The following is a 126,687-nucleotide window of genomic DNA, read 5'->3' as shown; positions in this document are numbered from 1 at the left end:
TTGGGACAAGAGGGACAGTAGGGTTGGGGGGGGGCAGATGGTTGAAGAGCTGGGGGGGGCTGCAGAGACCCCACAGTCAGAGCTGCTGAAGAAAGGATTCAACTAACACTGGCCATCAGACTGTATTTTCCACGGTGTGAGAAGATGATGTGGACGGAAACGCCAGTGGGGCACATTCACACGTCACTCACTGACCGCCGGTTACCATGGCTTGACTTGTCGCCCCTGCGGAGGCGAGACCCTTACCTGTTGCCAGTCACTCACTCAGTGGGCTCTTGGCGAGGGTGCCGTGGGTTCAGATGTCTTCGGTCTCGGTAATCAGATAAGCCGTGTGCACAACAGGGGGGGTGTCACACAGGAAAAGGAAAGTCTTTTCTCCTCACTTGAAGACATGTCTCCTTTCCTCTCCGTCCCGGTCCGTTCCCCTTCCATTAATTAGAATAGTGAGGGACCCTTCACCACTCTGATGGCGACAGAGTCAATGCAGTTACCACTTGAGACAGCAGAGGCTGCTGTTGCCGTTGACTGGGAATGAACCCGGACTGAAACGCTGCATCTTTCTTCCCTCACCGCTCACTGTTTCTGCCTTTATTTAAAAAAAACACTTTGCACACTTTGCAGTATCATCATGTTCGACTAATTCTGCTGCAATGCACAGTTTAAGAGCAGCTAATGAGCACTGGTTTGACTCAACTAGGACTGTCACTCTCTGTTTCTTCCATCTTTAGTTTGCGAGTGACTTTCAAGCTCAGAAGTCTATAAATGATATCTATACGCCACTGGTTTACAACAGCAAGTGCATAATGGGGAAAGGGTTGTAATGAGCATGATCTGCCAGATGTTCACTGACAATTTAGTTGACTTTCAATATCCACTTTTTGCAATACAATATCCGCTCATGGCAACTAAAGCATGGTTCAGCTTCAGTATGGTTGTGTTGAGTTACTTCACAGCGTTTGGTTAAGGTTAGGAAAAGAGTTTAATGCAAGGTGTGTTTAATCGTATCTGTAGTTTGCTATCTAACAAGCTGACATTACTAGAGAACAAATTCCTAACGTGTCACAGATGAAACTAGGAGAGCGCATTCAGCCGAGGGTCAAACGAAATAGAGATGAATCCACCTCGATTGCTCCTTAACAGTCAAGATGCAACACAGTGATCATGTTTGTAATAGATTAAATCATGGAAAAAAGAGAACCAGTATATGTTCTCACAGCTAATATCCCCCGCAGACACACATGTACTTTGTATCTTGTGGATGTTTATTTGGATGCATTTGTGGATGTATTTTGTACGTATGTATTTCAGATGGTTTTCTTTCATTTCTATCTATTTCTATTTTTCTTTTTATAGTCTCCTGTGGATAGGTGTTGTAAATGAGCGTGTCGCTGCAAACACTTTAAACAGTGCATGGTCCTTTGGCGTAAATGTATGCTACAATTCTAATGCTACTGTGATGTCCACACCACATAATAAAAGCGGCGGAGAAGATAACAAAAAACGAGGATTCATTCATCTCGTATGGATCATAAACATGGAATTAATTTGCAGATGCTGCGATTCAAAAGGAGACCAAACTTTTCTACTGTGTCAGCTTTTTGACAAACAAGATGCACATTTTGTACCACAGTTGTTCAAAGCCATCTAGAGATGTCGGCTTTCAATATGGATGCCAGAGGGTGTGTCGCATCACCTGCATCACCATTCTACTCTCTGTTGAACAACCTTTTCTTCACCATGCTAACGGGTGTGCCCCGGAGTTCAGGGAAGGGACAGGGTAGGTTGGCTGCCTGGGATCAACGGCAGCGTTTCGTTAAAAAACGAAAAGAAAGGGAAACTTCTTTTAATGAGAGAGATGGGGTGAGGGGGGGCTGGAGGGCCGAGTAGCCGCAGGCTGGCTCATGTCTGATTGTGGAGCGGAGATGGTGCAGATTGGTGTGTTCGCTGGGCCCCGATCACCTGCCACTCTTCATCTTGGGAGGTCCTTCTTCCCTCGTTAGCGTCGGACTAGGCTCACCACTCCACTGCTGCTCTGTGCTAAAGCTAATGTTTTAGGTACAGGTGAGCCGCGGGTTTCCCGTCATAAGATTATAACGCTCTAAACTGGACTCACATGGTAGTTAGTAAAATAAATGATAAAGATAAATAGTGATATCAACCCTGAAGTGAAACAAACGTCCTTAGCCAGTCTACTGATCCAGGATCAGGACCGATCGAGACGTTTTGTGATGTTTAGGCGTCAGCAGCTAAAGTGACCACGTGCACAATTCAAAACACTGCCAGTGTGCACGTAAAGGTGCTAATTGACAGACTAGTGGATGACACAGATTAGAAGTCGACTGAGCTAAACAAATATAATCAAGTTATTTGTATATTAACAGCCGAATGCACTCAGGGACACCGGTGAATGTCTTGCCGGGGGGGCGCCAATGTGGGCAGAAAACGGTGAGTAGCTACTTGTTTTTAGCATCAAAACCTTACGAAGCATTCGTTTTTACTGGAATCTGTACCTAAAATGGAAATCTGATCTTCAAACTAAAATACATCCCCAAATAAAGCCTCGACCTGCAGAATATTTGTGAGTTAACAAATCTAAAAATGGAACGGAGCAACAACACAAAAAAGGAAGAAAAACGTTGATTGTAGTGGACCAGATAGAATGGAAAACTGCCGACTACCTGTTTGTACTGCAGGATGAGACCTGCTAGCATAATTAAACATGGGGAAACATTTTATATTCCTTTAAATAAAAAATTTGGAGCGGAGGTTAAGGCCTTTGTTCAGACTTCTGAGGCATCGATGAGTAACGTTTTAAAGATAATATGATGGTTCCTGTGGGTTGGCTGAGAAGGGCCTCAAAATCTCTATCGCACCTGCGATCTGACTTATGTGTGGGCTGTTCATATCGGACTCATCAACAAGCTGCAGTTAACCATCTCGGACGATCTGCAAAAAAAAAAAAACCACGCTGAATGGAGTGGAGGAGAATGGAAACACTGATGAAGATGAAGTGCGCCGACGCTCCTTTCATCCGCCCGAGAGGCTTCGTCTCCGAGGTTCACGGTGAGTGTGGTAAACATGTGTTTATCGGAGCATCTAGACACGCAGGGCGTTTTCACAGCCATGCACGATACCGGTTGAAGGGCCAATGCTTGAGAACAGCAGCTCCGCCTCGAGCCATTGTGCTACTATTGTTAGGTCTATATGTATTTTCTGAATTGTGATGTATGGATCTATTTAATAAAACGTTGACACACACTAGCAGTCTCAATGCTGGCTCCACCACCGAGGGACAACATTTCCCCTTAACCCTGTTGCTTTTCTGCTGCCCTCTGTTCCCCTTTTCTACTTTCGTGGGTGTGTGTGTGTGTGTGTGTGTGTGTGTGTGTGTGTGTGTGTGGCTGTGTGGCTGAGGTCCACCAGCCTCCAGATAAACTTATATGTACCTCCAACTGCAGACAGAAATCTGAGGAGAAACATCAGCTCCATCAGCTGAGAATAAGCGAATGCGTCCTCCACATCTTAGTATTTAATTTAAGTGGTTTATTTAACCAACTCTCATGACAAGCCTCAGTGTGAAATGAGTCACGATTCAGGCCTGAATCGTGACTCATTTCTAAGGTAAGATAGAAATGTAATTGTGCCAGAGATCGCTAAAAAAAAATGCATACGGTTTTAAAAAAACATAGAGGGAAATCATCAGCCTGACGCTGCTTTTCGGCTTGTAACTCTACAAAGTTACATTTGGCAACCGGCTCTTGGCCTTTTTAACGTTTGTTGCATTAGTGATATTTAAATATTGCTGTAACAGTCGGAACGGGAACCAGACAGGCGCTGCACGTGCGTTGGTGAGTTAACTTGGGTGTGTACAGGCGTCTCTTTCAGAAGAGAAGAGAGCAAAGTTGCCTGACAGCATTGTCAAAGTCACGAACGCACGATCAAATTGAGAGGAGAGAACCAGATGAACCTGAACGAACGGGGGATAATGTGGGAGGCAAAGTAATCCGGCATCTTTGAGCTGGACAGAAAATGATTCTGCAAAGCCAATGACTCAACACCTCGATAAGCTTCAAGTTCACTAGTTCAAGGTAGCGCTTACATAATGAGGCGGAGGCTGCAAAAGCTGGCACACCCATTGACGGGCCCGTTAAACACCGCCACACGCAAGATTTTCATTATGAAGCTGAAAATAGCAGCCATGTTTTCAAGTTTCGGCAAACCGAAAAAGCTGATGCCCGCTTCTGAAAGTCAACGTTGAGTCCTGCCACGGGCCACACGTGTTCGTACTAATTCGAGCCCTTCCGATTCGCTAACGCCGTCGGCCTCCGTCTCTGCGGATTCCCACGAACGCGGCAAACACCGGCGGTCGCATCAATCATAGTTTGGTTTAAATCTTCGGGCACACAAACACAGAAAACCAGAAGCTTTGCCGCTCCTTCGCCCAGCCACTCCTCCCACACATCCACCTTTCTCCTCACCTCAGGGTGCGCCTCTCCCCGCCTTCTGCACACACACATACCTCATTAGGGTTACCTGTCAGTCAAGTCTTTCATGGCTTAGCAAACACTTCCCTCTATTAGCGGCGGTGGGGCCTGTATCTGCTGACAGCCCTGCTGGCCGTCATGGTGGTCCGATTCAGAGACACCAGTTTCTGAAAAATGGTTTCCGCTTTGAGTCCTGCAAGTGTGTTGTCTTTTCGGAAACGTTGATTACGTTTTTTTGAATGTGGTTGAAGGCATGCTCCGACCGAACACATGTGTTTTTTAGTAGAATATTGTTGTTTGCACACGTGTGTGTGTGTGTGTGTGTCCCTCTAATGGAGCATGTGACCTCTGCAGTTCTCAGACAAAACAACGATCCCTATCGCACCTTTAGCCCGCTCAGCCTCGCTGTGTGCGTCGTGCGTTCCCTCCCAGGTATTGCGTGCCACCCGCTTGCACGCTCAAAAATGCGGCGGATCTTGTGTTTCACGGGCTGACGTTCATCACAAGTGAAGCGGAGAGCTGTCGAAAAAAAAAAAAAAAGGCAGACGCCCACCTATTCACCTGCCGTGGCGGCAAACAACGCCGGAGCTCGCCCCAACCGGCCGCGGAGGAAGGTGTGGATGTTGGGCGGGCAAAAGCACTTCGGTTCTTCAGGGTCTGGGTTTATGATTACAACCCTATTTAAGATTAGATTAATATCACATTTCTATGAAAAGTTCATTAGAGTCACAACCACTATTAGAGTCAGCTTTATTAGCCAATTGTGTTTTTTCACACCCAAGGAATTTCTCTCTGGTTTCCATGGCTCTCAATGTACTTACATACAAAATAAACACTTACAGTTTTAAAGAGGGAATTTTGTTGTTATATTTATCTTATTTAATCAAATGTGTCTTTATTTTTCATCTTATTTTCCCTGTTTGTTTGGTTTTTTTGCATCTATTTTCTCTTATCATAAAGCATTTTGTTCTGCTTTTCTCGCGTGAAAGGTGTCGTACAAATACAGTTTATTTTTGTCCTTATCAATTGCTGTCGTCATCATTAGCGACTCAGACTGCTGAGGCCTCATGTTAACTTCAGGTGAACTTAAAGACGGCGAATGTTGTGCCTCATCCCATTGTTCCGTGGTCAGCAGGAACAGGAGGAAGGATTACAGGAAACAAAACCTAACTAACGTTTTAAGACAGACTTGAAAAACGTGTCAACCTGTCCTTTAACTGTCATAGAGGCCAGATGTGTCTCTATGAGGCAGCTTCAGGTAGCACTATTCTTTATGCCCCTATTTAGTATTTATCAGCAGTATGCATAGGACTGATTAATGGTTGATGACGCACTCTAAAGTAGCTGTGGGCAGATCTAAATGCTCTTTGCTCTCAAGCTCTTTTGCACGCTTTGTTCAGCACCGATTAACTGTGTTGTGTAGAAAGGATGGATTGGAGCCCCATGGTTTCTAACTTCAGTAAGTCCCAGGTAGTGCGGGGACGCGTTGATGTCAGGACCGTGTCAGTATACATGAGAACGAAGAGGATGCGATACAAACCTGTGTACAGCTCCACATTAGCATGTAATGAGACGGAGGTTTTTTTGGCAGATTTTTGATACGTTTTTGCGATTCTGATTAAACTACGGAAGAGGATTTGGGCCACATGAAAAAAAAATTATTTGAGTTCTGAGTTTAAAGTTAGAATTCTGAGATTAAAGTCAGATTTGTGACAATAAAGTGGGAATTCTGAGAATAAAATCTGAATTTTGAGATTAAACTCTGAATTCTGAGAATACAATTGGAATGCTGAGATTAAGTCAGAATAAAGTCCGAATTTAGACTTTAATGTGAAACACATTTTTCACCCGTTGCCTGAACTCAAATACATTTTTCATGCAGGTCTAATCCTCTCCTGTTCGTGTGTTTACATGTCTCGGTCTACTTGCATGTGCATGTGTGTGTGTGTGTGTGTGTGTGTGTGTGTGTGTGTGTGTGTGTGTGTACATAGGACGGTGTTTGCCCTGCTGTGCATGCAGATAGGAGTCGGGGTCTGGGCTCCTTGCAGGAATGCAGCAGGATATACATTCAAAATCCACGGCGCTTTTCCACGACTGCTTTTGAAGTGGTGTGTTTCCCGGAGCAGTGTTGCCAAACTCATTCCTGTCTTTTTGTGCTGATATAATTCCTAATTCCTCCTCTTTACTTGTCGGAATGTTCATTGAAGAAAGAGACAACAGCAGTCAGTGAATGAGAGCTTGACCTGCCGGTGAGCGAGCATAAATTAACTTCTCAGGAGACGAGCTGGGACTCAAATCCAGCCGCTTGTAATAAAACATAGAGGTTATGACTAGATTGTGTGTCACCAGTAAATGCCGATTCGCACTTTAAAAAAAAAAAAAAAAAAAACCTGTTGGTAACCACCACCTGATTCTCGCTCATAAACTCTCTCACACTCTCTCACACACACACACACACACACACACACACACACAGAGGCTGACTACGGCTCTTTGTGGAGACTTTTAAGTCACTCTCTGCAGATCCATGGCAACCACTTGTTGAAGCCTCACTGCTCGTTGCTAAGTGATGGGATGTATTGGACCAGAAAATCCTTTCCATTGACACTCCCTCCACCCCCTTCTCCACCCACTCCTCTCTTTACCCCATCCCCTCCCCGCCCATGGACCGCAGCCAAAACAACCCACATATATATACGCTCCAACTTCCGCTGGTTACGGGGCAAGAAACGCTGCTTTGGTGCTGTGCCAAATCCAACCTGTAAATACGCCGGCCGTCCAAAAGAGAGGTGAAAAGGTGCTATTCGAACTTTCACTTGTTGAAGACTTTCTATCCGCGTATCTCCAGCCTTAAATACTGGAAAGCTTCACAGCAGCAGAATGAAATGAGCTGTGCACAATAGAGGCTTTGCTCAGCTTTTCACTGACTTTTTTTTTTTTTTTTAAAAAGAGCTGGATTACATCGATATTCCCCAGTTCAAAACGTTTTTATTAATGCATCTATTCCATCCTACTTTTATTTAACCAGGCATGTAGACATAAAGAACCCTGCTTTGTGTCTGTTTGGTCCCTTGAGCCCTTGAGGTAGTTCCAAAGGTTCTTAATGAGGGTCAAGGGATCCTTGAGAGACTCAGGAAGGTCCAGATGGGGGTTCTGGGGGACCAGGAAGGAATAGTATAATAGTATAAAGTTGGACTTTTATTTAGTAAAATAAAAGTTGCACTTTCAGTATACTATTATACTATTCCTTTTTGGACTTTTATTTTTGTTGGACTTTTATTTAGTCAAATAAAAGTCTAAAGGAGTCCTTGAAGTTTCATAATTAACTGTACATGAGCTCAAATGTATCCCCATCACCTGTGAAATCACTTTCACTTATAGTTTGAGAAGCTACATGGTACAAGCTACCCCCCCCCCCCCCCCCCCCCCCCCTTACATCTGTTCTCCGTTCTCCTCCTCCTCCGGTTGATCCTGCTGCCCTCGTCTCTTCTCCCCCTCCTCCCCCCTCCCCTCAGTGACCGATTAGCCGGTGCGGGGTTCTCTCCCATTTCCATGAGAAAGGCGGCGGTCGGTGAAAGGGTTAAGCCAGAGGACGAAGCCCCAAAAAGCAGCCCTAATTTTCTGCCCGGCGGGGGAGTGGGGGGGGAAGCAGGGAGAGGGAACAAAGACGCCCGGGGGAGGAGCGGAGACTCCGGCTTTACTATATGCACCTGCGGCCTGAAAAGCCTCGGACAATGCGCCTCCGACACGGCCAATTACGAACGGGCCATCCACCCGCTTTCTCTGTGGAGAGACGTGGGGGGAGGAGGGGGTGAAAAGGGAGGAGGAGGGGAACGTGGAAAGTGAATTTTAAAAGAGGGTAAAGATAAGAAAGTAAATAATCGAGCTTTAAATCATCCAAGGCACTATAGACCCCCCCCTCCTCCCCCATTCACCCTCACCCATCACATCTTCTCTCCCCGGCAAGACACCCATGTTCTCCCGCTAATGTTCACTTTTGTCCCGAGGTTTCCACTCGGAGCTGACGGCTCCGCCTGTGAAGACGCTGTGAGGAGCGGGGAGAGGTCGCTTTTGATTGCTGGTATGCCATTCTGATTTCCTCCTAATGATTCGGGTGGATGAGGTCATGTTTGAAAGCAACAGCTGAGAAACGACCACAGCTCGCGCGTGGTGACGCGCAGATAACCAGTTCCACCTGAGAGTGCTGGGCCGCCGACGCAGACGGGGTTTGTGAGAAGAAGAGGAGAGATGAAACGATGATACAATAACTATGAGTTACGTCAGACAATACTCGTTCATGATTGGCCGATACAATAGTACGAGACATGTGAAAAGCACGCGGGAACATTGCGGACCAGTTTCATAATCACCCTGATGTGTTGTAAGAAATTAAAGATGTATATTTATTTATGTGTTTATATTTAAACACAGTGAACACACTTCAGTCTGCATTATTCTTTTTAAGTCCACCTGCACACCTGTAGTCCCAACAAACACTAATGCAGATGTGACGTTCACTGTGGTGATTTACACATGCGCAGTACGGTCTGAGCGGTCAGAGGTTTCTAACAGAGTTCCATGTATGAACATTATGCTACGAGACAAATACATGCACAGATGTGAAACATGTAGTGGTTGTATAAAAACAGTGACGACGTGCTTTTAAGGGGATTAAACGTACTTGACACTGGTTTGGTGCTCTAAAGCAGTATTTAGATTACCAACACTACTTATTCTCAGTGGCCACTTTATTAGGTACGCCTGTAAAACGTAATGCAATCCAACACAGCAGCGCAGCACATTATACAGTTATAGATTTTTTATTATGTCGAGTTTTTGTTATACTGAGCTCTAAACTGTTCAGAGTAGAGGACTGCATATTGAGGTTGTAATATTGTGTAAATGAATGGACAAAACACCACTCTATATAATTATGACCAGTGCAACACAAACGCAAAGCCGAATCAACTTAGCCTGCAAATAAGGTTCAGTTTATTACACTCCATCAGCTGATGAAAAACGTGCGATACGGTAGAAAGCTCCAGAAAGTGCTGGTAAGTGGACCTTGAGTGTTTTTTTTTGTTTTTTTAAAGACTACATTCATCCCTAATTGGTCATGTGACAAAAAGGCTTTTCCCTTAACTCAAAATACACAGTTAACAAGACATTAATGAAAAAAAGGATTTGTACTTTTTATTAATATCGTCATGAATGCCATAACAAAGATTTTTTTTCATAATCAAAAAGGAGTCGAGACTCTTAGTATAAGAGCCTAAAAATGTTTACATTATTTACATGAATGCTACATACAGTAACTCTAGTATATGGCAGCATTTACATACAAGAGAATTCATTCTAAAAAATAGAGATACAAGTCAGTAAAAAAGTTAAAACACTCAGGTAACAATGTAAACATTCAGGCATTACTTTAATAAAACCGCTCTCCCTTTTTCAAAAAGATAAGTAAGGCATCTGTTTCCAGTGCATGTCGAGTTAGTAATGGAATGCTTCAAAGTTAAACAGTTGGAATAATCTACCACATTCAATATTCACAGTGTTTTTTCTGTAGGCCGACAGTAAAAGTTCCCTTTAGGTCCATAGCAGCACTAGTAACCAGACAGCAGGCTAGACAGGAGAGTAGAGAAAGAACAGGACTGTCGGGTTGAGAGAACCAGGATTAAAAGCACTTCTTTCTAGAGGACCGATAGAATTACCGTCAGGTAAATATCGGAAAAAAACGTTTGCTGGAGGTTTAATCTGAAACTCACTGGGATACATTCTCTTCACTGGTAGTTAAAACACAAACAAGTGACAGGTAGTTAAAAAGCACACGCCTGGTAGGCCTCCTGTCAACACAGTTTACTTGGTGGAAGACTGACCGTGTAAATCTTAATCTGCTATTTTGGAATAAAAACTACTGAAATGTAGCATTTCATATCAAATTTCATTCACTTACTGAAAAGCCTATAAAACAATACAACTCTTGCCTAGAGCAAAGTGACAATGAATACACAGCATGCTGCCAGAACAATAACTCCAAAAAGATCAAATCTAAAAACTAAATTATAGCAAATAAAACTCAAAAAAAGGCAGCAAAAAAAAAAAAAAACCCAAAAAACAGTGTCACCTCTTTCCCAGACAATAAATCCAGTGACGCGGAGAGAGACTGGGGACACTAGACCTGACTGAAATGTTTAGAACCAGCCCGGTTCTACGTTCTAAAGCGACACCACGCATCGGCCAGTGTGTTCCGTTCACTCCTGCGGATGCAGTGCTGATTGTCCCAACAGGTGGTTTCTGTGTCATCCAACAAGATCTCATCAGTTCAAAATAAAATAGAAAAATACAAGAGTACTAAAAACCAAAGCCACGGAACAAAGAGTTCATTTTAACCCCCCTCCTCCCCCCCCCCCCAAAAAAAAGCTCTTTCATTCAAGTTGTGCATTTCCTTCCCTTTATCCCCACCGGCTGCTCTCCAGCTCCGCTCACACATCAGGGCAGCAACAACCAACAACAACCAGAGCGATTCAGCTCGGGTGATTTGTCCGTCACCAGCTGAGCGATTGTGATCCGGCGACCGGGCTGCCAGGTCGCTTTAGTCTCTGTGCTGTGGACAGCTAGCCGGCCCAGGCCCGGTGTCCCGGCACCGACCGGGTATGGTGGAGCCGTCATGAGTGCCACTGTCACAAGTGTTTTAAAGTGGTATTTTTATTATTTTTTTTTAAAAAAAAGGAGTCTTTTGACTTCTTATGGATAAGTTTCTAAAATATAAAAAAAGAAGGCAAGAAGACAGAAAAAAAAAGACAGAACATTTCCTCATATGTACACAATAAACAGACGTGGGCTCGGTCTTCGCTGCAGTCCTTCGTGGAGAGAAGTCTGCTGGAGGCCGGTGGGGCAGGGAGGAGTCTCCGCTCTGTACGTGTGGTGGGTGTGTGTGGCATTTATCTTAACTCGTTGTGGCACCAAAGAGGTAGAAAAACAGATTTTCAAAGAATCAAAATGGAGTCGCCTCTGTGTGTCTGGGAACTGCGTTTGTTCCTTCGCGTCTCTTCGCCCGTCTATAAAGTCCCCCACACCCGACTCCTGTACAGCCAGCTGTGCACCGCGAGCATTTCTGGTCCTCCCACTCGGGTTCACCCCCTCCCACCCCCCCACCCCCTCGCCGCCGCCCCATCACCACCACCCCCGTGACTCCCACTTCAAGTCCTAGATGTGTGTGAGCGGGACGGTTCCGGAGAGGTAGTGCTGCTGGACGCTGGTGTAGCCCCTCTGTGCTGCTGAGGGGTCGCCGGCGTCCCCCCCTGGTCCGGGGATGTACATGCTGATCATGTCCCTGAGGTCTCCCTGCAGAGGGCCCCGGTGGTGGTTGGGCGTCCCCGTCGGAGGCGAGTGGGACACCGGTTCCGCCTTCACCATGGACATGGTGACGGGGCTCGGCTGCTGGGGACTGCTGCTGTACGACATGGGGCTGTAGGGGGACAGGATGTTACAATGACGGTTAATGAGACGCACCGTCACCGGTCGATTAGATTCAAAAGGAAAAATAAAGTCGACTGCACGCCGTCTCTGGCTGCACGGTGCCGCAGGAACAAATCATGATTACTGTGTAACAAAACAAAACTCATTTCAAACGTTATTTCCACACTTTTAGCAACTTAATTCGGAACGTCTTCTTTTAACCCGTGAAGAAAGATCCTGAAGAAGACAAGCAGCAACACTTGGACTACCGAGCTGGACTCTGAGGGCATCGGACTGAAACGCTGACTTGCATCTTCTGTCCATCTGATGTCCCAACGTTCATCTCACACCAATGCAGCTTGAAGCAAAACTCTCTTCTCACAGGCTGAGGAAAGTTAAAATCGTTCGTTTACCATCTTGTGCTACTTTATGCGCGACACAAACAATCTGTGCCAAGTAAACAGATCTTTAGGCGGCGATGCCTCTTGATCGCCGTCACATCATTGGACTTTTGCTCACGGCTTCATCGGGCGCCAGTTGAAAAAGCTTTAATAAGACGGTGAAGATAAACCAATATGGATAACAGGACATTAGAGCTGCTCCTCTACCACTAGAGTTCTGAACAGGAGACATGGATGGATGGACAATTGTAAAAGTCCCTCATGTAGCAACCAGAGCTGGGGTAACAGGAGACAATGGGAGAATAGGACTTGATCAATGACTGAGGGCTGTTGTTGTAGAGACACCTGCCAACAGACAACTTCCTACTTAATTCCAGCTGTCTCTGTGCCATCTAATAAAGATTATTCAATACCATTTGAATTTACAGGGGATATATGTTTGCTACGATTCCTGTGGTCTTTGAGACCACTCTTGTTCTTACTTTAAGAAACCTTTTGAAAAACTTTGTCCGTTGCTGTGATTCGGGACAGGAGGACGAGCACCAACAAGTTTTGGCTTCCAACACGACTTAAAGTCTGTGACAAGCGAGCAGCCGATAAGAAAAGCATCTCGTCAGGGAAGCTTTAAAAAGGATTCACCTGCTGGAGAACCAAGATGTCTGCAGTTAAAATCATCACTCAAAAAAAAAAAAAAATACATAATCAGATACTGGAATAGATTTCCACATCATCCATCTAAAGTGTTCAGGCTTTGTACTTTTTCAGGGGGGGGTGGGGTGGGGGGGGGGGGGGGTTGGACCCGTAAGGCAGGAGGCAGAGACCCAGAAGTGTAACTGGGACAATGGTGGAGCAGGAATAGGGGATTGTGGGTAGAGGACCACACACAGAGCAGCCCTTCCTACCGTCAAGTCACCCTGATCAACATTCCAGGCAGGACCCAGCCCAGAGCAGAGCGTCACACGCATAACAAGTAGGCAGCAGACTGAAGCCTGTTGTTCCATCGCAGCCAGAGCTCCTCGGTGACTCAATGGGCCTGAATGCACTTTATCCCAACACTTCCACCCGATTAAAGTCGCACATTTCTAAAGTGCACTCGGTAGGCTGGAGCTGTACTTTCACACCATTTGTCATTATATTCCTTCCTTACGTTGTACAGTATTTCAACAATCAAATGAACAAACAACAACAACAATTAAAAGGTCAATTATCAAAACAGAAGTGCATGTTTTACTGTTTGTTCTAAGTTTAATTTAAAGTCACAAACTCATGGAGGAGGAGGAGGTGTGTGTGTGTGTGTGTGTGTGTGTGTGTGTGTGTGTGTGTGTGTGTGTGTGTGTGTGTGTGTGTGTGTGTGTGTGTGTGTGTGTGTGTGTGTGTGTGTGTACACTGCTGTTAAGCTTGGAAAGTACATGGAGTCACAAATAATAATGGTGAAAGCCCAATTGAATAATAAGTTAAATAAAAATGCATTATTTAAACGCCTTAGTTCACTGCGCATGCTCGCCCGCTAGACTGAAGATCTCTCCTCCACTGATTGGCATTTAACCCCCCCCCCCCCCCCCCCATTTCATCCAACTTTTGTTTTTGAAGGAGGCCATCATCAGGTCCCGTGCTATGTACTGCGTGTTGTCAGTGCCTCAAGAAGGAGTACATTTTAATAAAACTTTGATTTAAAAAAATAAAATAAGCGCCATATTGGATGTTAAGCAGGTGGATCCGGCCTACTGCGCATGTTTGATACATTGAATCTCATTTTCTACAGCGCATAGTTCAATTTAAAATACTGACTTATTAAAGTATTACAGATAAAATATTCTTAAAAAATAATAATAATAAAATAAAAAATAAATCACAATTTGAGGTTTTGGCCGCACTTTCATAATTTCCACTGCCCTTTCTCCAGCAAGTGACGTGACTAAAAACACATGCTGGAAGTTGGTGTGCAGAGCTACAGCGGACACAACTCACCTGTACGAGTTGCCTCCGTTCATGTACGTCTGCGCCGCAGACATGGCGGGCGGGTACTGGAGAGCCGACAGGTCGTACCGGTGGAGCTGCTGAGTGTAGCCGAGCGCCTCGCTCTGCATGCCGGCGTACCCCCCGGTGGGGCCCCAGCCGTAGCTGTCCATCCTCGGACTACCACCTTGGCCTTGCGCCGCCGCCAGCAGGCTACCTGCCGACAGCGGGTACTTGCCCACCTGGGTGTCCTTCTTGAGCATGGGCTTGGTCTTGCGGCGTGGCTTGTACTTGTAGTCGGGGTACTCCTTCATGTGGACCGCCCGCAGCCGCTTGGCCTCGTCGATGAAAGGCCGCTTCTCGGCGTCGGTCAGCAGCTTCCACTCGGCTCCCAGCCGCTTGCTGATCTCGGAGTTGTGCATTTTGGGGTTTTCTTGAGCCATCTTGCGCCTCTGTCCCCTAGACCAGACCATAAAGGCGTTCATGGGCCGCTTGACTTTATCCATGGGGTCGACTCCGGGGGCGCATGCCGTTTTGGAGCCCGGGTGAGAGTTGCCATTGCCGCCCATGCCCCCGGTCATGTTGCCGGTGACCGGTGACATTCCCTGGGAGGTCTGGTGAGACTGGGGCTGGCCGGTCGGCTTCAGCTCGTGTTCCATCATGCTGTACATGTTGGGACAGATGTAGCAAAGTTGACACGACTTACTGAAGAGTTGGAACGCAGTCGCACAGCAGCCTCTTTGTCGCCTTCCACCTGGCGACTTGTTGCCAGGTTTCCCTACAGATTTGACCGGCTGATGCGAATCAACTAATTACTCACGACGAACCCGGGGACACCAAACAAAACGGACGAGCACTTCTGTGTTTCTGTTAAATGAAAAGTCTGTTTGTGTCGGTCAACACGGGGACGGTGTTCACAAAGTTCGCCGCTGCCTCTCCTCGGTGCTGTGAAATCGTTCTCGGCGGAAAAACCACTTGTTGTCAGTCGGCCAACTCACACACTGAACTCATCTGCCCGTTCACTGCAAAAGTTGCCCTGTTCTCGTGCAGTCGGCCGGGTGCGGACCAATGGGAGGGCGAGGAGCTTCCGCGTGCGTGCGTGCATGCAATTTGCAACTGAAAGGGCTCCGAGGGTGCGCGAGACACTTGTTGATGACGGCGGCGGGGAGAGGGGAGGCATTCCGCGGAGACAAGTGTCTTAATATTCAATTAGCCTGTTAACAGTTAGCTGATCAGTTTGAATAAAAAGGTTTCACCAAAGTTCTTTACGAAAAGAGAGTAAAAATCACTGCTTCGATCGGGTCCAAACACTACACGTGCGCGCGCGCACACACGCACACACACACACACACACACACACACACACACACACACACACACACACATACGAAGGCTACTTCTCTAAACCCAAAACCAGTTCAAACTGCCTGTATCTGTCTTTTTTCAGTGTTTTTATTCTGTTTATGTACTGCATGAAACATACAACACACAAGTTATATAAATACTAGTTCAATAAATATGAGTTAAACAACTACATGTATAACAAGTAACAGAACATTGAATATTACTTCTTATATTGATAAAATCACATTGAAATTTGCATAAATGCTCCATAAACTAAATTATTTAAATTTCGGTAAGACCGTGAATGAACCAATCAATTTGAAGGGGCTTTTTTTCTTTATTGCAAATGTACATAGAAAGCGAGCTTGATGAAATAATTGTTTTTAGTTTGCTTTTCCAGAGAAACAGCAATCACAGGCTTATATTGAAGAATAACAAAAGTGCTACTTTCATTAAAAACAATAATATCCTGTGTCTAATGTAATGTAGACCACCACAAATACGTACAGATGGGCCAGATTAACCCCCTTTTAAGGCCCTTGTTGACCCTCACTTCCTCCCATTCAACAGTCTGTATACAATGTGTTTGAGTGCCAGTCAGGTACAGCGGGAACAACTGGCAGCTTCGTTATATTTTTTGCCCAGAGGCCCAGAAACATACCAGTTTAAATAACAGTTTTAAAACTAGACAGACACAGAGTCCCTCTACACCAGATATCTGCAGATAGTGAGGCCTGTAAGGGTCTGGGTCCTGGGGCAGTTGCCCACTTTGCCTGGGTGGTAATCCAAAAGGTCACGACCAAATTCATATTTTAATCTGTAGGCCTAAATTGTGAGGTCATAATGGTGATTGTGTACCTTCTGTTCACTCATAACTTTGTATTTTGTATTACATTGGGCATATCTTCATTGACTCTTACATTGACTGTGTGCATAATGTGTGAATACGGGTGTAGCTTCCTTTTCTCTAACATTTTGACCTGTCGAAGATTCCAAGTAGAACCGTAGTGTAGTCAGTAAAAGCGTTGCATGTGGTATTGTGCAGGCGTCACCTTTTCCTTCCACGAAACTGCTACTTTTTCAAACACATTCCTTCGCCGCTAAACTAGTCCGACTCAATCAAAGACAACAACATTATTATAGGTCCAGCTAACCGCTAATGAAATGCTCCTTGTGTCTTCTTTAAAGCCCAGCTTTTGAGAAGCCTGGCCCTCCTTTCAGATGATTGTGCTGAAGACATGTCCCCGTACACGGGTATTGATTCGGCCACAATGGCACACAGAATTACTTTGGAGCTGCGGGAGAATGAGGAAGATCTTTGTTGCTCCGGCGAAAAATAGACCTCTCCTTTTGCTGTCCTCCAGAGTCTTTGTTAACGCCGACGCTCCCCGAGACTACAAGGGCCGTGCTGTCTGAGTCTGCTCCGCTTCATCCAAAGTTGGCTTCAGTGACGTGGCAGATGAATCCGTCCGTTTAGCCCGGCACGTGAAGTCATGCAGCATAGTGAGCGGTGTCACTAAGGCCTGCATTATGGAAAGATTGATTTGTTCATGAATAAAGAATGAGCAGTGTTTTCTGAATCTACGATCAAATATTGTGTAGCTGTTTGCTTTATTATGATCCCATATAGAAGCTGAAACACATTGATCATTTTCCACTGGTGGAGGAATCAAGTTGAACTCAAGAGCTCTCAGTACACCACTGACATCGACATATAGCTTATTCGGCTGTTGAAATAATCACTTTGTAATATGGGTTTACAATAAAACATGACATGAATGAACTGGATCAGACATTTAAGGGCAGCCCGATATAGAAATGACCATTACCACTAGTCCATGTTCAGTAGTGAGTCCTTTAGCCAGGTGTAGAGTAAGGGTGTGGAGGCTGTGGTGTTGGATGGGTGTCCAGCGTTTCTTGCTACATATTGGCTCATGTTGCACCATAGACCTGTAGTTTATGTTTTTATGATCCATAACCAAGATCTGTATGTTACCAGACCTTCACCATACTGTTCTACTATTTGTAGACAGCAAGATTTCAAACGTTCATTGTCATTGAACATAATCCAGGGTTTTGCTGAAACGTTCAAAACCAATGTTCTTTTGTGGCGATCACGTTGTACCTGCTTTATCATTATTAACGATGCGTGTGTCCACCTGTTATTTCAAAATAAGTAATATAATGAGCGGAAAAAGTCAACGTAGGGCGGGAGTGGAGGTTTGATGGGTCGAACAAACACAGGACTCTCACCCAGCAGGCCACTGTTTGTGTCCTGTGTGAAACCAGGTCAACATTGCCACTGACCAAGCGTCAGTAAGTTGGGAGTGAGGACCTGTTGGTTGTGAATCCTCTTTTCATCGTGTCCTTCGCTCCGCCTCAGGATTGATTTATGCTTGACACAAGGGGTTAATGGGAATCCAGTCCCAGAGACCCACGGCGTAGGTTTTGATTGATAGTTCAGCTTTCAGCCATCGATGACGCCCCAACATTGAGACGCATATTATTGTATGTGATCAGGTCACGTCCCGCTTTGATTGTATTCCCCGCAGTAACTTCTTCACTTCACTTTATAGAGTCTACAGAGGGAGGGTGGACTATGCACATACTTAAATAAGTGGAATCACATTCAGTAAACCTTCAGTTTCGCCTTCTCTCATTACTGAAGACTCGTGTTCATTCATTCACGGTGATGAAAAGCAGAAGAAGGACTCTTTCTTTAACTTTCTTAAAGGGATATTTTGGAGTTTTTTAACGTTGTTTTACACACAGTACTTATCCATAGTCAGCGTATTACCTACAGTAGATGTAACTTTACTCTACTTATTGCCTTGGGGAGTACTACTAAAGGAAAAAAAAGTTTAAACGAATCTGGAGTCGTAGAAATAGAAATGACCTTGCTGCCCGCTGCTCATCTCTGCTTGAGGCGAGAGGCTGCGCTATCCGAACAGTCAGCCTTCTTGTTGCATTGTGGGTAGTAGCGTAACATCATTTCCTTCACAATCAGCCATCTCCACCTGCATCGGACACATGTGGGAGAAGAAACAAGCAGCCAATCGCCGTTCTTGTGGTCCTCATGTGATATCCAACAAGTCTCATGGCGCTTACAGGCGTCAGCTCCATAGCTCCTGTAAAAACCTGATAACTACAACTTTAAATCGAGCGCATTGAATGAAAAGTAAGGTAGATATTTGCCTTAGTGCCACGGCCGTGACTACAGACAGAGAGAGCTCAGATAACGATCACTGTGTCACTAACAGGTGAGGCAGGTGACTCAGTACTTGGCATGAATTTGTGTGTTTGTGTGTGTGTGTGACATCTTACCAAGTGTGTGTAAGAGTGAGTTTACGAAGTCAGTTGGAAAGTGTATTATGCAGGTGTGTGTGTGTGTGTGTGTGTGTGTGTGTGTGTGTGTGTGTGTGTGTGTGTGCGTGCTATCTGCAGGTGTGTGTGTGTGTGAGACCATGTGTTTGTGACTAATTGGGAATTGTGAGGCTCCAGTCTCCCGTTTCCATCTCCATGACAACCTTGTGTGGAATCCCTTCCAAACCTTGCCCTCCTCCGCCTCCTCGCTCCCCCTGGCTTTCCTTCTTTCAAAAACAACTCACCAACACACTCACGCTCTCGGCTTTTCTTCGTCTGTCTGTCAACCTCTGCGGCTTCAGACGGAATGGAATGGCAGAGGAGGTTTTTTTTGCAGCCCCCTCCGTCCCGTCGCACGTTCTTACTTTACACTCGTGTGTCACGTCAGACACAACACGGCAGTCGGTTTCCACCTTTCTGTCCATCATCGCAGAGCTGAGCTCTCTCCTTTTCTTTTTCTTTTTTTTTTCCAAACGTTCTTTTGCTGCTTGTCAAAGTTGACGGAGGTGAGGTAAAGTGAAGACAGCAGCAGTTTGTCAGTCCTCTCCCTCTCCGTCCTTCCCACCACCCGTCCACCTACCCCCCCCCCCCTCACAGAAATGTCCATGCTGTTCACCACCTGGTCTTTTATTCGTCAGGTTTTCCATTGAAATCCCACTAATCGGTAAAATGTACAGTTATAAATTCCTTTTCTCTACAAGTGATGCAATCCATTCATGTTTCTCATTCCGTTTAATCTAGTCTTTGGTCACAGGGGACTCCCTGGCCTCCAGTCATATGGCGGTAAACTGTAATAATAGTCATAGTTGATAATGTCACGGAGGTGTGTGTCCTCTCGTTTTCGTGGCACACACCATGGTGTGTGTGTCGGTCCTGATGTGGGTGTGAGGCTCATAAATGTGTCCCCTGTTATCTGGAGAGACTGTGGACCGTCTGACAGTCTCTATGATATTATACGGACAAATATGTCAGCAATATATCACTACAACGTGCCATAAGTGTACTCAACATATATTGTATTGATGACAGAAACTATTTATGAAAAGTAGGCTACCTACCCACCATATGGATTTACTGTATCCGGAAGGAGCAGGACCTTAAGCAAGCATTAAGTAGCATCACAGGTTAAAAGCAGAGTTTTGAGTTTCAAAGTGACGGAACATGTCTAAGGTGCTGGGGAAGAGAGTTCCAGAGGGAGGGGGCAGCTATGGAAAAGGCCCTGTCCCCCCAGGTCCGGTGCTTGGACAGAGTGGCGGGGACAGGGGTAAGGAGGTTGGCGTCGGCGGATCTGTTGGTAGTGTGTCAGTGCAGGAGGTCAGAAAGGTATAAAGGGGCTGGGTTGCGGAGGGTTTTATATGTGATGAAGATCATTTTGAACCGGATTCTTTGCTGTATGGGGAGCCAGTGGAGGTTTTGATGGACTGGGGTGTTGTGATCTCTGGTGCGGCAGTGGGAGAGCAGACGGGCAGCTGAGTTTTGGATGTATCGTAGTTTGTTGGTTGATTTTGGCGGGTGAGCCGTACAGGAAGCTGGTGCAGTAGTCCAGTCAAGAGGTGATGAAGGCGAGGATGAGGGCTTCAGCGGCTGTGGAGACGGAGGGGAATGGACGGGCGATGTTTTTTTTAAATGGAAGAAGGATGTTTTTGTAAAACGGTTGACGTGGCGTTTGGAAAGAGAGGGTTTGATCAAAGATGACATCAAGGTACCGGATGTGTGTCTTTAGATTATGATTTGAGGAAAGCAGTGCTTAGTGTTCCAGAACCCAGGACTGAAGGTTCCAGACTTAAGCTCGCCATTTCCTCTTACTGTTGATGTGTGTGGTGTAGGGATTGGAGCTATCCTCCTTCAGCTCGGTGAGGACGGCTGTGAAAGACCAATGACATACTATTTTACAAAGTTATCCAAACGGCAACCAGCATATTCAAGCAGTGACACAAAGAGGCTTTGGTGTTGGCCATGAAGCTTTTTGAAATTGATCATGGTATACCGCAATCAGTTGCAATTTCACGCATGTAGCACCCAACCGGAGCGTGTCAATGTCAGACCTGTTCTAACCTACTGGAAATACTCTGTCCGGTTCTGCCAAGTAAAGCAAATACAGAAGTGTCTTAAAGCTGCATTCTCTCTAATGTCCATCAGGGGGCGACTCCTCTGGTTGTATAGAAGTCTATGAGAAAATGACTCTACTTTTCACCTGATTTATTACCTCAGTAAACATTGTAAACATGAGTTTCTGGTCTTACTCTCAATACAGCATGATGTTCATTTATTAAATAATGGTCCAGTTTAGAGTCAAATAAACATAAAGCAGAGTATGCTTTAGGGCGGGCTTACTGTGATTGACAGGTCTCTGCCGCTACCAGAGCCCTATACGCCGCCTCCACGTCACTCCTTTGCATTCCAAATATGGTCACACAATATGGTCACCGTTCATCAGTTGCGAAATAGCATAAATGGCGACAGCCGTATTCCAAGATGGTGACGGCCAAAATGTCAAACTTGAAGCTTCCAAGCGATGGTCCACAAACCACGACGACTACGTCCACTTCTTATGCACAGTCTGTGGACAGGACACGAAAGCTCTATAGGGCCACATAGCTGGTTTGTAATTTGGTCACAATTGAGCCTCTTGCTGTTTTTTGATTTTGACAATTTCGGAAGCAGTTGTCCAGTTTGCCATTTTCAATGGCGACTTTGTGTAAATAAGCTTTCTTCTTCACCGTTGGTTGTTTGTCTTCCTGTCCTGTCTTCCTGTCCGGTTTTTGCATCAGCCGCATGATAGAAACGCCATCACCGCGCTCATGAGGCATTACACTGACATTGTACCAGGGAGCTGGCGGGGTAAAGTCTCTTTAACGTCCGGTTCGGAGTTATTTTTGACATTTGCGTTCTCACGTACAGCTCCTCAGGAAAATGTCGAGATAAAATAATGAGGTTGCAGTACTTATGTGAAAAGGGGCTTTAGTCTGCTGTTCGATGCTTACCCAGCAACAAACAACAGACAGACATTCAGCCAAAGAGAGAGTGGAAACCAAACCAGAGCGAAAAAGGTGAGTGATTATTGGACTTAGTGGACATTAGTCGGAATGATCGCTAACATTGCTCTGTGTGTGCTGGATGTACATGAGGACATTTAACATGTTAGCCATATCAGCTTTATATCTGTCTATTTCTGTGTTTTTCTGCTCCCTAGTGGCTAAAAATCATTGAATGCAGCTTTAACCTAATTATGCCATAATATCTCCTGCTGACTCAAATGTGGACTCACTAAGCATGTCAGAGCATCAAGTCACATGACTTCTTTTAGTGTTAAAGAGCGTTGACCATGACATTTCCATTATGGCCTCTCTTTCACAATGCCCACAAAGTAATGAGAGGATTCAAATGTTATGGAACTCACCGAGGTAAAAAAAACAGCTTGATGGAAAGAAGGGAACATCTGAATGAACAGAAATTAAGTGGGATGAAATCAAGAAGTAAGGAGGGCAGCGGAGTGGGGGTGGGGTGTAGATTATAGGGTGAGAAAGAAGCAGTGAGGACGGGCAAGTGAAAGCCACAAAATGAAGGAAGAAAGGGGGACCAAGATGGCGAGGGAGAACAAGGGAGGAGGAGGAGGCTCGAAAGGATGAAGGGATGGATGATGAAGGGGTGGGGTGTGAGGGTTCAGTGCAGGAGGGTGGTTTTGGGTGACAGGCCTCATTGAATAGACCTCTATTCTCCCCTCTGCTGGCTTCTCTTCTCATGCAAAACAGGCCTGTTCAGCCTCCCAGCCATCCGTCACACAACAGAAAGACCATGGCAGGCCCTTTACGAGCCTCACACTCGCATAATCCACCCCCCACACCACCCACCCACCCCACCATCTCTCAACCCCACAATCCAGCACCCAACAGGGGGTGGAGTGGGTAACAGCAGTGTGTGTATGTGTGTGTGTGTGTGTGTGTGTGTGTGTGTGTGTGTGTGTTGGGCAGTTGGGGGATGGGTACGGGTGTATCTTCGCCAAAGTGCCTTGGGAAGAAGGGCCACCTAGGCTGAGAGCGGGACAACAACAAAAAAAAAAGCAGAGACGTAACTTGTTTTGAGGCTGCATGGACGTCATATTGGGACACCAGGGAGGTTAGGAGGGGTTAACCTGCCTGGGATGTAGTGTGTGTGTGTGTGTGTGTGTGTGTGTGTGTGTGTGTGTGTGTGTGTTTGGGGAGTGGAACAGGGGGCCATTGAAAGTGTTGGTTCAGAGCTACAAGTCAATGACAGCTGGAGGGAGCGCAGTTTATATTTGCGTTATTCGTGCGTGCTGGTGCGGGGCGCATATTCACATTCACTGTGCATGACAATGCGTGTGTGTGTGGACGCTGCATACATGTGATGGAGGACGTTTAGCCGGTAGACTAGGGAATGACAGACACCAACAGTGTCAGAATGAGAGCTACAGAGAGCCTTTGCTGATGCTCTTGCCCCTCTGACAGTGAATCCCAGATTGATGTAACTAGCCTGGTATCGTCTGTTTCAACTGCCGACTCCCGACTCCTCTTCGGCGCTCAAGGTTCAGCCGACTCGTGCTGTCACTTTCCTCCTGACTGTCTTTTAGGCCTTGTAGTCATTTCAGAACTCCACTCGTTCTGCTTTAATCAGAGACTGAGGATTCTGGATCGGAGTCCGAAAGGCATTAAGCTAATGCTAACATTACTAGTTCATGCTACGTCAGACGGCACACGTCCACTCAAATTTAGTTTCTTAGATATTTAAATGATTAACAACTCATTTTTACATTTTGTGTAATGTGATGTGACAGTTTTTTTGGTTTTAAAGGGACAGGTCACCCCAAAATCTACGTCATATAGTCCCATTATGGTGGGGAGAGGACAGACGTCTCTACGGTCGATATCTCGACGTCACAGTTGCAGGTGTTCACGGGAGCAGCAGGGCACACTTCTGACCTCAGCCAATCACAGCCGGCTGTCATGAGAAAAGACACTCCTGAAACGTTCAAGCGCGGACAGAAGAATAGTGCTTTTCCAGTGTGGCGTTAAATGGCTCTTTAAAAAAAGATCATTACCGTTTTTGGATGATTCCTAACCTGTCTCGGTTTGCTATGCCTGCTGTCAAAATACTCTACATTCTTTCTTTTTTGTAAATGACAGACGACAATCCAATCCAAACAAACAAAAAGAGACACCGCTCACAAACCCAAATGTTCCACCAAATCAAGTTCAGTAAACCAGCCCTTCTCCCTGAGCACCCAGCATTCAAACTCACTCTTTTGCAATCACTTTCACACAAATCATCCCTCATGTTAATGCCAAATTTAAACCGTGGGGATCGTTTAAAAGCACAGGAAAGAAACAGAGGGGGACAAGATTTGGACTCAATGACCAATTTCCCATGTGAAATCAATGAACAATGTCAGACATCCCACTGGGATACAACAGCAACATGGCAACGAATGACCTACTAGATGTGTTGAAGTGCAGGATGTTAATTCTAATGTTATTCCTAAAATACTGGGCTGGTACACACGCGCACACTATTTTAAACAAGTATTCTCCAGAATGCATTGCTCAAATAAACCCCTGCTGCACTGTAACTACTCAGGCTGGGTTCGAACATGCGCGGGACGGCCCGCAAATCAAAAGAAATCAAATCGTTCAACCACTTAAACAAATTCATGAATTCTGAGTCCATCTGGGACTGACATAAAGCAGCCACGTCTGCAGCTGAGTGGGTGGCCCTCGCACTCTCACCCGGGGGCTCCCCAGCACAACTACAGTCTGATCTGCTGGCTGGCGAGCAGCTCCACTGCAGCAGATTAGGCGCTGCTCAAGGGCACCTCAGCCGTGGTAGTGAGGGAGGTGTGAGGGCTGCTGTTTCAATATTTATCCAGTCAGCGGGGGAATCGAACAGACATCATGTGGTCTTATCTGTCGCTGTCTGGATGGATAGTTTATGCCTGGCTTCTATTATTATCGCCGCCAGTGTTAAGCCTGTGAGGAGATAATGTGTTGGATCTTGTGCGTGCATGTGTCTGTCTGTCCGCGGCTAAACTCGCATACTGCTGGACATGTCGGCCTAATATTTGTTTGTGCTCATTTATGATTGTGTGCTCAAGGACCTCTCTTGATTACAGTGATTCATACATTTTGAAAAAAAAAATTCCACTTTAGCCGGAACAATCGAGTGAAATTCAGCTCTTCTGAGTGCACTTCTCAAATGATGTGTTAACCAATGACCGGTGACCGCCTGGTAAATATTATGTGGTCACATGATATTTCCTGATTTTCTATTGCTTGAACACTCAATCGGATCTTATAATGGAACTAATTTTGAGACAAATACACCAGCATAACCAAAAAATAAATAAAGAATCATGCTAAAGTCAACCCAAAAAAGGCCCGTAAACCAGTTAGTCAGACAGCAGCTCAGAGGCTCGGATCCTGTACGAGTTTAAAATGCTCTCATGATGTTAAATTCTTCCTGATTGTGGTTCTGCGTGCTGTTTGAAAGGACAATGATCCTGCCAGTTCACTTTACAGGCCTGCTGTGGTGAAGAAAGAACAAGGTCTCCCTCTGCTGGAGACACAGTGATTTTGACCTTAAACCCAGAATCCATATGAAGAAATCTGTCTTTAGAGGTCCAACTCTTAGGACTCAAGAATTTAATGAACTATGGGTTATAAATTAAATAGATACTTGTTCCTTTACTTCCAAATTGTATCCATATAAATGTTAAAAGGACTTTCTTTGTACCAGAAATGTGTTAAACCAGAGCTTTATAATATATAGCTAGATTACACGTACACAAACTCGGCAGCAGTCTTCATGATTACTGTGTACTTATTGTGTATAAGTCATATTTATCAACTGAGAAGAATTCTATGCTCTCTCTCTCACGCTGCATAAAAGATGCAGGGTTGGTTGGCACAATGTTGAGATGCTACAGTTACAAAAAGATTAAGCTACCAATAGAAACGACTTAAACATTTCAAGCAAACATGAACATTCAAAAGAATATCTGCACATTTCTAAAACCAAAGTTTAAAATTGAACATTTTAAGCAACTGGAATTGCCAGTGACTATTCAAGATAATTTACTCAGATTAAATACAATGTTCTCAATCTTCTAAATAGTTTGAATTGCTTCAAAATACCCAAACAAAATATAATTTACCAGAGCAGAAAATAGTCAACCTCGTTCTCCCAAGGGTTTGGATTCATTGACTGGAATCCCATTTAATTATGAGATTATTTTTCACTACATTTTCTTTAGATATGGGGGAAAAAAAGTTAAAACATGCAACCAGTGTTAGCTCTGCTATACATACATACATACATACACACATATACATATATATATATATATATATATATATATATATATACACATACATACATATATATATATATATATATATATATACACACATATACACATATATATATATATATATATATATACACACATATATATATATATATACACACATATATATATATATATACACATACATAATGTATAGATATATATCTATATATAGATCTCTCTCTCGATAGATAGATATATAGATATATATACACACACATGCTTCTAAATCTTTATACTGCAACAATAAGTCCCCCTGGTGGTGTATAGATCATTTCATACGTCGGCTCAACATTCTAAATGACTTAATTTCCTGTTGCAGTGTTTGTGAGCGACAGTTGATCATACGACAGGAAGTAAACACGGACTCGAGCTATATATAATTATACTGTATATCCACGGTGTTTTTAACTTATTTTCTCGAAGTTGATGGTGAAAACAAATATAACTCCAGTATTCATGCGATCAGACGTCAGTCAAACTGCTTGTGTTCAAAAGTCAAGGGAATTTGCACCGCATTCGTGCACGTGACTGAATGGACATGACACCGACATACAATTAAATGTTTATTGCGTAAAGACAACAATCAGTAATCACCATAGACTGTATATAAGAAGGTAATGACATGCTAGAATTTACTAGATGGAGCCCAGGATGAAGACTGCTACTGTCACTTTAAGATGAGGCTCGTGACGGCAGAGCAGAAAAAAAAAAAAAAAAAAAAAGGAAAAAAAAAACCACGTGATAAAAAAGAAAAAAAGAAAAAGGAGTTCACGGTGCCTTCTGACCTGCAGTCGTCAAATAAACACTTATTTTAACGAACTGAAGCAGAAAAAAAAAAAAACGCGGAAATAAATTAGACCTCAGTGGGCACGGCTGTCCGTCAATGGCGGTAGTTGAACCAAACCTCGCGCGCTCTCAGCGGCCAATCAGCGACAGATTTGCCGGCACAGGTACGCGCCGGCCATTAGAAGCAGAGCATCAGCCGTCATCTTCTATTTCCGTTAAATACTAGCCTTTCCACCAAGGGGTTGGCCACAAACGGGGTTCATGCTATTCAACAATGCAGAGGCCAGTTTACACTGTCAAGGAGGAGAAACCTTTATTTTTTTTTAAAGACCATTAAAATAAATACTATACAGAATCCAATGTAGAAAACGTGATACTGCTTCTATCTCAAAAAGGGTTAACAATTCCGCAGTCATCTTTAAAAAATAGCACTGACTATACACCTCAAAACATGACGGTTCTCCTACACACCAAACCCCACGATGACAGGCATTGTAATGATAGCTCAGAGAAGAGGGGGGGGGATCTCTATATACTTCTGTAGTTTGGTCCTTTCATATCAGATAAACCCCCCCCACCCCCACTCCTAACATTTTAGGCGAGGTAGGTTACAAAAAGACACCTGCCACCTTATCAAAAATCCAATATTGTGTTGAAAAATAAAATCTAAATGAACAATAATGTCAAAAGCGTTAGAGATGAAAATCCAACCAGGTCGTCAGGGTCTAGAGGCAAAGTCTCCACAGAACTCACCGTTGTTTTTGCCTCCGAACGTCTGTGGCCACCAGTCAGTCTTCAACTGAATGCTACTGCACACGCGACTGTACAAGTCAAGCGCTATGTACAATAGCAATTAAAAATATAATATATATGAAACAGCAGTAAAAGGATCAAAACGGTAAACAACTCATTCATGAAGGATTTTACTATATAGGTCTTTTTATTGAATATGCCCTGTGTACTCTAGCCCCAGAAACCTCTTAACATGAGCATGGATGGGAGTTAAAAGGCTGTTTTCAGTACACTGAAGGTTGCTTAAATACTGATCTGGTCAAATGCAGCGCTTCCCATTGTATTTAGAGCATCGGTGCGTTTGAGTCCAAACTGAACTGCAGTCTAAGCCACTCGTCTATGTCCGGGTGCAAATTATAGCCGCATTTCACAAAAGCTTGGGGTTAGCGTCGTGCACGTTATCAATTAAGCCGAGGTACACATTTTTCTTGTTTAAGCTTTTGCTGACAGAACTAGAATATTTTCAAACATTAACTTTGTTGGGGCGTTTTTAAATTTATTTTTTTTAAATGCGCTTTTGGAAACGCGGTTATGTTTTGCATGTGTAGGACCCAGTTACAAACTTGCTTGTTTGAGGTTAAAAGTCCTTTTGTTTGCAAAAACATGAATGTCGAAATTAATGCTTTAAGATTTAGAGGGGGGGGGATTAGCTGAAGGAAGAATTTAGGTGCCAATGTGGGGTAATGGACTATGGCAAGCAGATGAAGCAGGTCAGTAATTCCATCCTTCCAAAAAAAAATAAAAAATGATGTCAACGGTAAGGGAGGAACAATGGCCACATTCTTCCTTCCCTTAGAATGTAAAGGGTAAAGTCATGGTGGAATTTAGCAAAAGAACGTTCTTAGATTTCAGATCGTATAAGAAAACAAGGTTTTTACTGCTAAAAAGAGTGGGGAGAGGGTGGACGACGGGCGCGTGGACTCTTCTAGATGAGATCGGCCACATTCATGGGCATCTCCTCCACGGTGGTGTTGTAGAATGTCTCAATGTCCCTCAGGGTTCGCTTGTCGTCCTCGGTCACCATGTTGATGGCGACTCCCTTTCTGCCGAAACGACCACCCCGACCAATCCTGATGGAGAATCATGAGATAAGTCTTACTAAGCGCCGGCAGCTCCAGACAGAGTATTTCGAGGACAAGTCACACAGGATGGGAGACAGTCCCAGGATATATGGATGTAACGTTCAGATCATTTGATTCTTTGCTCTGCAGCTCTCGTCTTACCTGTGGATGTAGTTTTCCCTGTTGGTCGGCAGGTCGTAGTTGATGACTAGAGACACCTGCTGGACATCAATCCCTCTGGCCTGAGCAGGAGCAGAGCCACCATTAGCATCCACAGTACAGAGGTCAAGCAGAGACTTTCCCCGTTTCAGGCAGTCATCCAGACCACGTGAACCACAAAGGAACTCATCTGACCCAAAGTCTACAGTACATCAATTTAATCTCAGATACCATTTGGTTGAACACGGCCAAAATGGCCTACAAAAAAGGAATCCCTGAACCAGTGCTTCCAGTCAGAAGAGATAACATTTCAAGGGTAAAACTGAATGTAATCCACCAATTAGTTGTCAGTCAAGGACTTGAGCCCAGCTACAGTGGAGGGCAGATAGGCTTCTCTACCAAGGAACATTCAGTCCTTCACCAACACTGCAGATGGGAGGAGAGGGAACCCTGGACCGCACACAGCACTGGTCTTAGATAGCCGGTGTAAAGGGAGATGTAGTACGTACCAGCAGGTCAGTGGTAATGAGGACTCTACTGGAGCCAGAGCGGAACTCCCTCATGATCAAGTCTCTCTCCTTCTGGTCCATGTCACCGTGCTGAAAGTCGAGAGCGGAGAATACAAGCGAGACAAAGACGTGACCAGAGTGTTACACAGCTAGAACAGCCACAATCAGGTTCTTCACACTCAACATCATTGCATTATTTTCACTACAACCTTGTGGTTTATAGCCTCAACCCCAGAGTAACGGGGCTTTCACAGGCTCAAGTAAACGTGCAAAACCCCAAAGTTATCTCGTTAAACCACTGTAAATGATGGGTGGTGCATGTGGAGGCCCTTACCAGAGCAGACACGGTGAAGTCTCTGGCGTGCATCTTCTCGGTCAGCCAGTCCACTTTCCTCCTCGTGTTGATGAAGATGACCGCTTGTGTGATGGTCAGAGTTTCGTACAGGTCACACAGCGTGTCCAGCTTCCACTCCTGAGGACCACCACCAGGTCAGACACAGCACTTTGTACATCTGGGCACATTATACTCCGTTGCCTATTGCTATTGTTAGCACAACTAGCTTAAACTAATGTTTGGACTGTAGTGCTTACAGAGAGGTTCTTGTTATTTAGCCTACCCCCATAGATAGAAACTAAACCGTTCAACAGCATCCCAAACCACATCTATCATAAGAGATCACAGGGGACTCATGTTTGCCGACTGAACTCCACGTCAACTAGAAGCCGTTTCCCCACCTCTTTCTCCACGTTGATGTAGAACTGACGGATGCCCTCAAGGGTCAGCTCCTCCTTCTTCACCAGGATTCTGACAGGTTCACGCATGAACTTCTTTGTGACTTCCAACACGTCAGCTGGCATGGTGGCCGACAGGAGGACAACCTGAACACAGACGAGGGAGACGGTTAGAGCTTCAGACTTAGCTGAACAGTGCATCCAGTCATCTTAATAAAAGATACAATATAAACATTTCAAGGGTAAAACTGAATGTAATCCGCCAATTAGTTGTCAGTCAAGGACTTGAGCCCAGCTACAGTGGAGGGCAGATAGGCTTCTCTACCAAGGAACATTCAGTCCTTCACCAACACTGCAGATGGGAGGAGAGGGAACCCTGGACCGCACACAAACCTGACACCTGCTAGTCTGACGTAAAGCCTTAGGTCTTACCTGTGTGCTGCTCGCAAGTTTCTGGAAAATCTCATAGATCTGGTCCTTGAACCCTCGACTGAGCATCTCGTCAGCCTCGTCCAACACAAACATTTTGATGAACTTGGAAGCTGCAGGAAAAAAAAATAATGGCATAAATGGATAAGAACACGACACGTTTAACGCTCTCATGCACGTGGTCAGTGTTGATTGGTTAGGGTGCTGCATTCAGAGTAGTGATGTATGATCACGTCTCTGTAGCCCTGCTGCGCTGAGGACTCAGGCCGACAAAACGCCGACCAAAGCAACAACACAGCAGCGGTTTACAGAGTCAGCTGACACGCATGGGTTTCATCATTATACAGCAGGTCATGTTTCGCTCTCACTCAATTCCCCATGCAGGAGGCCACATTTCTAGGATTGCATGTTGAGTATTTCATCCACACATATATATATATATATATATATATATATATATATATATATATATATATATATATATATATATATATATATATATATATATATATATATATATATATATATATATATATATATATATATATATATATATATATATATATATATATATATATATATATATATATATATATATATATATATATATATATATATATATATATATATATATATATATATATATACATATATATATATATATATATATATATATATATATATATATATATATATATATATATATATATATATATATATATATATATATATATATATATATATACATATACATATATACATATATACATATACATATACATATATACATATATACATATATATATATATATATATATATATACATATATACATATATATACATATATATATATACATATATATACATATATATACATATATATACATATATATATATATATATATATATATACATATATACATATATATATATATACATATATATATATACATATATATATACATATATATATACATATATATATATATATATATATATATATATATATATATATACATATACATATACATATATATATATATATATATATATATATATATATATATATATAGTGTAAAGTTGTATAACTATGAGTCAATCATCTTTAAATTTATTTGAGAAACCAATTCAGTTAGGACTTACAGAGGTTCTTGCGATTCAACATGTCAAAGACACGGCCTGGGGTTCCCACCACAATGTGAGGAGATTCGAGCTGGAGCTTCTGGGATTCACTGCGAACGTTGGTCCCTCCGATACAGGCATGGCAACTGGCTCCCATGTAGTCACCCAGGGCCAGCACCACCTTCTGGATCTGAATTTCAAAGAAACACAAGTGCGTTTTAAAAAACAAAACGACCTAAAACTGTAAATCCATGAATTGCTAACAAACAAAGCACGTCATAGGCTGCCTGCTGGATCTGGACTGAGGTTGTACTGTTTGTCTCCATGTTGGACTTATTGTCTTCCAGGTAGACCGTTGTCATGTCTGGCAGTTCAGCTTAACTGCAGGAGCCACACCAATATTCAAATTATAAATCTTTAAGTGGTTTTGATGCGCTGTATCGAATAGATTGAAGATTCGCAACACATTTCTTAGAAACATTTGAACGTTGTGCTTTTTATATAAACCTGATATTTTTGCAGTTTCAGATAGAGCTACACGCATCAGTTTCCCCTATATTCATAGAGTTATGAACAACTTTCTGTTCCACACAGAACAGACGAGTGAAGTTAGTACTAAAAAATAAAATTAAAATAATTTAAACTCAACCTGAAAAATCACTACTCAAATTGACGGTTGTGCTTTATGGATTAATTTCCCCCCCGGTGGATGACATCTTAAAATATGACTAACATTTAGAGCACAATTTCAAATCAATAGCCTTTGAATCTATATTCAAAACAGAAATGTGATACAGCCCTAGTTTTGAGCATATTAAGACTCTTTCCATCAGGGTTAATCATCTGCAAGTTAGCCATAAAACAGGAAGTCTCTACCTATGATAGAACTGGTGCTGTGCAAGCATTAGATTTAATTTGAAACCAAACGCATTGAATCAGAACAAGACGTTAGTAGATTGGGCACATAATGAGTCCCTGCCTCCTCTTGATCGCCCTCCAGGTGTTTTATACACAGGTAAAGTATGCTGATGACACCTTTAATTAAGAAGCAGGATGGTGCTGCATTCAGAGTAGTGATGTATGATCACGTCTCTGTAGCCCTGATGCGCTGAGGACTCAGGCCAACAAAACGCCGACCAGAGCGACAACACAGCAGCGGTTTACAGAGTCAGCTGACACGCATGGGTTTCATCATTATACAGCAGGTCTCCTGACTTAGCGGCTGTCACCATGTATTAGTATTAACGGCCAGACATTAGGTATGTTATGGCCTGAGCAACCGATTACACTTTACAAGCTGGTCTCCTATCACCTCATATTCAACTGAGCTCAAACACAAGTTTTGATCACTTTTTAAGCTCAAATACATGTTTCAGCATGCACCATTTATTACAAGTGTGGAGTTCTCTTCTTATTAATTAAAAACAGTCAGATGTGATCCAGTTTGGCTGACTTCCCCAGTACTGAGGAACTACTGGAGGGGAAGTTTGAAGAAAACAAGTTTGTACGTCAAATTGATTGCAACACTGGTTAAGCCTGTGGGACAAGATAGTGTTTAAATGTCTTTAGTCTCAACTGAAATAAATGAAACCTTGCAGTGTGATTTATGTTAACGGCAACTACAAAACTACTCGGGGTGACATTTTGACTGCCAGTGAACTGAGCACAATACTTTGAGATTTCAGAGACAACATTATCAGATTTGTTGAAACTAAGCAAATATTTCCATTGGTTTATTAGCCAAAAACAAACTTTTCAACATACAATCTCTGTAGGTTTCCCCCCACACTGTTATGTGACGTTAGCCTACCTGCTGAGCCAGCTCCCTAGTGGGAGCCAAGACCAGAGCCTGGGTGCTTTTCATCTCCACATCAATCTGCTGAAGGATGGAAATGGCAAAGGTGGCAGTCTTCCCAGTGCCAGACTGGGCCTGAGCGATCACATCATATCCTAAAAAACAAAAACAGTATTACAAGAGTTTCATTCACTGTGGTGCACAGGAAAAATATAAAACTGCCTCGATCTGTCCCCTCACTTGATTAACTGCAAGGGTGGCGACGGTTTTATCAACCCATGGCGCTCAGGTGACTTCCTCAGCCCAATATAGATAGACAATAAATACCAAACTGTGTTTAAATTGACAGGAGAACAACGGCCTATATTAAGAAAAAAACCTAACATGTATAACAACATGGCTCATCAATGATCTGCAATTAGTATTGGTGGCAAAAAAAAAAAAAAAAAAGGTTCATAAGATGGGTTTTTAAGTTAGTGTTTCAGTTAACTCAAGGAGTGAATGATAGAATATTTCTCAATATTTTAGGTACGGTATGTTGAGGAACGACGCTGTGATAGTGAGGATGTCTCCAGTAAGAGGCCTTACTTACCCTTGATACAAGGCATAATGGCTCTCTGCTGGATAGCAGAGGGCTTCTCAAAACCATAGGCATAAATTCCCCTGAGCAGAGCCTCGCGCAGGTTCATCTCATCAAAACTGTCCGTGATCTCATTCCAGTTGCTCTGCAAGGTGGAAAGACAAACACATAACATTGAAAGCTGTGGACTCAAATGTGATTGTCACAACAAAAAGCAAGGGGGTTCCTTACACTACCTAGATATACAATTGTTCTTCGCCTTACAACTAGATAGGAAATTTCACTCTAGTAAATAAAACATCTTCAGTACCACTGTTACAGGGGACTCACCTCAATGATGCCATCTGGCTCCATGCCCTCTGGGCCATTGTCTCTGTGAACGAGAATACAATAAAGTCATTGTTCTTCCGTCCGCCACAGAAAAAAAACATAATTTTCATCACCTCTCCATTTTAATAGAAAATCAAAAGCTTCGGAATGCGAGTGATTAATAAAAATCGGCTTATCGGAACATTCCCATGCTCGTCGACTCTTCACCGAAACCAGATTACACAATACATTCTTTCTCGTTAACAAATTTCATTTTGTCAGACACTTATATATTAAAGTATTTCACTGGTCACACAATACCTTCGAAACATTGAAATCGCTTTTTATCTTAACTGCTAGATAAACGTTTAGCCGTTCAATCCTTGTGCTTTTAAGCAAACTCCTTTCTTTTTTTACACGCGTCCGCCATTTCTACTGCATACATTCAAGATGGTCGTTCTTCCAGTAGGGGTGTAACAGTCGGAAGCGAGTCGAGTGGAATAGCGGCCTAGCAGCGTAAAATGTCGGCTAATTATCTATAATACGACTTATGAATACTATGGCCAAGACATGGTTCTAATTTCAATGCGATAAGATGGTGATAATATTTTTTTTAATGCTCTGCTGGCTGTAGCGCACGGTCCGACATAGCCACTGCTAACAGGCCCGTTTGTATGTGGCCTTTTATTGGAATTGTCCAGTCAGCGAAACACATTACCGATGCGTGTACGGACACAAATCACGTATTTGTTCACGGGGGTAGCATATGCTATCATGCTAGCATCCACTAACCTCTCCCAGCAGCAGTTAGCGGCCTACGCTAACCGCATTGTCCGAGCGCCCGTTAGCACTACCGCGGCCATGTGCGCCCGTCGTACGAAAAGAACAAATTATTCTACATTTCTGCCCCCAGACCTCAAAGTGCCTTACTCTACTATATCATAGACCGCGAATTACACCATTACAATAAAATAAGTAATTTATTAACAGGCTAAGACCGACGGAAACCGAAGTATAAAATTGTGGCCTAAAGCAGGCGCGTTCACGTGCTACCCGAGGCGCCGGTTGACATTTAATTTTCCTCGGATCCGTTTCAGCTCTAACGCCACCATTGTGCCACCAAATTAACGTTTTAATTAAATTTATGGAGCAACATATATACAATCAACGTAAAATAGCAACACGTAACGCGAGTTCGTCGTATAATTTAATGAAATGTGAAGACGTTGGTCCGAGGCAGGCTATCGACAGGCCGAACTGTTAGTAGAGCACAGAAATCTCAAGATGCTCCGTTTTAGTGTCTACTTTTACAAGATTCATCGATAACAAAGACTAACGTATCGACGAAAATGAGTTTCTAAAATTCTGAACCGCAGAACGCCGGTAAAACCATAAAACCTTTCCTTACCTATTATCATATTCAGCCGACATTATTCCAAAGAAAGAAACTGCGGCAGAGATGTCTTATATACGTCGACAACACACAAAAAGGCCTTCTCATTGCAACAAACCGCCGTCATTTACCCGTAGTCCCGCCCACGGACACTAGTGATTGGTCGGTTTGTACGTCATATATAAGTAGGCGGGGTGTAGAGTCTAACGTAGCGCACGATTGACTTGCTGTTAGCATGCCAGGGGGGCGGTGTTTAACTTTTATAAGGAAACTGTACCAAAGGTAACAACGCTTTTTTCACCCGCGCTACGCTGGTATTTGTTTTTAAGCCCCTCATTCTTAGTTCAGCCTTTCGTCAAGGCGGAGAAAAAACCCTTCCCAACGGTTGATTTTTCTGTGTTCTTCTGAACCCATTCTTATACAGACTATGTCTGAATCACATTCCTTGTAAATTAGTGACATCTCATAGCCAAGGATGTAATCTGAACAATGTGAAACAGTTTGGATCAAAGGTGTGCATGAGTCACAGTGTAGTCATCTGTAGCACATTTCAACACAATTTTTGAGGGAGAAGTGCTGTATTTTATAGAACATGACCCACTTATTCCTACTGGAGCAGTTGTTCCAACTTGGATTTAATATCCTAATTAATGACAATTGAACTCACGGACGGAGCCAGGATCTCAGAAATACAGAGGTCAAAGTGTCCAAGCAAGATCTGTAAATCTATATCTGTAGTTTTTGGATTTGAGTTGTTCATGTTAACTTATATTATTGGACCGTCTAGGAATAACGTGTCTGGATTTTGAAAACAGACATAGTGCTCCTTTAAGCAAAGGTAGCGAACCCACACTTGGTCCTTGATTTAAAATGTCATGCAATTGAAAAAAAAAAAAAAGTGTTATTAGTAAAATGTACTTTAAGTATCACAGGTCCTAACGTTCTGTAATTCCAAATAAATGAATGTGTAGTGTAGCATTCTACTGTTGAAGTAACAATGCATCATATTTTAAAGGCCCATCATGTGTTTATGTAAACTGGCAAAGTAGCTCGTACCTAAATTGAAATTCCTAAGTATAAGTGTGTACTTAAGAACAGCGAATGAATGTACTTTGTTCCATCCCACTATGGATAACATGTACATCACGTCAGCCCATCCAGGAGCATGAATCAAACGCACAATCCCTTGTTTGCCGCATATTTTTATTTCCAGCAACCATAATGCATTGTAGAAGATATATAAAACTGTCAAGTCTGTTGCATCAACTCCTGTTTGAAAAAAAACAACAAAAACAAAACAAAACACACAGCTATCAACAAATTTGTTTTTTTGTTATAAAAAGAAGAGGAGGGTGCTGTAACTCCGTTGGGACCGGACTCCATCCGTCGTGGTCCTCGCCAAAATGGCTCTCAAACTTCCAAAGAAATACCAACAACAGGATCTCCTTTGAACTTTTCCCCCCCGAAAATAACTCAAATTAGTAGTCCTCCTTTTAACATCTTTTGTTTAAAGCAAGAAGCATATCAACACGTTTACCGACGAGATAAAACAGGAAAAAAAGATAAATGCAATGTAAAGATACCCCCTTTCTTTGGGCCAATGTGTCATCCTGGCTGGTTTGGGCAGATGCAGATCCAGTCTCCCACATGAAGGCGTGTTTTATGGGGACGAGTGATGGAGGCAGACGGCCAATATGTGGCATGTCCCATGGATGTAAATTCATTTTTTCCCTTAAAAAAAATAATAAAGGGAAAATGCACTAGAATGGCTCTTCACACTCCGAAGGTGTTTTCTGATGTCAATATGGCAGCGCGTTGAGTTCCACTCTCACTTTAAATCCATCCAAACATCCTGTAGGAAATTGTTAAACGAATATCATACATTGGAAAAACATTATGTGCCAACTAGACGGATGGACTCGTCGTCATGACGTCGGCCGTAGCATGGGGAAGTGTAGTTTATCTTTCTTTTGCTGAGAGTTTCACACGTGGAACACAACACAATGGACTGGATGGAAGGCGTGTACATCCGCTGGTACTATTTAACCACAAGCTTACGCAGACTGGTTCAAATCATTCGGCAGGGGGAAAATAGTAGTCAGGTCGGACCGACTGCGGCCCAAAGTCTTCATCTGGACCGTATCCTTCAGACGTCTTCATGCTCAAGGTGGACTACGATAGGATGGAAGATAAGCACGTTCCCAAAACGGAAGCTAGTCTTGGCCTCTGTCAACCACAAAGGAATAACCATGACATGGAAATGAAATCAAGAGTTCTCAAAAAAGAGTGGAGAGAGGGAAGCAGAGAGGGGGAAAAAAAAAAGTGAAACAATGACATCACCTACAACAGAAGAAGTCGTTTCTCTGGATGTTGGCAGAGAAGAAAAAAAAAAAAAAAAAAAAAGTTTTTTTCAATGAAAAGTTTCTCTCTCCGTCTGTCTTTTTTTTTTTTTCTTCCCCCAGTCAATCGTTTGCTCCACTCGCCCTCTTCTTGTCATATCATTGTCCCTCCATCTTGTTAGGGTTGGGGGTGGGAGCAGGTGGAGATGGCGGGCGGGGCTGGGGGGGTGGTGGGTCACAGGGTGAGCTTGCAGTGACAGAGTTCTTTGTACATTTGCCTCCTCAGCCGCGGCATATCCTGCTGGCCAAAGATGAAGGGCTGACCTAGGGCCAGACACTTGCAGTACTGCAGGACGGAGGAGGAGGGGGGGGGGGGGGGGGGGGGGGGGGGGGTCAAAAAGAAAAAGGAGAAAGAAGAAGTTATTGGAGGAGGAGCAGAGTCACGACGACACAAGTCGGTGGGCGTGTGTTCCTACGCGTTCGTACAAACAGCATCAAACGCTGAGGGCTCAGAGAAACTGAACCACGCTGCACATCTGGAGGAACTCACCTGTAGCACAAAAGCCCCGCAGTCGCTGTCGTTGTTCTGACGACCCACATTCTGCAACAAGCACACGACATATCAGCCAGCAGCAACAATAAGGACCCACTTTGAGGGAGCGAGTCACCTAATTCTGTGTCAAAGTTAGAAAAAATGTAAAGAAAAAAAATAAAAACGAGCAAACAAAAAAGCATCTCACCATTTTGAAAAAGCCCTTCCATCCCGTCAAAAAGTCTTGCTGGTCTTTTTTGATGGCCTCCGCTTGCAGATACTTATAAATGTGCTGGAAACAACAACAACAAGTGATTCTATCAAACTACATTTAGAACAGCGACACAAAAACACTTTAATAACATCAAAAAACAAGACCCAAATATGATCATCAATGACCTTTTAGATTGAAGAGCACTCCAATGTAATACATTAGATTATAGCGATGGAAACATGATATAGTGAGTTTATTTGATTAGTCCACCCAAAGGCTGCAGGTGGACCGTTTGATTATTTTAAGGCGTTTGCATTGATTCCATTATCTTTTCATCTATTTTACATATGAGGCATTCAGCAGAGGCTGTGTCCTCTGTGGTTTTAAACCCACTATCACACGTTTTATTTTCCAACACTGGCCGTCTGACAGGACATATGATGTAATCCCTATCGTGAAGTGGTGAATCTGCTGAAGGACCCTCTAGCAGAAGGCCTCGGCACTGCCGTCTGGTCCTACCTTTGGGCAACGTCTGTTGAGAGTCCGCTGAGAGTCGAAGTAAGTGATGGCTCGACGCGGAATGTCGACACTGACCAGTGACCAGTGGACCTCCAGGTGGATGGGGATCAACAACAGATCCTTCTGAAAGATGTCAACCTGGGAGAAGGGGAGTAAGCAGAGAGGAGAGAGAGATAACGGATGTCAAGTTATCAGAAGTTGATGTTTCGTGTGTGTGTGTGTGTGTGTGTGTGTGTGTGTGTGTGTGTGTGTGTGTGTGTGTGTGTGTGTGTGTGTGTGTGTGTGTGTGTGTGTGTGTGTGTGAGACCGCCTGCTTAACTGATGTCCTCTCTGGAATAAAACTGCGTAAGCCGGCTTTGTCCACAACTATTATTCCCCCGTAATTCTACGGACTGTACGATAAAAAGCTTGAGCCCATCAACAGACCAATTCAAACACAAATATTGGGGTCTGAGGCTCCTTTGAAATGATTGACAGGCTTCATATTTACGTAAAGAAAGCACAAATGTCTCGCATTGCTCCCCGACAACACTTACATTTTTCGTCCACCGTTTGACCCCGTCGTAGCCTTTTGTCCTCAGCTTATCATAAAAGAAGCTGTTGAAAAAGTGAACCTGAGGGGGAGAGAGCAGAGAAACAGACGGATGAGGGGTTTCACTCGGGTTTCGACACAGATCCATGAAGCCGCTCTCATGGCTCCTGTTGCTCCTGGATGATCTGCTCTTTGTGACACGAACAGATCATTAGCCCAGATGTCCTTATCGTGTCTCCTGTCTCACACGCTCTCTTGATTGCGTTTTTCAAATGATGTATTTTTAAGAAGACATTTCCATGTAAATGCGACGAGACTCTAATGGGTTGTAATTTAGGCTTTGTTGTCATTCAACCTTCCTTTTCATTCCAGCTGAGACCGGCTGACAGTCACATGTGACGCATAACCGAGGATGGAGGGCGCTAGAGGACGAGTAGACGTCATCCTCTGGGGACCACGAGTGTCTCCATCTGACCGACAGACAGACGAGTCCCTGGAGCCGGGCCACTAGCACGGCTATAAAGCTGCACCCTCAGTGTTGAACATGTTGATTGTTAAGTTCATCGCAAGAAATCAATCATCTAAAAAGTTATTCTTTTTCTCCTCTGCTTTAGGATATACCGTCAACTTTGGCGTGTGAACATATTATTGAATTATTGCAGTAAGTTTGATCTAATAAATAAACAAATGGTTTTGTTGCAGGAGCGTCCCCCCTTGAGGCAGTTTCGACAACTAGTTCCATTTTTGGTATTTCTTTTTGTATTTCCTTACCTTCTCGGGCACAGAGTCCATGACCAGGTCACCGTACATGTTCATAATCTGAATCAAACACACAACAAAAAAAGGGGGTTAGCCTATTTAAAGAAGCATCTTAAAAAGTGACTTTTCTGATCAGTGACTAGAAAGGTAAGTATTTCACGTTTAGTCCATTTATTGGTATAAAAGAGCATCTGCACCACCTGACATTCTGTCCTGGTCTGTAAACACTAGCGTTTGGCCGTAGGTCTGACGACTGTATCGATCTCACTACGAGGAGGAGGAGGAGCTGCCCTGAACCTGTATTATTGAAACTAAGTCCAATCAGGAACACCCCCTCTGATAAAAGGTCGGGTCAAGACTCCTGTGAAGGTCGCTGTGGTGCGTCCTCGCTCTTCAGAGCAGAAAGAAAAACACCGAAAAGTGCTTTAAAAAGACAAATGGTCCCGTCTTTGTAAAAATCCTAAAGACATGTTAACAGTGCTTTCATCTGTGAACTATTTTTGACATCACGACATGCGCCTGGTTACATAAATGTGCATGAAAAAAAAAAAAGAAAAAAAAAAGAGACTAATTTCAAGAAACTCATGAGCACATCTGAGGCCAAACACAAGATTAAGTGTTGACTCTTTGTGGAGAAAATCAGTTTCACAGACGTGACTATTAAATCGACTAATCGCTTCGTCTGCCCTACAAGCGTTTAGCGGCCCCGGTGGAGGTCCTTGCTATCGCGGTGTAGCGAGTGTGTGGCGCTGCACCTGGTCGTTGAGCCAGTTCTGTCCATACAGAGTGCCCAGGTCGTCCATGGTCAGCACGTGGCGTTTGTAGTTGACTCTGAACGTTTTGGCCAGGGCGGATCCCGACGAGCGCTGGAAGGACTGTATTAGGTGCTGCACCACTGCTTTCCTAACACACAACAGAGCACACACACACACACACACACATACATTGGTACATGTCACACATCACACTGAATGTATTCGGCTTTAATGGAAAGTTAGGGAGACCGATGTGCGATGACGACTGGAGAAAATAAATGATTATAGATTTTTTTTAAAAGACTCGTATGACATTTGAGGATTCTCTGTACGAATGAAATGGTCATTTTACCGGAGTGACAGTAAAACATTTGTGAGCGCGCTGCTTCAGTCACTGGAGTTAGTCGACTGACTGACTGACCTGTGAGGCTGTGAGAAGCTCTCGCTGAAGATGTCCTGAAGCTTCTCCACGATGTCGTCCACGTGGATGGGGATCAAACTGCCGTACTGCTGTAGGGACTCTTCGAGAATACCTTGACAGAAGACATTAAAAAAAATAAAAAAGGTATCAAACCATCATCTTAGCACGTGTTCCTAAAATCCAGAAGTCGGCGGACATGAGCGGCCAGCCAGAGCCTTGCGGTCCGTACCCGTCACACAGCTCATGTGTTCCTCAGTAAGGGCCAGCTCCACGGGTTTGACCTCCATGTCCCGCCTCCCTCGGTCCTCCTGCTTGTCTGGGGAGCAGCCGTTCATCAGCTCATCTGACGGAGAAAAGGAACCACATCACATGCACACGTTTCTTATTTTTCGTCTTTGCAGATAGCTTTCACTTCTCAGCGATCTGGTGTGTGACGGTGCAACTCAACTCTGTTAAGACGATTTTGTTAAAAACCGAACTATCTTTGTGAGCCGTTTGTATTTTTGACCCACTCTGTTTCTCTAGCCTTCTTCAGAAGCGAGTAGTGTATGTCAGTACCTCTCTCGGACTCCGTGAACCTCTCATCGTTGCTGTCGTCCTCTTCGTCGCTGTATGGCGACTGCCGAGACCTTTTTGTCCTCCTCTGCTTGCCGTACTGACCGTGCCGCTGCCCTCTGCGGCAGCCCTGGGAGCCCACCCACTGCGCCCGCTGGCGCCAGTTCTTCCAGTGCTTGGTGAGCCGAAACCCAACGCCTCTGTGGGAGCGCAGACGCTGCCAGCGCCGGAGCCTCCGCTGAGCCCTGTACTTGCTCAGGTGGGACCTGAACAAGTCCCCCGCTGCGGCCTGGGAGACGGCGTCCTCTGCGGGGACGTCGCCGCCGTCGCCGCCGTCCGCCTCCTGTTGTGGTCCATGATGTTGGTGTTGTTGCGAGTGAGGGTGCTGCGTGAACTGGGAGGGAAATTCTGGGATCTCCCACTCCAGCTCCGCCTGGTCTCCTTCATCTCCCACCTCGTCCTCCTCGTCCTCCTCTTCTTCTTCATCTTCTTCTTCTTCCTCCTCATTGTTATCCCAACCCTTGCCTTCAAACTCTACCTCATCCTCACCATCCAGATTGTTTTCTTCTTCCTCATCGCCCATTTCCTTGATCCTGCCCATCCCATCCTCCTCGTCGTCGTCGTCGTCTTCCTCCACATATTCGCCTGTCCACACCTTCTCTTTCTGGCCCAGTCTGAGGTGCATGGGGCTGGGTACACTGTTGCCTGACACAGGGACTATGAGGTGGTCTCCAGGAATCCCACCTAAACACAAACATGAGCAGTGATCAACTATGTCAGCTGGGTTCAACCATGCGTCATCATGATCCCAATTGATAAAAAGGCGGCAAAAAAGCGCCATCAGGGATCTATGAAGCTATGAATGCTCCTCCCTTTTGTGCCGATCCGATCCGTGGCTTAAATCCCTGACACGGTCCCAACCGTGACTTTTTGATCCGTTGCACCCCTAACGTCTGAATGAGTGTGTGATCATCTGAAGCTATGACTCGTTGTGTTTTTGCTACCTTAGAATGAACCCTTCATATCTACATAGGGAGGAGGTCTCATTCACACCACGGTGTCGTAATTAAACATTAACGGTGGAAATGTCAAACATGAACATATCCCTGACGGAAGAAGACGGGATTAAAATGCAGTTTAAAAAATTTTAAAAATCACCGCTAGATACCACTAAATCCTACACACTGCTCCTTTAATACTGCTGTAGTTCATTTCACACACACACACACACACACACACACACACACACACACACACGAACAGACATCACAGAGCAGCAAATCATAACGGGAAGAAAATGGAACGATGAAATGTTTGGCATATATGCTTGTAAAGCAAATAATAATAACAATAATAATAATAATAATAATAGACAATTATTATTCTGTCGATTGACTAAATTATCAAATTTCAGTTCCACTTTAGTTCCTTGTAAATTCTGAATGCTTGACTTGATCTCGTAAAATGTAGTGTTGGTGAGAATAAATCTAGTTGTATGAAGGAAATATTTTCAACGACATCGATATCAGAGATGAATTATGAGCTGTTAACAATACCTCTAGTAGCTTATAATACATTATTAAAACTACTAATGACAAGATTTGATCCATAAAAATACAATCTTTTATTTCCTTATCATTTCATCGTGTGTTTTTATGAGGGGAAAAAACACGAGCGATGACTATAACAAAGTAAAAGGATAATTTTTGATGGTTTACAGACATCAGAGTGGTTGAAATTATATTTTGAACGGTGGCAAAAAAAAATAGTCCGGAGCCTTGTAGACCAGCTGCTATAATCTAACAACAATATGAATCAGCAATGATCATCGGGAAAAAAATTAAATGTGAGCAGGGATCTCTAAAAGTTATATTTGCTCCCTTTTGACTTTTGTGCTGATCCGATCCGTAACACCACTATCTGACACCAAATTTGGATTTGATCAAATGTTATCGAAACCCCAGCCACCAGCAGTGAAGTGCCTACCTCCTCCTGTGTCGTCCTGCCCCACAGCGGTCAGACCCAGGTCTCCCTGCCAGCGGTTCTGGGCCAGGCTACCGCCACTGTCTCGCATTCTCCACGGACAACCCACGACCTGCGCCAGCTCGTCACCTGCAAACAGCAACGGACTTCACTTCCTGTATCAATGCAGCATGCTAGTTACCTTTGGAGTGAATGAGACCGTGACACTAGTCACAGTCATTTATTTGTATACATTATATTTCTCCTCCATTAAGTGCATCACCACATCCCTAATCCAAATAGATCTTATTTAACAAAACAAAAAAGGTCAAGTTAAAATCCCTTACAAGCTGCCCTCACACAAGCTGCGTGTATTCATGGTACGGGTGAAGGAGTGAGGAAAGAAGCCTCATTTAGAACCTCACTCTGGGTTCACTCACACAGTGGTGAGCAAGCCTCAGGTGTGATCCCTCATACTTTAACCTGCTCTCCAGCAGCGGATCACATCTTCAAACAGGTGTGCACGAGGCAAAACGCCTCGTTTACGCTTGAAATGTCTACAGACTGTGCAAGCCACTAGCATGGCGTCAACATATGCCCAGCGAAGAAGAAGAAAAAGAAGAAGAAGAAAAAGAAAAAGAAGAAGAAGAAGAAGAAGAAGAAGAAGAAGAAGAAGAAAAGTGGCACAGTGTGTGAAAAACGATCCATTTAACTGGACGTAATAATACTTGTGAGATGCAAACCGCTGCTTGCTAATCAGGCAGCTCCAAAAACACTCCATCAAAGCACCTCTCGTGCCTTATAGTGACAAGTCATTATTACTGCTTGTTTTGCCAGCTGTAGACCTTCAAACGGAACCATTGCAACACGTTAATTCACTAACAACACGGGGTTGCTTTGATGTGAATGTAAGCCTTCTGGTCTTACTATCACAAGCCTGATTATATGTCGTCCAGTACACATGTCCCTGTCCCTACACAGGCAGGAGACCTGCTCTGTTAACGCCGGGCATCTTGTTACCATGTGCACCTGGTCACAGAGCGGACATGTAATTTAGCTCGCTAGCCTAGCCCGGGTAAGACTATAACAGAGTACCGGGGAAAACTGTTATTTTCTACGGTGTATAATGCGGTGCGGCCTGTGTCCTGTGCAAGATTCTTTTGAGAAAAGCGGCTCTGTGATGAGGACAATTCTTTCCGGTGCAGGAAATAGTCCTTGCCAATGCTAGCTTGTGCGCGTTGAGCGCTAGCAGCATCACCGTCATAGATTCACCCCTTAAAACCCAAATAAAAATTGCATTAATTGCAAACCTCGATTATTCCGCAACCATGCGCAGCCAACGCCATTGCGCCACCATTAATAACAGTCTAAAATAACAAGAGTTCTTCAATAATCCGTTGTCTATCCGTGCTAACATGCTAGCTGGTTAGCCATGTTGTCGTTAGCTAGCTAGGCGTTAGATACCATGTTAGCAATAACATAATAAAACGCCCGGCTTACTGCGTTTCTTGCATAGCTAGGTGTTGTAAAAGCATCCTTACCGTTAGCCTGCAGATTTATATGAATGCGTGTCCAGCTGCGTCCGACTGAATGTTGGGCGTGTGTAATTTTCTGTGGGTATCGAACCAAAACAAATGCTAATTGGTGTTAAACCTCATTCAATGAAGTCAGGTGTGCAGCAGCCAGATGTCACCTCCTTGCGAACTTTGATTTCTTTGAGGTCTTCCGGTTCAGAGACAAACGCAAACGCTCTACGGGAACGGTGGACTGCAGTTTACGATGGACATGAAATCGACAGGAAGAATCTATTTCAATTGATATGGTCTGTGTGGAACGAGGGATGAGCTGAGCCGAATCACTGCAGATTGTTCGCTCTCATGTGAACTAACCAACAAGTCCGTCGCGCAGCAATGGCGTCACACAGAGTATGTTTTAAGGGTAGCCTTTCGTTTCTGACCCCTAATTTCAGTCTATTGCAAAAAAAAACAACCTTACGCAATGAACACATTATTTTAACGGGTTGAATAAGGTGGGTGACACACAATCAGCGTTATTTGTGATTTATTTTGTTAAGTTGTTCCTTGTTTTCTGCAAAGTTTGTAATACAATGAATCATGCAATTCTTTTGAATTCCCTGATATATTGTAGTCTTCTATTTGAATTTGGGGATGCGTTCATGAAAGTTCTGTGTTTTACCAAAATATCAGCTGTGCTACTAAACTCAAACACTACCAAAAGATTCATAGACAGCTTTGTTCCCTTGACCTTCAAAGCTAATAAAGAACTTAGATAATCGGCGCCTCTATTATTGTTGAACTTATATTATAAATTGTAAACCTCTATATGCCAATAGATTAAACATTTGTTTAACTGACATCATCTCGATGGAACAATCAGGATTTATTTGAAATCTGCACACTTCTGATCTTTTTTTGCCTTTTTTTTTGTTGTATTTGATTACTCATATTTTGTTAATGAAGAGCCTAATTCTGTCCCTTAACTTTCATAAGACCTTTTATACTTTAGAGGAGGCTTCTATTTAAGAGACTCTTCATTACGTTGGTTTCGGTCACTTCAGAAACATTTTACAATGATACCAACAGTAGTGTTTCCTTATCAGAGGGTCAACTCTCCCAGATGTGTCTTTACCAGATGATTAAGAGATGTCTGTCCAGTGTGACCTTATGCTGGCTACCAAAATGCTGAACCTATTTACCATCCAGAATCAGAATCGGTTTATTCCCAAGTACGTTTGCACATACAAGGAATTTGTCAGGATGAACTCGGCTAAAAGCGGAATATTGTGCATGATTCATGGAGAGCACTCAAGGTTGTGTGCATGGCCCCCAGGCTCCCACCTTGGTGCCTTGACCAATGACTCTCAGGAATGCCATCAGAAAGATCGCTCTGTAATGTAATAATGTAATGTAAAGAAGGTCTAAATGAACTGCCCTGCAGTCACAGGCACTTGAATATAATGACAGACCTCTTCTCATTCCTACAATCTACTTTAAGTGAGACTTCGTTTGATTCATTCTAATTTACACTGTAAGAAAATTGAGATTTTTTAAAAATGTAAAGGTTTAATGTGTGTAGATGATTCATAACATCCTCTATAAAGTGTTAGTAAATGATTAAGAACATATTTAGATGTGCATTATTCATGTATTTATGTATATAATGATTTAGATATGCACTAATGGTTAGGGACTATGTTAATACATGCTTTATAAATGTGTATTAATACTGCAATGCATGATTAATTCAGGTAGTTACTAGTCATATATTAAGTATTTTGTGTGACCTCATCTAAAGTGTGGACTATCTATGCTTTACAAAGCATTTATAAATGACATTGAAAGGCCATCAGTGCCTCAAAACCCACAGAAGTCTGTTATCTTCTCAACAGAAAAGACAAAAAGACAAAACGCAAAGTCATCTGGAAGATATCAATATTTATTACAAGATGCAAACAATGTAATGAAAATACAAACCTCTCAGCCATTCATTCATATAAAAAAAAAACAGAACAAACAGATTCTCCTTCAGGAGAACATGGCTGGATTGATAGATAATAGGTGAGATGAGACTTAAAATGTCTAGAGAATAATAACAGATCGACAGGAGTGTTTGTTTGGAGGGATTTACTTTTTTAATTTCCAAATCTTTCCCAATTGACATGAATTTGTAGTATTGATCAGTTTTTACTACATTTGTACCAATATTGTACAGAAAACTCTTGCATTTTAATACATGTATTTGAGGGGTAATTTGTATTTTGTATCAAAATACATTTTGATGTATTTTTGCCCATCTCTGGCTACAGACACGCATCAGTGACGTCAGTGACGTTCGCGCGTTCGTTCGCGCGTCACTGACGAGGTTGACAGCTTACTTAAGCAGATCTGTGCACTTTCTCACTTTGCATTTGGACTTCACAAGAGTTGACCTGCAAAACAAAATCTACTGAAGAAATGCACTTGTCAAAGAAGAGCTGCAGCCTGGTAATACAAACTAAAGTCATGTTTTTCCTTATTTATTAACGTCTCTAAAATCGCTAAAGCTTCCTCAGTAGCAATTTTCCTAAAATGCATTAAAGCTATGAGGACTGAGTTTACTGTTGAAACATGTATTCAGAGCTGATTATCGGCTGCTTTTAAGTTCAATACATTAATCATTCGTGAATCGCCTCGCGACCCTGGAGTTTAGTGAAAATATCGCTTTTAGATGTGGAACTGTGTAGAAACATCACTACTGCGTGTGAATATTATCTGAGTGAATACAGTCGTATTCTATTCATTTCACATGATTCATCGCTATTTAATTAAGAACTTTACTGCAAAAATAATCCACATTTTCGAGGAATTTCAGTTGGTATGGGCTTGTTATTATCAATGTATTATCATTGACGTAATTATGATTATTTTCATGTGGTTATTATCACGTTTAATTATCACCCAGCAATACCTATATTTAATGATACTACTGTATGATTCATGTTATATTAGTCATGGTGAAATCTAGTGGTATTAATACGTAAAACACCTTCTTGTGATTATTCAAATATTCTTGGAGGAGTGGAAAATTGTTTTTAAAAAATGCAAATTGAGTAATCTTTTCTTCCTATCAGAGCAGTGAAACGTGCCACGCAAACAAAAAATAATGAATAGAAAGTCTTATTATTATTATTATTTGTCTTAATAACTATTAAGACACATTTATTTAATAATTCAGTTCAAAACTGTTTTAAAGTTTTAAGGTCTTAAATCCATCAACTGACTAATTCCCAAACTCAGGTGAGGTGAGATTTGGGTGTGGCTATAGTTACCATAGGGATGCAATATATTAGCATTTGAATATGAATTTGCAAACATAGACAGCTTAACAATGTTAAAAGGATCATTTGTGGAGTTACTTGCAACAGCTTCAACTTTTGTTGTGACTTGTTGCATGTATGATTTAAAATATCTGCAATATTGTAATATACAGTGTTATTTCATGACTGCTAACGGCTCCCTGGGAATTTGTGGATTTACCCTAACGTCCTACATTAGGACAGTGTTTTTATGCTCTCATCCACTCACAGATCTCTCTGGCTCCTCCTCTATCAGCTGACAGTGGGCGATTTCGCCACAGCCTCCCTAAGCCAATCATATATGTCCCGTCAAACTTTAAAGAGCTGTTCTCTTCTGTGCAGTCAGCTGTCATTTCAGCTCGAACCGATGTGACCCTCCTCCCCATTCATCATCACATCCGGTGCTCAAGGTGTCTTCCACTGAGGTCAGACCCACTCAAACATGCCATTATCTAGATCTTCAGCCTGCCGCTGCTGTTTTTAACAAGTCCACAGAGGACACCTGGACAGCTCTGAGGCAGGCCGCGGCAAAACCACTGGTCCTAGCGTCTGCAGACTCTGACGACAAAGCATGGCGCTAGTGTTTTATAGCTTTTTTTATTTTATTTTATTTTATTCGACTGTGGTCAGGCTTCCTGGGGGGCTCCCCACCCATCTTAGTTATGCTCTGATGGTGAACTTCTGTTGATGTGAATGCCCATCATCTGGCAAATTGGCTGAGGAACTTGCAAGCTTTTCAACCAATTTCAGTCAAGGTGTTGCCCCATCATGTTAGCAGATTCGTGCTCATTGTGTTGAGCAGTTGGGGAGTGTCCTGCAGCATATCTTTAGAACTGCATTCTGGGAAGACTACGGAGTCACCCAGGTAGTAGCCCTGGCTTCTCGGAGCCAATGCTGTCGGTGGGCGTTTGGACTGTGGGGGAGACTCAGTCGCGCTCTTAAGCCCTGCATGGTGATAGGTGTCGCTGTGTGGGGCAAGCCATCGCGGCCCGGAGGACTTAATCCTGTGGCGCTTGAGTGGCTGCCGACAGCAGAGTGTAACGATGGGAGGCCAGTCTTCAATGCTACCAGGGGGCAGGAAGTCTGCGTGCCAGTCTGCCTCAGAGCTCACTTCAGGCTTCCGGTGTATCCGATTATAGGATGCTGTGGTAAGATACTCGCACCAAACTCCAGTGGTGTAAACCAGCAGCATATCTGACCCGTAACTATGGATTCAGAATAGACTTTGACTGCGACCACTTTTCATAATTTGGCTCAGGATGTTTGGTGCCACCATAATGATTTTAGGATGACCCAATCCCTCCTTGAATATCAAATTGTTAACATTGATTATTTACTTAGAGTAAAGTACAACTTAGAGAGCTTTGCTTATAGGAGTGATATTTTTGAAATATAGTATTTACAATCATACAGTTGTAAATTGATTAACTATGTTAAATGTGTGGATTTACTCTAACGTCCTACATTAGGACAGTGTTTTTATGCTCTCATCCACTCACAGATCTCTCTGGCTCCTCCTCTATCAGCTGACAGTGGGCGATTTCGCCACAGCCTCCCTAAGCCAATCATATATGTCCCGTCAAACTTTAAAGAGCTGTTCTCTTCTGTGCAGTCAGCTGTCATTTCAGCTCGAACCGATGTGACCCTCCTCCCCATTCATCATCACATCCGGTGCTCAAGGTTTGTTCCACTGAGGTCAGACCTGCCCGACCAAATTTAACACAGAGATGAGGCGAGTATCTTTGTCCGACGTAAACTGAAATGTTGATGATACGGTGATATAATTTGATCTAGGCATCTCTTGTCTCTTGTCTCGTCCGCAGCCTGTGGGTGAGCCATAATAAAGCCACCCAGAGGTGAAGAGGACGTGAGAAGACCCGCCTCTAGTTTTCATTGCTTATTGCCCCACAGGTTTCCATGGATCGTGGTTATACCTGGACCCTAGTCTTGCCTCCTGCCGTGGTTCTATCATATACATTGATTGTGTTGTAACTTTTTTATGTTGATCATTGTGTACACATGTCATCTATTACTCTGTCCATCCTGGGAGAGGGATCCCTCCTCTGTTGCTCTCCCACAGGCTTCTTCCTCTTTTCTCCCTGTTAAAGGGGTTTTTGGGGTTTTTTCCTGTTCCGACGAGAGGGTTCTGGGACACGACGATGACGTATGTGTACAGATTGAAAAGACCTTTGAGGCAAATTTACTATACAAAAATAAATTTAATTATATTATTTAGTTTGTTTGTTTTCCTTATTATGTGGTTTATTATGGAATTAATTGTGAGCATGGCTCGAGGTGCTTGTAACTTCCGACCTGCTCGTCATCGAGGGAGCAGCGTCCGCGGCCTTTGGGTGAGCCATAATAAAGCCACCCAGAGGTGAAAACGGGACATGATGTTCAAACCAAACACACTTTTGGAGCAACAATCAGAGTCCAAATGACAAAGCTGTCGGTACCAAACTGAAGTGCTGTCACATTCCCTCTGCCGTCCTAATGGCTGCCCGACAACACGACAGGCTTCCTTCCAAACCAAACAGCCTCACTTCCCTTTTCAGTCCAAATAACCAAGTGGGTCCTGGAACCCACTTGGTAGAGGGAGGTAATCAGCTTGTTTTGAGCATTCTGAAGATCATTTTCATGAGTTCTGGAGAACTGCTGTACCAGAAGGTGGCAGCATAATCAAAACTACATAAAACTAAACAGATTTTTTTTTATGTTGCACACTCTAGCAGCACAGGGTAGAATAATGTGACAAACTGACAATGTGTGCACTTTGATGTTTTGCTATTTTATTGCTAAAATGCACTAATTTGGAAAATAATATACAACAGAAATAATATAATACAAATAATATTCATTGGAAAACAGATGCTTAGATGTGAATGCCAGTTTGAGCACAATATTAATGAACAGAATTGTGCAACCCAAAATCTTAACATTTACAACACATTATTTTTTAAATAGTGAGAAAGGGAATGACAACAATGTAAAAAAGATCTATGTTTATTTCTCACCTGTACCATAGGTTAGCCTGTAATGCATACAGTGCCACATGCTTCAGCTATACAGCATAACAATACAATTCAAACCTTCAACATAAAATAATCCTCTATGCAGATGATATTTTACTGTACAAACCCCCATATTTTAACTGAAAGAACCCTTCAATGTCAATTTGTCAAGAGTTTATAAGTTTGTAATCATCTAATGTTAGCATTAGAAAGTAACGTTAGCATAGACTACCATATCAAACTCCTGTATTTACCATAATTCCAAGATCCTATTAAGGACAGTACCATTAACATATGCTTATTCATTTTCTTACATAGAGTTCTATGAAAAGATCAATACCACCCTCCATAAGGTAGCTGGAGCAAGCAGCATATTAGCTTAGCTTAGCACAAAGACTGGAAACAGAGGGAAACCCCGGCTAGCTAGCCTCGCTCTGTCCCAAAGTATCATAGTTCATCAACCAAACACCTAAAGATAACTAGTTTGTTTAATATGTGCAAAAACAAAATGCAAAGCCGACAATTTGCAATCTTGTGTAGGGTAGTATGGGTTAAGAAAGACCACTTCCTGTCCGTTTTTAGACTTGGGTGGAGCTAGCCCCTGTCTCTAGTCTTTGTGCTAAGCTAACTGGATGCCAGCTGTAGCTTCATACCATACAGATATCAGAGCAGTGGTATCACCCTTCTCATCCAAATCTCGACCTAACTCTAAACTCTCTACGCTCTCTAGTTCACCTTTAATCTACATAGTTTTGAGTTTCAGCTCATTTTTGGCTGTCCGGCCCACAACTTCACTGCTCTGGCTCACTTTCACCGGTCTTGTAACGCTGCAGATGTTTCAGCGCTCTAAAAACCCTCTGTACACTACCTGTTCATCAGCAAACGGTGCATAGACACGGTTAGAGACTAGCTGGTGAACTTAGTGGAGCCTTTAGTAGCTATGAGCCAGATAGGCCTATTTTTCTCAGGAGTTGGAAGAGACCAAACACAGAGTTTAAAGAGTGGATTGACGCTGCTCCGTTACTGCGTGATTAAACCCACGCCTTACTGCTCTAACATACAGATGAACAGAGGGCCTCTTCCCACATCACCCCGGGGTTTAGCGTCTTTGCAAAGGTTGAAATCCATTTTAAAATCATACTTGTTGCATATATAAGACTTTACACAGACAGGTAAAGTCAACTTTAATTGTCCCACAAGATATCTTGGATCTGCTGAGGCATGGAAACAGCTGACCAGTTAATATACATCTCCGCTTCTAAAGTCTTCAAACACATTTAACAGTCTTGTCTGCCCATGAGATGTGTATATTGTTGTTATAGCTGTATTATGTTAGCCTCATTTCACTTTTAATATTTGCACTTTTGATTTTGTCAACTTTGTTGATTAACAACCCCCGCCCCTTCTCATTTATTTTTTCCTTATTACCACTTATTAGTTGTTTGTTCAAAAATACAATAATAATTATTTTTAATATCAATAATAATTATTATGAATGAATAATAACTTATTTTATTTGTATTTAATATATATTATTTCTCCCATGTTTTTATCAAATATCGTTCCACCTGTGAAGTCACTGCTGTTTTCATTTTTTATAGAAAAAAAAGAATGAATTGAGAAGACACAAGGCAAAGCTTTAACATGACTGTATTTGTATGAGGTTGACACTGTATCATGTTGTGGTTATTACAAAGCATCCAAAAGAAATTAAAAAAAAGCACAGGAGAAGTTGCCAATACAAGCTCAAAATGACTCCATCTGGAGGCGAAATCAACAAATTTGGATTGTAACATGCATTTCATAGTATACGATTCGATGGCGCAGTATCTGTGAAGGAGGGCGAGCAGGCAGCTGGTTCAAAAGGTGCCTTCGTCCACACTTTTCATGATGTTCACAACCCAGGAGAGTTTCGGATCCACGCAGATGTGACGACCCTTTTTTGTAACCACACTGAAATAAATAGATAAATAAATGACATTATAATGGTCGAAAATTCAGACAAATAATAATAATAATAAAAGAACAAGAAGGAAACCAAGTAGAAAGTAGGAAATGGGGACCAAAAGTACGATTTATTATCACAAATATTAAATGTTAAAAAGATTGTATGCAATATAGAGATATCAGAGAGAAAATTGTAATTAATTTAAAAAGTAATAGTCACACTAAGTAACAACTCATTCTGCTTATCAAGGTTCATTGTATTATACAACAAATAAGGATACAGTGAACTTACATGGCTGCAGACTTGGGGCATCGGTCATCAGTCATGTAATATGAGCTGATGAGGTTTTTCTTCAGTCTTCTCGGGTAAGGGTTGAAACAGCAGTCGTCAGGGCCGATTCCATCTGAAGAAAATAATGAAGTAATGTGTAATCAGTTGCACACAATGTGTTTGAATGATACAATCTAAGGTTATCTTACTGCTGCAGATCACAGAGGCGATGAGCGCATATGCCAGGATGCCGAGCAGAAGGATGCGAGTGGTCCTCATGGTGACTCGATGTGAAGATGGAGATAAAAACCACAGCTGCTCTTTATCTTCAGTGAAGGGCTTCTAAACAAAAGGTGGTACGTTGTTAGGTTTATCAAGATCGAAGGGGACTTTTCTCTTTTTTTCTTCTGATAGGTGTCACTGGTGTGAAGGAGGGAGGGCAGCTGTGGTTTCACGACGACTGAAGTTTTCTGCAACGGAAACTTTCCACTCCTCTTTTCAAAAGGTTGAGGTAGATTACAGGAAATGCAGTTGTGGTTAGCCCAGAGATGTAGCTCAAAGTGAAGACAAAAACCCAACAGCCCCTAACAACAATAAAAGACCTAAGAAGACACTGGAATTAAATATTGGTGATATTCTTTTGCATTTGGAGTAATTTCTTTCTTTTTATCCCATTTAGTATGTTAGTAACTGACCAAATGAGTAGTCAAGTCTGTCAATTTAACCAATATGCACTTTAAAACAAAACTGTTAGGCCATCATGGATGAAAGGTTCTGTAGGTGCTCACAAAACATTTTTAAATTTCAACATCAACAATTCTCTCTTCTGCAAATACCCCCCCCCCCCCAACGCTCAAAGAGATAAATCTGAGAACAGCTAAAAGTGTTGATTCGAGTAATTTCTGTGATTCAACTTACAACCATCGTTTACAACTTACACAGCTGTGTCACTGGATTCTTTATTTCCCATAATGCAACTTGCTGGAAAAAATAAACTGACTCATCGGGGGTTATTTAGTCAGACTTTAAAGAGCTCCCCTCAGAGCCACAGAAGATATTGTGTACAACTGATTCGTCCTACGCAGTAAACTGAACTAAGCGTGTAAAAAAAAGGTGAACCGTCAATCGCTGAGAATCTAAGAGCAAAAGGCATTAAATGAACAGTCACAATTGTAAAAAAAAAAAAAAAAATCATAAAAAATGCAGATACAAATTCAAAAAGAAGCCTCAATAGACCAGAATGCAATGCTGCAACAAGACAATTAAAGCTGCACTAATCAATATTTATTTTTAACGTTTGTTTTTCATGCTATTAATTGGCACGTCATTCTATTTTTTCGAACTGTAGCTTTTGTCATGAGATATTACATTATGTAATAATATGATTTATCAGCGTGAATAAAGGCATCAACTGACCACGTTGTGAAAGGGACAGATTCAAAATGTAATGTAACCTTTAAGAACACAGAAGCTCTTTAGTCTGAATGGAAAAGGCAAACTTTATTTCTCCTTTTAATCTCGACAAAGAAAGCGCAGACCAGATCCACTCCTTCTGTTCTTACCTTTCAAAATAAAAGCCCTATATACATACACACTGCGTAACTGTTTATCAGAGGCAAGAATACACAAATAAAGCTGTCGAGGGAAGTAAAGCGCTTCAAATCAGTTGAAAGACACACAGCTCCTGGTAGAATATGTACATCTCTTTATTTTAATAAAACCACCGTTCAGATACAGTTCAAGTGAAATGAAGTTGCATGGTAACTCTCTGCTGTCCCCATGTACGTCCATCAGTGCTCCACAGAACAACTCGTCTGTTCTCTCTCTCTGTGTGTGTGTGTGTGTGTGTGTGTGTGTGTGTGTGTGTGTGTGTGTGTGTGTGTGTGTGTGTGTGTGTGTGTGGGGGGGGGGGGAGTAATGCAAAACAGAACTCAAAAAATACCAGCATATTACACGTTTTATTCAAAATGGACTGAACTTAGTTTGTGGCCACAGTGGGTCATACAGCGTTGTGTGTTGTTGTGATGAAGTAAGTAGTGTTGGTGGAGCTGGGAGGGCCGGCCTTCAATGTCACAACGGACTAGTAACAACTAACGGGTCTCATTCTGCAAACGCCACTTCACACTCTCTCTCTCTCTCTCTCTCTCTCTCTCTCTCTCTCTCTCTCTCTCTCTCTCTCTCTCTCTCTCTCTCTCTCTCTCTCTCTCTCTCTCTCTCTCTCTCTCTCTCTCTCTCTCTCTCTCTCTCTCTCTCTCTCTCTCTCTCTCTCTCTCACACACACACACACACACACACACACACACACACACACACACACACACACACACACACACACACACACACACACACACACACACACACACACACACACACACACACACACACACACACACACACACACACACACACACACACACACACACACACACACACACACACACACACACACACACACACACACACACGTTCACTGTCACTACTTTAAGCACAAAACCCCCCCGAAAATGAAAAGGCTGAGAAGCGGACAACCCGTTTAAACCTGTGAGTGATGACATGAAGTGATGATGCGAGGCACAACTCAAAAGGCTTACGTGTGTGTGTGCAAAAAGCTTTATTGCAGTCCTGCGGTTTGTCACCACACTGGGCGAGTGGGGGGGACTGTGTGTGTGTGTGTGTGTGGTGCAATCAGAAAGTGTTCTGTGCTGCTGATGCAAGCGCCGTCTGTTAGCAGGCATGAACCAAACAAGCTGCTGATTCAAGGCGCTTCCTGTTTTTAAAGCCAGAACACGTGGCGTCCTTGATCCGTTCGGTCTGGTCTCAGTGGGGACAGCAGAGGTCAGATGGACATCACTGACAGCAGGGGACACAAGGGGAGCGAAGTCCTCCGCACACAAGATCAGCTTCACAGCCAATAAACGGGACAGTCACCGTCTGCACTCAACTTCTACCTCATTCGATGAACGGGTGTGTGCAAAATGGGACAACTCTCAAACAAAAGAGATGTTGAACATTCCCCTATGGGCTCAACTACGACGGCTTCTTAAGGCCATTTCAGGTCAAAAGAAAAACACACTGAAGGGGGAGGGGGGCATATTTGAGAATAAAGTGTTACATTTCTGAGAAAATAAAAATCATGACCAAAAGTCAAACTTGAGAAAAAAGGAATCACAGACTCTGCCACTTGTCGCATATTAAGCCTAAAGTAAATGACCCAAAAATCATATCATATCATAAGCATCCTGACTGACGGGGCCTAATTCAAATGTTTCTTGCGGATGAACCACTTTAAACTCAGACAATATCAGTGTTTTCCCCATAATTTACCAATTTAATCTTGGAAATTGAGTGTTTTCTTTTTCCTCTCCCGGCTCAGTAACGTATTGGTGTTTACCTACAGTGGGCCATCGTAATCAACAGCCTTCTTGCTCTTAGCTGATCATCAAGAAGAAGAAGCCGTCCAGCCTGTGTCAACTCATCAAAACAATGCTGGCGATAAAACCTCGAGCAACAGCGATGTCGATACTGGCCCCGCCCACTGCTGGTCAGGAAGACGTGACACATTAACCGCGGTGTGTGAACGCAGCGGCAGGGACATTATGGTCTACATGACAGGAAGTAACAATCTGTGATCCAACAGCAGCTCCATACAGCCAGTTGTCGATCGGAGCGCCTATAGTGCATGTGGACCGCTATTGTCACAACGTACGCGTTGCTCAACTCAAGAGAGGCTCAGCAACAACCCTTCATTTGTGTCCTTTTGATAAATATTAAATAAATACATTTTAAAGACATCACACCAACAGGCTGAAATGTACCTCTAACATTTAGGGAAGTCCGTGTCTAACAGCAGCATCCTTTACTTCAGTGTCGTAGACATAAATAAACCGTAAAAGTCATTTTACTGGCAGCTCATGACCTCTTCAAAACAAATGTAACCGCGCGGCGCTCTCAGAGACACCGAGTTATGTGCATTTCATGGTTTTTTTTTTTTTTTTTTAGCTCAAAAGAGCCAAGAGTTGACTTCATGGAATGGACCAGGAAACAAAAACACACAAATGAAAACACACAAAGGAAAAGCACACCGAGGACAAAATCAAACTGAAGGAATGACTTAAGTTTTGAGGGAAAAAAAAGAAAAGAAAAGTGCAGAAACAAAGAGATTGAGACACAAAGACACCAGCTGGAGTTCCACTTCACACACGTCAACACGGTCTGAGACTCATTTGAAGACTTCACTCTCACTTTCTCTGACCGGAACTTATTGAGATTTGGAGAGTCACATACGGACGTAGAAACGGCCACATTTAAAGAAGAGACAAGCGGGACTGGAGCTAGAAAGAGTGTCGACTTCACATCCAAGAGGAGTGGTATCTCTGTGGGTTCCTCTGGTCTGTGCAGAACCTGGATCCGCCTGCTGAATGTGGGAGTGTGTGATACATTCTACAGCCTCTGCTGCCTCTCAGCAGAGGAGGGGCGGTGGGAGATAAATAAGGCCTCGTATTCCTTTCCACAGCCCACCCTCATCGTCACTGATAAACCCCCCCGCTAGAGTCCTGGGTCCAGTTGGAGCAGTGATGCGGCTCTAGGGGAAGAGGTTTATCACAGTGGCTACAACCGGATAAGATCCGCTGAGCTTAAAAAGGTCTTTCTCAGGGTCCATGCGGCCTGGTGAGGGTCTAGTTTCCCCCCATCGAGGGCTGGAGGGGAGGACTGGTTGAGTCCAGTAACGTGTGACGGGTCAGCGCCTCAGCACCGGGCTGCCTCGCTCCGGATCTTTTTGTAATGTCTGCAGGACCTGAGGAGATGGAGGGAGGTACGTTTTTTTTAAATAAAAAAAAAGAAGAAAAAGTAACCTAAACACCCTAAAACGTAAAAGCTGCGTCGTCCTACCTGCGCCCACTTCCTGTTGCGGCTCGTCATGTGAATGGCGGCGATGTGCTGGAAGAGCTGCTCGGCGGGGATGAGGTCGGGCAGGCGGGTGAGGAACTGAGCCATGTGGATGAAGTCCATGGTGGTCAGCACGTCCTGGTAGAGACGCAGCAGGCCCAGCCCCGTGCGGAACAGGAACTCCTCGTTGTCTCTGCAGAACACGTCCCACACCCGACACGCCAGGTCCAACGGCAGGGACTTGCTGTACAGGGTGAAGATCCTGGAGGGAGACGAGAATAAGGTCACACCGCCATTCAATTCAAAGCGAACTGAACTGAGCCTCATGAGCCGCAGAAATGAGGCGGACGGGGAGGGAGCGGTTGAAACTCACCAGTCGATTAAATAAATGTCGGGCGTCAAGCTGTTTTTCTGGAAATGTGCAAAGAGCTTTGGTAGGTTTTCTTCAAAGAACACTTCAAATGCCGCAAAGTAAGTCAACATCTGTAGAGAGAGAGGAGGGGGGGGGGGGGGGGCTGGTCTCAGAGAGTGACACACACACAAAAAAGAAACGGGTGGCGTCCAATGAGCAGCGAGGTGAGTCGTCTGTGGAAGTGGACGGGTGATTTCTGCTGTGTCGACGTATTGAAGTTTCACTTATCTTCTTGCTTGGCTAACGCAGCCTCAGCCTGAAACTCTGACTCCAACACATACGGCCTTAAAATCAAGAGTCAGCCAAAACGCTGTGAAACGTATCCTCGTCCTCTGTCCTCATATTTAAGGAGGACATTTTCTCTCAATACAAGCGAAAAGGACAAGGAAGTTCTGTTTTTCTGAGCGCCGTCTAAAGAGAGGCGGAGACTAGAGATCCACGCTGGAATAACAGCAAGTCGTTCTTCTTCGCCTCTAACGGTCACGTGACGGCGCTGGATGCAGGAACAACTGCAGACTTTACAGCTGAGAACTCAAGATTTCTGGGTCAATATGAAGCACTGAGGAACGTACTGCTGCAGTCGAGTCCATTCACCGTCAACACTCTTTGGACATCTGCGTAAAAAGGCTGCGTTTGAATACCTAAATGTGTGTGTGTGTGTGTGTGTGTGTGTGTGTGTGTGTGTGTGTGTGTGTGTGTGTGTGTGTGTGTGTGTGTGTGTACTGACAAGGCTGTGGTCGACTCTGAAGAAGGCCATCTGACAGGGCTTGTTGAGCAGGTTGGCAAAAGCTATAAAGGCGTCAGCTGTGTCAAGGTTCAAGATCAGCACTGCTGCGATGAACGACATCCCCTGCACCTAAACACACAAACACACAAACACACACACACACACACACACACAAAGCAGAAAGGAACTGTGGTCTATCAGTGGGCTTGCAAGCATTTAAAAAAAAAAAAAAAGGTGTTATGATGAAATGTATACTTTGACTTCCGTCTCTGAATGCGAGGGCAGAGAAAAAACACCGGCGGCAAGTCAACACCTGCTAGAGGTGACTTTAGTGCTGAGCCCTACATATAACTTCAAACTAAAACAATTATAGACCGTGAGCTTCAGTCTGGATATTTAAGATGGAAACAGATAAAACGCTGATGCAGACCGATGCAAAGAACCAAACAGAAACAGCTGCACAGAGGTGAATGCATAGATTGTGTGTGTGTGTGTGTGTGTGTGTGTGTGTGTGTGTGTGTGTGTGTGTGTGTGTGTGTGTGTGTAGCAGCACAGGGGTTGGGGTCAGTGCAGGAAGTCACACAGTCATTTCTACCGAAGCGCACACAGCGTGGGACTGCAGTGAGGAGCAGCGAGGCAAACCGCAGCATCTCCAAGCACAATGCGGCTTTGAAGAATGACACATGCGCAGACACGACTTCATTATAAGAGCTCGGCATCAAAGAACACCCTAATTGGAGAAGGTTTCACGCCGGACGATGGTGTGAGGATTTATGCGTAATGCGGATCTTCAGAGAAACTGACCACAGACCCACTATGAATCTGTCACTGGCCTCATTTGACAGACTCCTCGAGTTCAATCGATGTGATTTGTTTCTCGTGATGCCGATACCAGTCAATACCTAATATATTCATTTATCAATACCAATAGTAGTTAGATTTTCAGTTATTCTGTTCTATGAAAAACTATATGAAAAAAATTTGTAAAATATGTAAAAAAAAATTGTGAGAAATTTATGAAAAACATCCCCAAATTATTAGTACGATTTGTGAAAATTTATAGTGAAAAACATCGGCAAAATATTTGAAACATGTCCAAAAGATATCTTAAAATATCTGTGAAATATCCAAAAGAATTAGTGAAATATATCAATAAATCACATTTAAATATTATTCAGTGAATGAAGCGTTGTTATGTAGTGAATGCAGCACTAGCATTATTTATGGAATCTTATATTTTACATTAATGATCAATAAAGCTGCAGGATGTTGGTATCCATCAGATTTAATCACATGTCCAGGGGACTGTTGTTAGCCACGTTAGCTCCTCCCGTTTATGTTTACAACCCCCGCATTCATAGAAAAATAATTAGCAAAATAGGTGAAAAATATTTATCAAATATATCAGATAAATATTAGTCAGATATCAGAAAAAGACAATGCGACGCAAAGACGCACAATTCAACATTTTAAGTTTCCATTTACGTCTTGGTTGTGTGCAATAAATGTACATTAACACTTGAATATGAGAATTGAATGACGGCTCACACGCAGTGGAGACCGAAACATGCAACTCATACAAACGTTGCTTATGAAAGATAATAATAGACAACGTAGGTGTTGCGTGGGAGATCCAGGTCTGTGCTGGGTCATTTTTAACCATTTTAACATACGAGTACAATACTGTGAGAATAAAACGTGCTTCAGTATCACAGCATGACATCCTGCTGTGATACTGAAGTGAGTGGGGTGTGTGTGTGTGTGTGTGTGTGTGTGTGTGTGTGTGTGAGAGAGAGAGACTTACGTAGCCAACGTCTGGCCGGTAACAAGTGTATGCTCCCAGAATGCTGTGCAGCACATCGTGATATGGCCCGCCCTGATGATTGACAGAGAAATAATGAAGACAATGGAACAAACAGGGCAGAAACACACACACACACACACACACACACACACACACACACACACACACACACACACACACACACACACACACACACACACACACACACACACACACACACACACACACACACACACACAGAGTAATGTCACTGAGCTTCCCTTGGTTCTTGCCAAGGTTACCAGGGCAACATGGTATTAAATAGAATAAAACAAAGTGTTTTGTGGGGGGGCTAAGCTTCTCTCACTGACCTGCTGGAAGATACACAGATGGGGGAAGGTCCTTGAGATGTCCAGCTTGATCAGCTCCAGACTCGACTCCCGATCTGACGAACCAGGATCTGGAAGACAGAGCAAAACATCCTAAAACGTGTACGGTTTAACCTCTGATCGGACATCCCAGCGACCAAGATTACAGGACGGGGCCACGAGACGATCCATTCTGTCCCTACCTTCGGGTTCGGTGTCTGAGGAATGTGCCGGCGTGCTCCTCCACTTCTCTTTGGCCCGGGCCAGACAGATGCTGTACAGCTCTGCAGGGACAGACAGCAGCAGCAGCACAGCGCGATCAATATGAGAGCGAGCAGAGAACACGATGACTGGACCGAATCGATAAAAGGGATCCAGCTCTTCACATTACTCTGCAGCAGTGACACTCAAGGTGACTAAAGGAAAGAACTTACTAAACCCCCAACTTCTATTACACTTCTGTCCCAAAATGTGGCAGTAATAGTAGCCACCTAGCAGCAGTATACAAACGTTGAGCTACCATTTACATTAAAAGCAGTGCTAGTGGTTGGCTGGCTGGCTTCCATACCAGTAGAGATAGCAGACTTAAAGGGGCCAGATCAGGCTCAGGCTCAGGTTCACACTCGTAGTTTGGGTTTCTACTAGAACATTCATGTTCACACATTCATGTTTTCCTCATACTGTCTGTCCGAAGAAACCTGTATTCATCCTCTGTCTGAAACGCTCAAGTCGTGGGTGGAGATACTCAGATGTGTGTGTGTGTGTGTGTGTGTGTGTGTGTGTGTGTGTGTGTGTGTGTGTGTGTGTGTGTGTGTGTGTGTGGTATATTCTCATGAGCCTGAGTGAGTGCGTTTCCATGATAAGTCCCTACATTAACAGTAGAAATGCTAGCAGCAGCATGATCAGTAATAAATCTACTTTACTTAAAATGGGGGGGATATTGTCACCGAGCTGCCCACTTAGACTGAGCTTTGCACGAGTGTGTGAGCGGAGCGATGACGAATAGAGCTGCTCTCCTGAGGCCGAGCAGCACGAAGCAGAGTGGACCAGCTCAGCAGTCAGCGAGCGCTTATCTCCAAGTAGCCCTCAGGGTGCCGAGGAGCTCTTTTAGCGAGTGGAGAATGAATCTGCAGTGCGTGTGTGTGTGTGTGTCGCGTATATCTATCTTTGTGAGGACCAATTTCAGTTTTAGACCTTCAGACCTTAGACCTGTTTGAGTGTGCAGACTCAGTTTTAATGTTGAGGTTAGAATTAGGTTGAGGTTAGGCATTTAGTTGTGATGGTTGAGGTTAGGGTAAGAGGCTAGGTCATGCATCGTGTCAATGGAGTGTCTTCACTAGGCTGAGTCAAGTATCCAAACATCTCCAGTCAAACGACACCTGTAATCGATCCTTATTGAGCCCAGATCTAGAAAAGGACAATTTGTTGTGTGTGTGTGTGTGTGTGTGTGTGTGTGTGTGTGTGTGTGTGTGTGTGTGTGTGTGTGTGGTGTGTGTGGGTGTGTGTGTGTGTGTGTGTGTGTGTGTGTAATCTCCATCAAGACATGAGAACTCATTGAAATGCTACTTGTTCCCTCTTGTACTGGGATAATCATTGGACCATGCTCCTTCTTAATGAACACACTGTTCCTTCCTCTTCTATTTATCTCACTGCTACTTATTCCCCGAGACGCCCGTGTGTGTGTGTGTGTGTGTGTGTGTGTGTGTGTGTGTGTGTGTGTGGTGTGTGTGTGTGTGTGGTACATAGTGGTGTAAGCAGTCAGGTCACAGTGCAGATCAAGACATGACAGTCACAGGGCAGGCACAGTTACGGCCATTCTGAACCATAAATACCACCCACACACCCACACCCACACACACACACCCACACCCACACCCACGTACCGTGTGTGATGTTGAGCTCGTTGCCCACGGCCAGGCTCCACACTTTGCCTCTCACGCTGGGGGGGAGGCCCTGCCACCAGAGGTCTCTCACTCGTCGAGATGTGCACCTGGGGGGAGGATCGATGTGGGTTGAATGTGAAAGAAAAGTCTAGCGCACAAGAGGCTGCTTAGTTTCATTCTATGAAACGACTATTATCTATTGATCAGAACCACAAGGTGGCAGTCAGTTCCTCCACTGCCCGCAGTCACTTCTTCCACGTGAGCGGCAGGAAATGACTTCCCTTCAGAGAAAAAACGAACCCAAATATCTTTTAGTGTTTATGTTAGCACCATATTTTACTTAGTTGGTAAAACAAGATGACATAAACCTCAAAGCAAAGACCTTCCAGACTTTCACACTTAAGGGGAAAAAGGTACTGAACTTAGTCTGAGGTGTTACACATGAAGGAGTGGTGCTTTAATATGGAATCCGACATGACCGTATGACACTGATGTTAAATCAAATCAACAGGCTGGAATGACTGTGTGCGGCAGTTATGCTTGTAAAACAGGTTGTGTGTTGTTAATGATAATTAACTCATAATGAATCATAATGTTCGCATGTGACGCATTTGTACTTTCTCACTGTAGCGCTCGTCTACAGCAGCTGTTGGGCGTATGCTCCCGATATGGTGCAAACTGTGACATCACAATAAATGCTAAAAAAAAAAAAAAACAGTGGCGTGATTATGATTTGGTGCACTGTTAAGAAAACAGACAATTAGTGACCCAATGTAGGCATTAAAGGGACAGTTTAAAGTGTTGCACTTGTCCACAGTAGTACATTACTTTTAACACAAAGCTGCTGTTTCACGTCAGACTTTTTGCAATGAGTAATTTATGTGATATGGTTTGTACTGGAAAATGTCTTCTCTGTGCAAAGAAGTTAGAGTCCCAGAGAAACTGAAGTCAAAGCGTCTGTAGCTTCTGTCCTGTGACGTATTTCATGGTGAAACAGAATATTTATAATGTATAGTTACTAGAGGGATTTAAATAAAAGCCTTTGCATTTGTTAGGGCCACTAAAAAAAAAGGGGGGCGGGCTTAGAGTTCAGCGCTATACGGAGCTACAGAGGACTGTTGGTTCCACTCACATCTCCGTCACCTGTTGGATCAGGAGGACGGCGAGGGAGAGATGAAAGAGTTGGACACATCCCTTCCCGTCTCTCTCCGTTCTGCTTCGTTAGCTACTCCGATCCACAAACAGCGAAGGTGCTTTCAGTGTATTCATCATTCTGAACGCAAGTCGTTCGTACTCACATTGTACTCCAGTTAGGCAAGATCTCCTGGTTCCAGATCTGGGCGGCGGTGCCGATGCTCTCCTCCAGCTTGCAGCGATCCTCCAGCTGCTTCTTTCTCTTCTGAGCCTCCTTCAACTCTACAGACAGGAGAGTTGGGCAGATACAAAGTAGAGGGAACGTTAATGAAAAGAGGTGGAACGCAGTCTTAAGAGAGACATCGTTCCGTTCAGTCCTGTAGTCGTGTGGAGCGAGACGAGAGCCGGGATTGCTTTGCAAGACGAGCTCACCTCTCTTCTTGGCCTGGGCCACCATCTCTTCATACTGCTGTCGGTGTTTCTGAGCCTCCTCGGCTGGCTTGGCAGGCAGATTCCTGTAACACACATACGTCAACGCAAAGGAAATGGATTAGCGCCCGTGTGTTCTCTGAGCTTTGCTTGCATTATTCATAGTTGAGCAGGCTTGTGATGTAATACAACACTGCTCGATGTCCATTTAGTAGCTTTGCTGGAGCTTCCGTTCATATTGCCTCTTGGGCTGTAGCGTCATTTTTATACGTTCAAAGCTTCTACTGAGCTTTTCGCAAGAAGCTTTGAAAGTCTGTAATCATATTTAACCACGCTTTAGATTTGTTTGTTATTGTGGTTATTGCCGCTAAATAAAGACAGTGTGAATTTTTTAACATGATCAAATGCATCTTTTTTTTTTTTTTTTTTAAAGAACATTTACAACACCCTGCAGCTATTGGAAATGTTTGGATTACACGAGTCAGAAACAATCCTACTTACTACTGGAATCTAATTCTACAAATAGTAAAACACTAAAAATATCTGCAACTGTGCAGAAATACAGATGTTTATACATCATGAACAGGCAAGCAAAAAAAATAAATACAAGTCTCTAAGACAACTGGGCTATTTGTGCTGATGAAGATCAGTGAGTGAAAGCTCCAGAACAGCTAATAAATTTACTCTTGTCAAACAGAAATTAATTTTTTTTTTAAAAATTAAGCTTTTTATAATCTGCTGATGAACCCCAAGATGTGGATGGCAGCTTCCGAAAAAGCAAGTTAGTGAACACTTTTTTTTTTATTATAATAATTTTATGACATTTTCATTCTGCAAATTTGGGTCAAAGTATTTAAGTATTTGTTATTTTCCTGCAAATATGATCTACCTGCACTTCTTGCTTTATCAGCTCTTGTCAGTAGAGTTTCATATGATTTTAGTTTGGAACGCTTGTGTCGTGATTGCGCCATAATAAAATACTCTTCTTATCCATCTTCTTTAAATATAAATAACACTGCACTCTAATCTTACCGAGCCAGAAACACTGACACTTTGCACTGTACAGTAAGTGCACTTGTCTGGACGAGCTTTACCAGCAGGGGGTGACAGTAAAGAAGGAAAAGAGGTGGGAGGTTTACACGCAGCAGCTGAACTCACAGTTTTGCCAGTCATGGTGTGACAGAACAAACTTCATGGTGCACACACAGGAAATCAGGCTAAACGACACGATTGCCACACAATCACCATGTTGCTAATCTTGTGGTTGAGCAGCACCACTGAATGAAACATGAGGCCGAGCGTACGCATGCATGTATGTATGTTAACAAAATATAAGATGCTAAAAAAAAAAAAAGCAAACAAAAAGAAAAACAGGGTAATGGAGCCAGGCTGAGGGAGGGCTATTAAACTTTCAGCAGCACCGCTCCTTTACCGCCTGTGATAGAAACAGGCACAGCACAGCGAGCTGGAACAATACAGAGAGGAGTCCAATGACAAGAGGAAGGAGGACTGATAAAGAAGGAATGAGGGGAAGATAAAGACAGATAAGCAAAATCCACTGGCAGTGAGAGAGAAAGAAAAATGTGGGATAGTCTGATGTCCCACAGATTGAAGAGTGTGTGTGTGTGTGTTTACATACGCAGGTCTGTCCTCCAGTATGAGTGCGGTGGTGGAGAGCGGCTCAAAGTCCAGGTTTTTCCTCACACCGTGCCTGGGAGACGTCGGGTTGCCAGGTCCAGCTCTGCCACTCTTTGTTTCATATTCCTGACGACGAAAACCACACATATTAGGCACAGAAACGTAAAACTGAAAGGGGAGTTTTAATTACAACATTTGCGCACACACACACACACACACACACACACACACACACACACACACACACACACACACACACACACACACACACACACACACACACACACACACACACACACACACACACACACACACACACCACAAGGACCACAGCTGACCACAAAGCTACTGTTGTGGTCAGGAGAGATGATAACAAATGAAAAGCAATAAAAGAGAGGACTTGTCGGTGTACATTAAGTCACAGAAACACTGAGAAATGTCTTGAGGACTTTGTGATGACGCTCTTTTGGCCTCTGAGCATTTGTCAGCTGCTTTCTAATGAGTGTGCGCTTTCTGCTGCACCACTGGGAGTGTGATAGGGCCTATAGAGAGAGGAGGCCATGTGACACTCAGCCTGTTACAACCACAGAGCAGTTTAACACAAGGCCGGCTATCAGCTGACATACAGGTTGTGTGTGTATCTGTGTATCTGTGTGTGTGTGAGTGAGTGAGTGAGTGAGTGAGTGAGTGAGTGAGTGAGTGAGTGAGTGAGTGAGTGAGTGAGTGAGTGAGTGAGTGAGTGAGTGAGTGAGTGAGTGAGTGAGTGAGAGAGAGAGAGAGAGAGAGAGAGAGAGAGAGAGAGAGAGAGAGAGAGAGAGATGGGTAGGAAGTCTGAGCTTATATCCAGATTCAGGGAGGTGATAAGAGCACAAACAGTTCAGGGACGACCTTCAGAGGAAACTGTCACATTGTCTCTCTAGTTAATTAGGAAGCTACTGTAAATAGGGCAAGTGCAATACGAGCACACGCCCCACCGTGTGTCCAAAATGGCCTCCAGTGTGCGTTGAGCTGGTTAATAATGCAGGCTGAGGACCAAGCAATCAGCTTAACGCTGTGCTGCCACAGGGATGCTCACATTGATCAGCACAGGCCACAATACAAACAGAACAATCCATTCCTATAATAGGAGTGTGTGTGTGTGTGTGTGTGTGTGTGTGTGTGTGTGTGTGTGTGTGTGTGTGTGTGTGCACGCAGGACTGTTCGTGATGCGGCCATGTTATCAATCTGTCCTTGTGTTACTGTCTGCTGCACCAGAGCCTTGGAGACAAATAAAGGTAATTCAATTAGATTCAGGAAGGCAGGGAATCACAGAACAGGGACATAAAAGACATAAAGCCAGCATGAATTACTGATAATAGCCACACCATTTACTTATAGAGAAAGCTAAGCTCTTTACAATATTAATAAAAATGCCATAAAACAGAAGAAAAAGCCATAACAAGTCTGCAGCCATGCTAGCAGCTCTGTGAGGCTGTACTCAGGCACCGGTGCTGTGAGCTAAAGGCTAACGTCAACGCGCCAACACGCTCACAATGCCAACATTCTGATGTTTAGCAGATAATGTTTGCTAGGTTTAGCATCTTAGTTTTAAAGAACAGTCCAACATTGTAGAACATGCAGTCATGCTAGTCTGTTGCTGAGACTAGCATGAGAAGAAGAGTGAAACTCTCACATCTCGTCAATATGAAGCTAGGAGATAAATAGCTTAGTATAAAAACTGGAAGCTAGGGCTAGCCTGACTCTGTCCAAAGTGAATAAATAAATCCTCTACCGACACCTTTAATGCTCATTGACTAACGCGTCATATTTTGTGTGCTTAATCCAAAAAGCAAAAACAAGCTGTAGGTTTATGTGAGACAGTCTGTTTATCTAAAGGGCAGATATGAGAGTGAATGAAATAGACAAAACACAGAGGAGCAGTTCCTACCTTATCTTATCTTGCAAAGACTCAAGAAAGGCCATGTCAAAAAAAAAGAAAGAAAAAAAGATGGCCACATTTCAAAGTGACAGCAGGGTATCACCTTGTGGACGCGTGTCAATATCCTCACTTTCACCTATTCTGCATCCATCTAGCCTTCCCTGGCAAGCTAACCTCTAACAAGCTAGCTAGCTAGCTGGGAACATGCTAGCACTAGTCAGTCACAATAGCTAGTTTATTAATTGTCGGATAGCAAGAAAAGTAGCCTGGTAGCTAACTGGACACTAGGCTAGCACATTGTATTCAAGAGAGGAGAGGAGGTTTAAATAATAGGTTGGTGCGGAACAGCTGATAGCTAACTCAGTTTTGGCGACAAAGCTCAAAATCCAACACTTGTATTCGTAGCTTTGTCCATCATTTCTATGAGTTTCAGCAAAACTTTGCTCATACAGCTAGTTACCAAATGGCCAGTTTAACCAGATAATCTAAAACACTTTATTTTGAGGTCCAGCAGCAATGCAGGGTGGTACCAACAAGGTGAAACACAAGATAGGCTGTGAGTGAAGCTGTGCTGGGAGGGTGTGTATGGAAGAGAAGCTATGCGTGAATGCGATGCGAGAACAAGTGCAGTGATAAAAGTAAAGTGCGTGGTGTAAAAGTATTTTAAGTATGTCAGGGTGAGAAACCAGATAAATGATTAGCTGAGACAATAACAATGGACTGACAGCACAGAAGCCTGTAAAGGTTTAAACGTTACAGCACATTCCTCTGCCACTCAACTACCAGTCCTACTGGTGAATCGGTGCTTTAGATGAAGGCTTTAATCAGACTTCACACAGCTCCCTCTGGAGCTACAAACACATTCTGTGTAACTTTTTCCACATGTGCATTAGTACTCCCCAAGACCTGCGAACAGACTTCAGTGAGTGAAATCGGTGGGATTCCCCCTCTCATTTAGCAGTGAATAGATAAATCCGACACAATGAATGCATTAATAGATTCAACAGACTACATGACTTCAAACTAGCAATTCTCATTCACACAGACAGTAAAGCTCAGCTCATAGGCGACTTTCCTTAAACAAGTGTGCATCACAATGCATCCCTGTGACAGACCTTGAGTCTTTCCTTCAAAGAATGACATGAAAACCGTATCTATTCCTCAACAATGTTGAGAAAGCCCTCCTATCCCGTCACTTCTAGGGTGGAACTTTACTCTTTCAGCTTCAAGCTGCTGGAATAGCAACTGTATCCCATGATAACCTGCCACCAGGGCAACCGGCTTTGTCACGCTGGCTTTCAGTTCTCCAATTTCCTGGTAGTGGTGGAAGAGCTCTCTGGCTGCACTGACTGGCCGTCATGCCGGCTGCTAATGGCCTTTTAAAACTATACACACTGAGAGGCGGCACTCTGACGAGCACGTCGAGTTGTTTCCCCGTTTGTCTGCAAGTAGCCTCACACCATGTAGTCTGACACAATTACGTTGTGCATGCTATGATATGCAAGTTCCTTCTATGTGCAAAAAGAAAGGAGCGACGTGGGCTCGACGGCGGTTACAAGTGCCGGTAAAGCCGTCTTGGATCGGCACTTATGCGTCATATCCTCATGAAAACACCTCTGGCTTTCTCTATGTAAGCTGCAGAGATGAAAGGCCACAGCAGGGCGCTTGGCCTGGTTTCACTGCGTGCCAAAGTATTTTCCAAAGCCCATCAAGCGCCGGACAACGTGTGAATGAGTCAGACGGCGTCTGAGCTGTTGGCAGCAGCTAGGTGTGTTTGTTTGGTAGCTGCTGTAGGACAGGTTAATCAGAGGCGTTACTTAAATTCTGATTTTGAATCCGCCGATTGTGTTTCACAGATAATTAAGTTTAAAAAAAAGTTGTTTATACACCAGCATTGACAAAGCGTTTTACACCTAAACTTCTGGTAAAGTTTCAGGATCGATCAACGAGCACAGCATCCTTTATTTTGCTTCACACACACACATGGTTTGAGGAATAAACCTCAACCAGATCCATTTAATGTAGACTGTGCAAAGATGTTATCATATCTGGTTATTCAGAGTGACAGAAAGCTGCAAATGACACCTATTTGAGAGGCGATACAATAATGAATGAATGATTTAATTAAGCAGCAGTATTTTGGTTGGCACACTAACAGCTGAATTACAGTTACCACAGGGGAGCTGAGGAGTCTGTCAGTGAGGCCGTGATGATCTGGTACAATATCCAGGCAAACAGATGGCACCATGAGCACTGGCGACAAACGCTCAGACACGATCCAAGTGATTTTTTTGGGGGTTTTATCTAAGCATGCTTTACTGGAAAGCGGAAATAAACGGAGCCCCGCTGATTCTGCTGTCAAATGAGCCCTGCGTCTCTTTAACCGCATCAGTGAAGACAGCAGGATGAAATCCCTTGACACCTCAATTTCTTTTCTTTTCTTTTTTTTTTTTTTTTAAAAGACGCTGTTGCACGTGCATTTGTTGTACTAAGTTGAGGGCTATTACGTCGAGCTACGTGCGATAAAGATGGGTCACATCGCGTCCGTCCACACATTCGGGGAAACTTAAACGTGTTCGTCTTTCTAGAGACATCCCCCCGACTAATCGTCAGCCCGCTACCCACCACGGAGCATCAGAGCCACGGCCAGCTGAAAGAGAGGCTGTTATGTGAAACCCGAGCCGTCCTCTTCCTCCGCAGCGTCCCTTTCACGCTCCGACTGCCAATGCCCTCTGATTATGCCAGACAAGGAGAGAAAGAGAGAGAGCGAGAGAGAGAGAGAGACGCGGTGGGTCGCTCGTCCACTTGTCCTCGCGGCGCAAATGCTCACTCACCATGAACGCTGCTGTTCCTTACAGACGGCCAGTCCTCCGGTGGGGGTTCCTTTTACAAAAACCTTAGCCCAGCGTCATTGCTGCTCCTGGGGAGGGGAGGGGAGGGGGTTGCTCACTCCTGGCAACGAGACACCCAGGAGGAGGAGGAGATCAAAAAGGAGGGCAGAGGGACAGTCAAGGTGCCAACGGAGGGACACACCCCGCATTGGAAACGATGCAGCAGCAGCAGCATGATACCCCTGTCCTCCTATGTCTCTCCGTCTCTCTCTCTTTGAGCTGTGACGCTACAATGAGCGGCTCTGCATCAGGTCTATCGCTGCTGATGCTGCTGCGTGTGCATGTCAGCAAATCAGCACCGCCGTGTGTTGTTGGTCACCATCGCTGCACCGAGAGGAGCTCTGCGCTCTGCCGCGTCCTGGCAGCCGCTCTAATCAATCCCAGAGTAAACGGATCGGGTTTCAGACGCTCAGCTCTCCAAGGTGCTGATACAGAGTTACAAAGCTCGTGCTCTGGGAGGATTCTTCCTCAACGTTTCCGCCTTATTGGATGACTGACACTGTAATGGTTGCCTCACATCACAGAAATAAAGAGTTTTGTAGGAGATGTATGTATTTTTATTTACTCATAAGTATGTCAACCCCGGTTATGTCTAGTTTTTCTATCCATAAACAGTTACAGGGTTCACAGGGCTCAGGAAATATCCATCCACTGATCAGAAGATTGGAGGTTCAAACCCCCATTCCTATGTCATAGTTTCCTTGGGTGAGTGTGCAGATGATTGGATTAGATCCTGATGAGCAGTTTGGCACTTTGTATGGCAGCCTCTGCCATCAGTAGAGTTGTTCCCATACCAGTATCAGAAATGCCCGCGATGCAGTGATACAAAATGCTGGATCGGTTATCAGCGAGCACGCAGATCTATGCACCCAATCCAATTTCATGTTATCATATCATGTATCAGCTTATTTAGGCTACATAGGATCTGCCTGCTGCACACGATCAACTGTCAACAGAGATGAGAAAGAAGCGAGACGCCTCACTCGTTGCTTCCATCATCAGCTCTGGAAAAAACAAATCGCTGCGTCCGGAATCGATGATGGAAGTACCCGACGAGCAAGGCATCTCGCTTCTTTCTCATCTCCGAGTGTTGCACATGCCCAGTGCCGAAGGCGCTAGCGAAATATCAGCAGACAGATTTCCCAGTGTAAAACGTTGCCAAACTAGATGACAAAAGAAGGTTCTATGGCATTCATTCACTGTATTCATTTGTTCATGTTTTACAAAAGGATTTAACCTGAGCCTGGCCAGCCAACATTGATAGCGATCACATCCAGTATTGCCTATCAAGATCCCTCGTTTATTCAAGTCTAAAAGTGGTTTAAATGACTTAATATTAAAATGAAAAACCCTGCTGGGAATATTGCCTTGCCCCGCCCCCCCCCCCCCCCCCCAGGGGCAATAACTCAGACATGCCCGGGCTGCAACAGTGTGATTTAGAGCAGAGGCTCAGCAGGTAACAGAACAATTACTTTCCACAGCAGTGACCAGACATTGTACCGAGGCCTCCAGATATATTGAGATCCCCAGACTGAAGTGGTGTAAATTAGAATGTTAAAACTTGATTTACAGTGTTCTAAAAGGGGAGATGGTGCTGGTGGAGATAGCACAGTGTGTCTCGTAGCAGATGAACAATAACCATGGCAAATAAAGCATTACACACACACACACACACACACACACACACACACACACACACACACACACACACACACACACACACACACACACACACACACACACACAGTCAAGACAAAAGCTTAAAAACCTGGCCTTGTTATGGGATCCCTGAGGGTTAATATAAGGTTACAACCACAGATGAGATGGATTCAGATATGAAGCACATGCGGCAGTGTGCACGAGTCAGACAGCATGTCAAGTGTACATAACAAGCGAGTTAAAGCCAGTGAGTGACATATTTAAAAAAGGACTTGATATGTAAACTGTAGGCACAGCACGGTAACAGGCCTTTCAACCAGGCTTCCGCAGCACAAAGAGCACAGGCTAAATGGAAGCACAATGACAGGCTTCTACAGGCTCTAATTACAGGCTGCCACCATGTTCTTTGGTGTCTTTCACCAGGAGGTGGATGATGCCGTGCTCTTTAATTGGCCCCGAGACACGTCCCACGACTGGGTTTTGTTTTTTTTTTGTTTTTTTAACGGCAGTGGGAAATTATGCGAGTGTTCAGTCACCAGCGGGCTATCTAACAAAGTGCTCTCAAAGACCTTGACATTTTGAGTTTCAGCTCGCTGAGCAGCACGAACACTAGGCGCACGTTTCTGCCACACTAAGAGGGCGAGTAGTAGGATTCTCATCAATCGCATGTTTGCAAAGAAGTCTATGACTGATTCTATTTTAGCTAGTACAACATGTATACTTGGATCTTTTCATTGTATTTTGGCTGTTTTGTGTTTCATATCAATTCATTATTTAGTCTTTGAATTACTTTAGCTTGTGACGCTTTTTGAATTTCAAGCGCTGGGGAAGCTACTTCACAGTAGCTAGTGGCGCTACAAGCTAATCGTCATTGGAAGGAATCAAGCTACAGCAACACGGCACTTTAGTTGAAAGTAGGAAGCCTAGCAGTTGAAACACTGAATTAAAAAAAAGTAACTTACTACACTAAAGTGATTCACAAAAAGAAACATGGTGGACGAAGGAATAGAGTGCTGCAGGAATGAGTCGGCATTCTTTCGTTAGCATTATACTCGCATTCACACTTTGAAAAAACATAACAGCGGTGTTCATTTGTGAAGATTATCTCAAAGCATGTAAATATCAAAGCCATAGAGTTTGTATTCTGCAATAATCCAAAGGAAAAATCCCATTGTCTTTTTATCAAGGGAACCAGTGTGACGCTAACTTCCGTGCTAACTACAACATTAGGTCATCCCTGCAGCGCTCTACAGCTAGCTCCTGGAAATGTAGCTAGTTACAAGATTTAGAAAATGGCTACATGTAGACAGCTCCATGACTTTGTGAATATCTATGGTGCCATACACGACTGGGAAAGGTAGTTAAACTAGTAGCAACACTGCGTGTAGCGTTGCTATCTAAAAATAGCTGAAGAAGCTAAATGTCACCGATGGGAGTGTTGTAGCTCAGGGCATTGTGCTCCTGGTACCACTGGGACTGTTCTCTGTAGGCTTCTGATATTTCAGACCTCTATAAAGACGTAGCCTTCAGCTGGTATGTAATCACGAGTCATAACGCTGGTTTATAGAACTTACTGGTCTTTATTGTCCTATGGCACAGCTCTGCTAAAAGGTGTTATTGCATCAAAAGCCAGTTCATTCATTTTACCTTTAAACAACATCGTTACCGTTTCAATGGAGTTCTAAAATGTTAGTCAACTACACTTTAAATTAAAACAATTACATATCCATCTAATGCATTCAATATTTGGGGTTTGAGGAAGTCAAATGTAACACTTCAGACATGCAGTCGGAGACTTTCCAGCACTAACATTAAAACCTAAAAATAAACCGATCAAACAAGTTTGAAGCTCGAGTGTAAAGAAATCTCATGAACTCTGTCAAATTATAACAACACAACTGCGCTATCCAAAAGCAGTCCATTTAACTTGAAGCCTGCATTACAGAGCTGATGTAGCCCTTTGAGATCACTGAAACCCTGAAACCCTGAGGACCAACCCGCAGCACCATAAACCACAGCTAAGAAGACCAAATAAACCAAATGACTGTGAAACACGTTGAGGGCGTGTCTTCAGGGCCGACAGCGTGGAAACAGGAAACACGTGATCAGAAAAGAACTGACTTTTTAAAAAGGCAAATAAGTTGAATTTTAAAGTGCTTCTTATAGACGAGGAAGCTAATGAAAGTGAAAAAAAGTTTTGTTGGATTCTCTTCCAGTCAAACCAGAGAAGAGCTTCAACACATAACAGACGAGCCCTAATATGAAAATGTGTGGAAGAGAACAACACAGCTTTACTGTGTGTTCAGACGGAACATAAGAGTGAATTTGCACACAAAGCCAATGAATTTGAATTTGTCCCTAGCGGCACGAATTCACACAAATTCAACTTCATGCAGGAATGAAAGTTTCTGGTGAGATCAGAGATCCCAATATGTTGGTTTCTCCCAAACTCACCAACGAACACAATGTCTGTCTCTGATCCCTGAAATCTAGAGATCCTACCTTCTGTATTCTCTTCGGGTCCTTAGCGGGGCCATCCCGCGGCGGGATCTTCCCAAACAGCTTCCACCCTGGATCCCTCTGCTCCGCCGGCCGACTGTCCTTCACCCTCCTGGCAAACAGGCTCCTGAGAGACCAACGGAGACGGGACGGGAATTAGATGGGAGGAACAAATTAGGTCATTATAGCACGAGAGCAAAATGGAGAACGCAGAGCTATGATTGCAGTCTTCACCGGGTCACCCTGTGGGCCCCCAGAGTGACCCTGTGGGCCCCCAGAGAGCTGCAGGAACTCACTGCTGAGATCATCTCGCAAAAGGAACTCTGTGGATTTAAGAGTGAAGGCGCACAGAGCACCCAGAGAGCATTTCAACCACCTAGGTGACATCATGTGAGCTGGCAGAGGACTAATAAAACGTTGAACGCATGGCACAGCGGCAATAATCAACCTGCTAGACATGTGACGTATAAAACTTTCATTGAGAAACACGATCTTCCCACTTCAAATAAGCACTTGACCGTCTGCTCTTCTATCCGCTCTGTTTGAATACGGTGAAAAGCCTTCTTTCACGGCATCATATAGCCAGCCATTCCTTTCACTCATCCATCGGTGCGCTGTTGTCACTGAGCTGTTAGAGCCCAGCTGTGAAAACATGGGAAATAAAAGAAGCTTATTCTGACCGGGGTCCACATCCTGCCGTTTGTCCAGGTTGCGTCTCATCTAGAGGACACTCACATTTGGCTTTATGTAATGATTCTGACCCATCAATCAATGGGGGAATAGTTGCTATATGCAACATTAAACAAGTTGCGTTGACACCACTTGGCTCTAACCCAGGCGGAGAAGAGGTCCGACTGCACAAGTTGTCTCAGTCGGACCACTCTGACCTCCTGACCTGTGACTGTCTCACAGTCCGTCCAGGAACAGGAAGCACCGAGCGGAGACAGCTGCAGGCCGGAGGCGTCATTCGCCGATAGCTGGCTGTGTCTGCTGCAGCCTTCTGTTTGTCTAGGGGACGATTCATGGAGACATGCGGCCTTCTGCTGTGACTCATGACTTGTTGAAAGCTGATTCCCCATGATGCCAAAAATACACTATGACTAAATATGACACTTTGACTGGGATTGGTTTAGGATAATCTAATCTACCAAATTGAAATAAAAAAACTATACTTTTATTAAATAAATTAATAAATAAATAAATTAACTTAATGAAACATTACATTGTTAGCTAGCTAGCTAGCTAAAAGTAAAATATAAAAACACGCTGCCTTTAAGTTTAAAATTAATACTAGATCACATTTTAAAAAGGTGACTTCAAAGATTAGAATTAGAATTTGAAAAAGACTAAAAAAAAAAAAAAAAAATTAAACTGAAATTCAAAGAGGTTAAAATTCAAACTTTCTTAATTTTAAGATACTTGATTTGAAGTAACCCATTACATACTATGGTTTTAAAATGAACAGGAAATGGGGAAGGTGTGACTTGCAACATAACCCTTGTGTTTGTAAACCATGGCTCGTATGTTCTCTCTTATCTGGAGAACCACTGGCACCATTTGAGAACCTCGCCACAGTTCCACATCATACCTCCGTGTTGGGCTGTGTGAGCCGGCACGGCACCTTTAAACCTTACTTACTTTGCAGTGACGACGCCTCCCTCTTCGCACGTTTTGCATCAGTCTCACATCTCGTCCCCTCTGCTCACTGAGACTGTGGCACATGAGGATGTTACGAGCGGCGGAAAGTATTTCCTCATCGAGTGGGTGAACTCGAGGCTCGACTGAAGGAGTCGAAATGACAGCGCGGATATTAAAAAGAGCCAGCATGTTCTTCTTACAATGCACATTGGAAACACAAGCAGCCGCCAGTTCTGCAAGGACTTTCCCTTGCTGGAAGACACGATGGAGCAACGGTTGACTAAACGGTTACTTACTAGCTTTCGTCCGAGTGTTCGACTCCACTTCTCGCGATCGCCATCAGCGTTTAGACGCGTTCATGACCCGTGCTCGCTAGCACATCTAATAACGAGACCAAAGTTTGATACATGTGACGACAGCTGAGCAAACTCCACACGCTGAAGAAGACCGTTCAACACGGTTGAAAGCTCTGGAAAAACACTGTTGAACTACTACTGCCAAGGTCAACAAACCGTCAAGCTCAGCGAGTGAACTAATCATGAAGAGTGCAAACATTAAATGTGTTGAAAGGACAAACAAGAACGGATTCATTTTTGACTCTTAATAAAAACACATCAGGCTTAGCTGAGGATTAACCAGACTTAAACCACGGGGACCGGTGAACTTGAGTGACCCCCGTGAGCCACCATAAAACAACGCTGAGGTCAACCCAGCGCTGCCTCTACAAATCAAAACCCGACTTTAAAGGCTCAACATTCAACGCTTTAATACGGCACATTGTTCTTCACAGCTCGTCGGCTGTCGTGCGCGCCACCGAACGAGCGCTCACAACGCCGGAGAGTGATTTGCATTCAGTCCGGGGGCCCAGCGGGGCCCAGCGGGGCCCCGGCGTGAGCGCCGAGCGGCTACGGTCGAGTGCTCGAGTGGAACGGCCCAATAGCCCGAGGCTTTGCACTGCACAGAGTTTGTGGTCAAGTCTCCCGAGTATTCTGAAGGATTTCACAACACTTGCACTCAGGAGACCTGGCATGGAAATACCAAATAAGCTAGTACAAGAAGAAGAAGAAGAAGAAGAAGAAGAAGAAGACTGAGTTCTTCCCATCAGAAGGACCACAGGCAGCTCCAAGCTGTTCTTTTACAACAGTGTTCCAGCACAAAAGCCACATTATTCAACTGCTGATCAAAGCTCTGCTGCTTGCTTACAAAAACAAAAACACAGAGAAATGAAACTACTTCTGGCCACAGTGGTTATGAAATATCAGCCAAACACATCATGTGCTGGAGTCCTACCTGTCAATGTACAGGAGAAGTGACGGGGCGGCCATGCTGCTCAGTCACAAAAACAGTAACTCAAAATTCTTCTCCGTCCCCCAAAAAAACAGAAAAGTAAAAAGAAAGAGTAAATAACAGGAGAGCAGGAACTGGAGCTCTGCTTTAGGCTAGATTCAGGTCTGTGTCCTCCATAGCTTTAGTGGCAGAGTCGCACACAGCCGCTAAGTTGAGGCAGAGTGAGATTGTGGAGGAACCGGCAACGAGAGGCCCGATTTAACAAGTAGGAGGGGAGGAGACGGAGTCTGAAGGGCACAGAGGGAATGAGTAACTTCTCCATGAGAGGAAGGAGGGATAACAGGGAGAGATTACTGGGAGGAAAGGAAAGAAGGGAGGTACCCAATATATGATCAATTACGCTGACGAGAACAAGCACACACAGATGATTGTTAGTTTTAAGAGTATTTGGGCAGAAATTTCAATATTGGACAAAGTTCAAACTTTGACCTGCAGGTGGCGCTTAAAGAGGAATCAGAGGATCTAAAGAGTCACCACGGATTCATGTACCAAATTAAATGGCAACCCATCTTATAGTTGATAAGATAATTCACTCTGGACTCACAGTTGAAACAAACAACTCACAGACTGACATTGCCAGTCATTAACGGCCCCGATTTCCCTGCATGCATTCAATATTACATCCTATTCTGTATAATATACAGTTACATAATTAACAGGTAATAATCCAGCCCTGCCACGCTATGACTACAGGCTACAGGACGACTTAGAACATTAAATGAAACCTTGAACCTCGTCCAATTACGCACACAGAAACGTGTCGGGTTACAGACTGGTCCAAAAATGTATAAAAATGAAAAACACCAGTTTGACTCGGTGCTGTAAGGTCCTCTTGATGTTGAACTGTGGGCCTCGATGGAAAGTGGAATGTGGCAAAGCAGTGAGAGAAATGAAAAGCCTCCTGGATGATTAATGGCTGCATGTGAGCGTGAAACCAGCTTTAGAACCACTTCAGACTCACCGCTGATCTCTCTATAGAACTTTGGCTCACGGGTCGTAATATCAAGTCATCAGTCACTGTCATCAACACAGCAGAGAGCACTACTGTTGTATGTAAATGAATGGTCTCTCTGGGTAAATAGAAACTGCTGATGAAAGATCTTTGTTTGACTTTCAATAGGTTGACCTATGACCCCGGCTGCCGATTGCTTTTCAGTGTGCTTACTGTTTCATTCATCTTTCTCTTTGGTTATTCAATGTTATGTTACAGTATTTTGAAACGCTGCACGGCTGGGTTTCTTATTCAATGTCGTCGTTAATCTGAAGAAGGCCGGTGAAAAAGTTCCTTCAAAATAAAAGACATTCGAAAAGAAAAAGACTTTTCCAAATGCTGAGCGGGTTATGTTTAATTAACCAATTAACAAAAGGCCTAACAGAGAATCAAAGAATTACAAATAAGCTAGAGACCACGTTGCGATGGGATCACACCAGCCACATCGGGCCTCATTTTGATCTCGACTCCACACCTGTCAAGTTGCAGAACTACGTCCTGCACCTTTGTGATGCAGCAGGTGCCAAAAGCACACAAGAAACCACAGACATACTGGCACCAGTACTGAAAACCTCCTCTGTGGAGTCTCCATCACCACATGTTGGTAGATACAAGAGGAAGGAACCCCGCACGGCCAAAAACACACACACACACACACACACACACACACACACACACACACACACACACACACACACACACACACACACACACACACACACACACACACACACACACACAGGAAGTAACACCTCACATGCAACAGTGTCCTCTTTACAAACAGAGCAGTCTCTCTGTCGGCCAATCAGTAACCACTATGCAAAATCTGTCCTGCTGCACGGAGGACATTCTTCAGCCAAGACTGCGGATTGGAAATATTGGAAATATACTGGGACATGATGGGCCACCTCTGACTTATCAAGGCCGAGCTGATTTTCTTTACATTTAAATGTCTTCGGTTTCATCGACCAGGTTCCATCCTGTGTTCATGTGATGGTCTGTTATTAAGCTTCCTGTTGCTGTTTTTTTTGTACGTTGTAAGTGAGCTGCAGCATGAGAGAGAGAGGTGCGCGAGGTTTGTAAAGCGACTTTGAGCAATGCCCACTTGTGTAAAGCTGCAATAAGAGTCTGTGAGGAGAGCAGGGACAGAGCGAGGCTGAGGTCGCCTACAATGCTTCTTTTGATATTAAACAACTGGAAATAATGAAGGATAATTTATGCTTTTCCTGATGTGATGTGCAGACAGGTGAAAATACATTGAGAATATGAACAAATGTTAATGAAAGATTTGTCAAATATGTAGGATTTTTCTTGTTTAAAACATTGTCCTCTGAATGTCAGCTAGTTACCCCCCAGTGCAGCATTAATAAGCACTACATAAATAAAGCCTGCATCTGCTTTGTAGCGTATTATCAGGACATTTTAGGGATTTTATCAATGTGCAGTATTTGTCAACATCTATAATCCATGAAAACACATTTTATATTATCACAACTGGGATTTACTTTATTGCCATGCATGATCTTCTCACCACGGCCTCTCCTTATGGGTGCACACAGGAGTAGTTATGAATGACAAATTCATGAATAAACTGCATTCAACTACATTGCAATGTGTTGCAGTAAAATAAATCATGCATTACATGTTAATAAACCGTTTATGAATGATAAATAAGGGGGATAACGTGGATGACTGCAGGTACGGCTGCAATCAAATTCTACATAAAGGAATGATATTTAATCTCTAAACCCTGTGTGTGTGTGTGTGTGTGTGTGTGTGTGTGTGTGTGTGTGTGTGTGTGTGTGTCTCAATGGAAGTTCCTTATCTAACATAACACGTTCATGTATGATTAAATGTCCTTCAGAGGCTGACATTCTGAACATACCTGTTGAATAAGCTCGCTAGAGGCCCCAGTTTCTTTTGTCTGCCGTCCTCTTCCTGTTGCGTGACCCCCGACCCCGGATGCGGTCGCACCGGGCTCCACGAGTCTCCGGGCGACGACAGCGTCACGTCGGAGAAATGAGCGGCGCCGCTGTCGTCCGTCTCCAAGGTAACAATGGCGCTGGAGTCGGACGTGACGGTGAGATCCAGGATGTCCTCGTTGGAGACCGACAGCTCGGTGCTCATGCTGGACACGCTGCACACGGAGATGTCGTCGCTTCGGTTCAGAGCTCCGCCCCCGAGACCCGTCCCCGCGGTTGCGGATAGTCGGAGGGCGGGGCTAAAGAGGCGGATGGAGTCGTACCCGCTGCGGGGGAAGGTGGAGGATTTGCGGATGGCATTGCCATCGGACGGATCGTCATCTAAAGTCAAAGTGGCAGGAGAGTAGGAACTGGAGTCCCGGATGAAGCCTCCGTCACCTGGGCGTTGGTGGCCGTGGAGGACGGGCTCCGGAGGGTTGATCTCCAGAGTTGGGATACCAGAGTCCTGGGAGGTCAGGCTGTGGCTGTCCTGGTTCAGGTCTGAGTAGCTCTTCTGGGGGCTGCAGTAGTAGATGGGGGTGGAGGAGCAGGACGGCCGGTAAGTGGGCAGGACGGACCCGCTGTGCCGGATCGTGCTGGGTTCATGGCAGTGGTGGTTGGTTCCATCGTGGAGGTCGGTCACTACACAGCCATTCTCCACTATGACCTCTCCAGACACACCTTCAAAAAGAATAGGAGATTCAATTAGTTAGATTTTTATACATTCTTACAAATAAGTAAAAACAAAAGTTGTGAAAGGAACATTTATCTGGTTATGAAACAGGGTCAATGTAATGAAAATTGGCTTTTTCTATATAGTTAGTCGGAATGATTGAACACTACTCCTTCTGTCCACAGGGGGCGCCAAAATCAACACCAATATAATGTTCCTCCTTGTAGCTTTAAAAAGGTCTGGTGTGAAGGATCTGGCTGTAGGTCAACATGAACGGAGGCCTTGAGAGGTGAAAAGTGATCCCACAGGCTGTAACTGGAGTCTGCACTGTAACGTGAACGCCAGCTGGGAAGCTAAGCTAAAGCTAGCGTGTCAGTCAGCGACTCGCATGGACAAAAAGACACCCGTACCCCTCCTTTGGTTGACGCAGATGTACGCGGCGGTGGTTTCGACAGGAAGTACTGTCCGTGTTTGCCGACGCTACGGGCCTTGAAAGCAAAACACACCCTGGGTATAATTAACAGGGAAGTAAAATAGGTTCAACAGGGGCCGAGCGTTTCACCCAAATGGTTGACACATGAAGCCAGATTCTTACCCAAGCTCTGAACCCTGACCTGCAGAGTCTGGTAGACTTTGTCCCACAACAAAAGCAGCAGGTCGGCCCCGTGCCACCGCGGAAATAATCTACGAATAAAGTCACAATCTGTGGAAAAACGCCTCATTATCATCGCCACGTACAGATGAAACACGTGCTTATGATGTATATTTAAAAATAAATGCGACGCCGCTCGTAAAAGTTTTAATTAGAAAGTGTGAAATCGTATTAGCAGTGAACTGTGAGGCCACACCAACACAGACATGCTTGATCTTGTCTTCAGAAGTCCTGATAAAAACAAAAGGTATTGTCTACGTTAACAGAAACACCCATACGAGCACACACGAAAGTCTTGTTCTACGAGTCACGATATCATTATTATCACTTTCAAACTTAACATGATGGGGAAACGCTGGTTTTCTAGGAAAGCGGTTCTCCGTTTGGGTGAAGACAGCGTAACATTAGGGGCATTCAGGGGCCAAAGACTGGAATGCGTGGTGTGATGCCTATAATACGAGGCACATGACAAGCTGCCTGGGTTTCCCAGTCTGGACGCCTCTTTTTTTCCAATTCAGCTGTATATGATTTCAACATATCAAAAATTATATTTTTTTGGGGCATTTCTCATGTTTTTAAACGGTCTTACAAATACATTTTGGTGAGATGTGAACAAGTCCTGTCAGACGAAATATTTAAATCTTATCTGAGCAAATGCAGCTTGGTATTTATATGCAGAAAGACAACCAACACCGGCTTTAGAAAAATCACTAAATGTTAGGAATCATGACTCATTCACCGGTGGGGTAAACGTTTAAATAAAACTCAAAGAATGACACTTGATACTTTAAATGTAAGCTGAATTAAATACATTCTTCTGGCCGAATTAATGACTGGCTTCAAAGTATATGAACTTTGTGGTTAAAAGAAATTTAAATATACATCATAAAGTGGCCTTTTGTATTTTAAACGTATGCTGAATTAAATACTGGCTTTCAGTTATTCACAAAACGCTACTTGTCGTGGTTTATGCACAATATTATTGGCCACATTTAATTAAAAAAAATGAATTTAAATGCGGTTTGGCGTGACCTGTAATGTCAGCGGGGAGAACCGCGCGCACACGCACGCACGCACGCACACACGCACACACACACACACACACACACACACACACACACACACACACACACACACACAGTGTGAGGGCAGAGTTCACGTGTTAACAGTGACAACTACACGTCGACGTGACCTACCACAGCTGCTGTCTCTCCGGTCCTCGGTACCGCGGCTCGTGTTCGCCATGTTGCCGCCGGTTGATGCTACAGGTGGGCTGCAGGTATCCTCCGGCTGGAGCGGTCCATGGTGATGTGACGCTGCTGTGACACCACCCTCGGCTCTCTGCCTCCTCAACGCGGCTTAAGAGCACACAAACGGCGCCAGCGTGAGGTCATTAGTCGGGAGGAAACTCGTACATTAAACTCGGGCTGGTTACCGTAAACACGTCAATAGGACTTACTCGTTAAAGTGCACTTGCTTGCTGACGCCGACTCGGCGCTTGTCGCAGCGCTTCCTCAAGTGCGGTCAAATGAAGTTAAAACGCAGGAGACGCGTCGTTGCTCCGCCGGCATCACTGCGGGAGACGAAACGCTGCTTCGGTGTTACTGAAAACAAGCGCGTTGGTAAAGTTTATCCCGTATCGGCAACATTTCATACCTGTTTTGACGCTTCCGCCGCCATTTTAAAACAAACTTGTGCCGTTGAGTGCGGTGTAATCGAGCGATGAACGCTCACCGTCGATGGGTTTACCTGTCTGCAGCTGAAGGCATTAATAATCGACCTGGCAACCTGCGTACTGTCCGCGCTGACTCCTGTTAGGACGACGACTTGGTAGGAAAGAGGAAATCCCCGGAATACAAATGTTACATTTGAAATGTGTTAACTGTCGTAAAGGTTAAAATATTAATTTAATGTGTATAATAACGAGTGTTTCAGGCTCCAAAAGAGTGATTTCTGTAGATATTCTATAACAGTAAGAGAGGAACATTCTTCCTAAATGTAGTTTATTGGACAGAAAAATTGCCATATTGACTGAAACACATATTCCAGGTCTAGACCACCTGTTCAGTCACATCCAATCCCCCCTCCCCCCCCCCAAAAAAACAACTAAATAAATAAAGAGTCAATATACAAAATGTGCATAGGAACTTTATTTTTAATACTTAGTTATAATCATTAGTACCAGATCACATCAATTAAATTATATTAAACTATGTAGGTCAGCACAATATATGAAGACACGTCAGATGTATAACCCTACTAAAAATATGAAGTAAAGGCTGGTGAATGCTGAAGGGATGGTACTATATCAGTGCAACATGTTGGATGGACGCTGTAGTGTTCAAACAAACACTTCTGGTTGTTTTCTTTTGAGTGACACACCACAACTAGAATATGACTTTCAATGGAAATGTCTTACAAACTTTCACTACAATATTACGCTTCAGTGAAAGTGGACTGAATCCTGAGCTGGTGGTTCCTCCTCAGCATCGTCACCCTGCCCTCTAGTGTCACCACGAGGTGGAGGATCTGAAACGTGAAGCTGCTCCAGCCTCCAGTCTGAGAAGTCACCTTCTGGTTAAATACGCTCCGTAACTAAATAAGAAACACACAGGATTCATAGGCTGAGGTTTGGTTTATTCCTTTATTAGATGTTAAGAAAAATCCACAATGAAACAAAATAATTTTCTCAGGGTGTACATGAAATCAGAACAACACCGCTACTCGGGACAGATGGGATTTGGGAACACGGAGGAGGAGGAAGAGGAAGAGGAAGGAGAGTCGAGGCGGGAATGAAAAGACGAGGAAAACTCTAGTTTTCAGTGCGGGGTGTGTTCTTCAGACCACAGTGCAATCCAAACTCAGCAACCCTGTCAGTGTCCTTCCAAATGCATATACCCTCACTGACTGCATTTACTCGTCATACACGTTGGTTTTGTTGTTGTTGTTGTTTTTCTGTTAGCGCAGCCTATCAGAATGGAAGAATCAAATGGAGAAAGGTGTGATGCATTCCTTCCAACTCCCATGCAAGTGTTCTTTGTGACTCGGCTTCTTGCACACATTCACTCAGATTCACACACAGTCATGAACATTCTTCCAATCACTGAATTAACCTTATTTTTTTTTCTTCTTTTACATTTTTTTTTTTTTTAAAACCAAAATATTTTGTTAAATCCAACATAAAAAAAAAAACCGAGTGTGATGTTTGCATGCTGCATTTTTCAGAGACAGTCCACGTTTTAGTTTTTTTTATTTTATCTCGGTGTCCTCTCACTCAAAAGGAATCAACATGCAAAATGAACTGAATGACTTTTCTCCGTATATTCTTGAATGTTTACATGCGCCAAAGTGTTGCATAGGACTCCACATTGCTTATGCAATCTACAATGGCTTAGTTCTTCTTTTTTTTCTACCCTTAAAACTACAGCTATAAGTCAAAGACAGTCGCCTCTGTGGTTTGCTTGGAAAGAACCAGAGTTGCTCCGAAACTGATGCTAGTATCAGAAAAGCTTCCGATCGGGTCCATGCACCGCTTCATATAAAGTTATAATATCACTTATCAGCTCATTTACGTTAAACGGGATCTGCCCGATCGGTACGGCGCATGTGCGACTCTCAACAGGGACGACACAGACAGGCGACGCCTTGCTCGTTGGCTACGTCAGAAGCAGCCAACGAGAGAGCCGCCTCGCTTCTCTCTCATCTCTGTGGAAAGTTGCGAGCGAAAAAGCGCTAACGTTAGCCAGAGCAATCAAAAACCGCTAGCAACATTTTACACTGAAAAATCTGTGGAACGAGTAAATAAAGGAAAGGTCTTTCCCATTCACTCCCTGTATGTGTTCGTCCGGTACTGGGCCGATAAGCAAGTTCAGGTGATCGGGAAGAAACGGTTATCGGAACATCTCTAGAAAGAACTCGTCAATAACTTCTGCTCTACAATCAAAGAAAGGTTTGACATTAATGCATCAATGTGTGTCGATTATGTAGTATGCTCATATCAAAAAATTCCTGAGTGTCTGATGACTGTCAAAGAAAGGTGACAAGACCCTGAAGTTGGATTACCTTTCATTCAGCTACTTGGGGTCCTTGTTTTTTGTTTTTTTAATTGTTTAATTGAAGTGGCATTGTACTGAACAAACCTATGGTTGTGCATACAGTCTTTGCATTTTTTTATTAAATGAGGCCAGTTCCAGAGCCATGCCTGCGATAGAGACCCCTAACAGAGAGTCTGCTCACACGTCTTCATTAATGGAGGGAGGAGTTCAGTTACGTGTCAAAAGAAGTCACCCCGCTACTAAAGATTTAAAAAGGTGGACTTCACTCATTCTAGATTTACTTATAAAGAAAACAGCGGGTATATTCAGGAACGCAGTGTTGAACCTTCAAAGCACGGGTCACAAGTAGGGCCAGTCCAACCACTCCTCACAGGGTTTTAGAGCCGACGCGTTTCAGATTCAGAGGGCGCCTTTGATGCGTTTGCATTTCTGTGAACGTGTCTTGTGTGCGTTCACGTTTCTCTGAGATAAAGTTCTAGTACACTCATTCTGAACCAGTGCCTTCACAAGTTCTGTTGCCAACACAAACACACACACACACACACACACACACACACACACACACACACACACACACACACACACACACACACACACACACACACACACACACACACACACACACACACACACACACACACAAAGTGAGACATTACTCAATATTTTAACAAGATATATTGTAAACCAAAAAAAAAAAAAATGAAAACACACCTTGTATGGAGAAAAAAAGAAAAAAAAACATTTGTACCTTAGTGTAATTCTGCCATGTTTTTGGTTTCACCACTTGTTTCGTGATACATTGGTGTAGTTGAGCGTCTGTACTTTCTGCTCGGGGACAAGTGACAGAATGGATGTGTAGTAACGTGAGATTTAATACCTGCAGGTGTTTCTGCTTCGGCTGGTACAGGCCTGACGACTAAGAGGTTGCCGTGAAGTCAAAACCAAGCCACATTCAGCAAGAAGCCATCAGGCTTTTAAAAAAAAAAAAAAAAAAAAAAAAAAAAAAAAAAAAGGTATTCATGGAGTCTGACGGTCTGGACTACAAACAGAATTAGGCTATGCCGTCTACTTATCATAGCCGGATTATGGAACTGCAACTTCAAAAAAAAAAAAAGAAAAAGGTTTTTGAACATATTTATAGCACCAAATAGTCTGTACCATAAAAATAACAAGAAATTAAAACAGTTTCATTCAGTTGTAACACAGGTTTCTGCAGAAATGGCTGTAGTCTTTTCACGATGGGTCTTTACCCCAAAACATAAACTTTTCTTTTTTTTTGTCTTTTCGTATTCCCCAGATTCTTTTACAGCATTGCATTTCAAGTAGATTATTAGTATTTTTTTTTTCCAACAAAACTTTTGATTTCCTGTTTTTTGTAAAGGATTTTTTTTTTGTTTTTCTGCCTCACAACTCACACTACGTCTACCTCTGTAAGACTATCACCATTCAAAAATCAGACTCATTTATGATGACTTTTCACACACGGGGAATTTAGGGATATTGAGAAGAAAGCTGCACACATTCTCTACTTCACATTCAGAAAGTCATCGCAACACACCCTTTGTTTTTGTTTTTCTTCGTTTTTTAAATTAAACTCAAATTCTTACACAACTCAAAAACAAACAAAAAAAACTGTCAACATCCTTGTACTATTCTTTCTGAACACGAGATGGAAAGTAGAGGATGCGATTAGCAGTCGTTTCACACAACTAGAAGAAGAGGAGTGAGGCTGGCTGGACGAACGCACATGCACAACCATTCAGATACCGCCGACTACCGGGATCCGAGCTCAAAAGCAAAAAAACGGTGGGAACAAAACCGACGAGGATAGAACAAAAGATTGTCCCTACTACCCAACTGTGAGACGTGAACGAGGACCAGCGTACAGAAGAATCAAATGGAACACATTCTAAAACGCCTAAAATGCACGTCTGCACATTGCATCACTCAAAGACGAAACATATTTTTGGAGTTTTCCTATTTTCTCTCACTTTTTGTCGATCTGATTGTTGATTACACACGGTTTTAAGTTAGTAAATGAAAACCTGCAGGGTTATGTGTGGGTGTTTTTTTTTTCTTTTTTTCTTCTTTCTTTTTTTTTTTTGGAGGGGTGTGTCAGAAAATGAGCCTACATTAGGTTTTTCCAGCTCTGAGATGACCCTGAATCGTTGCTGGTAGAGGTCCAGTCACATGAGCAGAGGATGGTTTCCTCTCTGTGACAGACGTCCCTCTGCAGAACTGGAGGATTCAAATGTTGCTGCTCCCTGCAGACAGAAGGCAGGCAAAGAGGTTAGACTGTTATCCACGCTGCATCGGGTTTTCAAAACTGACCGATCAGGTTCTGTGAACCCACAAATGGGGACATTTACATAGCTCACGTATTGTGCTGGACAGACGTATACAGGTCTGTCTCATGGCTGTTAAAGGGATACTTTAGATTTCTTCTTTAGTGCGCTTGTATGCGTGTTTTCTTTGTTTATACTCGATCCACAGATGCTGGATCTGGCCTCTGTTCATCCCTCAATGACTATCATATTCAATATCACAGGTGTGTGAAAACAAATGGGAAACATTGACGTGTACCTGTACACTGAGATCCAGGGAAAAGGGGGGAACAGAGTGTGTTCTGCCACCAGCACTCGTCCTGCTGGTTGCCAGTTCCTCCCTGTCCGCTCATATTCAACAGAGGGAACTAAACGAGACAAATGAGAAGTGGTTAGAGAGTTTCAGAGACGTCACAGGCGGAAGACATTTCACAGCTGATGACAGATTATGAAACACTGTGGGGTTAGGCCAGCACCTTTGTTAAAAGTGTCACCGATCGCAAAATATTAAGAATGTTAGGGAGATCATTGTAAGAAACCCTCACCTCTGGCACATCTCCAACAAAGTCATAAGCAATCCCATACTTGGGGAGCTGACCTGCTGGCCCAGGCAAACAGGACTGCTTCTCCCCTGAAGATTCCTCCTTTTGAACCTTACCGACAGAGACGTCGGTCTGTCCGCCTGCAGTTGATGCAGCTGCTGCCGTTTTGCAGTCTAAGCAAATCTCTTGCTCAGCGATTGGCAGGAGGGTACTGGAGCCCTCCTGTGAATCCAGAGAGGTCTGGGCACTCTTCTCCATGCCAGACTTCTTTAATCTGGGTAAGAATTTACCAGATTCCAGTTCTGACTTCCCGTAATAAGGGCCCTCGCATTCTGCATCCTCCTCCAGAGGTTTGAGATCTGCCTGAGGATCGTCGAAGACGTCCAGCGGCGCCTGGACGGAAAAAGTCGTCTCCTCTTTGTCAGTCTCAGCCTCCGAATCGCTCACTCCGCCAGGAGATAACTCCGAGGCCGATATCGGTCGGAAATGAGTCCTGGGGGAGATGCGAATGGCCCTGTACTGCGTCCGGTTGATGCCGTATATTCGTGGGTGGAAGGCTTCGTTCTCAGAGTCCGAGCAAAGAATGGATTTGGGCTTGAACCCCGGACTGAACGAAGCCATGTCCTCGGGCTCAAAAGAACACTCAACGTGGAGGACTTGAGAGAAGGGATTGTTCAGGTTGAAGGACGCGAACGGGTATTCTAAACCGTGCTCCTCACTTTGCAAGCCTCCGTAAGATCCAAGCAAATCTTCATGGAAGATGAAAGAAAATCCCTTATTCAATCCGTCTCCGCCTCCTCTGATGGCCTGGTCACTCTGCCCGAAGGACACGAGAGGCCTCCACAGGGGCCTGTGCCCGGGGGCAAAGCAGCTGCCAGTGTTCATGAACACATCTGTGCCAGTGATGGTGAGCATGTCTGAGCTGGAAGCAGATGCAGCTGCAGCGGCGCACTGCAGCAGGCTGTCCTGGGTGTCACTTGGCGGCACGACGGCCCAATTCTTATCGCCGCTTAGTGTCTTCAACTCTCCGTACACCCCTCCCAGGATGAATGATGTACTCTCCTTGTCAGAGTTCAAGTCCCAGGGCTTGGACGGAGTCATGTAATCCCCAGCGCCATCTACCTTGGAGAGTTTGTTTTTGGCTAAGTCCTGTTCCTTCTTGCCTTCCCAAAGGTGATACTCTGACCTCTGCACTGCTTTTTTCTGAGGCCCTTGAACAGGAACTCCTTTCGCCTGCACTTCCAGACAGCTGCAGCAGTAAGCGCCCGACTCGTCGGAGAATAGCCCCTCGCTCGCCTTCTCTGCTCCTGGCGTCGACATTACAGATTTGTCGTCTCCTATTGCCGTCCAAATGTCCTTTATGATCCCTGAGCTGTAGTCATCACCGTGTTGGTTTGCGTTGTCCGAAAACATGCCAGTACTGTACTGTTTACTCTCATCCTCTTCCAATGCGATGCCACAAATGGACTCCAATTTGGACTTTTTGGTGAGGGTCTTGTTGGACGCTGTACTAACACTGACCTCCTCACACTTGCGGCCAGAGTTTTCTTGCAAAAAATCCAAGATCTCCTCCTCCAGATATGTACCAGAGAGAGGAGGGATTACGCGATCAATCTCCTCGTTGCCAAATTGAGCGGCGTCCTCCGTCGGAACATTTCCTTGCTCGTTGTCTGACCGAGTCTCCTCTGAATGCGACCACGGACTGCAAGTTCGCGTCGAAAGGTTAGAACAGTGTTCAGTTTCGTCAAAGGCACTATTTTTGGTCCATATTAGCAAACGAGACTGTTTATTAGAATGTGGGTCGAGACAGCTACTAGAATCTGTGTTGTTTTCGTGACCAACGGCGAGCGAGTCGCGGGGAAAAGGAAGAGTGGGGCTGTCGTACTGCAGCTCGAAAAGAGAGAAGCAGGACGAGTTTAAACCAGACGGCTCGCTGGTGGCTTCAGAGACGGCCGGCTCCTCCAGGTTTCCAGACAGCTTGCTCAGGGTGAAGGAAACGCTATCAAGGAGGGGGGAGAGCCGGATGGGAGAGTCTCCCACGAAGCTTTCTCCATCTATCTCTTCTGAAGTAGACGGCGAATAACATCCCCACACTTGAGCCATGTTTTCCAGATCCTCCATTAAGAATCCAAAAGATCCCGGAGCGTCCTGCGAGTCGGCCCGTATTGCACTTTTCCCTTGCTGCTCAAGGCCGTCTAACACTAAACAACATTCTGCCTCTACGTCTCCTTGCTCTTTGCTTTTTTGTCGAATCATGCTTAAGATCCGACTCTCTTGTATAGAGTCTGAGGCACTAGTATCCAATATGGATTGATAAATGTCAACTTCATAGAAGTGAGTGAATTCAGACAGATGCTTGTCATCTAAATCTCTACTATCCTCTGGCTGAGGGCAGCTTGAGGTCCCAGTGAGTTCAACAGTTTCATCTTCTGCTTCGCCAGGCCCTTCCACAAAGTGCCCGTCCACAAACGAGCCTGCTGCTAGGTAAGCCCTCTGGTAGCTCTCATTGGCAATGCAGATCCCCTGGATTCTCTCCGGCAGCCTCTCCATGTCGGCTGACAAAGCGAAGCCATCAGGAGAGTCTACCTTGTTTCGATATTTTGTTTCCAGCTTGCTTTGTCTGCTGCTGAAAGGTACAAAATACTCTGTAATGGGCTCAGTGTACCAGAGTGGCTCCTCCATGTATTCTTTTTTGTCTCTGGCCTCAGCTCCGGACTCTTTCGCCTCCTTCCAGCCTGGATCTTTACGAATCTCCTTCAGAGGTCTCTTCCCCTTTTTGTAAAGCTGTGGTTGTTTGCCAGCGCCTCCGGCGGCGCTGCTGCTGCTCCCTCCTGCGTTCCTTCGCTCCTCTCTGTCGACTACCTTCACCTGAAGCTTCACCTGCCCGCTGTTGCGTATTCTCTTGTTCTTCGCAGCCTCCCTGGATTTGTGCCTGATTCTAACTGCCTTGCTTCTGGACGACTTCAAGTCACCCTGGTTCCCACTTGAGCTGGAGCCCGCCTCGCTGGAGCCAGAAGACCAGGATCTGGGTCTGTATTTGCCCTCAGATCGGTGTCTCGTCTGTCTCTTGGAGTGGACGGTAGATTTCTCCTCTGCTGCTGCACCACCACCACCACCACCACCATATCGATTTTCTTTCTCCTTCTTGCTCCGTCGTTGCTGGCCTCTTTCGTTGGCCACAGTGGTGATGGCGCCACAGGCTTCCAGGTTTCGCTCCCTCGCCGTCTCGCCTTCACTGTTGCAATCTTTTGGGGAAGAGGTGTCTGTGCTGGTCTGCGGGGCTGCGGAGGAAGATGAACTTGAATATGTGCAGGCCTTAGCCTTGTTCCACACCGTCATGATCTCTTGGAGACAAACAGGTTTCTCTGACAAAGGAGGAAAGGCTTCATAATACCTGCAGTCAAAACACACAGAGAGACAACTTGATTTCAATGCAGTCATGGCAGTAGAGTTCACACAGCAGACACTTTTTGAACATATTCATAGATCCACATCATCCGTGTTGAGGCTTACATTTCCACCTGGTCCTTTGAAGAGGGGGACTCAGCTCGCTCTGGAGACTGAGAGCCATCAGATTTCTTTTGAATCTGTTTTTCCTCTGTAAAAAAGCATTGAACATTAAGACACGTTATTGGAGCAATTATTATTCCACAACTCTTTTTTTTTTTAATGTATCAATACGTTGTAAATATGATGATGAAGGGTATGAAGCGAACCTTTCTGTTTGTTTTGGATGTCCTTCAGTTTAGAGCAAAGCTCTTCAACCAGGCTCTCAATTCCAGAGTTCTGCACAAATGACAAAGAGAAGAAAACTCAAACTTAATATCATGAACAGTTGATATCAATCTCATTACATGATGTTCCCACGTGACAAATAGGGATGCAGACTTCTTCAGTCCTGGTACTGATGACAGCACCGGGGGTTTAGGTGTGCAGAGTACCGATCTGATACCTGTGTTTAATTAATACGCCTCACTGTGTGGAAGTGAGGGGGGGGGGGGGGGCATTCTTAATGTGTGAGGCAACATCAAGCTTCACTTCAATATTGTAAAACTAAAAGTAACACTCAAATAAATACATAAATTAGATGTAAATTTACTGAATTATTATTTATCGTTTAAATAATAAAGAGAGTGGGTAAAAATAACAGGAATTATAATTCTAGTGTAAACCTTTTTAATGTAGCAACAAATTAAACAAGAATTAAATGGAGTAATGGAGTATTACTGGTACTATATATTGTAGTGATCAGTTGACTTCTTCCCTTGAATCCTCCCCAGAGATTTTAAGGGGCACACCGAGTAGCAGCCCTAGAGTCTTTACAGAGGTTATGCCTTTTGTAAACAAAAATACAATACAAAATACGAGCCATGAAGTAAACACAAAAGAATCATATTGTTTCTCACTCCACGAGTAAGTTACTGTGTAACGAGATCCAGTAGCCTTAGGTGAGAAAGCCGGTCCCCTAATGTGACCCACAAGAAAGAGTGAAAGGTATGGAGTTGACACAAGTCAAGCCAGCTGACTTGTGAGAGCTTAGGCATGCTCAGCCATGACAGCGCTATATTTAGCTATGGTGTAGAAATGCTTTAAAAAAAAAAAAAAAAAATAACAACAACAAGGGCTAAGCAACAGTACAAGTGATTGCCTCAATATGTTCTGAGACACTGAACGATTACTACATATCCTGTTTAGCTTAATTCCCTCTCGCACTGAGCAGCATGACGCGTGAAAAACAAACAAACACAAGCTTCCATCAAGTGGCCGCCGTCGAAGCCAACGGCCTCAAAACAAATCTCCTCCGCCACATAGCCGCTCCTCGTTACCGGCCCTGCCAGACACTTCAGCTCCCTCGTTTCCTGTTCACTCTTCCAGAAGAGAACATTCCTTACCATGCCACCTCAGGAGAAGCCAAGCAAAGTTTTCTCCTGCCCTGCGTTTCCTCTTGCATCATTGTGCTAATGCCGGTCAGCTGACAGCCGGCCGACTACGCCGCTCGCTGCTGCGATTCGTTGCGGTGTGTGTGCGCTGGTTAAAAAATAGACTGCAGAATCCAGTCCCCGGAGAGGAGCTCAACACTCCTCCTTTTGCCTTGCAGACCCTTCCCCCCTCCCCTCCCCTCCAGCTTTATGTTGTGTCACTCTCAACTAAATCACACCTCCCTTACTACTGCTGGCCACCGGCGGAAATGTCAGCAAATCTGTCTGTAGCTTTTTCAGTCACACAAAAAAAAAAAAGGTAGGGAATAAAAATGAGTATACTTCTGGGACATGTTAGGACAGCATTTGCTTTATGTCAAGAAAAAAACTAAACTTTGAAACACTGACCTTATTTTAACCTTTCTAATGAGGACTAATTGAAGGTGTGGCCACCAAGGCAAACGAGGGGGCGATGCCTGGGCAATGAAGATCTTCCCTTGTTCAACACTTTAGCCTTCCGCATTGACATAGCTTTAATCAGTGTCTGTTCACCGTGATTTATCCAGTTCATATCTGCATGACTGCACCATAACAAACAACAAGGAATACTACAGCAAAACGTTCCGGACAAGCCTTCTGTCCTCAGAAAGCTTTTTATCTTACAGTTTCACATAAGAAGGGGCGGGTCAAACTGTCCCAAGCTTCAATGCGTGAGTAATGACTCGCTTGCATTCCTCCGAAGCCAAAGTGATTCAAGTTAACCGTTGTTTTTTATACTACAGAAAAGAGTCAGACTGAGTGGTAATGATGCTTACCTCATCAGATGCAGAGCGAAGGCATTGCACAGCAGCTTGCTTCTTCATTTCCTCCAGACTCAGGTCGGTCCCTCCTTTCTTCTTACTCTTGCCCCATTTCTTCCCAGTTCCCTTCTCCCAGCCCAAGAAGATGTCGTTTTCCTTTTGCAAAAAAACCCCCCCAAAAAAAACGTGAGAAGTCAGTCACAGAGGACAAACTAGTGTTTAACAGTGAAACCAAAGAAAAAGCAAAGAAAGATTATACAAATGATATAATGAATTACTATAAACATTTCCATACAGGCTTTATAACAATTAGCACACAATCTTGCATATAGCCTATTTCATACAGGAATGTGGGGTCGTTATTCTACATAAAAAGGTACGAACACAGAAGGGGGGAGTTGCTTCTCCATTAAGCGGGCAGCGGAGGAAGTCACAGAGCCGAGACGACGTCTGTGTGAGAGAGACGCCAACGCTGTTGTGTTACACGTCACGCCTCTTTTGCTCCCGGAATGCTATCGAAAATCCCACACTGGGGTGACATTGCTGCTTGGTTCAGAGTAAAAAAAATGGCAAAGCCGTCGCGATGGCGGATCTTCCTTAACTTCTTTATGGTGGAATCTCTGTGTGAAACCGGCTTATGTCAGTTCAGTCATCGGTAGTAGAGCCATGATGTGAAAGAAAAGCTCCATCGTTAACTTCTTGATGTCTTCCTCTAACGAGGCCATTATATTGACGCACTAACGTCCCTTCCTGAATAAAGCCCACTGCCCACTCTTTTGACAACGCAAAACTCAAACAATTACAAACAATCACTTTCTACACTTTTTTGACTTGACTAGGAATGTTCATTTAAGATTGTGAGAGCCCACCTGGTCCTGCAGGTCATAGTCGTAACTGTCATGCAGGAGAAGGCTGAGGACGTAGCGGGTGTAAATCATAGCATCAATCCCGCACTTCTCAAGCTCCTGGCCGAGCCAGCTTTGAACTGGACCCAGCGACTGGAGCAGGGACATCTCCGAGGCAGGCAGGGGGCCCGCGAGGGGGTAGGGGCAAGAGAGGTTTTCAGGAGGAGCAGGACCGTCTGAATCGGTGCTCACGGGACGCATGGGACCTCAGGTGTTGGCCATTCTCAGGTGAAGCAGCATTGTGATGGGTAGTTACTGTCGGGTGGTCGGTGGAGAAGGGTACGGAGAGAGGACGAGGCAGAACCTTGGGAAGAGGGGGGCAGTCACTCCAGCAGGACGCACTGAAGGGGCTCTACATGGGGAGGCATGTAGGATGGTTGTTTTTTTTTTGGTTTTTTTTTTATTATTGCTTTGAGCAAAAAGAGGATTTTACTCGTCAGGCATGGCTTGTGCTGCTGATAGATCTCAGCTGCTGAGCAAAACACAGGACGTGTTTGCGTCTCAGTCGGAAGGGTCCATTGTGGGGCTTCGTCTTACTTCACCGGCACAACCTGAAACAGAGCAAATAAGCATCAGCTTCACTGTGATATTTTCAATGTTCAATGCAAGTGCTTGAAAAAAACAAAAAACAAGACATGGTCAAAGACCTTATACACAACCCTGACACAGAACCAAACAGCAGGAATCAAGGCGTCTTTATATCAAAAGATGCATGAAGGGATTGTGGAAATTATATTTTCCATGATTTAAAAAAAAAAAAAAGGGAGACAAACTGTGACACAAATGTTCATACAGATCCTACCACAGCCTATAAACCTTGTTCCTTCTCCCAAAGGATGTAGCCTGTTCATTGCCTTGCTTACCAGCACGTTAATGGGCTCCTCAGAGAACATGAGCTCTTTAAATAATGTAGACAGCAGTCACAATCATGAGCACACATGATGGTGGTAAGCCCTCTGTAAAGTGAGTAACAGGTCAACAGGGCGATTATTGAAGTTTGAGTGCGTAATGAGCCTCCTGTTAAGGACATGCAATGCAACACAAGAAAGTGAGAGGACATTTGAAACACCTGGATGACAGCAAGGTTTGATAAAACTCCTACAACAGGAAGCACCACTTATTCCCTTCCCTTACAACCACAAAAAAGAGCTGCATGGTTTAATTTGTGAGCAATAAAACCAAATACGTCCTGGGTTAGTAGCCATGACTAAACAGGAACCAGCAAACCCCAGCGGTTAAGTAGAACAGTGGCCACCGGGCAGGGCGACGCTTGCTGTCAAATGAATGTGTTCAGTTTAGCAGCAGCGGATTGGGGAACCGACGTGAAGAGCAAATGGAGGCTGCGCCAATTTGATTGGCTGGCCCGGTCGTCACTCATCAGTTGGATATTAAAGACTAGCCATAGAGGCGTCAAAGAGGCAATAGTTATGTCGTATGCAACTATACTGTTTGAGCAGGCACAAGCCTTCCGTAGAGGAATATTATCAGATAAATAAAAACAGATGAACAGCTAAAAGGTTAGCTAGCTTCCTCGCTAATTGCTCATGCTAAATATGGCTGACCAGTGTCTACAGCCCAGCTGTTCCTCGTATGCACACTAGCCCCGACAGCTAGCTCCTGACTGCACTGTTCACATACCAACTTTATCACACAACCCGCTATTTAATGCGATTTCTCTGACATCGAAAGGAGCGAAATACTGCAGTTTGTGTCGCGTTAACTTGCGATTCGCCTACTTTACTTCAGGTGCACGGTAACGCTGTGCAAACATGTAACGTTATGGATTAACGTCACTGACATTAGCGTTATATTGCTGGGAGCCTAAGTGCGGCAATGCAACCACAGAACAGCCAGGCGGTATATTTAAGATAAAAGTCACGTTATTGGTGTCATTGTTATGATGTTTGACCACAAAGTCGGAGGTTAGGTGACTAACGTTGTTCTGACTCGTGGTATTAACGTCGGTTAGCTCGCGTCACAAGGTTAACTGGACCAGCGACCTTTAACGTGAGCTAACGAGCTAAGTTAGCCGAGTTAGTCAGAGCTAACGTTACTGCTGCTGTCAGACAGTTTATTAGGACGTTTAAAGTTAACGTTACTTGACATGCTTTATTTAGGTTAGACAGAATGAGTTACCTTGCGATTTAATTAATGTAATGCCAATAACGACGTCCATATGTATGTCTAACTTATGTCTGTATGTCGGTCAGGTGAACTGTTTCTATTCAGTGACATTAGAGCCCTGACGGGTCTCCATTAACTAGTTAACAGCTCACGTTAGCTAACAAGCAGCAACACGTTTACGTTAGGCCAAGTCTAAACTTTCAGTCGGAAACGTAGCAAAAGTCAGAACAATATGTCAGAGATATAAATGTAAACGAACGTTAGCTAACGTTAGCTTTCGCGTACGCTTGTTGTTGTGACCAAGAGGAGGAGCGGCTGCCCAGAGCACTGTCAGACGTTTCCCATCAAAATGTACGCCATATCGTCACACAGCGAAAGAGTAAGCTGGCTACACACACACACAACACTAAACGGGGACAAAAACAGCACAGTGCGATAAGAGAACAGCCGGTCCACTGGTGTGCCTACCTGCCGTGGGCTGAAGTAAAGAAGAGCGGCTATTTCTCTCCCGCTGCCGTTCCGAGCTCGAGCTCTGGAATCCGCTGCGGTAGCATCGCGTATCATGGACGCCGACAGAAATGGCGCTGTTTTTCACATCCAGTGCTGCTTCAGTAGCGTCAAGGAAACCGGCGACATTTCGGCTCTAGCTAGCGGAAGGTCATTCGTCGATGACACTTAATACCCAGAACCACAATGTCCGCTATCGAAAACCCTGTTTCATTCAGAGAAGGACTCCCGAATGCGCCACCCTCCGCGTTCGTATCTAGGCAACAAGGCGAACCTCTGCCGTCCTATTCGGTTAGGTTTGATTCCTCCGCCAGGGTATTGCATCAGAAGCCCAACTAGTACTTCTGATTTGTACTCAAACTGTATTCAAATGAGGAATGACATCGAGTTGATTAAACTCAGCTCTGGAAATTGAATTAGTGACTAAATCCTCGCTCTTTTAAATTTGTAAAAAGAAAAACACACGAGCACAAATAACTCTCATCTTGTAAAAAGAAATAAATTATTATTTATGTCTACAAAATACACAACAATATTGTTACAGTTGATCACGATTGTTTTTAAATGACTGTGTCATTATTGTTTACTCTACAAAGTATTAATTAAGGTATTTTCATATAACGTTATAATGCTTCATAACACAGAGTTCTTATCAACATAATCAACCAAATTTATAAAGTAAGCCACAACAGAAATAACATTTCTGTGCAATTTTGCCATTTGACTACAGCTTTGAGTTTTCAATCTCTTGCACAAACTGAACCAGTAATAATTATCCTTAAAAAGGCCACTTTTCAGTTAAAGTTTTGACAAAGCAACCACACATAAAGTGATTTAAGATTTATCAATTTATTTTGTTTTATTACAGTTTAGATTACTGCTATATATCAAGCGGATGCACAAATACAACAAGCACCTTCCCTCTGTTGGAAATTGTCGTTTCCAAGGTATTGCTTCTTTTTACTTTAACAAAGTTAGTATCACCAGGGCCTTCTATTCTTTATTATGAACCACTGTTTAAAGCAGAGTTGCAGCTTTAATTTTCATTAAGAAGCAATACCATCGCAAATATCAGTACTGCTTTTGTAATTTAAAAAACCCCTCTCTCCCTCTTGAAGCCTCTCGGTTGCCACTAACGATGAAGTGTGTATGTATGTTGGGGGATGGTGCTCATTGTTTAGACTGAGCACCTGCCCCTGATCAAGGGTCCATAGTGTGGCACACTTCATGTGCCCTCCGGCCCCTGGGGTTATGACCTCTAGGACGAGATGAGCACTGCTGTACACTCCTGGCACCACACACACACACACACACACACACACACACACACACACACACACACACACACACATGCTTCATTAACAGATGTTATCTTTATTAAGTGTATGTGGGGTGAGTAAAGAGAGAGTGCAAAAGAGGTCAAGACAGGAGTGTATGGAGTCTGTGCGTGCACAAAACTACAGTTCCCAGGGCCCCTCAGAGCCAGTCAACAGAATATGAGTTCTGCTTTTGATCTTTATCGGAAGCCAGAGCAGTGCAGCCAAAGGCCAAACACAAATTGACTCTCTGCAACACTGAGGCCTGATCGATGAGGAAATTGTGCCGGTTTTCAACACTATCCTGCCTGCTGACAAAATCTCATCTGAACCTCAGCCACGAGCACAGTAAGATGCAACAACTTAACAATCGCAGACAAACCTCTAAATCTGGTTGCTCTATGCGCTGATGGCTTTCTCTTTTGCCAGCTTTAACTGAAAGTCAATGTGGAGCAGATGGCGTCGTCAAAAGATGCCCCATAATCCTCTCCCAGGAAGAGTGTTAGGCAGAGGGGGGATGGGGCGGGGTAAGAGGTGATTTCACTCCAACGTTGTGAAAGAAACTTGTGTCCCACAAAGCTTCATTGTCGTTTTCCACATTAACGGTGAGTTTACAGGGTCGTCTGAGGTCAACCTGGTTATCATCCGCAGGGTGGGTCATTGAGGTAAATCCTTTATTAGTCACAGCTCACGAGTTAGATAAGTAGACATGTGGTATACTGTGCATGCTGACTTGTTTACATTGGCTCCGTGTCCTAACCCAACCACATAGGCATTTTTTATGCTGTCAATCAAAGATGAAACAAGGGCCAATTAACGTCAGTCTAAATACATCTGATGGTTCGAATAGCAACTTGTATTTGTCCCAAGAACACTAGCTCATGTCTTTTTTTGTTAATTCCTCCGGGACACATCTGCAGTGACTAAGGATACTACTCAGAAAAATACAATAGAACCTAATCCCAGTGTATAAATTCCTTCTTAAATTCTTAGAAACAATTAGCTATCACACTCTTCATTTAATAAAGCTGGTTGCACCATTAAAACATTGTCAGTAAGGACTTCAGCTTTAGTATAACTTCCAAAAAATATGTTTTTAAGGGTGAAAAACGATATATTAAATTGAACTGCTAAACCATGTTAAGTGTAGGTATTACTTTGTTTTGTTTGTATATGCATACAAGTAGAAATGTGTGTGTTTCGGAATAATAGTACACACGCAGTTTAGAATGGGAGAAAATATCAGATTATGCTAACCTAGGAGATGTTATTTGGTAACTCAGTCTAACATTATTACCATAACATGTTGTAATATTTGTGTGAAAAATGATGCGGTTCAATTTCATCATAATTAAACCAGCATTTTAGTAAGTGTAAGGTCAGATATTTTCCACCATATGTTGTACTCCTCATGCAAAACAGGTCAGATATTAGCAGCTAACTCAGCTCAGTTAGCTACTCAACACTTACTGGGTGTAAATTTATATCTAGCAACAACTATTTTCTAGATAAGAACTCAAACTAGTTTATGTGGTGCAACTCTTTTGGATTTAGAGATGCATAATGCTTAATCTGTACATAAACACTTACGTTTAACTTATACAAAGCCAATTATGTTAGCCTAGCCAACAGGCTAACATTGGTCAATTCTGAATTAAAGCTATTTGAGAAATTTCCAGTATACATAAAGCATTCTTTGATTAAGTCGCAGGTCTAGTTAGCTCAGTTAGCTACACACCTGGCAATTACACCTGGTGTAAATATTTTGTGTTTTTGTGGTGAAACCCGCTAATCTCGACACCTAGTTAGCGTTATGACCAGGCTAACTCATTTTAAACGTAGCTTAGTTACAGCGAGTGAAACCAGTTCGGCTCCAGATCCTATTCTGAATGCATAAATCATTTTTTTTAAAGAGACAGTTCAACCCAAAATCAAAAATACATATTTTTACTCTTACAATCTAGATAGTTTTGGTGTGAGTTGCTGAGTGTTGGAGATGTCTGCCTGTTCTAATGTAATGGAACTAGATGGCACTCGGCTTGTGGTCCTCAAAGCGGCATAAAAGAAAAACTCAATGTCTCTTTCCAGAAATCGTGACCCGGTTACTTGTGATAATCCAGAGTCCTTGATGTAGGAACTATTTTCTTTCTACCAAACCAAACCTGCCAATCGCATCACCATGCAGAAGCGAGCGTGTGTACGCTACCTTGGGTTAGCTAGCTAGCTCTGCTCAGCCGAGAAGGACGCCATTGAAGTTCACAAGCACAGGCCTCTCGTCCATGAGGAGACACGTTTCTTTCTGACGTTTTCTGTGTTTATGTCTCCAGATGACGACCAAACTCATTGGTCAACTCACCTGTATTTAGACAGTCACATGTCAGGATTCATGAGAGAGACTGATGCCACAGATGTGGCAGAACAGCAAACAACTCTCATGTTACATTGACACGAAACTAATCCTTTTTATAGAAATGAAATACTTCCCTATGAAGTGACCAATCGCAGCGTGAGCCATTAATCAAAGAGACCAATCAGGATCTTTGTGGAAGAAACCAATCCGGCCCCAAAACAAAGCCATATGACTTTGGTTCCTCTTTCTTGCCTCCGAAGCTGTTTACCACCATCTGCTCTCTGTCTGGACTCTATCGCAAACATGCACTTGTATGAGCTCTCTCACAGACTGATGTAACAGCGACTTGCCTGCCTGAGTGATGTTTTGTTTCCTGTGTTTTACGATCTCACAGTGCTTCCACTGGCCCTGAGCCAGTAGCCAGTGTCCAAAACCCCACCTCAGGCCATTCAGAAAGGTAAACAAACTGATCGACGCATGTATTTTATCTGTAGTGCTGACAATCTGCTCCCTTCTTCTTTTTATTACTTAGTCGTGCTGCATCTCGCAGAGACAACTGGACCGCAAACTGTTATCAAGAGCCGAAACAGAGAGAAGGGCAGAGCAGTTGTGTGTCAGGTTGAGGATGAATTCAGTGTAATTTCAGTATTAAGAGTCGATCGAGCCGTTGATTGTGATGCATGCCTTTGCAGTTCTTCTACATTTGCTACCGGGGTCTGTGGTGGAGGGGCACAACGGTATGATTTCTGTCTCCGTGTTTCACATGATCCTGATCAACAGGGTCTCTTTCACTCCTCTGTGGTCTTGGCAAGACATCATCACCCTTCTGTGACATGGTTCACCAGCAGAACAGTTTGGTCCACCAGCAGCCGGCCCTGACAGACATTGTGTCTGCCGGCTTCGCTCATCAACTTCAGAGGTAATCATTCATGATCTTCTCCGTCTATGTTCAGAATAAACTCATTGGCACGTGATCTAAAGAGGCTGATTTGTTCCGCGACTCAATTGTTAACTCAATCAGAGATATCGATCCGTGGGGTCGGTCGACATGGATCAATCGGTCCGATGGCTTGGGGTCGCCACCCTACAATCACACGACACAGCAGCACCGCATCAGGACTAACAGCTAACATTATGCAATGCAAGTCAAACAAATGTCCATTGTCATCATTTGATGAGACGATAAGTGACTGTTCAGTGAAGGAGGGAGTGCATGTGATTGTTTTAGTGATGATCCACACCCTGGAGTATGCGGAGGGATTTAAACCACTGGTCGACCGAACAGCTGATGCCAAACCTCATGTGCTGAAAACAAAAAGCTCATTGGGAGCTTTAAAGCACTTCTATGGGTCCAACAGCTTCGGATTAATTCAGATATGACGGTGATGTAAGGCCGAGATAGCTCTGACAACATGTAAGTGTGTCTGTGCCGAAGGACTTTTCTAGGGCTGCTGACGATAAAGAAGGACAAAGTCTCCCTGTCATGTGTTTCACTGTGTGTGTGTGTGTGTGTGTGTGTGTGTGTGTGTGTGTGTGTGTGTGTGTGTGTGTGAGAGAGTGAATAAGGCAATAAGACAGAGAGCACGCCTGTTTGCATCAGGACGGTGGACAAACATGGCTCATTTTACTTACGTCACAGGCAAGTGGCTGTAAAAGCATGTAAATGTGGATTACATCATGCGGTCACAGTCTATCCACAGAGAGCCTGTTATCAGCACAGCACAGGCATGAATGTGCTCTCAATGCAAATAGCGTGCCCTCACAGCCCTCTGTTAACCTGTCTGCACCTCTGCAGTAATGAATGATTACTGAGAGGTGTTTCGACAGGTTTGCTCCCAGCCAAACAGACAGTTTCTCTCTCTTTGATCAGAGCCTTAAACGGTTTGAGGGAACAGAACCCAATCTAAAGTAAATGTATCCTTTTTTTTTCATTTTGCAGAAGAAAACTCCAACATGAGCAACCCCAACAATGACATTCACTGTCCTACTAACAACTACTGTGTGTGTTTCCAAAGGTTTCACATATTCTTGTGTGACTCTGCAGTCATTTCGACTGGGTTAATATGCGCATTTAAATTGTTAAATGTCCCTAAACTTCCTCTTTGTCATTTGAAGGGAACAAAAGAAGCAGTCACACCTTGGGCCAGATGGTAAAAAGATGTATTGTTATTCTTAAGTTCCTGCACAAGGAACCCTTACACACCACACGCCTGCTTATCCTCTTTGTAGGTCAAAGGTGACGGCTCTGATGCTACCGTCTGGTATGAATGAGGACTGTTTTGCATTTCATTCCCCTCACTATCAGACTTTAGAGACTTTAAGTGCTTCTCTGTCCTGTTGACAAAGACAACACAGCAAATCTTATCAGCGCGTCACACATTTCGTATGAAAATGGATTGTCTGGTGGTGCTGCGTTCAGAGGGCTTAAATTCATCAGATGCCCGCTTCCTGTTCGACAGAGACAGAAATGGCCTCTGTGACACTAAGTTGAAAGGAATGCTTGGTATGCGAGGCACCGTTGACAATTGTTTATTCGCTGGAACACAAACCTCCACTCCACACACAACAGGCCTTTCTTGGGAGACAGGTTTTAAGGAAAAAGGTAACAACAAGGCCCATCAGCCCAGCCTTTGTTTGGCAAATTATCCTCACACGTTCTCTTCTTTAACAATGCAAAATGAATGCATAAATTATTCCAGTCATGCATAATCACAGAGACTCACTCAGCAACTATTTCTGCTATTCAGAGACGTCTCACATGGTTGTGACCGCTGTAATTTAAAGGGCCATTCAACAGATTCTCAATTTTCATCTGTCTTAAAATGAACTCAAATGATCCAACAGACCCTACGATGGAGTTTGGTTTCACTCTCTCAATTTAGCCTAGCAAGCATACAATGTTTACATAATGAGCCCCATGCTTGTATCATCAGGGAGAGAAATGCATTTTGAAATGAATCAGTGCCAGGTAGTCATTTGATCACCAAATCATAGCAATGAGGTTGAAAACTGATTATTTAATTTACTTATTTAACTCAGCATCAATGTTGCCTAAGAACTATGTTCCCTCAGCATCAATGTTGCCTAAGAACTATGTTCCCTCAGCATCAATGTTTTCTAAGAACTATGTTCTTTCAGCATCAATGTCTCCTCAGCCCTATGTTCCCTCAGCATCAATGTTTCCTAAGAACTATGTTCCCTCAGCATCAATGTCTCCTCAGCCCTATGTTCCCTCAGCATCAATGTTTCCTAAGAACTATGTTCCCTCAGCATCAATGTCTCCTCAGCCCTATGTTCCCTCAGCATCAATGTTCCCTAAGAACTATGTTCCCTCAGCATCAATGTCTCCTCAGCCCTATGTCCCCTCAGCATCAATGTTCCTTAAGAACTATGTTCCCTCAGCATCAATGTTCCCTAAGAACTATGTTCCCTCAGCATCAATGTCTCCTCAGCCCTATGTTCCCTCAGCATCAATGTTTCCTAAGAACTATGTTCCCTCAGCATCAATGTCTCCTCAGCCCTATGTTCCCTCAGCATCAATGTTCCCTAAGAACTATGTTCCCTCAGCATCAATGTCTCCTCAGCCCTATGTTCCCTCAGCATCAATGTTTCCTAAGAACTATGTTCCCTCAGCATCAATGTTCCCTAAGAACTATGTTCCCTCAGCATCAATGTTTCCTCAGCCCTATGTTCCCTCAGCAACTATGATTTTTTTCCCCATCCAAATAAAGCTCTTTGTTCCCTCAGAACTGCGTTCCCTCAACCCCATGCTCCCTCAGTATCAACCTTGACCCCAGTTTAAATTGGTGTGTAACTTTTTGACATATCGCCCTGATAATATCCGAGAATGGACAGACAGTCTGGCTAGTACTCGCTGCCTTCACTGGTTGGGTTAGGGTTAGGTTTAGGCATGAGGACTGAGATTGATTAGGGTTAGGGTAAGAATATCAGGGTAAGCCTATCAGACCAGTATGGTCAGATGACGTCATTCTGTATAATAATTAGCCTCGTGCTGTGCAGGTGTGTTTGTTGTATTTTCGGAGAAATGGGCCTCCAAAACGCGCTTGTTTTCGGGATAACAGGCTGATAACAAATGGGACTATCGGGGTTTTCCGAATAATGGGCCGTCGGAACAATGGCATGGCACTGGCGGAGGTACTGAGCTGCACGCTCCCTAATATTAATGTTTACCTCTCCATTGATGACAAAACATCACAAGCTGAAAGTTACCATAATCAATAATCAAACAACCCTAGAGTCAAACAGTCAAGTGTCAAGCAGCCTGTCGATAGCACCGGACATATTACGGACCCGGTACGACCCAGTGATGCACAGCGACACCAACGAGAAAGCACACTCGGTCAAAGCTAAGAGACAAAGAGCCGCAGTGTGTTTATTGTGTTTCTCCTGCTGAAAGTCAGGCCACGAGACGAGCGGGACACCACGGCAGCTCATATGACTTTAAAACAGAATGAGGTATTCATAACTGCTTCATACCTCCTCACGTGGAGCCAGCAAACCGCTAACCACAAATATCTTGCATCGACACGCGGTCGGTAGATTGAAGCCTATGGGAAGACTGAGTGAAAATGTCAGTTGTAATCTGAAACTGTGCTTTAAAAATAAACATATAGAAGGCCATATGTTATGACCTGATGCTTATGAAGACACACTAGAAAGTGGTGGCAATGTATCATTTAAGCAATACAAATGTAATATGTTTGTGCTTCTGTTTACATTATTTATTGCAAAGCATATGATGAGACAAATAAGCATCGCAATACAAGATCGCGTGCACCACAAAACACAGTAGACTCCTCACACCACCACCACCACCACACTTTCTCTTCCCACCTGAACCTCCTGACTCCAGAGCTACATCCTCCTCCACTCTGGATACCTAATCCCCATAAGCCTTTATAATGCCCCGGACAGAGAGAGCGAGAGCGAGAGGGAGGAGAGTCTGAGCTTGATGACCTCGCAAGCCGATTACAGGCCAGCCACGTTCCACAAACAGCCCTGCGAGGCCTTGCACTCTCGGCCCGCACCGTCAAACAGGAAAGGGAGGCGATGAACCCGGATACGCCGAGCAGGACGACAGTGGAGACCGGTGCTTATGATGAAAATGAAGCTCTGCACTTCTTGGACAAGTGGCCCAGGATATCAAAGGGAGCATTTAGCTGCCACTAGAGGGTAGAACCGGCGTTCTGATATTACACAACAGCTGGAGAAAGTGTGTCACTTGGCCAGTGTCTCACAGGTGGATTAAGAGGCAGGCCACCTCAGACCAGCGGTGGATGAAGTATTCAGATCCTCTACGATTGTATTACACCTTTATATCATAGGATTATTAGAATCACTAATGTGAAAGCAGGATTTTACTGTAGTTGGATGAGGTGGGCTGACACTATTTTCATTATGGATTAATCTGCTGAATATTTTCTCCAGTAATCAATTGATTTTATGTAAGTAATCAATGTTTGTTTTGTCCAACCAACAGCACAGACCTTAAAAATAATTTGAAATAATGTGAAATGATTTAAAATATTTTGACATAGTTTAAAATATGTTTTAAACAATTACAATAATCAAAAGGAGAAGCAGTAAATTCTCACGGCCGTGAAGCTGGAACCATGAAATGTTTTACGTGAAAAATTATAATAAATAATACAATACAAAATTATAATAAATAGTAAAATAAAAAATTATAATAAATAATAAAATAAAAAATTATAATAAAAATAGCCGCCAATTAAACAAAATTCTGTTCATATGGTTTTTTTTGTGCAAAACTCTTACTTTATAAAGTAACCCATAACTATAGCTGACAAATAATTGCAGTGGAATAAAAAGTATTAAAGCAGCATTGGAAAAACACCCGAATACCTCTACACCACCGACCTCAGGAGACCCGTCTGTTGGTTGATCTGGATGGTTGATCAGCATCACCATTCTGAATAACACTGTGTATGCTGTGAAAGCCTCCATGTTTCAGGGATCCACCATCTCCCAGGACCTCTAGTGGACTTCCAACGTATAGTCAGCAGCAGGAAAAAGGCCCAGCAGAGGACGTCATGGAGTTCAACCATCCTCAGGAGCTGCTGATCTAGTTCTCTAACCAAAATAATCCAGACTGTTCTCTGCACGTCCATAAATGTGTGGTTTGGATCCGCCACCAAACATGACAGGAACAGACTTCATGAAAAAATATCATTGCTGCCAGCCCGGCCTCATCCAGGACTCATACACCTCCAGAGTCAAGTAAAGGTAACATCACTGCAGTTCCAACTCTCCCCTCTGGGAGGCGCTACAGAGCATTGTGTGCCAAAACAAGCAGACACAACAACAGTTTGTTTTCCCCACAGTCCACAGAAGAATCCAATACCAAACACCAAGCATCCTCCTTAATAGTGAATGACATATGTTTCAGAGTTTAAATACACATTTTTCTTTAATATATGTAACTATCTGTCTATTAAAAGTCAAAGCAGTGTGAGAAATAAGAGGGTCAGAGAACCCTTAATTGACTCTTCAGACCACCCGAAAGCCTAAATAACAAAAAAAAAATACAAGTCATTAAAATCATAAGACATTGACTGAAGATCTTAGATCCCTGATTGCCACCAGGTATTTTGCATTCCACACACTGACTGATACTGTCACACCTACTTCATAAAGTAACCTGTTACAGTCGTCATCCCATATGTATTCCAACACCACTCGTTGCACTATTGTATTACTGTCTACAAATGCCAAAAAATATATATATTTCAAATTTAAATGTATTTATACATAGATATACTAATATAATATATAGGTACAAACCACTTACCACTATCTATATTTATATATTCTACTTAATTTCCAGACAAATTAGTCCATATATATAAAGATATAGATATAGCTGCTCAATGTTTATGGTTTACCTTTGTTCTGCTTTGTTTTTATGTTTTTGTACATTGAGAACAATACAAAAAGAAAACGTTCTTATGTGTACTCATCCCCGGCCTCAGAGCAGTCAGGTGTAAACACAATGCAGGCCAGATATCAAGTGTTGCCCAGTGCCTCCTCTACTTGAGTTTATTTTTGGTTTTCATAAAGATCCTGTTGTGTTTTTTTTCGTGTTGGCTTCTAACACCTACTTAAGTGAGAACTAGGTGTGCATGTGACCGCTAACGTTGTTTGTCTCATCAGAAAGCCACCGCTCTGACCGCGCGCTTCAGATCGCTCCGCGCTTCTGGCGGGGCCAGATGGTCTCCGTTAATTACGTTGCAGTGTTGAAACCTATTCATTTTTCGACTTTAAGCTCAAAGATGTTTTCGCCAAACCAATGCTGGTAGTATTTAATCAACCAATGAACTCCTTCGGGTGAAGAGAGGACGTGAAAGTATTGATTTCCACCTGTAAGAAGACGCAGCATGCCGTGCCCGCGTGAGCTCGTGCTTGTTCTAGTTAGACACACGGGAGTGAGGCCGTCTGACCACCTGCTGCAGCTAAAACACACTTCCTGTCACACACAGCATCCACCACATGAAATGTCACCTTTCATTTATCTTCTAACACCATCATTCTTTTTTTTAGCACTGCAAAAGCACATTGTAGTCTAGTTTATTATGTGTGTAGCTTTGAATGCTTTTCAGATATTTGCATTTTTATTCTTATATATAAAGTTGTGTTGTATTGTAAACTTGTTCTTTGTCTCAGTATTATCCTGCTGCTGTAAAAAAAAAAAGGTTTTGTGTTGTAATAGTTTTTTGTGTTAATTTCATTTGATCACTCATGGGAAAAAACTATGATAATGTACTTACTAGTTTTAAGGAACTAGAGTACATTTCAAGGAACTAAAACTAAAACCTCTGATGAAGCAATGGATTTTAGACTTTCATCATCCTAAGAGGGTGTTAGTCCATCCAAAGAAGAGCATGTAAAATACAAAACTATTCTCGTGAATTCACGTTGGTCACACACTACATTTAGACAAAACATGCACCGGTAAATAAATCATTTTATTCAGTTGTTACAGATTACAGTCACTAAAGAGATTTAATGTCGCCGTTGCCGGGCCCCACCCCAGGGTGCGGTCGCCACGCTCACTTCTTGGGACAGCGGTTGTGGCAGGCGCACGTGAGAGCAGCTACCAGCACCACGAATTCATTGAAGTCGACCTCAGAGTCTCCGTTGAAATCCAAACCTTTCAGCAGCTTGTCCACCTCGTCTTGGTTCTTCGCCGCCTTCGTAGAACCAAGAAATCAACATTACTATTGCTGGATGCTGTTACAATGCTACATTATACCACTGTATGCAAGCAGTCCCTTTGTCCAGATCATTTTAGTAGACTTTGAAGCAGTGGTGTAAGGTAGTTATGATGGGGCCCAGTGCACACCAGTAATGAAGCACACACACACACACACACACACACACACACACACACACACACACACACACACACACGTGCGTTCGCACATCATTGTATCGTCTTGTCAAAAGATACTTGTTGGACAACAGCAACATACATATTACCCAGCAATCATCATCGCATATCTGTATATGACTAAAAATACCAAAGAAATTAAGAAATGATTCAATCAAATGAGACGATTTATGTTATATATAATAATCCTTGATCTGATCTTTCTCTCAATAATTAAATAATCATAATCAGGCACAATTTGTTTGCTTTCTCTGCATCTGCCAGTACAACTGTGTATCATATATTTATGCCCCTGCTTACTTATTCAAGCTCAACGGTAGGTCTTTGGGCGCAGATATGGCAATAAGTTGAGATATGACGCCATGACGGGAGAGACTGTTCAAAGACGCTAAATCCACCTCAACGACACATCTAAAAAATGGGGCAGCTGCAAAATAACAGCATTTCCAAAGTTGTGGCCACCAAAACTGGTGGTCACAAACATTTCGAGGCCAAGAATGTCATACAAATTTGACATAAAAACACAAAGTTAGAACACCGGTTTTAGCATCAATTAAATCAGGAAAATTGGCTTCATGATGTGTCTAATTAGATAGAAAAACGTTCCTGACTGGGGCCTGAGGCGCTTTACACCATGAGTCAATACATTCTCAGTACGGCACAGTTATGGGTACGGTACCTTGAGCAGTCCGGGCAACTCCTTTTCCAGCAGGGTCTTGACCTCGGCTTTGTTCAGGCTGTCCTTACTGCCCTCGCCGGCAGCATATGTGTCAAAGGTCTTCATCAGGATGGCCATGGCTGTCTCTAGCTGGGTCATGATTGCTGCTTCAGAGGTGGTCAAAGACGGAAAAATGGTGTACCAACACCGATCAACAGAGCAGTAGATGTGTTGGCACTGGGAGGACTCCTTATATACCTTTAGAAAAATAGAGTTCAATGTTAAAAAGGAAAAGAAAAAAACGTCAGGTTAAGTGTTTGATATAGGTGGTGGCTCCAGCTGTGCCAACAAAACTGCAGCCCTATAACGCCTAGTGTACATATTACCTCACAGCCCACATGGAGCTTCAGTCATTGACTTGTTGATTTAAGGTCTTTTCACCAACTGAACCACAATAGATTCTGTGATTGTTTTCATATTGGACAAAGTAAATCATGATTTATGTATTGTGTAGTTTAAATTGTGTAGCTGGTTGTCTCTTTGGGTATCATCAGTAGGAAACACTTTTGACACACAGTGTCTCTGCATCACCTGTGGTTCGTGGTTGTCCGTACATGAACCACGAGAGGAAAGTTCAAACTGCGTAAAAGCAGCGTGTTCGCTCGTATGTTTCTGTTTTCCTGGAAACAGTGCTCTGTTACAGTACACAGAATATGTTATGTGAAGTGAGCGTTTATCTGGTCACAACCAACTTAGCTTCAGCACTGCTCTGGCTGTAATAATTACACATCAATCACAGTGAGAAGTAAACAGTATCAAAATCCTCACATTTTGCATATTACAGCAGGATGAATCTAAGAAGTTGGACTCCATCAGAACGTAAAGTGACATATACGTATTTTAAGGGCAGACAACCGAGGCAAAGCCATCTTTCATGGTCAATTTTGAGATTTTGGCCTATTTCTTTTCAGACCAGTAGAAAGAAAATACAGTTGTTTATTTCACTACTTTGTCTATTTGCATCCGTAGATTTCTCCAAAATTCACCAAAGGTTAGCATTAGACCTATATATAATTACATAAAACTTGTAATACAAAATGTAATTGTCTTAAAGTAAGTAACCAATTGGGGAAGTGTCATGGTGGTATCTGTTAGTAAATGTATTTTACCTATTCATCTGTACACCAATACCTGTGCAAAATATTGCAAATATGATTTTTTTTCTCATACTCTGAGGCAGAAATCTCCATTTCAGTAGCACTCACCACCAAACGTTCCAGTTTCACTCCTATCTATATTCTAAAGGTTTTTACACAGGGCCTTGTTCCTATCATTCAAAGCCTGATTTATAGAATGTTTCTATTGCTCATAACATGGCAAAACCTTCTTTTTTTTTATGGCTGTTGACAGTATTTTCAGGAATTACAATCCAAAATTTTTAACCTGCATGGTTTTATCCAGTGTTCAGATCTTTTGTTGCACATATTTAATATGTTAATGTATAATTTAAACATGAAACTTTAAAAAATTTGCAATACGAAAAACAATTGTCTCAATCTAAGTAATCAACTGGACAAGTTTCATGATGATTTCTAATATTCGCTAAAACGTTTACCTCATTCACCTGTAGTGTCTATCACTGAAAATCGACAGGAACATAATAAAAGTGTTCCAAAAATGCTTTCTAGACATACTTAAATAATATAAGTAATAGTACGTACCACTAAACAAATTGTGCCACCATTCAGCACCTTAAAACAACTGGTTTCAGCACTTAAGTCATGTTTCTTTCAATTTCAAAGATCAGATTTATGTGCACAATGTAAGCGATGCACAATATTACTGTATCCCACAGATAGGATGAATCGTGTATGTGTGCAATCGAATAATACAGTGTGAAAGCGTGCAAAGGGTACACTCATATTATGTGGTGGTTAACACCTTTTTGCAGCTGGTATGCAGGTAAAATGTAGTGTAGGTTTGTTCCCATGAGTGAAGGAGTGTCTTTCTGCAGCCTTCAACACTTTTTATCAGTCCTAACTGGCTGACTCATTGGGTTAATTGTCTCTGTATTGACAAACTTGTCACTACCATTAAACACCCATCAAGCTACTATTTAACTTATTAGTCATAAAAAAGCACTCACAGCACAAATATGCTGACCTAAATGTGACACAAAAATCACCTTTGTCCCATAAGTTATACTACTACCAGTGTAGCCTACATGCAAACAACAGCGCTCTGTAGCGTAGGCTAATCTGTGACTTGTTCGTCGTTACTGCTCACATTAGCACTCCTTTTTCAGGAATTATCCAGCAGCAGGATGTTTGCTAAAGGTTTTTTTTCTGTGATCCCACAGGTGTCAATACCTGCCCCCAAATATACAATGTTTGCATGTGCCAAAGCTAACATTTAAATCTCATATTTACAGCCAGCTGCCTAGCATACTAGCTTGCGCTGAGGAGAAGAGCCACAATCTGTGGACATGTTGGATTTGAATATTTGTTTTGCCCCAGGCAAACATTTTTATCCATCTGGGTGGTCGGAAAACTTTTGGATTGTGAAAAATGTTAAATTAATGTTGTTCCTTAGAGGGAAGAGGACAATCTAGCTTGAACTAATCACAGAGTATACTGTTCAGTCACAAAAAGGGCTAATTTAGCTACTTAGCATATCCTACAAGGTTGATAGTTGCTAACTAACTAGCCTAGAGCAGCTGAAGCTTCACATTTTCAGTATTTTGGGATGCATGTTGAGTATGCTATCGCATTAGTAACCTAGACTGAACAGAGCTATTTAGTTAAGACATTGACCCTCACCATTTATAGTGCCTTTTTTCATGAACAGATGTAAATGTCATGTACAACATGGTATAATCCTGATAAACCTTTAACGGTATTCAGCTCTCCAGACTACTCTTTATGTGACATTGGCCATATATTTCTAAGCATGTTTGTATGGCTAGTATTACCAACTCATGCTAATTGTGTAGTTGTGCTTTCAATGATGCTTACGGGGTTTTTTACCGACATGGTCGTGGGAAATTTTAGAAAATCCACACATAACCTGAAATGCAGAGCACATGTATTTAGAGCTGAATGATGAGTAAAACATGGTCTTAGCTAAATGTATTCACTGTAAGTCAGCTACATTTTAGAAGCTCTGTATCAAGTGTCAAGGCCAGAGAGAAACGACCACACAGGAGCTGTTTCCACTTCCTGTCAGTGACCTTTTAATGCGCCGAAGCCGTAGTGCCACAGTTTCCACTCAGCATCCTCCTTGTGATTTGAAGTCATTTTGAAACCTGCATCTTTGCAACAGAATCAATACACTCACTAATGCAGACCACTGACTGTAGCTTGTACAATGAGCAAGTGAAAAGAAAAGCAACCGTGCAAGTAAACCTGTCTATAAATGCACACATTATTGAAATGAACTTAGACCACAAAGATGGACAGGACTGAGTTTATAGAAAAATCCAAAATATTTACACTCATCTAAAATCATAATATACACAAGTACATAATTCAGGTAAAGGTTAGTAAAAGAATGTACATCATATACATGCTGAAAAATAGAAAATACTGGAAGATGAGGAAATTTCCCTGATCAGCACGTCCTCATCCACTTTCTTTGGTCTCGACACGTTCAAAGTAATCGAAGGATTCATACACCGGTACCTGACACTGAAAGAGACAAAGACAAAAAAACAATCATCGCAAGCTTACATTACACCGTATCAGGGACATATAACAGTACATCAACATGTGTCAAAGAGAATATATTACTGAGTAGGCGTGAACGGTAGAAACGATTACTCAGAAACAGGATGTTGGTTATATTTCATAATAGTGTCTCAACATTGGAAGTTCCTGCTAAAGCTGTAGTTTAAACAACGTTGACCAGAACAGAGTGACCACTGACCAGAAAAACACTAACTTCTTTAAGCTACAATGTGATCCGGAACAACGGTTGTGTATTAAATCCTACTGAGATTGTGGTGTTGCTTTTATATATATATATATATATATATATATATATATATATATATATATATATATATATATATATATATATATATATACAGTATACATGTATATATATTTATATATATGTGGTAAGGGCGGACATGCAATTTGTCAAAATAGCACCAACGATGGTGAATGCTACCGAAACTAATTGACTTTCAAGATCAGAGGGTAGAATACATTCACAGGTGGCCCAATATTTAGTGACCGGTTATACATGTATTTGGTGGAGAAACCTATATATAGCGTGTAACGTTATATCAGCGACAAATTATGAGCATACAAGTCACTAGATGCTTTCGCCTACATTATCTGTGGTCATGCACGGAATTTAAAATACCATGATTTTAAAATAGGCGCTATAAAAACAGGCTTTTGTGATCAGTCAAGTGGTAGTCAACCCTTCACGCTAATAGTTTGCAGCTATGGACGACGGCAGCTGTTGAAAACTCCAACAGAACATGTAGGTGTTATCCGGTTGTTATGCTGTCGGAGTTCTGTAGAACTTAGCATGTCGGCTACCTCACGTAATAACACCTAGGATGCATGAAGATCACATGGGTAACCAATATATATGCAAATTTCACACCCTTCACCATGTCACCTCACGCTCCAGCTCACACACTTTATATAAAGCCCACATGCAAAGCAACTGTGAAAATAAGGTTGGAAACGTTTAGTAGGTTGATTGAAGAATAAAATAAGGCAGAGGCGGATTGACAATAAGGCTGAATTTAATTTGATAAGACATTTGGCCAAACAATGTGACCGCTGAAAGAAAGATCACAACAACGGCTTGTGAAGAAGTGCTGCATGTTTGTGTATTCTCCTACAAAGTAGACCTACATAACAGGATCACATGAAAAGGTTGGTTCCCCGTTCCTCAAACTATGTGCTGCTTCATTCACCACACTGAACCAAAATGAGCAGACTCATGGTGGTGCCCGTTGGTTGGCACCACCATTTTTTTCCTTCCGTAAGTTGTTGTTACTCCACACACAACATTTGTCTCTGTAAATTAAACTCACCCATTGAGAAGAACCCGTGGAGGAGCCGGTGCTGTGTTTGTCCATTTCTACCTCCTCAGAGTCAACGTGGGGAACCTCGTAGATCACCCTGGTTGCTTTCACTGAACCAGTGGGACACACACACACACACACACACACACACACACACACACACACACACACAAATAAAAGGTTAGTTAGCATTAAACGAAACCTGGGCACCAACAACAATACATAGAAGCAGCACACGTAAGCGTTATTTTAATTTAGCTGGATAATTCAGTTGCTACTGTCTCTACCAGTGTTTACTTTTGCTACTAGTTGCTATATTACTGCCCCAAGAAGCTCACTGGTCCATTGCTCTGCTATTAAACAGTGAATGAAAGTGGCACCGTCGTGTCTCCTTAAACACTTTTCCCACCCGCAGCAGCACTAAATTTGCTCAGCTCATACATCCATACAGCAGTAACAACCAATTCTTCATCAATCTCAGTCGACAATTTGTTCTCGGTGTAACACAGGGTTAAATTTTTGGTCTTCTGAAATGACACCTTGTGACATTTTGTGTTAAACTGTGTAAAGACACTCCTAGAATTGCCTTTGCTGACATGAAGTGGGTTAGTATGCGTGCTAGAATCTCATGTCAGTGTTATTGAAGGTAATGTGTTGCCCATATAAACATCAAACGTGAATATGAATTAGTTCAATCAAGAGATATTTCAAGTCTTTTGTATCTTTTTTATCAAGAAATGGTTATTATTATGTTGGAAGCCCTTTGGTCTTATATACACTGAAACAATTCTCTCAGCTGCCTCGATTTTAGATCCGTTGCTTCTGTCAGTATTTTTACGTTAACCACGGAGCCGATGAAGATAATTATCACCCGTCAGCACAACGGAAAGTGTTTTTTGCGTCTTTAACTCATTGTTTTTCTTTACAACCTGCAACTTAAACTAGTGACTCAGTCAGTGTTGTGTTTTCAGCTTGTATAGAAGAATTTATTTTAAAATCCTATTGGTCTTTATCTTAAAAGCACCTATTGGTGAAAAGCTTATTATATTTCCAATGTTAACGTTAATGTCTTTCTAACTTTCTAGGTTTGCTGAACTGACATATATATATACATATATATATATATATATATATATATATATATATATATATATATATATATATATATGTATGTATATATATATATATATATATATATATGTATATGTATATATATATATATATATATATATATACATATATATATAACATTTCTTCAAACACGCTGATTTCACACTGTGTTGTCTGAAACAATACATCAAATTAATTTAATTACAAAAGCACTGTTCATTTTTTTTAAATGTCATTTTTTTCAAAGTTGAAAACACAATTAGATCCACCTCCATTTTATTAAGATGGAGGCAGAGGACTTCATAGGGCAAAAACTATCTGCATGGCTGGATACCATCATATTATGGTATTACTATTCTCTTCCTCGTACCTTGTCTCCTTCGCAGAGAGCAGAAACACACGAGAGCGATGAGGAGCAATGGAGCCACCACAGCCAGGGAAATGATCGCAGGAGACAGCAGAAGATTGCTGATCGAACCTGGATGGCCACGTTGTGATAAAACATGAAACACAAATATTACAATAAAAATAACAGAATTGAAGTTGTTGTTTCTTTTTTCATTTTTTTTTTTTAAGGTAAGGTGATTTGTGTGTTTGATTTTTTTAAAAACCTTGTATTAGAAGTTTATATATAAAACAAGAAAGCATTTGACTGATCTATGGTTTACTAGGTGATATAAAGCCTCTGTTTTCCTGAACAGACCAGATCTCATTCTGAATATCTACAATTATTAGCTCCAGCCATTATGCAACACTGTAATGCTACTGGTGTTGTGTCTCCATACCTCCCTCTGTGTTGTCCTCTGTGTTGTCCTCTGTGTTGTCTCTGTCCGTAACTGTGATGACGGTACCATTTCCCACAACCTCAGTTAAAACTGGTATGTCCATTTTCACCTTGCAGATGTATCTCCCTGAATCCTCTCTCGTGACATTCGGAATGGTCAAGTTAAAGCAGTTAGACGTCTCCTCTGGCAGAGATCCTTGAGAGTGATTGTTCAAGTACAAAGTCTTATTCATAAAATCCGTCTTATTTTTCAGCCAATAAACTCTCATTCTGATAAACTCCGGTGTCCAGCAGCAGCTGATGTCTACTGTCTCCCCCTCCACCACAGAGACATCAGGACTCTGGGTAACAGCAGGTCTGACTGTAGATGAAACACCTGTGAAGAGACAATTAGGTGATGCATGATTTGGCTGTTCATCACAACAAAACACACATTGCATCGTTTCAGAAGCCAAACCAGAAGGTAAATGTAGCGAGTGGTGAGTTTCTTTGACGCTTTTCATCAAAATCTGGAGAGGCGCTGAAATAGATCACAGTGATTTGATCGGATTGTTGCGCAAGTCAACGACCAAGTAAAGCGGTAATGTCACACCAACCATAAAACAATAGTAGTCCAGTTTTTTTTTTTCATTACACATTCATACGTTAGAAATATTCAAAAAGTTGAAAAGTGTTGGTTTAACGTCTACCGTAAGCATAATAAAAATGCATTCATTTATGAGATCTTTGACAATATCTTAAAAAAATACAGTGATCATAAAAAGGATGTCATAGTTTTAAGTCATTTTAACTCTAGATCTCTGTGAAACATGTGACCTTAAAGGTTAAGCTGTGTTTTACTCACTCCAAGATGAGAGGGCACAGAGAGAGGCCAGAAGCAGACTGCTGAGTAGAAGCTTCATCTTTACACTCTGATTCACTGCTGACAACTGACACTCATCTCCTCACAGCAGCTCTGAGTCCTTCCCACCACATATACACACACACACACACACACACACACACACACACACACACACACACACACACACGCGCGCGCGCGCACACACACGCGCACACACACTGGGCATCATCTTTTCTACTGCCTCCCTCTGTATTTTCTGCAGAGACGTGTGAAAAACCACAGCTTTTGTTCCTTCCCCCTTCAGATAGAAGGCAGCGATTGGTTCTGCAAAAGATAATCATCATGCAGTTTGGAGATCAAAGTCGCAGATACACTGAAATGGCCCACCAACAAAATAGGTGTGAAAAAGGAGCGAAGGAGAGAAATGTCAGTATTTCCATTAAAGGTATTGCCTCCAAACGGCTCTCAACATGGCGGCTAGGAGCCAACGGTCTAAACCGTGCTAACGGTGCAAACAATGGCAACAGTGCTGACAGAGCTAACAGTGTTAACCTGAGGGGGAACCGGACGCCATTAATCAGGACGGTGTTATCCCCTTTAAGTCCTCTATTTCTTCACAATGCTGCTATATTAATACTCTGAATTCTATATATAGAACCTTTAAAGGGTCTCATAAAAATCAGAATGGTGGCCAGGTTATCTTTGCGTAGGCCGGCATTCCAACCACCAGGTGTTATGTTTGGCCTGACTCCATTTCTAACCCTGAACTTAGTCCCTAGTTCACCTGATATCTTTTAGTGTCAGTAAAGCAAGTTAAATACCAGCATTGGAGCGTTCAAAACGTGTCCTGGGTGGTATTTTGTAGTTTTACTTTGGTTAAAACCCCCATGTTTACAGATGTTAAGTGACTATATATGCTATCTTTCACATCACTCTGAGCGTGTGAGTTGTTGTTTGCAGAAAACTGAGACAAACCCGGTGGGAACTGGTGCTGTTTCTACTTAAATGGGTCGTACCATTCATCTGTGTCCAGGGGTCAGATCCATGTAAGAGTAGAGGAAGTAGCATGAATTGTTGCGTTATAGTGTATGTGTCTAGTGCCACCACTAGGGGTCCTCAAAGTGTGAGAAGACCCTTCACAGAGAGGGCAGATGGGTCCACCTTCAGACCAAATTATGAATTGTCCCTTCACTTTACTGAAGTGCTGTATTTAAACATTAAATCATGTTTATTTAAAAAATCTGGAAGAAAAATGATACTCGTAGATCTTGTAGCCTTGTTTTAGCATTGTTTTTAATGGCATGCTTTCAAGAACACAGCTGAAGTCAAAGCAAGAAGAGATCGAGACTACAGATTATAAATCTTAATCATCAGGTCCTCATTAAAGGCGACACGTGTTGATTTTTGTTCTCTTTTACGCTGCTTCTCTCTCCCTCGCATCTCTTTCCTCTTCTTCTTGGGTTTCCTCTGTCCTTAGGGCTGGAGTGCATTCATTTCCAGGAGCAGCTGAAACACGAATGCACCGATCGATTAGTCATGAAGTACGGCAACATGTATGCTGCTGATGCGCTGTGTGGTGCCGACAGCGCTTCATCACAGCGGAGTGGAAGCCGTGTACCTGGTGTGTGCTGCTGAGCTTTGGTCACTAAGCTGTTGATGGAGAAGAAGGTGATGATGAGGGCGAGGATGGGCAGGCACCTCAGGACATAAATGAGTACTCCGTCCCAGTGAGAACCTGAAATTCACCCACAGAGGCAACAAGCTCAGACGACGTATACAACAGAGAGGCCACACTTTTTTTGGGGGGGGGGGGGGGGGGGGGGGCAGCTGTGACCTACCTCCCTCTGTGTTGTCCTCTGTGTTGTCCTCTGTGTTGTCCTCTGTGTTGTCCTCTGTGTTGTCTCTGGCCATAACTGTGATGACGGTACCATTTCCCACAACCTCAGTTAAAACTGGTATGTCCATTTTCACCTTGCAGATGTATCTCCCTGAATCCTCTCTCGTGACATTCGGAATGGTCAAGTTAAAGCAGTTAGACGTCTCCTCTGGCAGAGATCCTTGAGAGTGATTGTTCAAGTACAAAGTCTTATTCATAAAATCCGTCTTATTTTTCAGCCAATAAACTCTCATTCTGATAAACTCCGGTGTCCAGCAGCAGCTGATGTCTACTGTCTCCCCCTCCACCACAGAGACATCAGGACTCTGGGTAACAGCAGGTCTGACTGTAGATGAAACACCTGAAGAGACAACGAGGTGATGCATGATTTGGCTGTTCATCATCCCCCAAAAAGCTCTGCTACAACGGGTAACCACGCACCACTGCCGAAATAATCATGAGGAAATATAATAATATTCATTAATAAACTTGCACAGCAGACTGTGTAGAAGAGGTAGATTTATTTCTTGAAATACTACGACTTTATTTTGTTATCTTATTGTTATGACTATTTTCTTGAAAATCATTCATTTATAACTTTATTGTATTATTATGACTTTTTTCTTGAAATATTATGACCTTACTCTTATTAAGTTGTTGCTTTATTATCATATTGTTCTTTTTGGAAGATAATGATTTCCTCTCATTAAATTACAACTTTGTCCTGGACTTCTTAGTGAACACGGATATGTTTTGAAAGTTGTGAGAATGAGCAGAAACATATAAGCTATGAAAGCCCATGGATTTATAATTTAAATAAAAAATGTATATTATTGAATCTCTGAGAGCCTTATTGCATTATATTTTCATATGTTGAATTGACACCTGGCTCCTGAATGTGGACTTTTCCGTCACAGAAATGAATTTCCACCGTAACTTGATGCAGAGGAATTCACCAGAATTCATATTTGTCCACATCAATGTTTAAAAGATACTTACACATTTGGTTTAGTGTTCATCTTGTTTATTACCTACAGTTTTCATAGCTCACACACACACCATGCCTCACTTATTTGGAGCTGTCCTCAATGAACAGCTTGTTTAATTCAAGAAATGTGTTTTTTTCATATCTCAGTGTTAATATTTATGAGCAGTTAAAAGCTGCATAAATCCACTTTTGCCCACCTTTTTTGGCATCGACATAACATGAATATTATTTATTAACTTCAAGTAATCCAGATATTTGATCTTCATGCATTTCCTTAAAATCAGAATCATACAAAAACAACATTTAAAATCATTCCTCAGGGATTTACACAATTTAACTCCACATATATAAATAAACATTTACTTCAGGCTGAGTTTTGAAATTAAATTTCCTTCTATAATCATTATCACACATTTTATTTTTTCAAATTTAAATGAAATGAAATCACTTGTTTTATTGCATTTGACTTCATAGTCCATCGGTGGTTATAATTCGTTCATCGTTCATTCAAGGCAAAAAACCATACGCCTCTTTTGCTCAAATGTAATGATTGACTCTCACATAATAATAAAACACTGAATATGGATATTATTGATCATTATTATTTTTTTACTCACTCCTAGATGCACGGAGAGAAGCGAGTATCAGACTGCTGAGTAGAAGCTTCATCCTCTCACACCGGTCCGCCTCTGAATACTGACGCTCATCTCTGTAGAGCGGAGCTCCTCACATCTTGCACTCACACACAACAACACATGGGCGGCCTCACCCTCATGTGAAGGTTGACCATCACAGACTTTTGAAGATAAATAGAAACAACCTCTGTTTCTTTCACTTCAGATGAGTTGAAGGCAGCAATATTTAATAAATATTCACAATTTAGTTGTGACCTGTCCTCTCTGCGGAGCTGCAAGAAATATTTCCTTCTGATCTCAGTTACAATGGCTAGCAAAATGTTCTTTTATTTACTGAACTATATATATATATATATATATATATATATATATATATATGTATTCTAGTTGTAGATTAGAAGATTAGAAGCAGAAGCCAAATCATGTAATGCAGAGGGACTTTGACAAATAAAATAAAATAGTTGAGTTCCTTTTTCGCTGAAAAACTATTTTAGGTGATACGTTTAGCATCAGCTGTGACTCTAACTAAAGCCCCACCCTAACATCTAGTCACTGTTTTCACTCAACTATTGATACCATAAATGAGAAATAAGACGGTTCACGCGGCAACATTTTACAGAATTCTACTCGAGCTCTCAAAGCTTCCAGAGATATTGTATATCAGTATCATATACAGTAAACAGTTCAGCCAAAACAGGAGACAGAAAGGTGCGGTAGGTAACACTGCTATGATCACTATGGTGGACCTGCACATCCACACAGGAGTTCAATTACGTTTGAAGCATTGCTACACTGTCCACACAGACTCGGTACTGAGAGGAGGTCCAATCAGATAACATGAGTGGAAACACCAGCGTTCAGCCACACAGCTTCAACCCGAGGTGGATAACGAGTTCTATTCACTCCTTTACATGTACTCGAGTAACTGTGAGAGTAGTTTTAATGCAGCATACTTTTCACTCTTACTTGAGTCGATTATTAGAGGAAAAAAAGCATTGCTTTCATGCTATTATTTTATGTGTTCATCATAAATAAATAAAGTATATTCAGTTTTTTAATAACCTGAAAGGTGGTCACTCCCTGTGACATGCCGCTCATCTCAAATGAGCTTTTTAGCATCTTTCTGCTCATCGTTTAGGTCATTTTAATCCAGTAATGAAATGGCGGAGTCCGCCACTACCAATGAAAACTACTACAGAGAGAGATAGTCAAAGAATGTAAGTACATTGAAGGGATAATGCTAAAAAATGTTAACCGTAAATAGTAATAGTCCAAAACATTATAACTTAACAGTGGGGAAGAAAATAAAGGGATTTATATGAGGATACAAAATGTATTCTCCTATCTGAACTTAGATAGGGTCACATTTTGATTTATTAAATGAAATGTATTTCTCTCTATTTTAACTTTAAACCAGGTCAAACCAATGTAGCAACCTCTGTACAATAAGGAAGCATGCAATGGTGTCAGAAATTGATGGACGTTGGTTCAGACGTATATCTACGTGACAATTAGTTTTTTTTAAAAACGGCAGTTTGCATGGAACAACCCGCCCGCTTTATGTGGCCATTCTTTCTTTAATGCCTCTTAAACAGCAGTGAGCTTGTGCACGGCTTTGGACTGATACAGAAAAACAGGAAGAGCTCTCAACCACAAACCGCTGAATGTTAAGTCTTCACACCCTTTGTCAGCCCTGAGGTCTTCTTGTTTGTGACATGCAGTGAACAGATGAACAAACAACAACGTTTTCATTGATTGATCTCACTTTATTCAGTTCTTTCAGCTGTTCTAGTTCTGTGAAGTTTAATGGATTAAAAAAATCTGCACATTTGCACATTTTATAAGATATTACTTATCTATGATATGCCATATGTGGAATTGTGTGTGATTCTTTGTAGATGGGTTGGGTTACTTTTCTGTTTGATAGCACTTTAAACGACAAGGCCATTGACTTCCATTCTATTCACAGCTCAACCATTGCTCTGCAGTAAAACACAGATATTTAAAAGTAACTTGTACAAACTCCATTCATATTTCACTGATGAACTGTAAGCTCACTATGAGTCCCTGTACAGTATAAGAGTTACACAATGCTTTAATGCATAGGAGCCAAGTTGACCTACATTCTATTTATATCTCTATAATTAGATATAATTAACAGCCCACGATAGTGAAGCTGGTATTGTTTTCACTTTGTGATTCTTGTGTGTGTGTCATCATGTCAAAATGTGTCCTAAAGGACTCTGACTCTGACCTACTGCAGAAGAGCTTTT

General features: G+C 43.1%; 9 protein-coding genes and 2 non-coding genes across 15 annotated transcripts; all 11 read right to left on the bottom strand.

Annotated features, from left to right (window-relative positions):
- Nucleotides 1–11,658: 11,658 nt before the first annotated feature.
- sox19b (SRY-box transcription factor 19b) lies at nucleotides 11,659–15,328 on the bottom strand. The gene is made up of 2 exons (XM_068713640.1): nucleotides 14,315–15,328; nucleotides 11,659–11,955 (listed from the first exon to the last, which is right to left on the bottom strand). Exons 1-2 carry the CDS (start codon nucleotides 14,971–14,973, stop codon nucleotides 11,694–11,696), a joined length of 921 nt encoding a protein of 306 aa, XP_068569741.1. The 5' UTR covers nucleotides 14,974–15,328; the 3' UTR covers nucleotides 11,659–11,693.
- A 12,737-nt stretch (nucleotides 15,329–28,065) lies between these two features.
- On the bottom strand, nucleotides 28,066–36,116 carry eif4a1a (eukaryotic translation initiation factor 4A1A). Its single transcript, XM_068713638.1, has 11 exons — nucleotides 36,053–36,116; nucleotides 34,666–34,708; nucleotides 34,348–34,480; nucleotides 33,771–33,910; nucleotides 31,982–32,150; nucleotides 30,841–30,950; nucleotides 30,412–30,555; nucleotides 30,011–30,148; nucleotides 29,677–29,766; nucleotides 29,171–29,250; nucleotides 28,066–29,017 (listed from the first exon to the last, which is right to left on the bottom strand). Exons 1-11 carry the CDS (start codon nucleotides 36,073–36,075, stop codon nucleotides 28,873–28,875), a joined length of 1,215 nt encoding a protein of 404 aa, XP_068569739.1. The 5' UTR covers nucleotides 36,076–36,116; the 3' UTR covers nucleotides 28,066–28,872.
- LOC137874986 (small nucleolar RNA SNORD10) lies at nucleotides 31,044–31,182 on the bottom strand. Its single transcript, XR_011103378.1, has one exon. It is a non-coding gene; the product is annotated as a small nucleolar RNA SNORD10 (small nucleolar RNA).
- On the bottom strand, nucleotides 33,022–33,160 carry LOC137874987 (small nucleolar RNA SNORD10). Its single transcript, XR_011103379.1, has one exon. It is a non-coding gene; the product is annotated as a small nucleolar RNA SNORD10 (small nucleolar RNA).
- A 1,107-nt stretch (nucleotides 36,117–37,223) lies between the features above and the next one.
- Nucleotides 37,224–46,482, bottom strand: senp3b (SUMO specific peptidase 3b). The gene is made up of 12 exons (XM_068713637.1): nucleotides 46,167–46,482; nucleotides 44,650–44,775; nucleotides 42,667–43,407; nucleotides 42,338–42,451; nucleotides 42,109–42,220; nucleotides 41,688–41,835; nucleotides 40,945–40,992; nucleotides 40,178–40,255; nucleotides 39,642–39,779; nucleotides 39,117–39,200; nucleotides 38,927–38,977; nucleotides 37,224–38,722 (listed from the first exon to the last, which is right to left on the bottom strand). The coding sequence occupies exons 2-12, from the start codon at nucleotides 44,735–44,737 to the stop codon at nucleotides 38,612–38,614; spliced, it is 1,713 nt and encodes a 570-aa protein (XP_068569738.1). The 5' UTR covers nucleotides 44,738–44,775; nucleotides 46,167–46,482; the 3' UTR covers nucleotides 37,224–38,611.
- A 7,643-nt stretch (nucleotides 46,483–54,125) lies between these two features.
- ccl36.1 (chemokine (C-C motif) ligand 36, duplicate 1) lies at nucleotides 54,126–55,063 on the bottom strand. The gene is made up of 3 exons (XM_068713942.1): nucleotides 54,919–55,063; nucleotides 54,731–54,842; nucleotides 54,126–54,444 (listed from the first exon to the last, which is right to left on the bottom strand). Exons 1-3 carry the CDS (start codon nucleotides 54,986–54,988, stop codon nucleotides 54,351–54,353), a joined length of 276 nt encoding a protein of 91 aa, XP_068570043.1. The 5' UTR covers nucleotides 54,989–55,063; the 3' UTR covers nucleotides 54,126–54,350.
- A 2,018-nt stretch (nucleotides 55,064–57,081) lies between these two features.
- On the bottom strand, nucleotides 57,082–85,888 carry tbc1d14 (TBC1 domain family, member 14). 5 transcript variants are annotated; one of them, XM_068713632.1, is made up of 15 exons: nucleotides 85,659–85,888; nucleotides 85,396–85,557; nucleotides 82,799–83,555; nucleotides 76,941–77,064; nucleotides 67,972–68,096; nucleotides 66,336–66,418; nucleotides 66,068–66,185; nucleotides 64,770–64,876; nucleotides 63,090–63,170; nucleotides 62,890–62,978; nucleotides 62,540–62,611; nucleotides 60,736–60,864; nucleotides 59,970–60,079; nucleotides 59,600–59,858; nucleotides 57,082–59,504 (listed from the first exon to the last, which is right to left on the bottom strand). In XM_068713632.1, exons 2-15 carry the CDS (start codon nucleotides 85,442–85,444, stop codon nucleotides 59,448–59,450), a joined length of 2,160 nt encoding a protein of 719 aa, XP_068569733.1. In that variant the 5' UTR covers nucleotides 85,445–85,557; nucleotides 85,659–85,888; the 3' UTR covers nucleotides 57,082–59,447. The 5 variants fall into 5 exon arrangements, with proteins under 5 accessions (XP_068569733.1, XP_068569734.1, XP_068569735.1 ...); XM_068713633.1 differs by having other exon boundaries at nucleotides 85,396–85,888; XM_068713634.1 differs by lacking the exons at nucleotides 82,799–83,555; nucleotides 85,396–85,557; nucleotides 85,659–85,888 and adding an exon at nucleotides 79,866–79,959.
- A 936-nt stretch (nucleotides 85,889–86,824) lies between these two features.
- On the bottom strand, nucleotides 86,825–100,545 carry kiaa0232 (KIAA0232 ortholog). Its single transcript, XM_068713631.1, has 8 exons — nucleotides 100,337–100,545; nucleotides 97,709–98,295; nucleotides 96,855–96,995; nucleotides 94,837–94,906; nucleotides 94,634–94,718; nucleotides 91,124–94,514; nucleotides 90,838–90,946; nucleotides 86,825–90,518 (listed from the first exon to the last, which is right to left on the bottom strand). The coding sequence occupies exons 2-8, from the start codon at nucleotides 97,943–97,945 to the stop codon at nucleotides 90,502–90,504; spliced, it is 4,050 nt and encodes a 1,349-aa protein (XP_068569732.1). The 5' UTR covers nucleotides 97,946–98,295; nucleotides 100,337–100,545; the 3' UTR covers nucleotides 86,825–90,501.
- An 11,483-nt stretch (nucleotides 100,546–112,028) lies between these two features.
- Nucleotides 112,029–113,371, bottom strand: LOC137874958 (protein S100-P-like). Its single transcript, XM_068713941.1, has 2 exons — nucleotides 113,152–113,371; nucleotides 112,029–112,272 (listed from the first exon to the last, which is right to left on the bottom strand). Exons 1-2 carry the CDS (start codon nucleotides 113,287–113,289, stop codon nucleotides 112,132–112,134), a joined length of 279 nt encoding a protein of 92 aa, XP_068570042.1. The 5' UTR covers nucleotides 113,290–113,371; the 3' UTR covers nucleotides 112,029–112,131.
- A 3,210-nt stretch (nucleotides 113,372–116,581) lies between these two features.
- On the bottom strand, nucleotides 116,582–121,022 carry LOC137874957 (CMRF35-like molecule 8). The gene is made up of 5 exons (XM_068713940.1): nucleotides 120,916–121,022; nucleotides 120,073–120,447; nucleotides 119,658–119,765; nucleotides 118,187–118,287; nucleotides 116,582–116,816 (listed from the first exon to the last, which is right to left on the bottom strand). The coding sequence occupies exons 1-5, from the start codon at nucleotides 120,971–120,973 to the stop codon at nucleotides 116,751–116,753; spliced, it is 708 nt and encodes a 235-aa protein (XP_068570041.1). The 5' UTR covers nucleotides 120,974–121,022; the 3' UTR covers nucleotides 116,582–116,750.
- A 1,168-nt stretch (nucleotides 121,023–122,190) lies between these two features.
- On the bottom strand, nucleotides 122,191–124,465 carry LOC137874956 (CMRF35-like molecule 8). Its single transcript, XM_068713939.1, has 4 exons — nucleotides 124,397–124,465; nucleotides 122,754–123,152; nucleotides 122,534–122,650; nucleotides 122,191–122,421 (listed from the first exon to the last, which is right to left on the bottom strand). Exons 1-4 carry the CDS (start codon nucleotides 124,446–124,448, stop codon nucleotides 122,330–122,332), a joined length of 660 nt encoding a protein of 219 aa, XP_068570040.1. The 5' UTR covers nucleotides 124,449–124,465; the 3' UTR covers nucleotides 122,191–122,329.
- Nucleotides 124,466–126,687: the final 2,222 nt, after the last annotated feature.

The sequence above is a fragment of the Cebidichthys violaceus genome, unplaced genomic scaffold, assembly GCF_023349555.1.
Source record: "Cebidichthys violaceus isolate CVI_PGR_0920_01 unplaced genomic scaffold, fCebVio1.0.p SCAF_19, whole genome shotgun sequence".
NCBI classification, from domain to species: Eukaryota; Metazoa; Chordata; class Actinopteri; order Perciformes; family Stichaeidae; genus Cebidichthys; species Cebidichthys violaceus.
Note: the sequence above shows the minus strand (reverse complement) of the source record. Positions and strands in the feature narration are given on the sequence as shown.

Bases quoted from the DNA above. Each gene is read 5' to 3' on its own strand.
- tbc1d14 (XM_068713633.1), bottom strand. From the start codon at position 85,444: ATGGCGAACACGAGCCGCGGTACCGAGGACCGGAGAGACAGCAGCTGT. The intron at 60,080-60,735 runs GTCAGTACACAC...CTCTCTCTACAG, and splicing joins TCAGAGTCGACCACAGCCTT to ATGTTGACTTACTTTGCGGC. The intron at 59,859-59,969 runs GTGAGTTTCAAC...GTCTCCCTCCAG, and splicing joins GACATTTATTTAATCGACTG to GATCTTCACCCTGTACAGCA.
- sox19b (XM_068713640.1), bottom strand. From the start codon at position 14,973: ATGTACAGCATGATGGAACACGAGCTGAAGCCGACCGGCCAGCCCCAG. The intron at 11,956-14,314 runs GTGAGTTGTGTC...GTCCCCCTACAG, and splicing joins AACGGAGGCAACTCGTACAG to CCCCATGTCGTACAGCAGCA.
- LOC137874958 (XM_068713941.1), bottom strand. From the start codon at position 113,289: ATGACCCAGCTAGAGACAGCCATGGCCATCCTGATGAAGACCTTTGAC. The intron at 112,273-113,151 runs GTACCGTACCCA...GGTTCTACGAAG, and splicing joins AGTTGCCCGGACTGCTCAAG to GCGGCGAAGAACCAAGACGA.
- LOC137874956 (XM_068713939.1), bottom strand. From the start codon at position 124,448: ATGAAGCTTCTACTCAGCAGTCTGATACTCGCTTCTCTCCGTGCATCT. The intron at 123,153-124,396 runs GTGAGTAAAAAA...TTGTCTCTTCAG, and splicing joins TTCTCTCCGTGCATCTAGGA to GTGTTTCATCTACAGTCAGA. The intron at 122,422-122,533 runs GTACACGGCTTC...TTCGTGTTTCAG, and splicing joins AGCTCAGCAGCACACACCAG to CTGCTCCTGGAAATGAATGC.
- kiaa0232 (XM_068713631.1), bottom strand. From the start codon at position 97,945: ATGCGTCCCGTGAGCACCGATTCAGACGGTCCTGCTCCTCCTGAAAAC. The intron at 94,907-96,854 runs GTAAGCATCATT...TCATTTGTGCAG, and splicing joins TTCGCTCTGCATCTGATGAG to AACTCTGGAATTGAGAGCCT. The intron at 94,515-94,633 runs GTAAGCCTCAAC...TTTTGACTGCAG, and splicing joins TCAAAGGACCAGGTGGAAAT to GTATTATGAAGCCTTTCCTC.
- ccl36.1 (XM_068713942.1), bottom strand. From the start codon at position 54,988: ATGAGGACCACTCGCATCCTTCTGCTCGGCATCCTGGCATATGCGCTC. The intron at 54,843-54,918 runs GTAAGATAACCT...TATTTTCTTCAG, and splicing joins CGCCTCTGTGATCTGCAGCA to ATGGAATCGGCCCTGACGAC. The intron at 54,445-54,730 runs GTAAGTTCACTG...TATTTATTTCAG, and splicing joins TGCCCCAAGTCTGCAGCCAT to TGTGGTTACAAAAAAGGGTC.
- senp3b (XM_068713637.1), bottom strand. From the start codon at position 44,737: ATGCGAGACAGTGGCGGTAGCCTGGCCCAGAACCGCTGGCAGGGAGAC. The intron at 42,221-42,337 runs GTACGGACCGCA...TCTTCTGTCAAG, and splicing joins ACACATGAGCTGTGTGACGG to GTATTCTCGAAGAGTCCCTA. The intron at 38,723-38,926 runs GTGAGTTCCTCC...TCCGTCCTGCAG, and splicing joins GCGGGGCTTTTGTGCTACAG to TACTGCAAGTGTCTGGCCCT.
- eif4a1a (XM_068713638.1), bottom strand. From the start codon at position 36,075: ATGTCGGCTGAATATGATAATAG. The intron at 32,151-33,770 runs GTAGGCTAACGT...TTTGAAATTCAG, and splicing joins CTAGGGAGCTGGCTCAGCAG to ATCCAGAAGGTGGTGCTGGC. The intron at 29,018-29,170 runs GTAAGACGAGAG...ATTCTCCATCAG, and splicing joins AGGGAAAACTACATCCACAG to GATTGGTCGGGGTGGTCGTT.
- LOC137874957 (XM_068713940.1), bottom strand. From the start codon at position 120,973: ATGAAGCTTCTACTCAGCAGTCTGCTTCTGGCCTCTCTCTGTGCCCTC. The intron at 120,448-120,915 runs GTGAGTAAAACA...GTCTCTTCACAG, and splicing joins CTGTGCCCTCTCATCTTGGA to GTGTTTCATCTACAGTCAGA. The intron at 119,766-120,072 runs GTATGGAGACAC...GTGGCCATCCAG, and splicing joins AGAGGACAACACAGAGGGAG to GTTCGATCAGCAATCTTCTG.